The sequence below is a fragment of the Lonchura striata genome, chromosome 10 (genome assembly GCF_046129695.1).
Source record: "Lonchura striata isolate bLonStr1 chromosome 10, bLonStr1.mat, whole genome shotgun sequence".
Taxonomy (NCBI): domain Eukaryota; kingdom Metazoa; phylum Chordata; class Aves; order Passeriformes; family Estrildidae; genus Lonchura; species Lonchura striata.
This window is the reverse complement of record NC_134612.1, coordinates 2,180,566-2,290,935: the sequence shown is the minus strand read 5'-3', so window position 1 is coordinate 2,290,935 and position 110,370 is coordinate 2,180,566. Positions and strand designations below refer to the sequence as shown.

At 45.7% G+C, this 110,370-nt stretch overlaps 3 protein-coding genes across 4 annotated transcripts; 2 read left to right on the top strand and 1 right to left on the bottom strand.

Moving 5' to 3' along the window:
* Positions 1-7,367: 7,367 nt before the first annotated feature.
* CAB39 (calcium binding protein 39) lies at positions 7,368-48,650 on the bottom strand. 2 transcript variants are annotated; one of them, XM_021555764.2, is made up of 9 exons: positions 48,534-48,650; positions 27,565-27,721; positions 20,050-20,214; positions 16,143-16,261; positions 14,031-14,199; positions 13,252-13,311; positions 11,792-11,857; positions 10,807-10,950; positions 7,368-9,967 (listed from the first exon to the last, which is right to left on the bottom strand). In XM_021555764.2, exons 2-9 carry the CDS (start codon positions 27,676-27,678, stop codon positions 9,779-9,781), a joined length of 1,026 nt encoding a protein of 341 aa, XP_021411439.1. In that variant the 5' UTR covers positions 27,679-27,721; positions 48,534-48,650; the 3' UTR covers positions 7,368-9,778. The 2 variants fall into 2 exon arrangements, with proteins under 2 accessions (XP_021411439.1, XP_021411440.1); XM_021555765.2 differs by lacking the exon at positions 48,534-48,650 and adding an exon at positions 46,905-46,922.
* A 16,528-nt stretch (positions 48,651-65,178) lies between these two features.
* LOC110484864 (transcription cofactor HES-6) lies at positions 65,179-67,333 on the top strand. The gene is made up of 4 exons (XM_031505692.2): positions 65,179-65,313; positions 65,714-65,809; positions 65,954-66,032; positions 66,355-67,333. Exons 1-4 carry the CDS (start codon positions 65,254-65,256, stop codon positions 66,807-66,809), a joined length of 690 nt encoding a protein of 229 aa, XP_031361552.1. The 5' UTR covers positions 65,179-65,253; the 3' UTR covers positions 66,810-67,333.
* Positions 67,334-96,397: 29,064 nt separating this feature from the next.
* LOC110484855 (transcription cofactor HES-6) lies at positions 96,398-97,973 on the top strand. The gene is made up of 4 exons (XM_077785780.1): positions 96,398-96,463; positions 96,534-96,620; positions 96,696-96,777; positions 96,862-97,973. The coding sequence occupies exons 1-4, from the start codon at positions 96,398-96,400 to the stop codon at positions 97,254-97,256; spliced, it is 630 nt and encodes a 209-aa protein (XP_077641906.1). The 3' UTR covers positions 97,257-97,973.
* The last annotated feature ends 12,397 nt before the right edge of the window (positions 97,974-110,370 follow it).

Genomic DNA, 110,370 nt, shown 5'->3' with positions numbered 1-110,370 from the left:
CTGGCATCAAGGTTTAGAACTGGAGCTCATTGGAAATTTTCCACAGGGGAGATTTTCTGTTTCTGAGAAAATAGGAATTTTCCATGAGGAAAAAAAAAAAAAGGTTGTTTCTGCCAAAAAAAAAAAAAAACTTGAAAAAGTTTTTTTGCCAAGAGGATCAAAAGACAGTATTTCATTTTTAATTGACCTGGACTAACCAAACTGCTCAATGCCCCAGGTGATCCATGTGAATTTTGGGTATTTTCTGATGGAGACAGTCCAGAGCACAGCCTCAGAGAGGGGGCTGTGACTGCAATTTTCGGATGGCCCCGTGTGACTGCTCATTTCTGACAGCCACGAGTGTCACAGGTGCCTGCTGGGCAGGGCAGGGCTGGGAGTCACAGTCCACCAGTTACACAGCAGGGATATGCAGGCATCTCCAGCAGCGAGACACAGACCCAGACAGGCTCTCCAGTGAGGGAGGAGGCACTTCCCAGTAACCCCCAGGTGCTTTCTGAGCTAGCATTTCCACCTCCACATCCTTTCTCCTCTGCTGGAACCACTTCCTCCACTCTTCCATGCCTGTCCCAGCCAGCTCCCAGTCTCTTTCTTTGCCCCTCATATCCCAGGTGCTGCTCCTCAGTGACACACTGCTGCTGCTGCCCCTCAGCAGCTCCACGCTGCCACTGGCACTCACTGGAGCTGTCTCCTCCTTGCCTGGCTGCCCTCACCCCACACAGCAACACAAACTCTGCCCATCACACGTGTAGAGTCCAGGGCCACCTCCACGCTGCTTCCCACCAGGAACCTGAATGGGAAACAAATCCATTGATGCTCTCCAGTCCTTTGCCCCTTCAGCAGAAGCTTCTCCTGCAGCTGAAAATGCTCCCAAAGCTTGGTTTTCATTTGTGTTGCTTTTTGATTTAAAAACAAAACCACACAACCTCTCATACTTGTCTAAAAGGAGGCCCCTCCTCTGCCCTCCCAGTACCCATCAGGAATGCCCTGAGATCTGGAGTGTCTGGACTGTCAAGCCAGCAGTAATCTTCTTCTCCTGCTTCAATGGGCTCTGGCTCAGGCCACAACATGCAGATAAACACCAAGGAAAACAGATTACAAACCTGAAACTGGTGTCACCATGAACAACCAGTGTTGGCACGGATCTGGTTCTGTGACTTTGTTGCTGTAGGGACAAAAAGGAACAGAAATTGCCCACTTTGGAACCGTCTCTGAAGTGTGGAGAACCTCAGATCAGAGCTACCAGTACTCTGTCTGAGTAGAGACCTTCTCACTTACCTTCTGCCTCCGGAAGTTAAAGGCCACACAGCAAGAAAAGACATTCAAATTTGTATCTTCTGGCTGTCACTGGATTTTAGTCTCTTGATCTATGAATTTCTTTCTTCATTCCCCTTCAAATAAAGCAAAACCTCCCTGTATGTATGTAACCCTGCAGACCTCTCAGAAGCAGACCACACATGTCCAGAAGTTCACAGGAAGGACCTGAGAGAAGCAGAGCTTTTGGGCAGCACTTACTTCCCACAGCCTTCAGACAGCTCTGAACAGTGCCAGAAGGTAAGGCTGGAGAGGTGTGCACATGTTAGCACAAAAGCAGCTTCTCAGCTTCTATCAAGCAGCAGATAACAGTGACACAGCTGCCACCCCCCAGTGCTCTCCAGGAGAGGCTGCAGGCACTCCTGGGAACAGCTTTTGTGCCAGGCCATGAAGCCACTGTTTGGGGAACTTTTGGAGCTCCTTTGTCCCTCTGCTGTACCAACTCAAAAGCTGCTGGAGTTGCAATAATTGCCTTTTCTCTCCCTGAGAGTGCTGATCAATCAGGCAGACAGCACTGCAAGGAAGCAGGGTCTGGCTGATGCACGGGTGCTGCATGGAAACTGCAAGGGTCAATCTGAACAGGGCCACGAGGGGCAGAGGTGACCCTGACACTGTCACTCCTGCTGGCAGCACGGGACAACCAGCAGCTAAATGTCTTTTAGAACGAATGGGCTGAGAGAACAGCAACCAGAGAGGTGATGTCTGCTGCACACAGTGCCACAGGGTGACACTGGCAGTGTCTGGCCCTGCCAGCTGGCCTGACACCGGGGCAGAATGTCCCAGCCACCCACCTACAGCCCAGAAGGGACACAACAGGTTGCAAATCTCACTGACAGAGCCCATCCCTGCCACCAGGAACACACACCTGAGTGTTTGTACAAACAGGGCAGCACTTTGAAAGCAGAGGTTCCTAAAGCACTGGCTGCTTTATAAATCTGTTACCAGCTGCAGGTACTGAGTGCCCCACAAGTTGTGTGTGGTGTTGGATCACCTGGTTTCCCAACACTGCCTGGCCACCAAGCACACACAGATCTGTGGCCCCTCAAAGCAAGGGTCACTGGTCAAACTGTGCTACTGCTGCTCCCATCCCTCTCCACATCCCATGAGCCAGACAGTGCTGAGCCCTGTGTGTGCAGCACCTGGGATCTACTCTCACTCTAGTCTCCTTTTGCTGATAATATACAAATAGAATTTCCTATAGGAAATCATGTTACCTGCAGCAATGATACTGGATGATAAACACTTTACACCCAGAATAAAAATCATCAAATGACTGCACTTTTTACATGCAATTACAGAATAGTTCCCCAAAAATACAAAGAGGCCCTTGAAAAATGAGCTGAAAAGACAACTGGCAAAAATCAGAAGGGAAGTGCAAGAGTGAAAGACATGATTTGCCAAGAGGATTGGGATTTTCTAAGTGTAGAATCAGACTCAGTAAGAGAGAGATTAACTAACAGAAAACAGAAGTGCAGAAAATATCCTTTATGGACTTGGAGGTTGAGAAGAAAGGAGTGGGAGCATCAAAAGAGCTAAAGAAGATTTAAACCACCTTACATTCCCAGAGCAGAAACAGCTCATGAGGCTGAGCACACACCCGAGTCAAGACAAAGCTGCTGCTCTGCTGTGCCACAGCAGCTCTGCTGCAGAACTGCATCCTTCCTCAGCCTGTGCTTCACTGCCCTGCCTTGCTCCAGGCTCTTTTTCCTGCAGGTTTTAAGCTGATCTGTGGCATGAGGCAAGAGCCAGCAGCTCAGCCAGCAGCCTCCACAGCTGGTGGGAATGAGCCAAACCCACAGGCCACACAATCATGTGGCACCTGGGCTGTTACCTACCTGACAGGGGCTTTCAAAACCAGACTGGAGTTTACTGATCTTTGTGAGAAACCATCAGGCATTGCAGTGATCAATGCAATCATTAGCAACTCCCAGGTTTTGTACACCTTTATTAGTAAAATAAGACTTTCTTTTTGAAACTGGGATGTCTAAAATTGACAGTAATTCACTGTAGCCATGAATTTAGTCTACTTGAATTTTTCCATGTGAACCTTAGACCAGAGCATCCCACAAACATGACACCAAATGTGCACTAATTACCAACCAGTCATGTATTAATAATTACCAACCTGTTATGTACAGTCAAGGGAAATTTCATTTACACCAGTCAAGGCTGACAGAAAAAGCATTGCTCAGAAGAAACATTCAGCTAAAATAAATACCTCATAACTTAACGCTCTCTTAGAAGTTTCTGCACAAAATTTAAATTTTCCCAATGTCAGTTTTCAGGTTACTCTTGTTATCAAAGACATAAAGGGACAACCTTTTCAAATTAAAAAGCAGCAGTAAGGAAAGACTTGTGTAGTATTTTAATATTATAATTTTTTTCACCATGTCTCTCCCCTTCCACCTGGCAAGGTTTTACCCAAACTTGGTGAACACTGGCATTAGAAATGTGAGAGCTGGGTTCCTGCTTCCCAAATAACACCAAGAACACTTTCAGCATCTGCCCATCATAGCTTTTTTACACTTTGGTCCTTGTCAAGCACTTGCTTTTTATATTAGATAAACCGAAGCCAAAATTCCAAGCCTGCCTGTACAGTGTGTAGCATATTACATCTATCGCATTCTGATGCCAAAAAAAATCACCTTTTAAACTACATTATAGATATTTTCAAGCTATTCACAAGCTCCAGTGAACTCATCTTACACTTTTCCATAGGTCTGTAACTATTCCTGCTGTTATGTTTGCTTTATCTGTGCTTTTTGTCCTTCTAGAACATCCCTCTGATGTGACTTACAGCCAAGACTCAGCTCTCACCTGCAGCTCTGTGTTGTAAGGGCTCCTCAAACCTGCAGCATGTGCAGCACCAACTTCAGCCCCAAAGGATTTCCCCCCTGAAGAAACATGAAAACTCTGCTCTGCCCATACATTGGGTTTGTGGGACTGTTCTCCTAGTTCAAGACACAATTTCTAGGGAAAACTATGTTTTAGAAAAGGAATATCATTGTAAATCCTTAAATGCTGTTTTCATGTAATTTGGATATTAGCTGGCACAACCCAGCACTCTGTACTCCCAGAGATGGAAGATGAGGAAATTCAGCAGCTGCAATCTCAAGTTTTATAGCCAGGTGAAACTCTGTACCTTTTAGTCTCTCCAGACTGTATTTCTCAATTTGTCTAGATGCTCAGAAACCTGAATTACAGTCTGATTTCTCAAACTGACACTTTTTCTTTTCATTCCATACAATCTGGAGATGCTGGTAAAGACCTGAGGCCAGAAGCCTGGCTGGCTCACATCTCAGTTTTTGAAACACTGTTCAACACTGCATGCCTTATTTAGATGCCCTGAATTATAGTTACAAAGGCTTATTTATTAATGTTGCAATAGACAACATTCTTAAATGTAAAACAGATCTAAGAAACCTATAAGGCTTTTATTCTCATTTTATACTCAAATAAATGCAAACTTAATCCTTCCTTCAAGTCTCTGAGTAACACTAAGCCTACTAAATTCAGTTCAACATCTTTGAATTGTAGAACCTTGCTAAGCAACACTCACATTTTTATTGCCCTGAGTTTCTCCTTGGTGGGATGTGAGGCACATTCCCAAAGGCTGCCACGAGAGGAAGAACTCTTAATGGGATCCCCCATGACAGCTCAGTAAAAGGAATTTGCTAGGGAAGAAATGGAAAAACACCTACTGATGATTTCATTTTAGTCAAGGAGAACAGACAACTGCAGTCATTTATCTTGCTTTTTTCTAAACAAATCCACTAAAACATATCTGAATTGTATATTTATATTACTGCATGCTGTTTATGTTCCTTCATTCCAAACATGCCCTGTTGACAAATTCTGCAGTGTTGCCAGCATTAGGAACTCCTAAGGCCAGTGTCACCCAGGTGCTGTCACCTCCAGCCGTGGGACACCCACAGCCACACCACAGCTGGAGAAGTCTCCTGCAATGGAAAACCTTTAGCCTTAAAGGTCCCTCTATGGAAAGTGACTGGCCAGGGCATTTCTGAACAAGGAAACAAAATATCCTTACTTGTGCAAATCAGAATCTCCAACAAGAGCCCTCTAAAAAAGAGCTTGCCTTTATTTTTTGTTGTGAATACAATACACTCACCAAAAACCTAAGCTGGCTCTATAACTTGGGGTTCTGTGGTGGCGTTTTTTAAACAGAGGTGCATCAACAGATATTTCAAAACAGGAAGCAGAACACAGGAACACAGAATGGTCTGGGTTGGAAGAGACTTCAAAGATAATCTCATTCCATCCCTCATTCCAGTCCCTGTCCATGTGGAGGCTCCTTCCATTAGTCCAGGTTGCTCAGGGCTCCATCCAGGGATGGGACATCCACAACCTCTCTGGGCAACCTCTACCACTGCCTCACCACCCTTCCAGTAAAAAATTTCTTCCTACTAACTAATCCAAACCTGACCTCTTTCCGTTTAAAGCTATTCCCATTTGTCCTGTCACTCCATGTTCTTCCAAGTGGTGTCCCTCTCCATCATTCTCCTCTCATGAAATAGCCAATTTCATTCAAATAATGCAATATATTGATGCACACCAACTGCTCCCTCCTTTCAGCTTTTTTCCACACTGATTATTTGGATGTTTTGACCTGCCTCTTGTCACATGGGATTTAAACTGGATCTGCCCTGATACACTTGTAAATATAGATGATACATGCCAGAAACAACTCTTCACAAGTCAAGTGTGCTCAGATTAAGCTAGACACTGATTTAAAAGAGGCAACATGTAAAAGAACAGGGTAATGTCTTCCTCATTATGATACTAACCATCACCTTGAATGTGCTGGAAAGCTAAAAGAAACAGCACTTTAAGACTGCCTAACAAAGGGGCCAAAACCTTTGGAGAAAGGAATACAGATGTATCATAAAAAATAACCACAAAGGTGACAGAAAATAAAGGCACTGCACCCAGAGAGACAGCACCAGTGAACAGCCGTGGGAAGAAAAGCAGCACAGACAGGGAAATAATTCAACACAGCTAAAACAAAGGGGGGGGGAAAGGGGAAGAAGCAAAAGGAAAGCTGATGAAGCCACCTGCAGGGAATGACCTGGCAAGCCATGAACAGAGGGTGACTTACTGACAGCAGCTTTGTCCCAGGGTGATCCCAGGGCTCCAAGGACAGCTCCTGCTCGGGGTCCTGGAGGTGCCAGCTCAGAGGGCAGCTCCTGCTCATCACCTCTGTGGGGAAAGCAAATTTGAACACGTCAGAGCAACACCTCCTTGCACTGCATGTGCTTCCTCCCACCAGGGCCATTTCAAACACCTCATCAAGTGCCCGACTTGTTCCCTCAATTAAAATTTGCCATTTGCCCGACTACCCATACTAATTACTCCTTCCCCCTGCAGCCTGGGATCTTCCTGTCTGTGAGGAAGAGCAATGCCAACATTTTCTACAGAGGCTCAAGCAGGTGTAGTCTTTAGTGGGGGCTACCAAAGACCAAATATTTCTGTCTGCAAAGTAAGTATGTTTCTGAAGGGCAACTTTTTGTTCAGTAATGTTGCTGAACAAAATCATCTGCAGAACCTGTACCAAAAGCTCCTGAATGTTGTTTAAAACACAAAAGTGATGTTTGCCACACTGCACTAGCTGGGGCAAACACATTACCTGTGACAGCAGCTTCAGAGCAGCGAGGAGACCCCAGTGACCAATTACAGACTCAGCTCCTGAAAATCAGAGAAAAGTGAAGGGCCAAAATTTATAAACCAACCTATCAGGTCCTGCCACAACGCAGGAAATAGCATCTCCTCTTTGCCCTTGTCAAAAAGAAACAGAATCAGCAATAATAATAATAATAATACAAGGCAAGCGAGGCTACCAACAATGAATTAAAATTGATAGCATCTTTAATACAGCACTTTGTCTTAATTCTTTAAAAATGTTTAAGTGAGCCAGAGTTTTTCATGACTTAAAATGATTTCGTATTTAAAAGCAAGAAAGCTGAGCCACTCTAAGGCAATAAGGGAGACCTGATATATCCACAAGAAATTGATCCTCTTCAGTAATACAGTAAAGAACGCACATTTTTCTTCAAAATTTTATTTTAATTTAAATTATGGGGCCAGCCAGATTTTTTGGGTACGAAACATTTTCCCTCAGGAGAAATGAAATGCTACCACGGAAATAGAATTACAATTGTATACATCTCTTATTATTTTAAAAAAACCAAAAAACCAAAACAAAAATAAAACAACAACAAAAAAAAAACCAAACCCAAAACCAAAATGTTTGCATTTAAATATGTTTTAGTAATACCCTTAAGCCTTCAAGCAGATAAGAAACCACTTCCAGAACAAGTTTTTAATATGGACAGCACATCAAAGGAGCTTTAATTTAAATACAACTTCTTTTCAAAAGCCAACATTCAAATGTTTCCACATATTAAAAAAGTCACCATAGCCATTGATTCCAAGGCTTAATATAGAGAAACCTCTATCCCAGTCCAAATGTTTCCACTTCTTTACACAGAGAAATCTTTAGCACATCTACATCTTTCTAAAGAGGAAGCCTTACATGTTATGGTGAGTAACTTGGCAAATAATATTTCCTCCACTCAGCTATGATAAACCAAAATATAACAGACAGTTAGTACTGAGCTACAACACCACCTCATGCCAGCTCTGCCTGGCATCTCTGGGAAATTGCCTTTTCCTGTAAGCAAAATGATTCTGTTTGCAAGGGGCACATGAAGAACCTTTAAAAGACCAATTTTAATGTTAAGAGCAGTTTTAAACAACTGAGTGAAAACATTAAATTTTCCAGAGTTCTGGGAGTTCCCTTGTGAAGGCTTTCAAATCAGCTCAAAAGTAACTGATTGTGAAGTATTTCAAATGGGAAGAGGACAGGAAGCAAGAAACATTTCTGTAGCATTTGCAATCATTCAGTCGTGCAGAACTGGAACTTTCAGACCCCAATCCACAAGTTTTTGTTTTGTTGTGATCTCAGCGTTACTATATGATGGATAGATACAATTTTAATAACATCATTTAGCTATATTTAGTAGACTCCTTTTGTATGGTCACAGTAACAAAAACATGGTGCAAAATCAGTTGGGTTTTCTGTTTATATAAATACTGATAGTTTGCAGCATTAAAGAACAAAATCAAGAAAAAATTAGATCATTTTGTTATCCTAGGACACCTATGAAATTGCTTCTTGAGGTTGGAGGGAATGAAATCATTTACACAACTATTGTACTGAGTTATTTACTGTAAGAAATGACGCACTGCAGGCTCCCCAGAAGTCAGAGGAATCAATATTAATTTAGCATAATCCTTGCCATTTGCAGAGCTGGTGAGCACAATGCTAGTGTAATTAAATAAGGCCAATATTATCTGGTAAGAATGTAGTAGAAAGGGTTCCAGTTCTGTTTCAGCCTACCCTAATTGATGGCACCCCATTAGATACATGAATACAAAGAATTTGTTTGGGTTTGGGTTTTTGTTTCCTTTTAAATGCTGCAGTACTTAAGATTGTTAAATCAGCATTTCTATGTGACCTGAAGTATTCAATTACATATGAGCATTCATTTTGCAAAACTCAATATTAGGTAATAGTTACAGACTAATACAATAACATTCCTCTGCTGTACAAATTAAATCATATTTTAAAGAAATGAGCAGCCTAGGAATTATATACAAAAGAAACCAGCAAGCACTGTTGAAATGAAATGCAAAATGTCACTGCTAGGTCTACTGTCTGAAATACCTTTAAAGTAAAATTAACAAAAACCCTTAGAACATATTTCCAAGTTTACAAGTCAAGTCTCAGAAAAATCAAATCATGTCAAAAAAAAATTCTATAAAGCAGTGAAAGGCATATATACATTTTCCTTATGAACCTTGAGATTTCACTTTTTAAAAGTTGCTAAGTTTCAATATCAGTTTATTCGCAAGACAACTGTTTATCCCAATAAGCTCACATCTTAGATACATTTCCCCTTTGATTACAAATAAAGCACTGCACATTTTTTTTTAAATCAAGGCATATAATCTTATACTATGGTGCCAGGTATGCACAGGTCACATTGTGCTCATTATCTCAAACAAGGTAAGTGCAAACATACAGATTTATTCAGATTTGCAAGCATGCAACCTGTTACTTAACTACATGAATACCTTCTCTCCTAGACCAAACTAGTATCTATATGTTTGCTTTCACGAACCTAGAATCTTTCTTTTCAGGACTCCTAAAACAAGCAGTGTCTTTGAATTCTGAAATGACACAAATATCAAGAAAGTCCACATTGTGCAAGAAAGCAGCAGCTATGTTTCTCAACTTGGACTAAAAATGAAAAGAGAAAAACAAAAACCGTTCACTGAACAGCAGATTAGCAGTAATGTTCCTCATGAATCGATAAGAGTGCCTGATGCTGAATATCTAACAGCAAATGCTGAATTTGGGTTTAATATTTTAAAGGTTTATTGGAGTTTAAGCTTCTTGCTGCGCTGGTCTCTTCAAATCCCTGATCTGTTTAACTAAATAGGTCTTCTCATCATTAAATTGTTCATCCTCGGTCCTGTCATTCTGAAACTTGCTGAGGAACTCAATAAGTTTGGTCTGGTTCTTTAGAAGGATGTCTAATATAGGCTGTGTCTTGTTAGGATTGGCTACAAACACCTGCAAGAAAATAAATGACATTGAGCACAACAGCGAGAAACAAAAGGTTAAGTTAAAGGAATTACATAACAAATTATCATTGTGATGATAAATGAGGATGATGATAAATTGATGATGATAAGTTAAAACTAGGTTTTAATTATTCCAGTACCCCACCAAAAAAATAATGGGGTAAATGCAAGTTTTTTAATAAAATTACTTTTTTTTTTAAATCAGGGCATAAGCTGAATATCAGTACCAAAGTAAATTAGTCTGTGGGAGGGGACCAGACAAAACAGCCTCTGCAGAAACCACTGAAGACACTTTATGGTTAAATTCTATGGCAAATGCATGGTTTCATATCGATGCAGCATCTGATGGGAATCTCACACTTCACTGCAACGTTTTAGACCTCAAGTTATAACTCTCAGCTGCCTGTCTCCTGCAAAGTCAGAAGCCATCTGTCATAATGTTCAAATTACAATTCAGGTGACCTGACTGAAACACTACTGCCTTTCAGAAATCGTGCAGTGTGATAAAACCACTTTTGAACTCCATTATTTTGTATGAAACCATGCATTCCTCCTTATCTTAATGCATTCGATTCCAAAAGTTTTTGAGAGACGTTACTCTGACAATCACATGGAAGTCCCTAAATGGTTTCTAAATGGTTTTCAAAAGATAATCAAGATATCTATTTGTAAAGATGGATCCCAATCAAGAAAACATCAGTGCTCCCTTTATTTAATCACTCAGCAGAGATTAAGGTAAGCTCCATTTAGGCTCAGCTAAGCAGTTTACTCAATTAAACAACTTCTGGCCAGATTCCTTCTGTTTCATTGTAGGGTGTTGTAACATACCTTGAACACATGGAAGGCCTCAAACTGAATGTTACGACTCTTGTCTCGTAGAAGGTTCATCATTAGTTTGAGATTTTCAGGTTTACTGATGTACTTTGTCATAATTGTGAAGTTGTGTCTGTCCAGTAACAATTCACCAAGAAGCTGAAGGCAGAAAAGAATGAAAAGTGAAAGAATTACTAACATAAGAATCAACTTGTATATAAATGCTTTCAGACCCCTGAAGTGGTGTAGTGCTCTGTAAATGCAGCACCAGTGGTCAGGAAATAAAGTAGCAACAGAACTAAGTGCCCTAAAATTTCAATGTGCAGGTGCATTTTCCCCTTATTTTAACAACACTGTTTCTCCTTTTCCTCAGAAAGTGAAAAATCAAACTTGTTCCCCCTTGTTATGAACTGGAAAGAGAAGTCTTCAATTTTTTCCCCATGACTTCATTATTTTTTTCACTTATATAGAAGCTGTTCAGCATAGAAAGAATGCCTTTTAAAAAGACCCAAAAATCCATTAAACAGGTTAATACATCAAATAAAATATTGACTGTTTTTTTGCTACCCAAAGGGTTTAAAAGGATTTTGCTCACAAGAATAACCTTTGCTGCAAACTCTGTATTACATTTATGTTCACTATTTCTTACCTACTTGAATATATGATCAGTATTGCTTTAGGCACATCATGTGAATCTTTGTTAAATTATTTATATGTAACCAGACTTGTTGAAAGAAAAAAAATTCAACAAAAATAAAGAAATTTGAGAGCCATTTCTTCTTAGGCAGAAAAATTACATTGGTCTGTGCTGGACACTAAAATATGTAAGAACTGGACTAAAAGAATTAGCTGATCCAAGACTTAAAATAAATAGTATTCAAAATAAATAGTATTCAAAATAAATAGTATTCTGTTACAGAAGCCATTTCAAATAAAATTAAATCACCTTGAAAATAAAGGGAATCTCTTTGCATTTAAGAAGAAAATAAAATTTCCTTACCTTAAGTGACTGTCTCTTTGTCACATAATTTTCTGAATGAAGTAACTTTTCATATTCACTGAAGAACTGAACACAGAATAAAGGGAAGGGTTAGGATGTTTTCAAGTGTCATAGGCATCTTCTTACAAATAACTGCAGCAAAGTGGAGAAGATGCAAATCCCTAACAGAACCAACCAGAGTCTGAAATCTCAGTAGGCTCCTGTAAGTCACTACGTTGTCACTTCTTATGCTTTTAAAATGTATACAAAGTTAAACATTGAATACCCTTTAAAAAAAAATGTATTTGCCCTTTCAAGAGACTTTAATGTTCAGATTACAGGGCAGTGGAAGGAGTTTCCTCATTATTACTTACAGAAATAGGCTGTCCCACCCCTGCAGTGTCCCCGCAGGCTGGATGGAGCTGTGAGCAATCTGCTGCGGGTGCCCATGGCAGGGGTAGGGACCAGGGGGGAGGTGACAGCTCCCAGCTCCCAGCTCCCAGGGACATCCTGGAAAGCAGGGCATGAGCTCCCTCTGGAGGAGAAGCCAGGCCTGGTCCCACAGGACCACATTCAGTATGGACTGATGCCTTGCACACACCAGAGAAAACTGATTTTTCAGTTTGTGCAGGGTTTTTTACAAATGCCCAAGTGACCAACTGGAGTTGCCATTCAGTGTGCCAAACGTGAGGACATCAGAGCCAGGCAGGACTAAAGTAAACATTTACCTTGCACACTTAAGTTTTTTTAATATTGTCAAGTTTTACTATTCATGAGTAGTCTAAGTTTCATAGCTGTAACACTGTTAAATACAATTTCATTGTGACTTTTTTTAGAAATGCATTGATTAAAATCTCTTAAAGTTCCAGATATGATTTCACAGCAAGAAGAACTTTGCTTCCAAGTAGATGAAGAGGTCAGCTGATTATCAACTCTGCAGATCTAATTTCTCAGAGCCCCTTAACTGGTTCCCAAACAGTGCCTAAAGCATTATTCAGTAGCGATTTCAGGGCTAAAGCAAGTAGTCAAAAAGGGAATAATAATTTTTGTCTCCTGTTTAAAGCTGAGTCACTCAGAGGAGATATTTGTGATTTAGTGAACATGCCTGGAGACAAACCTTTAATCAATGTGATTCCAAGTTTGTTGGTTTGGTTTGTTTTTTGTTTTGTTTTTTTTAATTGCTTGTGAAGTCTGGGAGTTTTAATCAGAGTAAGATTTAAACACTTAAGTATCTTTGTGGAACTGGTTCTGAATAATCTGTTGAAAGGCAAAAGGATTGAACTCCTGTAGCTGAAATGTCAGGATAAATTAAACTTTCTAACATTATTTGTTTTGGCTTTACAGGGGGAAACTGAACCCTAAGTTCAGTTGATTGAATATTGTGTGGAAATCCCCAAAACCAGAGCTAAACAAGGAATTAAACCATTTTCTTCAAATAAGATACACCAGAGAGCTCTAAATATGAAAAGTTGTCTGCTCACCCTATCGTAATGCTGTTCCAAAAATTCTGCACTTAACAACTTGTGTCTTGTAAGCAAATCCTGTAAGAAAGCACAAACCCAGTACTGTCACTATAAATACTTAACAGTGCAAAGACATTCTCACACACGTAAGACATTTATCCAGAATTCTGCCATTTCATTAAACACACTATTTTAGGACAGGAACGTAATTACCTGGACACTGCTCAGGATCTTGGCATCACTTAGGAAAGATCTATGATGAGTTACTTTAATTCACAGAGAAACAGTCTGTGAAATTATTAATGAAGAGTGCTAGTTATAGATCAAGGCTATACTCTGCACACAACTACACACAACTGAGGTTAAGACCTGCCATTTAATATTGATTACTATTATGCTTGTTGTCCCCATAACTGATTGTTTTAGGGACACAAAAAGTGGGTGACAGAAGATGTCCCCAGACAAAGCAACAGCATCAGAGATCCTCAGGAGGAGCACAGGAGGAGTTGAAGACACAGATTTAAGGCCCCTGGCTTGGGAGTACATCTGCATTCAGGTAACGCATGATACAGCTTACTCTCCAGAACAAGATTTTGGGGGGCACATGTACTGTATGTATTTACAGGTGTGGCTGCATTCTGAGAAATAAGGAAGAACAGTGTCCAGCTTACCCATCTGCATCACACCTATTTTCTTCCCCTTTCCCAAGGCTTGTTTTGCCAGGAACATCACAGGCAGCAGTGGGCTCACGAGGCACAGAAGCACAGAAGCCCCCATGCCAAGGTGTGAGGAGTTACCTTGAAGGTGGCGAACGCATCGGACGCGATGTCAAACGTTGACATTTCCACGTATCTGAAGAAGTCGTAGAACTGCTCTGACCACAAGATGATTTTAGCTAGTGGTTCATGCCGGATGCATTCTCTAAGCATTATCCCACAATTTAGAGCAATTTCTGGAGATTCGTACCTATTCACAAAACCCAACAAAGATTCTTTATGAATTTATAAACTTTCACAAGATAGCACTGCAGCACCACCTTGCTAATTACAGTGTTCAGTATTACCAAGTAAACAAACCCATTAAAATTAGAGGTACATACTCCTGCTTTAAACTCCATTTTTAAATATTGCTACTAGACACTGCTTAAATAGCTGAGAGTTACAATTTTAGCCAATTCAAAGGATTTTCACAAACTGGAAAACAAGACTAAATAAAAATACTTTCTTTGCTCTCAACATCAGTTTTCTTGTTCCATACTGGTGGGATTGCAGACATCTAGAAAAGCAGTAAATGATTTGCCTTGAAAGCTGCTCGCTTAAACATGACAGCAATTTACATAAAACCTTCTATGTGAGCATGAGGGCTTAACAATAGTGGACATAAATTCAGATCTCCTCCTCTATTAAACCACTGTCAGCATCACCAGCTGCTCTGCACATCATGGGGGTTCCAGCTTCCAGAGCAGTCACAGCCTCTCACATGCCTCCCTACCTCACACCTCCAGAGTCCTCCCTCCTAAACTAGTGGAAGCTAATTGAAATCCCCCAAAATTTCAGGAGAAAAGTATGATTGTGCATACTGAGCATTAGCTATATTACTCTACAAAAAAAATCTGAAACCATTTTCATTAAATCCTACAATACTCTCCCATTCAACCTGTCATGGAGATTTTAAGTCTACTGAACGTTTTGTAATTCATGCCACAGTTTAAATTCACATAAATTTGTCTCAGTTGGATACCAGATGTAACATGTAAATTGCTAAATGCCCACTTCAGACATCCTGACTTATCAATATGAGTTTCAATAACCCCTGTGAGGATAAAGCTCTCTGAAGTGTGACAACACAGACTAAAAGTGAGCACCAAAGTGTTGCAGCCCCTATTCAACCACTTAGCAATGAGAACATGCTGAAAAAGCAGTTTTCTGTCTCTGCACCTCAAGTATCTTTGCCTTTTTTTGTAACTTATTTTGAACACGCACTGGATCAATAATTTCTTTTGCATTGTGCCACAATAGAAAATACTAGTGTATTTTCTTTTGTCCCTCTAACATTTAAATGACATTATAGGCAGGTAATGCTAACAACAGGCATATCCCACTGAGATGAGTGGCCCTTTCATACACCCTTGAGTTATCACAGTAAGTAGAATAAGTACTCCTCAACCTACAGCACGCTTACCCAGAAGCTAAGCTAGATTTATAAATAGCTGTATTTTTAAAAATTGTTTATTAATGTTTGATGAGCTTGTCTGTCCCAAAATAACACAGTGGAATTGCAATTTTCAGAACTTTCTTAATGAATGTTAATAGAAATGCAAGCAATTATTTTCTGCTTTCATGTTTGAGAGCTGCAGCTCTGCATGTATTCAGTATGGCAGAACCCTCCAATATCCAGCACACCAGATATTACAGGAAGAGAGGAAGAAAAAGCTGTCTGACAATATGCCATGAATCATTCTTTTTTGATCAGGTTTGTGTTGGTGTGTTTGTGTCAATAAAGCAATGTAAATCATTATGAAGTCTAAGACAGGCCAGCAAATTGGAAATTACTGTGGTTACAAGGAAAAAGAACAGCCTTCAACTGTTGATGAGTAAGTTCACAAGACAATAGTTTAAAAAGGCTCAAATAACATAGTGAAAGGAAAACATCTTACTAGCCCAGTAAGAGTATTTCAGAGTACTAACAGTTCTCAATTTTCAGTTAATGCAAACATAGATGGTTGAGGTTCTATTTCTTAAGTTTTCCTTAACTTTGGGGAATTACAGATCCCAAAACCAAGGAAAAATAAAATAAAATTAAGCATATTGCAAAGGAAGAACAAACTTGTCAGTACTCACTGCTGCTCTGTGCATTTAAGAAGCCCTTACTTCACGTAAAAGCATATTTATGCTTCACAATGCACATACCCTTTTAATAGCATGAATAGGATATTCTGTTGAGTGCAGATGTATTCGACTGTGGGAGTTCTTGTACCAATTTGTCTTCTGAGAATGTTGTTGAAAATTTGCGCAACATCTTTCTTGCCCTGTCAAAAACATCAGCAGTTAAACACAAAATAGGGAAGTCCATAGGCAAGTTAACAATTAAACATTCTCATCACCTCGTGCAGCCGTACTGGGGGTGTTCTGCAGTTCAGGCAGCCTCCATACTCTGATCTTGAACAGATTCTCTTTCTTTATGCCCATTTCAAATATGCCAAAGCACTCAAAACATGACACCACGTTGCAGGCAGATCACGGAGAATTTACATTACAAAAGTAAAGCCAGTTGATGTTCCATCAGGTATTTCTATGTAGCATCAAGCTCCTTGGCTTATTTGATATTTGATTTTGCTAACAGCATAATGGTTTTTAACTGTGCTCTTGCCTGGAAGTGTATTTCTTCAAAATTCCATTATCCTCTCCCCTTGTCTAGGGACACAATGCCACCATTAAGAATGTGCAGAGCATTTCCAACTGCAGTGTTAACATCCAACTTAGAACTGCAATTTATGAAAGTGGAATAAATAAATGAATAATAATACACACAGAAATCATCCACTGACCTAAAATGCAAGTCTCACATTTTTCAATATACAACAGAAGTATAAATAACACCAGGATGCTGGAATTCAGCACAAATTACACACAAAAAAAAATTTCACGAAAATAGCACCAGACCGTGTAAAAGGAACTGGAAATGTTCTTGTTGAATAAAGAACATTTTTTTTACTTCTGTTGGACCACAGCTGAAGATGGCAAACTGGTAGACATCTAACAAAAAGGTGATTATAAACATAAACACCTTTCACTGTCATTCACATGCACCATTTAAAAGCTGGATTTCTGCAATTAACTGTCCATTCTGGACTGCACAAAGATACCTTCAGGATTTTGTGCTATCAAATCTATTCCACAAAAAGACCAGGCCAGCTTGCACTAAGCTTGGACCTGCAAATAAAGGCCTGTAAAGCAACTCCACCTACAGGTTCCCTTAATGATCTACATCAAACCTAGATAGATAAAATGTTTCTTGACAAGCTCTAGCTGTGCTGTAAATCTCCTGACTAACACCAGGAAGCTTTTGAGCAAAATACAGGGCTTATTTAACTAGCAAGAATTTTAAAAACATAATCAATTATTTAAAGTTCTTTCTGTTTTCTAATCAGTGTAAAAAGGACTCCATGAGGAAAAATGAAATGTTTATGAAAACGTAGGAGGATTGGAGTTTTACAAATGGCATGTTTGTGAATTACCACAGATAGTTTTGCTGGAGTGTTGTTTTCAGGATATAAGAGATTGTTTGTAAACGCTTGTTTTCTCAATTACAATTCCATTGAAAGCCAGCCCAAAGCAACACCAGAACTCTTTGTTCTGACATGAGTAAGGCAGTGTTTGCAGGAATTGCTTTACTCAAACTCCACATAATATAATCACCAAGTCCCATTCAGCAGCGCAGCGCTGGCCGCGGCGTTCGCCTCGCAGTCCCCAGCAAGGACAGCATTTCCTTCTGAGCCCATCCCTGAGCTGCCCCTGGCACACAGCAGCCCCACAGCCAAGTTTTGGCACCTTTTGTGCCTTGCCAAGTGACCTCATAGCCCAACAGGCCTTGACCCTGTGCCAACAGGCACGACGGCCAGAGGTGAGAGGGACACTGTGCTTGTATTGTCTTCTCAACAGAAGGATTCAGCTCCCCTGGGCAAAAGGCACTTTTGGTTTGGGTGGGTTTTTCTTTATTCTTCATTTTAAAAATCCCAAAATAACAGAACAAGAAACCCAGTTTCACCAGGGATACCATCTCCATCACTGCAAACCAGCAAGGATAACTGGTAACTGTTAAGACTGGTAAGGAGATGGCTGTGTTGACTGCTTTACTGAAGAGAAAGCTTCTGGGGAAGGGCAACACTTTAAACAGGCCTGGGCTCACGACAAGAGCTGGACAACTACAGTTTTCTTCATTTAAACATCAAATTTATTACTTTTCTAGTTTTCACTTCTTACTTTTCTATGGGTTGTTTTCACCATAGCAATTCAGATTCAAGTACATTTGAGACAGTTAAAGTGTCACAATGAACAGTCCCTGTCTATTAATAAGCTGTCTATTCTTGCTGTACATAAAAACTTCTTCAGAAGTGAGACTGAAAGGGAAATAAGTTTAGTTTGTCACTGAATAACCTGCAGCTGTGGTGGGAAAGCAGGAAAAAAAAATTCCAGACCCACTCTTCAAGTTTAAAAACCACCAGAAAAATCAAATATGTATTTTCATCAGTAACGAGAAAATTGCTTCAAACGCTGTAAACCCACACAGATATTTGGGATATCAAGGGCAATATCTGACTGGCTTTGTAACAGCTGGGAAGCTGGAGCACATCTGGAGCACAGGTGTGTTGACATTAATTCTAGGTAACAACAATAGCTGGACAGTCTGCCAGCTGCCAGCCATAAAAAGCAGACGTGGCCCAGCCTAGAAAGCAGTGAATGACTCGTTCTCCCTCCAAGGGAGGGATCACATCCTCCTGAAACAAAGCAGCAGAAGAGCCACAGGCAGGAAACAACTCACAATCTTTCCATGTCCCCTTAATAAAAAGCACAGTTCTCCTTAATGAGAGCAAGCCTGTGCAAATCGTTATCATTCTTCATTACCAGGGGATAATGAAGGTTTCCTCTGCTAATAACTGTAAACACCAGGCTGATACCAATCTAGAGGTCAGCAGAATCCAGATAACATTTCATGATTTCCTTTCTTTGGCAATTAAAGGCCATCCCAGTTCAGCATTCCCTCTCAGCTTTCCCAGGTTTCCGTGCTTATTTAACAGCCTGAATGTTTTATGTATGGTATAAACACTTGTGTGGGTAGAGAAAAAATACCACTGTATTACAATTAAACACAAATCAGAGGGAGTTATGGGTGGGGTGGAGGGGAGAGAAAAAAGAGCAGGGAAGAAAGCCATTGTTTTTGGAATGCCAAACAACAATAGGACTTTAAACTGTTGTGTTAGTATTGTGAGCAACTTGTTTATGAACAATCCCATTTTTAAGCGATCTTAAGTGGGGTGATCTTTATGGTTGAGGCTGTGGAGTGAGATACATGGATTTGGCTCCCTTCCTAGACAACCACACTCTTCTTGTGAGACCTCAGGGAAAAGAGAAAAATGCAATTGTACTGCAACATCTCATACCTAAATAAGATTTTTCTCCATGGTGCTAAGTTATTCCACGTGACATGGTGACAAAATGCCACAGAGGCTTGTGGAGAGCCTTTAAATATAAGTAAGTATTGCTATTTTGAATTGATCAATAAAAACTTGGGTTTGATTTTTAATAAACAGAAAAAAAGACGAGGAAAAGCAAAAAGGTTGCATCACTTGTTTTTAAAAGAGAAAAATACTGAACTATTTATAAAGCAGCTTTAAATTATATATGTAAACTTCTTCATAAATGCTACAGTAATTCTGTTACTCTTCCTAGTAATTTGATGTAGCAAGATGAACACAGAGATACATCTTGTAGTATTAAGGTTTGTGCTCACTGCAGGATTTCTATTATGATATTAGCCCTTCTGTGTACACAACAATTCAGAATTATTCCGTCATTTTAACAGAACTGTACCACCAGATAGGAGGTTTATCTGCAGATTATCTGCTTAAAATTTGTGTTGTTGATATGCCTACATTCACAGATTTCATATTTCATAGTTGTTTGGAAGAGTCTCTCTAATGGATGTGTCATAAGCACAAAATAAAAACTGAAGACTGAATCTTGACCAGTTAAGGTGGTTGGAATTCAGATGTGTTTAACATACAGAATATAAGAAATGTCAAACCTCCTTTCTTACCTCAAAATCAATGAGCTGCAAGTCAGCTACTAGGGTACTAAGAAGACCACTGTTGTATAGCTCCTGAGCAAGCTGTGCCACAGCTTCTGTTTGGGGCTCCTTTTCATTTGTGCCATACAAGATTTCTTTCATGGCAACAAGGTTTTTTGAGACCTCCTCTGTCGCCTAAAGAAAATGGGAAAACAATACAGTTAGAGAACAATGCAATTTGTCTTTCTAACTGCACATTCCTTTATTCTTAACATCTGCAAACTTCCACTGGGGGGAGGAATAATCAGGAAATGGCAATCTGGTAAAAAAACAATAGATAGCCTTTCTGCAAATTAGACTGTTATGAGACAGGCATTTAAAAAAACCCCAAACAATAAAAAGCAGAGGCAAGACATACACAATTTAGTTATCAAAAGGTAAAAATCTCTTCCTTTTAACTGCCTTTTAACTTCTCATTCAAAAATCCCCTAAAGAACAGCAATAGGATGAAAAGAACCTGACAGAATTTCTATTCTGTAAAACAGTTGTGTGGGATCAGATTGGAAAACATGACATGGAGCCTCATGCCTGTGCCTAGGGAACTGCTCAGAGATACCAAACTTATCCCTCCTGTAGATTCTGCACACATCAGGTTTTGCCAAATACCAGGCTCCCATTCCAGTTACTGTGGGTGAAGTCTTTCCAACAAACAAAACTTCAAGGAGAACCAACTTTAACTTTCAGGTTATCTCAGCATGCAAGAACAACCTGGCCAACAGACCCAGAAAGAGATACACTCAAAACAAAACAATTAAAGATCTAAAATCCTTCCCTGCTTGAAGCCCACTTTACAGAAGCCAAACAGGTCTGACTTGTCACTTGTGAGGAATTCCAAAGTTGCCATGATGAGCTGGAGCAGCCCTCGACAGTGGAAACACAGTTATCTCACAAGTAAAACTAAAAAAAATATAAATCAATAAGAATACTTCTAAACACCCGTTCTGAATCTTAACACATTGTATTGGACCAAAAAAGAACTACTCCTTCAATATATATGTTTACTGAGCTTGGAGGCAAAATGCTGAAAATTATCATCATAAATAGCTGGTTTAATTATAATGGTTCTTCACATACCTAAAAAGTCTGAATAGTTTGTAAGTGCGCTGCTTTTTAGTAATTAGATGAACCTGCCAACAAAGTATGCATACACTTTAATGTAAAGTATTTATGACTGATAGCTCACGGAAAATTAATAAAGTGAAAAAATTACCACTTTCTGGATATTGCCAGAATTATAAAGGATGTTTAAAAAGATTTCTCTTTTGTGCTTTTTATCCAGAGAGGCTTAGGATCAGCATGACCCATGCACCACTCAAGCTAAAGCCATTCCAGCATTGCTAGGTATGCAAGCAAGGATTCCATGACCTTTAAGAAGGCTCTGTATCATTTTTAGCTCCTCCACAACTTTCCACTCCCTGCTGCCTCCCTCTTCCTGTTACTCCAGCTCCTAGTCCCAGTTGTCTCCTCCTCAATTGAAATCCCAAAGGATTTTCTGTGCACTGTTGGTAAAACAGCAAGAAGCAGGTGCTCAGTAAGACCACTTCAATTCACGCCACCTCCTTAAAACGTGAAATGGGAACACCAGCTCACCATGCTGGACCAGAATTACACCACACGATTGTTCTCTGAAATTCAGAGGAAACAGCTCTTTTGTAGAAGAACAGGAACATCTGTCAGACATGGAGATATGAAGAGATATCTTTGATGGATGGCTACCAAGGGAAGAGGAAGCAAAGTCTGTCCCTGCACACTAATGTAGAAAGCAAGATGAAAGAGGAAGAAAGGCAGCTCAAGTAACTGCCTATTTCAGCTAAAACAATGGCAGTATTGAAGGCATGCCTGTAATTAAGAAGGCAGGTGGAGAATTTATCCTACCAAAAGCCCAGGGAACAGGACAAGTCTCCCAACCCCAACATTAATAACCACATTTGAGGGCTCTCCTTCACCACCAGTCCAAGACAGACACCAGCAATGGAAATGCTTGGAAATCAGGCAGAAAATAATGCAGTTTTTCCAAACTTTCCAAACAAGTTTTCCAAACAAAAAGCCTTCTAGCCTAACATGAACATACAGTTTGGGAACCTCAGTAAGAGACAGGATGACTTCAGTGCTCTTCACAACTGCCAGGACCACCTGCATATGCTTCCCTGGAACTTGGCATGGCACAAAGCAGTAGTTAAGAGACAAAACCATTGAATCACTGAGGTTGGGAAAGTCCTTTAAGCTCAAGGCTGCCACTAAACCACATCCCCTAAGAAGCAGCACAGCTGAGGCTGGAAGGTACCTCAGGAGGCCATCAGGATGCTGGAGGCAGGGCCACCTCAGTCCTGCCAAGCTGACCAGGCTGATGGCCAGCCACGCTCCCAACAGCTCCATGGATGGACACTCCACCACCTCTCCAGGCAATTTGCAGCAGGGTCTGACCACCACACACCAAAGCCCCTGCCTTGTTCACTCCAGCGAACATTTCTCGGTATCTTCTGAAAACTGCAGTATGAGCTTTCTGGAAGTATTGTATCAGTAACCAGTGTCTATCAATGCACTACACCTCCATAAAATACAACATCCCTACACTTCTCTTCTATTCTAAAATTCAATATCAAAAGGATTAGAAATAAACCCTGACAAATTTATAGAACCTCCTTAGTCTTGTATATTCCATGAACTCTCAGCCATATTACAAATACAGGATGTGCAGACCTATTTTTGCCATTTCAGATGCAGAATGGAATTTAGATAGTTAGACTGAAAAATATAATGCTATATTAAATGTCAGTGTGAAGAACCAAGTAAAAAACCACTAAAACCAAAAAGAATCAAGAAAGATAAGGTTGGCTAGCATTACTTGCAAGATTTTCTAAGATACTGAGATTTAAATTGCCTAATGCACTGCTCTCTTTTAAGAGGGGAAAAAAACCTCTGTGGAGAGAAAGATCAAAATACACAATGAGGTTCATCAAAAACCCCATGATCAAAAGTGGAACTAACAATCAGACACCATACATACAAATATATAAAATACATCCCAGTACAATATATGACCAGAGTATATTTTACATATCCAGAATATCTATACTCTCTATACATTTTATATAGAGTGTAAGTATATATTTTATATAAGTATATATAAAACAGTATAGATTTTATATGTTAAAATTTATATTTATAATGTATTAACATTTGTATTTATATGCTCTCAACATTGAGAAGTAGCAACCTGAATTTTACAGGAAAATTTTATGGCAAGTCATATTTGAAATTTAATGGTGCCAGAAAATCAATACCATCTGAGGACAAGCCACACTATAAAAGTTAAATGTAAAGCAAGGAAAAAAGATGAACTTCTTACTTCTCTATGTTTATGAAGCACAGGAAGATACTATTTAAAAATAAAAGCAGACACCATGAAGTCACACATATGACTGTTACACCAGAATAACTGCACGTCTTCAAAGCTATGATTTATTCCAGTCTCTGGAAAGATCAGTGAAATACCCTAAAATTTAGTATTTCCTTAAATGGTAAGCAGTGCAAACCCCAAATACTCTATCTAGAGTTGTACAGCTGGATTATTTGGGGTTTATGAACAGTAGAAAAAGATAAAGAACACATGGCCAGTCCTGAAATATTTCCAGTGAGCTTGGCAGACTCCAGGCCTATGGAACCCCAGTGGCTCTGTGGGCTCTCTATACATGGATAATGCAGTTACAGAAACTGCACTATTAATGAAAACATCCATCAGCATGATAAGCCAGATATAGCTTTGAACCTGTACTGGGTGAATAACTTTAGTAATCTAGAGCAGTATCTATCACAACTAAAAACCATCATTTTAATAACTATTAAATTGGCTGGATTTCAAAATGCGTACAAAAAACATACAATTCCATAAATGTATTGGTAACTTCATCAGTGCAGTAGCACATTTAAAGGCCAGAAATGATTGTATGATTTTCCAGGAGACATTTAGCATGCAGACAGCACAGAAGAGCTAAGTTCAATTAGAAGAGAGGCACGAGGGCTCACCTGCCACTTCCTAAAGAAGGCTCATCTTTACCCCTTGAGTAACAGCCCCACACTGGAGGCCAGGCACATCACTTAACCTTTAGCCTTCTTTCAACCACAGATTAACTGTACACACATGCGTAACAAATCTAGGATTTTACTGCTTTATGAATGACAGCATTAACTCCTTGAATGAAATGTGACCTATGGCAACATGGCACAGCATCACCCTGGCACAGCTGAGCCAAGCAGCTCATGGTGCAGCCATCTCACAGCTGGGACATCAAGGAGAGAGGCCAGCCACGCCTGCCTGGGATAACAGGGCTCCAACAACCACCCAGCAGCCCAAAGGGAGCTGCTGGGCCCGGGTCAAGCCAAGGGCAGAGGTAGTGAATAACAACTTGATTGCATGAATAAATATTTACCCGCACGACAGTAAATGTGTGCCACACACCAAGTGAACTGTACTATGAGAAAATGCTGGGATCAGCCCAAGAGGAGGAAGAGATGTGAATAAAGACTAACTAATGGAATAGATCAAGGGTAGGTTCTGCTTCCAGGAAAGGAGCTTTCCTTTTCCTTCCCTTTAGCCCCCCTTTCTGAGAGAGCACAAGCAATGGAGAACAAACAGCATAAATGATGAACACATTTCAGTTATGAAGCACCTGACATCTCATTTCCCTTCCCAAATACTGACAGACAGCAAGCCTCGACCTCTGTGCTAAGCACAGCACTGCAGCCAGCAAACCAGAGCTTGTGGCACAGAAGGAGGTGGGAGAAGTGAGCCCCAGCCCAGCTCCCAGACGAGCAGCACACGCTTAAAGGACATTTCAAATGACCTGTAGAACTACCTGGTTAATTTTTCTCCAGTCTTCACTAAGCTCAAAAGCTAGATTAACATGTAACTAGGATACACTTGAATTTCAGATTTTCTATTATAAAACAAATTTTCCAGTATTACAGGGCAAAATGTTTCATAATTGAACAGACATTACTATTGTTTTATATCTTTTACTTTGAAGAATATCTTCCATTTTGATTATAAAGAATGTACAGGAACACACATTGTCCAAGGTTTAAACATCTTTATCACCTCCTTTGATTTTTAGTTTCCGTTCACAAAACATCAATAGTTTTAAATTTCAGCCTAAGCACTGAAAGAAATAAAGAATTCTGCTCAAACATAATTACCGTTATAACTTCCAGGGAAAATGATTGGTCTAATTTTCTTATAAATCTGTATTTCCAGTTGTGCAACAAAATTGTCAAAGAGGATTCTCCACATAGTAGCAAACTCAGTATTATAAGAAATGAAAGTGTGGAAGAAAAGTAGGTAGTCCCTTATCCCACATGGATACTTTTATAACCAGTACTGAGTATTTAACAAGCTGACCCAGCACTGAAACACCATTGATAATGACAGGCTGCAAAAGCACACCCTGGATCAAACAGCAGCAATGATAAAATTAACGAGACACATTGTTATAGAGAAGTCATAAAACAAGAACTACTTTTGCATCCTTCTCCCCTGCTAGTACCAGGCAGCAATTTTTGCCTTCATGGAGAGTGAATTTTTCTATTTAGCCACAGAACCCACCCTACCACCAGCACAGAATTCTTCTCCAAAGGAGGCCAAAAAGTTACACAGCAAAAAGGATCATTATAATAAAAGGGATAATGAAAGAGAAAAGGATGCCTAAATACTGAGATATAGGCATGAAGAAATGTTTGTTCTTTTCTAATACAGGCTACTGCTCAGACCCCTGTCTTATAGCTCCAAATTCACTCCGGTCATTTCTACAGACTGGACAGGAAGCGGGCACAAATTCAGGATGTCTGCTCACAGAGCTGTGCCCTCAAAGATCTGATGACTGGTCCATAAGATATGGAAGAACTTTTCCAGCAAACGACCTGAACTAAACAGTCATAACCAGTCACCTTCCTTAAGTCTTGCCTTGCCAAGGAAACAACTATTTTCTGATGAATCTCTCATGAGATGTGGACACTGGTGGTGTGAGTGTTGGGATTTATTCACTTTGTGAATAGCAAGGATGATGGGGAACAGCAGTACCATACCCAGGCTCATTCTCCTGCATTCACACTTAACCTAGTGAATGTGGGCTGCCTTTGTTCTCCTGCAAGCACAATGTGCTACCTGCTCTATGACACAGGCTTAGCACATTATTTCTTGTCAGAGCAACAGCCTCACAGAAATGAGGTCTTTCAAAAAGATGGAGGTGTGGGACTAAAGGCCAGCAAGAAGAAATGGTAATACCAACCTTCAGCTACAGCATCAGGAACAAAGGCATGTGCTACAGGACACAGCTTCACACTATGGGATGAGCTGGTCTGTTCCCCATTAAGGGTCTCAGGAAAAAAAGGACACAAAAGAGCACAGGTTTTAAGACCAGGCCACATCTCCAGGAACTAGTGAGGCCAAGAAAAAGGACACAGTGCCTCAACAGAGACTCTTCAGAATGCACCTACCCCTCCTTTCCTGGCAGAAGTTAGAGACAGAAGAAAAGCAGCAGCAAATAAAAATCCTTCCAGCCTTCACACAAACCCACAGAACAGAATGTAACATTTTTCTCTCCAATAGAAGAGGAAAAGCATCAGAGGAAACTATTCTGGCAAAGGGTAGAAGATGCTAATTATTAAAGAATATCAGAACTAAAATGGCAATTTAATTAAGATCTTTAGAAGTAGTCGTGTCAAATCTAGGTGAAACTGACTACAGAAGGGTTGGCCACACTCTGCTTAAAAACAGGTGAACATGAAAAGATTGTGGGACTCTGTGGATACCAAGAATGGCACTAATAGTTCAATAATGCTGGGAAACGCTCCAAGGAGGGTGCTCCTCTGAACCTTTGCCACACAATTCACTCAGTGGGATGCAGCTGCACACAGGCAGCTTTGAGGTCAGTTCCTGTCAAGCTGTAAAATCCAGAGTGCCAGCGAGAAGTAAATGACTGGGACAGGTACACAACCTGAAGTACAAGACACCCCGTAAAGGAAACTGCACTAGCACAGGAACTTCTCACATCTCACTGCGGGCTGAAGAAGATGCAGGAAAGCCAATATATATTCTCCATCCATGAAATCACAAAGTTCTTCAGCTTCAGTAAGAGACACTCTGCTCTGTAAAGATTTGCACGGACAAGCAGAGACAGAACTACTTGTGCAGTAGTGAAGGCACTGTGGTGGTCACAAGCACCAGAACACTCTACAGCTGTGAGCTGCTTATTAATAAAAAATGCAATGTCCTACAGTGCCAAATCATTTTAAGTATAATTATCAGATGCCAGTGGCATAAGCCAACCAACCAAGAGGACACACACCTGTTCAAAGGTACATAAATTAACCTTTATCAGAGTATAAGCCACCAAAATAATTCCTAATTGTTTCAGTTTCAATAGCTATAAATGCCCCCTTTCCCCCACTTTTAAATACAGTTTAGCAACTGGAATATCACAACTGTACCTTTTCTGCCTTTTTGTCAGAGATGTCTTGTTTTTCTAAAACTGCCATGCTCTCCTTCAGGTTTTTCACTATGTCTGCAGGAGACTTGTGGGACTTGCCAAAGGGGAATGGCATGATTGCAAACCACAAGGTCTTCCTTCTGTGGCTCCTGCTTTACCTAGAAAAGGAGGAGAAAGAAAGTACATTAAAAATAGAACTTGAGCTCTGTGTAACAACACAAAGATCAAGAAAGAATAGCAAAGGTATTCATACATGGAATAAAAAATCCTTGACAGGTAAACTAGAGCTTGTCATGACAAACTTAAATTCTTGTAATTCTATTTATTTTAAAATACAAGATACACAATAAAAGAACTCACATTAAGATCATCATCTTACGCTTCAGGAGAAAATTAAAGAGTACATTAATTATATCTAAAGCCACATACTGCACACATGCCCCATATGGGCAAGACTTACAAGGATCAATTATCCCAAATAATGCTGTCAAGCCAAATGCCTTCTCACACAACATGTTTGACATACAGCTCCCCGTGTCACAGGGCCCTGCAATGACTGCACATGCTTTTACCCAGATTCACTCCATAATGAATTTGCAAATGCAAAGCAGACCCCAAAGTCTGCACCTTAGTGCAGGACCCACAAACACGAAGCAGGCAAGGCTACAGACAGCAGCCTGTTCCTGTCAACACACCTGGCATGTCCTGACATGCTCAGATCTGTAACAATACAAAAACACAGTCTCATCCTCACACATTTTATGGAAAATAAAATTTGACACCTAGGAGGGATACATACAGCACTTGAAAACATTAAAACCACCACCTGATGTGTATCTCTCTGATAAAATATGTCTTACAAGAGAAAGTTTCTTCCCCAAAAATATCTGGTACTTGAATCTAAATACATTCATTCTTCTGTATATTTACACAAATTTACTTTTACACATACATATATATATACTCTCTTCTGAGTACAAAATAGAAAAGTACTACTGGAATAAATGAGCGTACTGAAGCCTTTGTTACTAAACACATACACACACATGTAAACAATAATAAAACCATCTTACAAGTGAATTACCTGAAGTATACTTCTACAATTCTAATCTAGACAGAAGAGAACAGGAAATCCTCCATTAAAAAATGCTGACAGCACTACTTCTGCTAGCCACAAAAGACAGCTGAAGCTGGCAGAGCAGAACCTACACTGTCATTCCAAAGAAGGGGCTTTACCCTGAAAGCAAATTTCTATGTCCCTGCAGTGTCTGTGTCATGAATAACAAGTCAACTCTAACCAGTACAGATTAAAGTTTCTTATCTGACACAATGCACTTTGACCCTTGATTAAAATACCAGCTTGTCCACCAGGAACTCCAAAACCTTACTCCTGATCTTACTCAACAGTTTTGACCAGGGATGAAAAATCCCAATGTAATGGTATTTTTGAGTAATTCTTATTTTTCAAACAAATAAGTTTGGCTGGCCAAATAAGTTTGTTGCCCAAGAGCAACAATTTAAAAGGTAAGAACAGAAGAACTCAGATCTTTAGCCAAATAAATTTCCATAAATAGAGATTTCAGGTAAGCAGTTACAGAGATCATACGTTCACAGTTCCATGCCTGCAACTGATTTAAAGCATAAGGTAGGTAGTTTTTAATTAGATTGCTTCCAGATAGAAGTATCAGCAGGAAGGTTGAAACGAGACCTTCCACCAGCCATTTCCATTCTTTAACAGATCACAAGGACTTTCTGTTGCATTTATTTTGTAGTAGTCATTATAGTAATTCCTCATTCACAATCTGCATAAAGAAAGGACTGTAACACTGAAATTACAAAAGCAGGAGATAAAAAGAGATCAAGAAGTGCCCACAGGTCATTCTTTTGACAAGAGAATTTTATGCCTCAAACTTCATCACATGTAGTGCAACAGAAACCTAAAGCTAAGAAAAGCACTGCTACTGACTGTTATTTAATCAAAATACAATGGTATTTAAAACAATATTTAAGGAAAACAATATTTTCACACTTTTCCTAGAAAGTGTGAAAATAAACACAATTTCCCCACAACACAGATGACACAGCTCAAACATCACAGCAACATTTTAAATGTTCTCTTTATCTCTCCCTTTGATTACTACTTCTGCCAAATTAAGATGAGCCCTGAAAATAAATCTGGATTCTTTCATGTTTGCATATCATCACTGAGAGTAGCAGTATTTAACAACTACTCTGCCTATTCATTCTGGAAGATGGCTATAGCATGTAACAGAGAAGGACTGGCTCGAGAAATTGCCAGTCTCAACTCCTTGGATTATGCATTAAAACAGAAGCAAATCCACTAGGAATCAAAACAGCCAATAGAACAAGAACTCATGGAACCACAAAATCTACTATGACAGCAATATACAAATAAAATAAAACAAACCAAAGAAAACAGCTCTGCACACTCAATTTCTGGATCAGAACTATGCTACTCCCAAAGTCTAAAACACTATATGGATAATACAAAACCTATGGAAATATAGGATATTGATAAACAATTGTCCTTATGTGTGCCAAAGGTATAGGTTTGTAAAACTTTATTTGCCTCTAGAGAGTGCCCATTATTTTCTTTAAATTAACAACAGTCTATAGCTTTGATTTATTCCTGAAATCTTCCAGGTTCTATGTAAATCAGATACACTTACATGCATACTCAAGTCATACACAAGCTTCACTCTATATACTGGCATATCTAATAGAAAATAATAAATTAATAACAGCTCACTAGCATACACTCATACTAAACATTTTCCTCCAATCCAGGTAAGTTCCTGTATGAACCTCTCAGAAGCAATTTAGAAAAATCAGGAACAACTGTCAGCACCAAAAAATCTACATCCTTGATTACTGAAGATGACATTTTGCTTCAAGGTATTGCTTTTATGATATAAAATGGAGTAAATACACTGTCTATAGCATTTCACTTTTATTACTGGAAGGAATGCAATGGCACTGCTGGGAACATCATCTGGGGCCTCAAGACTGAACATCCCATAAACCCCGAAGCAAAATGCTGTTACTGAAAAACCTGTGCCACATCCTGCCAAAAAAAAAAAAAAAAAAAAGCAGGAGCAGTGCTTTGTCTCAAAGCTGTACTTCATGCAGGAGAACATAGACAGGCTGTTCCTTTTTCAGCCTAGCAGAACTACCCCCAGCAGCACTCTGGGCACAATAGACAATGACAACATCTGTGTGGGATCGGAAAGGGCTGCCACCACCCACATCTGCAACACAAGAAAAAAGGGAACAACATCAAATGACATTTTCTGTAAATAAAAATAAGCCTTACATCATGTCAAATGATAACTGATTCACAATATTAGCACCTGGCTGCCTTGCAAATTCAGGATAAAACACTGATTGTGGCTAAACAAAGGATCATAGGATAGTTAAACTGCTCCAAGTACATGGCCAGCTCTGTGCTCTGCTGGGCTGCTTTGCTTTATCTTCCCTTCCCAGAAATCTCACGTTCATTCACTTCTTAAAAGAGACCATGCACAATATTACACAAACTTCAGGCCTTCTCAGGCATGCATTTGATTTCAGCAGTACTCAAGTAGGCCAAAGGCAACAAAATTTAAGGTCCTCAAAGCATCAGGGTCACAGCCACAAATAGAAATCTGAAATGATGTTATCAACACCAATGGACCATCAAACAACAACATGGCACACGGCCAAACACCCAGAGATTGAAGTTCCACTGACACACTCGGGCACTCTGGGACATTTGGGCTATTTTAATAACCAGAGCTAGTAGCCCCACTGTTACAGGTAGTATGTAACTTCAAGCTCTGTCCATGCACCAGGCATCCATGCAGTTTCCTTTATCTATAAGGCTTTGTAATATATTTTTTTTTTTGTTCACTGGATTGACCACACAATCAATAATATCCAATTTAAATCCATTCCATATATAAGATTTTAAAGTGTCTGCTGAGTAAAAAAACCTCAGCATTTTTCTGTGAGGACAGCCCTCCTGCAGAAAAAAAAGGCACAGGAACAAATACAGAAGCATGATAAACAGATTCCTTTCCTTTAATTAATCTAAATTCTCTAAAGTATAGATACAGTAGCCTGGAACATGGTCTGTCATGTAGCTGAGTTTTTTTTATTTGAAGGATCAGAAAATATGCTACCTCTATAACACAAGTGTGTGTCACCATTTAAACCCTGATTACTTACTGAAGTGGATTTTTGTTTTAGGAAGTAAGTTTTTGTTACTGTGAGATGCCTGCACTACTATTTTCAGAACAATATAGGTAGAAGAAATGGTACAATTACACTCCTGACTGCACTGACATGTGTAGAGTTACTCCACAAATGAATTGGTGGCACCAAGGTCTCACCAGCACAGACTTCCAAAGGGAAGAAGGGAAAGGGATGAAATTGAATGGAAAGCCATACCAGCACCAAAAGCAAGGACACAAAGGCAAACACAAGCATTTTTACTTTAGACATACCATGAATTTACCACAACATAAAGTTTAAGCTTTTTTTTCTCTGCACAGAAGTATAATCCATAAATAAAGCATTAAGTATCCACACATACTCCAGCTCCAGAGAGCAAACCACCACCTATCCCCATGCAAAATGCTACTTAACTAATGTACAAAAATCCTACATTTCCAATTTTGTGAAACAAACAGGTGCAGTAAACTCAATCCTTACTCTATTATGGCCCTCACCATTTAATTGCACCACACTAAGTCTTCAGCTGCATCCTTCTGCCTTGTTTATACACACCAAGAATTTAAGGTGACTCTCTTTGCAAGCTCCTAATGAGGAAAAGAAGAGGAAAAACCCTGCTGAGGGGAGGTCCCATTGCCCCTCTGCTCCCAGCACCACAGCCCTTCCCTGTTTTATGCCAAGGCCAGCCGAGCCAGCCGTGAGCTGAGCCACTCACCAAGCCACCAGAAAACTAACATGTAAAAGGAAAATAAACAATGAGTGGTGTAGGGAATGTAGAAAAACCATCCCTTTGAGCAGGAAGTAGTTGTCAATCAGCTCCCTCAGCTGCCGATCTCTCCAGAAGAACACTTCAAGAGCACTTCGTAGTGAGGCTGGAGCCAAACCAACAGCAGGGCTGAGGGGCAAGGTCACTTTCCATCAGTTATTTTGAGAAGCCTGATAGTAGTCCCAGTGCCCAGCGTGCTGACTGAACCAACCAAAGTGGCAGAAGACAAAGTCAACAAAAATGAGAGACAATAAATAAAAATTCTGAAAGGTTCTTAAGACAAACCAGTACAAGGCACCCAGTGCTGTGAGCCACACCCAGCCCAAGGAATGGAGGAGGAGATGGCTGAGGCAGTCAGGAGGGAAGGGCACAGCAGCTTCTCCTCCTCCTCCTCCAGGTAGAGGGAAGCTGCTGCCACCTTCTATCCTGAAATCATATCATGTGTCAATTATCTTCCACAGTGCCAAAAACACATAGGAGAATGGCTTAAGCAAATACACTTAAATAAATTAATGAGTCTCTAAAGGCAAAATACCTAGTTTCACAATAAACAGCTGGGGCTGCACTGCATGTGGATTTTTAGTTGACAATTTATCAGCCTATTACTGACACAACATGCTGCATCTTGCTAAAAAGGGGCATGTTGTTATTAAAAAAATATAATGCAGCAAGCTCATGTTTGTCTTGACAGACCTGATTTCCCTCAGAACCCACTGCTCCATGCGTCTTGATTAAAAGGGATCATTAAGCCCGTATAGAAAATAATAACATAAATCAGTTTTCTTGAGGTGTAATGGCTACAAGGGGCTGTTAGCACAGCTAGAATTCACCACTGTGAAGTCTGGTTGGAATGATAAAACCAGGAACAGATCAAGAAATTATGCATTTTTAAAAGCACTGTCTCACTCTCAGAGATGCCCAGCATCCCAAAGGAAGACTGACAGCCATGCCTTTGATCCGAGAACCATTTTTTATACAAGCTACCATGCTCCTTAGGAAAAAAAAAAATTGAGTACTTCAAAGCCGGAAGCGACACCTTATTAGCTATTCAAGCCTCTTGTACAAGATTATGAAATGTCACCAGCTATCAGAGTATTTCGGCAGCTGAAGTTCCTGCCTGTACTTTCTGAGTGTGCTTTGTCCCAGACATGTTGCAGCAGCACGGGAGGACAGCAGCCAGGTGCCACTGGGAAGCATCTGGAATATTGCTGCCAGCTCATCACTGCAAATTCCTGCCTGCAGCACAAATTCCTCAAAGGCCTTACCACTTCTGACTGCACAAGTGCAGTGACTGAGGGCAGCATCCATCATTTCCTTCAGCGAGTTAGATCTGAGTACTCACATTCCTCATTAAAAGATTCTTGCACATTTTTCATGTGCTGTGTTCTACTACATCTTTCAGTATCCTCATTCTGGATATATATATATTCTCCCACTAGATTAGGTTTTCCAGAGCTTCAGTATTGTACCAAAACAGTTCTTTACTTTTCTTTTGAATATGTTAAACAGATTAAAACACAACAGCCTCTCATACAAAATATGTGTCTAAGTAGATCACTTCATTAACACAAGCTCACCTGCAAAATTTTCCTATTACACAGGAAATGAGACTGATAAAGAACAGGAGCCACACCACAATGTATTTCAAGGCTCCAACTTGAATTGTTCAGTGTAGCCACGGCTTTCCATGGCAGAGCATGGCTCTGCTTGTAAATGGTAATTACTGGCAAAATTTAACAGTATAGGCCAGGTCTAAGGCATTTTTGCTATCCTCTAAATACTTCCACACACCTTTTCACTATTTCTTTCAACATAACTTTAAAATGTGGATTAAAGAACTACACCAATGACCTATTTGGATCTGTTGTGATAATTTTGTGAGGAATATAATTCATACATACAAGTTTTCTTGAAGGATATGAATGTTCATTTCATACTTGGCATGTCCCACCCAGCAAGGAACACTAGCATCTTTCTTAAAATTCACTATTAACCTATTCCATCAAGTCTGCAGCACACAAAAGCTTTAATGTCATTCAAAAGCAGTTTCACAACTCTGCATCACAGAAGTACTTGTAGTGTGACCCACTTAAAGATTAAAATGGAAAAAAAAATCCCCTCTTTAAAAATGGCAACTTAATTCAGGGAAAAATGAAAATCATGAAGAAAAAAACTCCCCCCTGTAACAGAGAGAACACAGAAGTGAACAAAAATAATTAATTCAATGGATTCAGAAAAAAAAGGGTAACATTGGAAAATAAATTTCTAGATAAACATGAAATTAATAATGGGACATAGCTTCTTACTTTCTGAATATTTCCAAGCAATTAAAACCCTGGCAGTTCATAGCCCTGCTTGTTTCTTTAGCACCAAATGCCATCTGATTCCTTTCATTAAGCAGGCTTCCCTCTTGCCATTCAATTAATTTTCTGATCCTTCTTCGTCTTCAAGAGCCTCCTTCTCCAGCAGACACCTGCACCACACTGGAAAAAGAAAAGGGCAGCCACTGCCATTGGGCTCCACCAGCTCATTGCAGCCCCCTAAAACCACATTATACTCTGTGACTTGGACATTGTTATAGAAATTGCAGTTTAACACACAGCTACAGAAACATTAAGTAGAAACTGATTTTAAATAGTACCGCTGCTTTTAAGGGGTTTCAGAGATCCAACATAAGCAGAAAAGCTTGTTAATACTAAAGCTTAGAATGTGAGATCCCAGCCTGTCTCCATGCTGAAGGAAATCTTATGACTCAGCTTCTTTCCCTGGTGTGCTGTTTAGAGTTACCCCACCCATCCATTTCCCCACAAACCTTACTGCTGTATTGCAATATGGTATACAGACAGGCATGTAAATGCCTCACCCATTCCTTGGAAAGTATATTTAAAAATTAATAAAAACAATAATAATCCTACCATCACAAAAAGCAACTACCGTCTGTAGCACACTGTGCACAACCAACCAAAGAACTTACCTGAAGCTTCAAGGAAAGTTGTCAGACAATATGCCCACGTCTGCCCAGGCAGAAGCTGAAACCATTTTCTCTGAACACCTGACTGGTATCCAGTCAATCCTCTGCTGGCTCAGTTGCTTGTACTGCATCATCACAAATCCCAGAATATTTGTTCCATGACAAAAAATGCTGCAATTCTGTACGTGCCATTCTACTCACCCTTGGAAGCAAAAATGCAAAGCAAGAATCTCCTTTGTAACTATTTCTAGTCCTTTGCATGTATTATTCCCATTCCTTTCCAGAGGTTCACTTTGTACCAGCTTTTCTGATATGCATCTAAGGGTCAATTTTGGGAGTGAAGTAGTGGCAAAAGTGGAGGCAGAATGACACTGAAGTTTCATTTCTGATTTATTTCAAATTGTGAAATATGGCCTAGAGCTGACATGTTCTAATAACTCAAATCAGCTGAGTGCGAGCAACCCACCAGGTGAAGGACAGGAAAACAGCACAACACACAACATCAGCACTGAGCCCAAACCAGAAACTTGGTGCAATGGGCATGGGGAAAACATCACTTTAACATGAGTTGGCCACATAAGGAAGGAGAGTGAGACTCCCAAGTACCAGCACAAGGGAAGCACACGTGCCCTTTCAGTGCATTTTGTTTTGAACACAAGTTGAGAACAATTAAACTGCAAGAACTGGTCTGGGGCTGCTCCAGCCACAATCTTCTAAGAAACAATTTTCTTTAGAGGATATTCTCTCCAACAAAAACCTACACTTAGTAAAGCCATTCTCTAGCAGCACAAATTCCCAGAATCACCAGGATGGAAGAGACCCTCAATCATCAAGTCCAACCCAGCCCCAACACCTCAACCAAATCCTGGCAACCAGTGCCACATCCAGGCTGGTTTTAAACACACCCAGGGATGGTGACTCCACCACCTCCCTGGGCAGCCATCCCAGTACTTTATCACTCTTTCTGTGAAAAACTTATTCCTAATATCCAACCTGTATTTCCCCTGACACAGCTTAAGGCTGTGTCCTCTCGTTCTGTCAGTCGCTGTTTGGAGAAAAGAGACCAACTCCACCTAAGACCACCTCTCAGGAAATAACAAAGCTAGGAAAGGGAAAAAAATCATAATTAATAAAGTATTTACCCAAATACAATTTCAATAAGAAGTGTATCACTTTTAAAACTAACTTTAAAGAAATTCAACAATATTTTCCCATGCTTTCTTTACTTTCTTTGGAGGCCATATTCTGAGGCCTGCTAGTAACCTCTAATGCTCCACTTAGGTTTATTAAAGTTTAACACAACATAACTCTTCATCTAATTTACCTTAAGCTCAACACATTTTTAACAAACATAACCTACAAAACAAGATCACTTAAAGAACAACAGTATTAAAGCACTAACATTATGAGCAGTAAAACCAGTAAAACAGTGACCTTGACATAGCTCAGGAACATCCTAAAACATTGATTTAGGAACTGGGAAGACACACCAAGGAATACCCCTCTTCCCATAGTGATTACTACTGGCCCCTGCCATAGGCAGCATGGAATGAACTCCATCCACCTCTGCTACGCCACGCTCTGCATGAGAAGGCTCCCCTTCCAAAATAATCCATTTGGGAGCTCACAGTAAGACTCTTTATGTCAGACTACTGTGGAGTTCACCTCAGCTCCATAAGCTTTACAAACCAGCTGGGATGACAGGCAGTCAAGCATGGCTTAACTACTTGGGCTCACTTTTGTGCATCAGCTGGGCAGAAGCAGGGCTGAAACTAAAACCCAACAAGCACAGCAAGCTGCACTGCAAAGGGCTGGTCACAGTCCATAGGGGTGGCTGAGACCTCAGCTGACTCCTCCATTCTGCCACTGTCACTTCAACTCGAGGTCTCACTAGTGTGACACAAAGATTAAAATGTAAATCACTGGGAGATCAATTCTCCTGAATCCGAGCTGATTCTCACCACACTGAACCAAGAGAATTTGGTGCATGATCCATATCTCCTCTACAGAAGGGAGTTCCTGGCAAATAACCTATGGGAGTTACGTACTGACTCACAGAGAAAGCAGGAGAGGGCAATCAATAAATGGCTGAGAATCATGACACCACCACCACTTGCAATCTTTTCCCTCTAGTTCATTACATCCTTATTCAGTAAAGGAAAAGACTTGTTCAGGGTTTTTTCCCTTGAATTATCTCTGACCTAGTAGTAGGAGCTGAAGCACAGGCAATATCTGTGCTGACCCACACGTCATTATCCATCTGACAAATCTGCTTTCTGTCTCGCTCGTTTTTTTGCCATGGTCCCTGGCATTTAAAAGACAGTTTTGATGACAGTACAAAGGGTTTACTGACACAGCTCTGCTAGCAAATCCTACCAGTGCAGATACAGCTTAGATTAGTAAAAACCACAACCTCTGACCATGGTAACTGCAACTGTGCCAGGGCTTTACTGGTTAAGTACTTTTATAAAGAGTGCTCCTTCCTTCACACTGCCAGCCAGGATCAGTACACCATCAATCAAGTATCCAATTTTCCCAAGTTACCTGTGTGAAGGTGCCTTTTACTACAGAACTCTCACACACCTCATCCTCAGACAGAACTCCCTGCTTCTTCTTGGGTATGCAGTACCAAGGACAGTGTGGCAAAGGAGAACACATCACAAAGAACAGCAAAATCAGAGGATCATCATGAGAAATTTTCCCCTAATTACTCAAGAGCAAGACTTCATGGGCATCACTTGAAAGACAAAAGAAAAAAAAAAATCAATGCATTACAGGCCACAACACATCTGTGATATTCAGATGCACATTATCTCATTGCTACCAAGACATCAAAGTGAGAAATGAACTCATGAGTGGCAGCTGGCTAAAATCCAGCCTGATATCCAGGGTTCAGGAAAGAGACACACTTTGATAATGTGTGGTGTTCCACAAGGAACACCACAAGGAGTGGTGTTCCCCAGGGCTCACAAGTGGACTGGCACTGCTCAGAAGTGTGGGATTGAGCACATTCTCAGCAAGGGCTGCTGATCACACCAGGCTGTGTGGTGCAGCCAGCACACTGCAGGGAAGGGATGCCATCCACAGGGTGTGCACAGGGTGAGATGTGGGCTCATGCAGACCTTCTGAAGCTCAAGGAGCACAGCAACTGCAAGAGCCTGCCTGAGCGACAGGGCAATCCTGAGCACAACCACAGCCTGGGCAGAGAATAGACTGAGAGCATCCTTGCCCAGAAGGACTCGAGGGTGGTGACTGGTGAGAAGCTCAACATGAGATGGCAATGGGCTCTGTAGCCCAGAAAGCCACCCACATCCTGGGCTGCCCAGAGAAGCTGTGGATGCCCCATCCCTGAAGTGTCCAAGGCCAGGATGGATGGGGCTCAGAGCAACCTGGTCTGGTGAGAGCTGTCCCTGCCCATGGCAGGAGGGTTGGAGCTGGACAGTCCTCAAGGTTCTTTACCAATCCAAACCATTCAATGATTCTATGATAAAATTATCTCCCTTTAAAACTAAACAACAAACCACTACTGAATAAGTGACCAGTTTTTGTGCCAAGATAATACACAAGCAAGCAAAAAAACTAGATCTTAAAGGATAATTCCCTTTGTTCTCCCGAGAAAAGAACCAGGCATTGCAATACAGAAATTTCACATAAATAATTTCAACATCACAATATACCTTAAGTGGCTGTAGGAAAGTGTACTTGCACAGTTTCCCTAAATCACCTCTCTTTTTTCTGCCAGTTTAAAATGTTTGGTCTAAGTCTTCAAAGTCACTAATGGAATTCAGTTCCTGATCCGTAAACTGCACCACATCTCATCTGCCAAGATAGGTGTGCTCCTTTGGGGCAACATGGAGAATAGAAAGATGTATTTAATGGCAGAGGTGATGCATCCCAGGGTTAAGAGAGGTATCCAAGTCACAAACCTTCAGGAGAGATGAGGTGAGAGTCACAACATTTAACACCATGCCATTGTATTTTATAGTTTTTGAGGCAGAGGGAGAAGAGTTTCAGCTAACCCATTAACTCCACTTCACATTATGAATGCTCTGCAGCACAGGGATCAAAAAGGGGGAATTATCTAGATTGCTCCCAAAATGTGCTCAAGCTCTTGCCATGGCAACCTTATTAAGAGTCCTCCCGATGACTCACAAGACACCAGTCCAAAGATCTATGTTACAGCAGGATACTTGTGCACATGCACTCTGAAAAGCCAGCCATTCCTGAAAAACCCAGGGCAAAATCCTTTTCCCTCCTGACACCACCTGAGAGTTTCAGTTACTCAAAGTCATTGTATATTAAATATAACAGAAGATAAACAATGTGTCAGAAGTCTGTGCTGATACATAGTACTTTTCATTTGTCTTCCTCTTTTTGGGGACACTTGAGTTCTCTTTCCAGGTAGACCACATCACGCTAAGCAAACCTCTGCTTCCATGAGAGTAACAAATACAAGAAAAGGACAACCTTGGAACAGACAGGTTAAAAGTTTTCATAAAAAGTTTAACATCTAAATTTATTCCAGCCAAAACTCACAAGATAGTACCTTACAATTCCTGCTTGCTGTTGACCAAAAGTTTCTAAAAAAGCATGTTTGCATTTAAATCAGAAGGAGGCTGGAGGGAATCACACAGCAGAAAGACACCCTTCCAAAAGAAAGTCTTCCCAACTGACTGGACTACAAAGCAACTCGCAATAGCTGCTGTAGATAGGACTGTCCAAGGCAGAAGAGCCCTGAGCTCACAAATGTGACAAACCAGCACTGCTGACCTGTCCATAAAGGAGTCAGCACCTGCCCTGACACACACAGACAGGGCCACCGATGAAAAACCAGCTGAGAGCTACCTGGCCTCAGACAGCATGTGAAAAACAAGGTTTGGAACAAGATGTGACTAATATTGGGTCAACTAATATGGGGGGGAAGCACCTCTGCGGGACAGTTCCCTAAATTAATCTGCTAAGAAGAGCTGGACTGGAAAAGGGAACTATCAAATTGTTTCACAATACTAAAAGAAGAACTCCTACTTTTCCTCTAATGCAATTACTGTGCAATGCTACCAAGACAAACTTGAACACTACAAAAGAAGTTTCCATCTCTACAAGTTTATCCAAGGAATGATCACACATCATACCTGAATTAACTGGAAAAAAAGCATTCTGCAGGACAGCAGTTCTTCTAAAGGATTGACATCAAGCTACAGCTAACACTGTGCATCTTTACTTACTTCAGCTATGTCAGTATCCTTAGGGCTATGTGGAAAAACAAAACAAAAACCCCACAACCCTTGAAATTATTAATTAGTGCACCAGCTTGACATAATTTGATTTAATTAGGGATTATAAAAAATACTTAAATAGGAGTACAACAGTACAATATCATCACTTTCTATGTCACCAAGAGGCTTCAATCGAACAAGGTCTTAAATCAAAGGATGTCAGGGAATCAAAACTCCTTCCCTGGCCCTGCTGTCCTCACTACTTGTGATGCAGCCCATAAACTGTAATGCAACCTTTACATTCCCCAGAAATTACAAAAATAAAATGCATGCAGTGACAATTTTGGAATCTGACCAACAATCCATTAGAAAGATAAGTAAAGGGATTTCACAGAATTCAGATGTACTAAAATCTATTAAAATAATTCTTTGCTACTAAGTCAAACAAGATTTAAATAAACAATGTGAGAGACACTGATTTTCAAACTATCCCTTTTAGTTCCTAAAATACAGATTTTAAATTTCCCTTCACAGTCATTTTGAAATTAGTTTAGCTTGGTTATCTAATTTAGGGACTTGCTCAATGTCTGGATTTTCTGAGTTTTGGTATAAATCTCAGAGGCATCAATCCACAACACTGGAAGTCAGAGTACCATAATGAATACAAGACAATGTGTAGAAACTTCTGCTGTGGTTACCACCATTTCTGAATGCTTGCTAATAATTCTGAAAGTTAAAAACCGCCTATTTCAAGATAAAAGCTTCTGTATATCTGGCCAACAATCATTCTCCTTGTCCACTAAAGAGCTCAAGAACAGCTACTTCTGAAACATAGATTTGACATTTCTTCCTAAATTTGATAGTGTTAAATCTTCAACCTGCATCAACACGAGGAGTGACTGCTAGTGCTAAAGAGAGAGCAGAGCTACTCAGACTCCAACAACTCTGAGACCCTGCCCAGTACAATTCCTAAGGGAGGCAAAGAGCCTTGCATGGTCAGCCTCAAAGCGAAAATCTAAACAATCTTTGTTGGATGTTAACTATAAATCCAGCCCCAAATGGCTGTTAACATTTTTTTTTTTTTACATATCAACACACACATGTAAGTTCTCAAGCAAGAAGGAAAACTCACTACACAGTTTACTTCTCTTTTTGAGAGGGGAAAAAGAAAACTATATACAGGCAGGGAGTAATAACTACAATCACAAATTCAGAAGCTGGGGACTTGAAGTCTGCTTGTTTTTTCCAGGTTAAAAGAATGAAGAAAATTAGCATGCAATTCTCTCAGAGAATTTACAACTTAAATACTTTCATAAGTTTGTCAGCATGCACAAATGTCCTGAAGTTTTTGTGACTTTTGGGGAAACTATTTCATAACCCTGTAATGAAGAGGCTCTTTTGGATCTAATGATGTTAAACCCGTCACCATAAGCCAAGTTAAGGGTAACACCAGTCAGACAGCACAGCTGTGCCAGGACTCTGCCCAAAATGCTCTGTGAATGGATGCAGCTCCTCAGAGAGAAACTGTTTACTCCAGCTCCACCCTATTACAGAGTCAGTAGAGTTAGGATATTGCTCAATGTCAATTACAGACGTAAAACGGAACCATGTTAGTCAATTCTGATGAGTCAATCTACTGCTTTTCTTAGAGATTACAAATCTAAATAATCACCTCCAGAGCAGCGCTTGTTTAGCCAACATACACTGTTTTCAAGAAGCTGTCTTTGCTGTCAATCATTACCTCTGTAATGCATGGAAAAAGACTATTTGCCCTGCTGACTGGAGCTTGTGTTTGCTTTCAATCATATTTTAAGACAAGCTGAGCTTCTCAGGTTCATATCTGAACCCTCAAATCCAATAGCCAACACTTGATTTAAGGTTTTCCAATTCTCTTGATTATTTTAGTTTTCCTCAGTTGTACTTTAAGAGAAGCCTTCACTCATTCCACTGATAAACTATACTAGACTACAAAATGAAAATTTCCATAGGAACTTTTCCTTTTTTAAAGCTGGAAAGCAGGCAACAAGGCACAGGGCAGCAAAACCAGGTCTCTTGGACAAGACTTGGGCAGCAGAATTTGATCCCAAATCTTCCTCTCTCCTTAGGCAACACATAACCCAGGTGCCTATAACATGGTCACTGCCCCAGTGCTCATCTTCTTCAGGAATGCCAAAATGAGATTCCAAGGCTAACAACCAATATCACAGCGTCAGTTCAGGTGCCTGATGGACCAACACCGCTGTGATTGCTCTCCAACAGCACAGCTGGTCCCCAACCACCCTTTCAGAAAATCACAAACCTCCAGGCAGGTGCCTTGGAGTACCTAAAATACAAACAGATATCTATGTTCAGGCAACTGTATTTCACATCACAATTGGTGTCACTGGAAAAAAGTTTAGGAAGTGTGTGTTTCTCAAGTGCTCCACCAGACAACATGCACAAGAAACATCACACACTCAAAGAGAGGAGGAAATTCTCTGTGCTTAAGCATCACTCCCTGGAAAAAGCAGAGAGAAGCACCATGCTACTGAAGAACACTCTGAAATGTACAGTCGTATCTGTCAACCAAAGAAAAACCCCCAAGGACCTGGATCCTCCTGTCTTCTTTTGCAGTAAAGACAAAAACCAAATACACTGCAACTAAACAAGTACAAAGGATGTTATGTGCACCAAGCTGAAAAAACCTGGAAACAATCACATAAGGTTTTTGTACCAAATCAATATAAGCAAAGCAAGGTTTGGGATATGTGCTAATTTTTGAGATTAACTTTGCTTTTTTAACACTTGTCTAATATAGTACCAAGCATATACAAAGTCTTTATCAAGAATCGTGTCTCAAGTGACCTCCTCCAAGGTTATCTCTTTAAATTCTCCTGAGAAGTTTCTCCATCACTACCAAACTCCAGTCAGAAGAAACTTAGGACTTGAATAGCAGGTGTGACAGGTTAGAAGAGCCAGGCATTCATAAACCGTGTGGGAGAGACTTCTCAGGCATCCCTGCGTTACACTCAGTGCATGTCTGCATCACTAAGGTCTCTTTTACAATAAAACCCCCCACATTTTCTTTGCTAAAATTTTGCATCTCTGTGAACAGACTTTACTTGTGCTTATTCTTTGTCTGTACATGATATTCAATCAAGCCATAATGTTATGTGGTCATTAATTTAGTGGTTGATTTTAGAAAATATTGCAATACATCAAACAAAATAAAATTATAACTTCTGACATCTGTTAAAAGGAGTATCATCCGCCAGAGCAGTATCTTCACATGTAACAGTCAAAAGTAAAATATAATGACCAATAACTTTTGCCTCATTTCTACAAGTGTAGCAAAACCTCCTGAAACTGTTTAGCCAGGGGAAGAGCTCAGAGCTCCACTGCAGCAGGATGCTCTGAATGGGTGTGATCAGCACACACATCTACCACTCCATACAGGCTGTTACTCCTAACTCGGTGTGTAGAGGCTTTTTCTCAAAGTAAGCTCCTCAGCAGATGAGCTGAGAAGCTGCTGTGGCTCTGAATGAGTAATTTGAAAAATGTATCTATCCATGAGGAGCTTCCCAGGTGCACCTGGCCAGAAGGTAAACAGAAAATGACAGAGAAAGTTGCACAGTCGAAGCAACACTGGCTGCAAAAGCCAGCTGGGGTGTCAGGGGGACCTTCTACAACTCTGTGCAGCTGCCTTTCCTCCCAAATCTATGCACTGCCACGCTGCACTCAAAAGTCAGTAAATAAAACAATGAAAACTATTCAGAAAGGTGTTTCTTGAGATGTCAAGCTGTTTGCCTGGGCAGCTTTAGCAGCCAGAAAAAGATCACGCATTCCACATTTCTGGAAGCGCTTCTCCATTTTTTCATTCTGTTTTAACACAGATAAACTTCAAAGGAGATAAGGCATTTCACACATGAGTGACTGAACATAAGTACTGTTCTCACAGTCACATACATTCAACTCCCTGAAAAGCTGACAAATTAATTCTCTTTAATTTATAGCCAAGTTCTATCTTAGCTATTTTTAAGTTTCATGCTTCAAATCTTACAGGGTTTGCAGTTAAAACAATTTGTTACATTCTCTTAGTAAGAAAAAACAATTCGTTATCAATAAAGACTGACTAAAAAAATACACAACAGGGCAAGTATCAAAAGCAGCACAGAGTAATTTTTCACTCATGCAGCCATTTCCTACACTTGGCTGAATGTTTTAAAATAGCCACTGTTTTAAACATCTATGTAGTAACTCACAAATATCTTCATCCAAAGATGTTTGTGAACTTAGAAAACATCTTACACTAATACTACAGTTCTCTACTAATTATAACTTGCCAGTTTTTGAACTGTCTTGCTATATTTAACTTTTTGGTGAAGAATTCTGAGTGTTTGAAGGGGAGGGAAGGATTGCAGAGGAAATGGATCTTTAGAAAGGAACTTGGAATTTAACTACAAGTAGTAGAATTTCAATAAACAGAAAGATTAGCTACAACATTCAGTAATATCCCCCAGAATTTTATGCCTTTGTGCATATTGTTAATATTTGCTTCCTTTTAGCAAATTTGAAGTCAACAGTCAGGAACTTTTTGTAGTGTCTTTTGATTATATCAAGCATAGCTAGAATGCTCAGACCAAGGGAGTTAGAAAGCAAATTGCAGTTGTTTATTTAAACCTAAACCATTTACTTCCTAAATTAACACTGTCTGAAAAAAAGAGGCCACGGAGGCTGTTGAGGAATGACCACAGTTATTCCTGTAAACACACAGAATTTTGGCTGCTTCGAGTTTGGATCAATCCTGAATTCAAGCCTTTATAAGGAGTATTTAAATAGGGGCAAATTAATGTGTTATTTTATCACAAGGTGCAATAAGGAAAGCACATTAACTCTGCTCAGGCTAAAGAAAGCCCAAACTCACATGACACCAGCGTAAGCCTTAGGTACTCCTGATCGTGCATTTAACAGCCCAGCTCAAGTCCTTTAAAATAATTCAAGACAGCCTCATCTTCTAATTTAACCTTTGTGTTTGCACTTGGGGGGTGGGGAGGATTTCAGCATAAAGTTTCACCTTCTCACTGCAGACATTCAACTTCCCTTTGGCTCACACCTCTGCACCTCGTGGTGCCTGAAGCACGGTATCGAGAGAAAACATGGGCAGAGAGAGAATAACACCTACAAAATTTCAGCTTTACAATGCAGAAAGGATAATATTTGAAAAATATTCAACTCACATTTTTGCTTTGCACATTATTTACATAAATAGCTGCAGGCTGTTATGGAACTATTAATTTTGAAGGAGCAGATGAGTCAAATCTTATTTTTGATAGGTAACTGCAAGATGCCTCCAATTAGACTAAGATAATCATACTTTAATAGCTGCTCTTGTAATTAAACCATATTACACAGTGTCACAAATACAGAAAAGCAGGGCCAGAAGGGAATTCAAAAGGCCACCAGGCTTCTTCCTGCCCCCTGCTTCCAAGCAGCACCAGCTATTTCTGAAACTCCACAAAAAAGCATTATTTTAGCAAGTGTCTAAAGCCTCTAAAGCACATACAGAGATTATCAGCTTTCAGAAGTATTTTACACAAAAAAATAGGCTGCAAACAATTCATGTAAACAAATCTGCAAAACTGAACAAAGAAATTATTCAGAAGAGAAGACACTGGCTAGTAGTTCTCATATTCACCAAAATGCCATAAAAAACCTTGGGAAGTGCAACACATACAGGGCAACAGTCAAGTCTCATTCAACCACCAGCCATTAATTAATAAGAGCTACACGACAGAATGCAGAAAAAGAGACACCATTCCCTCCTGAATAAGCCAATCAAGGAATTCCAAGAGGTGCAGTTTTAATATTATCACACCCCACTGGGAATATACATTTGTCTGGGCTTGATAATACCCAAAGTGTATAATTATCTCTCAAAGACATACTGTCACAAAGTATTACTCAACTGCTGCTTTTATTTGTAAACATACATATTTTTACAAATATAAATTCTGTTTTACACAACTGTGCACTCAACACACACAGAACACATCAAAATTTCAGAACTTTGTGTCAACATAAAGAAGAGCATGTCATTAAACTTAAGAGAAAAAAAATCAATGCTATCAGCATTCAGAAAAACTCAGCAGCATGCTAGTCCATATGTACAAACTCACATTCTAAGACTATCCTGCTTGTCCCAACACCACCAGGCGTGACTTCCTCCTGTCCCAAGGTGCTTCTGTCTGACCAAGGAAAGCTCCAACAACAGGTATGTTACACTAGTAATGAGATCCCCATCAAATACAAATAAATTTAAGTCAAGTGCATCCTAGCTGGCTGACCCAGTCGTTTCTCACACCACACAAAAACCATGAAGCTAACTGTGAAATACAATATTCTTCCAACAGCCAGTCCACGGCAGGCAGAAACCAATCAAGGCACCATCACGCCACTTACAGATCACGACAGGTGCCATCTTCTACAGGACAACTAAAAACAACAAAAAATCAACTTACTCCTGAGCCCATAAGAGCTTATTCTACTTCACAAATACTTTGTGGCCCTTTTCTTCTTCTGCAGTTAAAGGCATGTGCCACACCAAGAAGTATTAGGTAATAGATATCAATTAAAGCTACACAGCGTTTTAAATAGTAAAAAGCTATTATTTAAAAGCTTCGATACCAAGGTGCAAGCTCAGGATGTTACATTTCCTCTGACTACATGAGCTCTAGGTGTTAAAAAGGAAGACACACTTCCTGATAAACCACACTGCTAAGGATCTTGAATTAAGAGTTTCTGACATGTAAGTTTAAAAAAAACCCCACGTGCAGACAAAACTTTACCACATTTTGATGTTAATCAAATTTAATTTCTGATCTACACTGAAACTGTTCTTCCACGCATTGTTATTTGCCTCACTGAAACTGAAGAGCCTAGGTCATGTAATTTAATCTTTGACTCATCATGCAAATTAAATCACACCATTCCCACAAGACAGCATATAGGTTTTAAATAAATCCTGGGCACCTACATGATCCCTCACCAGAAATTAAAATATAATTTTTTTTTTAAATAGCAAAACCGGATACATCCTAGTTCCAGTACCGGCGGCATTCCGCCGATCTGCAGGGGAAAAAACAATGATAAAACTTTTCTTACGGAGCAGCGAGATCAGGCAGCGCTGGCTGGCTGTGGAGCAGCCTGCCGAGCGACCAGGCTCCGAGCAGCGCTCCCGCACGGCCGCCGCTGCGGAGGCCCGTCGGGGCTGCCTCAGAACAACAATTGTAGGAAGAGGCCTCGGGCCGGAGCCGAGAGGCCGCGCAGGGCAGCGCCGGCCGCACCTCCGGCCGCTCCGTGCGGCAGGGCCGAACAAAGAGCGGCGGTCGCGGCAGCGCCCCCGGCCCGGGCCGGCGCGGCCCCTCCGCGGGAGCGGCCCGGCGCTGCGGCTCGCTCGGGCCGAGCCGGGCGCGGCTTCGCGCTGATGGTTCCCCGGCTCGGCGCCCGAGCAGCTCGGGGACCGGGGCGCTGCCGCACGGGAAGCGCAGCCCCGGCCGTGCCCTTCCCCTCGGGCTGCCCGGCCGTGCCGCACGGCGCCCCCGGAGCGGCGGCCGCTATCGCCGGCCCTGCCCTCCGCCCGGGCCGGCGGGACGCGGCCGGGCTCTCCCGGCGCCGAGCGGACAAACGGGCCCGGAGCGCGGCGGGCACCGGCCGGGCCGCGCTACCCGCGGCCCGCGGGGCACGGCCCGGCCCGCGCCGGACAATGCCCGCGGCTCTCGCCCCCGCGGCCCCGGCCGCCCCAGTACCTGTGCGTCCGGCGGGCCCCGCCCGCCCGCTGGCGGCTCTCGGCTCCGGCGCTGCGGCTGCGGCAGAGGCGGCGCGGCCCCGGCTCGCCCGGCCCGTCCCCCCCGCCCCGCGCTCACGGCGTCGCACCGGCCCGGCCCTGCCGCCCGCGCTTCCGGCCGCGCCGCGGCGCCGCAGCGCCCCCTGCCGCCGCGGCGGACCGCGGGCCGCCGGGCCCGCCTCGGGTCTGGCCGCGCCCGCCTCGGGTCTGGCCGCTCCCTCGCGTCGTTGTTCACGGCGCTTTTCGTCCCGTGAGCGTCGCAGGATCACCGGGGCTGGAAGAGACCTCCCACATCATCCGCCCCAGCCATCCGCCCGCTGCCACTGCGCCCCTCAGCCACTCAACCACAGCGCCCAGCCCCAGGCGGAGACGCCTGTTGAGCGCCTCCAGGGTGGGGACTCCACCAGCTCCCTGGCAACCTGTTCTGATGCCTGACCTCCTGAGCACGGAAAAATGTATTTCTAATATTTTATCTGATTCTCCCACCCCAGCTTAAAGCCATTTCCTCTGGTCCTCTCACTGCAGACGTGGCAGAAGAGACTGGCCTCATCTCACTACAGCCTCCTGCCAGGGAGTTGTACAGAGCAAGGAGGTCCCTCCTGAGCTCCTGGAGACTGAACAACCCCAGCTCCCTCAGCCACTCCTCGTAAGACAAGTGTTCTAGACCTCTCTAAACCTCTAAACCTTGGTGCCCTTCGCTGGACATGCTCCAGTACCTCAATGTCCTTTTTAAAGTGAGGGTCCAAAACCTGCACACAGAACTCGAGGTGAAATTTATTCCTTTATTCTTTATTTGTAGTTAACTGCCTTTGTAATTACTATTTAAATTTTATTTATCGGTATTTATTCATTTGTTATTTGTACTTACCATTCTTTTCATCATTTTTACCCCACTCTGCCCTGCCCTTTTGCAGACCCTTCACACCTTCTGTAGTGTCACAAAACTTCTTTTCCATGCCACGACCCTCAGGGCTTCAGTGTGGGGTTGGAACTCAGCATCGTGCTTTGGACATGGTCTGATTGTCCTGATGCATCAGGTGCTAGTGATTTACAGCCTGGATGTTTTCTGCAGTCCCCAACATGGCATGGAAGCACTCCAGACTGGTTTTCTGTCCTGTATGTAATACTCACCTATTACTGGAACTGTGACAAATGCAAATCAGCCTGGATGGAGACAAGCCCACACCTCTCCCAGCATAGATCAAGTTGATATTGTCCATTAGTGCAAAACAATACATTTAAAGCAGAAAATATATTTTTAATGGAACAAGTAATGAATTTCTTACAAGCCACGAGGTGAAACCTTGCCCCAGGAGACCTGATGCATCACTGGCATGCAGCCATGTGGCACCTGCTTTCCCAAAATGTCCATATGCTTCTAGTGAGCCGAAAACTTATATCTTCAGCTTCTTCTTGATTCCGTGTCTCACATCCCTCTGCTGCACTTCCCTGTCTCAGTGCTGGGGAGGGTTTGGGTTGGGTTTCTCAGTGTTGAGAGCGTGTTGCTGCTCTGAGCTCCACACGTCACAGATCCCTGGCTGGTGAACCTCAGATGTCAGTGGGCAGAGCTGCCTCTTGACCTCTTGGAGGGTCTTCATCAGCTGTGTGGACATGGAAAAATGCATCTGAGCACACTTGCAGCCACACCAGCATTCAACAGCAGGGGAGCACAGAGGGGCAGGCACTGGGTGGTGGCACTGGGCGGCTGCAGCAGCACTGGTTCCACAGGATACTTCCCTGGACAAGCACCACGGGCTCCGCGTCCAGCCTGGCACCATGCTGGAGCCACGGGAGGCTGCCCCAGCCAATCCTGCCATGGTCAGCACGCCAGGGGACAGGACATGGGCATATAAACAAGTGTGTGTGCATGCATAGCATTTATTTATATCTACCTCCTAATATTTATTATATTTATTTATTAATATTTATTATATTCATTACATTTATTCCTAATATTTATTATATTTACCTCTTATATAATTTATATCTACCTCAAATATTTACTTGGTGTTGTAGGAAGATGTAAGAGATGTAGCAGTACTGGATCTGAAGCAGGAAGGGTCATGGTGCCTGTACAAGATGATGGGACCTGGACTCACATGTGGTCAGCAAAATTTTAGCAGCTCATATATCCCACTTGTGAGCTGAGAATACTTGATTTCAAAGCCAGCAGGAAAAGGGTGTGTATATCTGAGTTCAAATGGTTAACCCATACTTAGGCTAGAAGCATTCAGGTTTAAATGTAATAATCAGGGTACTGAGGAGAGACGAGGAGTTAAAGGGGAGCACTGTTAAAGGGATTCAATGTCAGCTCCTGGAGAATAGACACTACGGCTCTACAAATGACCACTGGAAAAGAGATCACACCAGAAATGGGTTCAGTACAATTGCCATCCCTGCACACGGCAGTGAAATCCCTGAGCAGAGGGAGCATGATTTTCCTAAGCTCTTAGAAGCAGGGATTAAATACAGCATGTGAGAGAGCTCCTTGCACACTAATGATTCGCTAATTCACAGCCATTACTGAGAGATCCATTGTGAATTAATTAATTCTTGCAAGTTAGGAAGTGAGTAAACATTAAAAAAATCCAAGTTACTTCACTGGGGGGAAGAAAAGGTATTTAGAAAGGCAAGTATGCAGGTGCTTTGATTAGGAAGGATAGAGCTGAATGGGATCCTGGGGTTTTCTGCTGCTGGTGGGGGGCCCAGGGAACCCTAAAGCTCAGCTCTAACTCCTCCCATCACCATCCCACACCAAAAAACAGCAAAACTGGAGAAAAACAATATGTCAGCCCATGAAATTACCCCTCCTTCAAGCAGCTCCATTTTGCTGCCCTCTTTTCTCCTTTCAGCCCTTACCTCACACACAGGGCAGCTGTTCCCTCCTGGAGGGCCATGGCAGCTCTGCCCTCGGCTCTCCACAAGGCCCTGTAGCCATTTCCTGCTCTGTCTTCTCTTTTCCATGGCACACACGAGCCCTTTCCCCTCGTGGCTTCCCTTCCTGTCCCCACTGTCCTGCTGGCAGCAAACCCCAAGTGCCTCTTTTGTCCCACACAGCGTGTCCCAAACTGTGTCCCACAAAGCATGTCCTGCACAGTGTGTCACATGCACTGTGTCCCACGCAGCGTGTCCCAAACTGTGTCCTACACAGCATGTCCCATGCAGCATGTCCCACACATGTCCCACACAGCGTGTCCCACACATGCCCCACACAGTGTGCCCACACAGGTGTCCCACACAGCAGGTCCCACGCAGTGTGCCTCCGGCCCTTGCAGCCAGCCGCACTCTTTGGGGTGTCACTGCCCCAAGTTTTACTGGTGGTGTCACAGCTGGAGCTGTGCCACACAGCTGTCACAGGTGTCCAGCACAAGCCCCGATTGTACAGAGCTCCAGCTGTGCCGGGAGCAGGCAGGGAGCCTGGAAAACTCCTGTGCTGTGGCTGTGTCACCCACGCCATGGGATGGATGGACTCCAGGCCTCCATGGCCTTCTGACACAGATCATCTCAAAAAATACTCTGGCTCCTCTTGCCTGCTGTCTGGAGGAACACACGAGGAGGGAACAGAACCAACACCCAGGAGGTGTTTTAACTGGGCATGGACTGGTGTGATTTCCAGAGCAGAGCCCATGTTCCTGGCTCCTGACAAAGTGCTTCAGGGAGGAAATATTACAAGTAGGGACAACTGCAGTTATGCTAATTTCTTCTGCTTAAAGTTCAGCAGAAGAAGAATCCTGAGTCTTTCCATGGACTTTGAACCAAGCTGTAGTGGCTTAATTTAATCACGAGTGCCTCTGACAGTTCCTGAAACTGCATTTCACCCATTACTGCCTGGAGACATTCACTGCAGACTCCTAAAGCTTTTCTCAAAGAAACATCTGTGGGTGAGTATTTTTTTACATTTCAGTTCATTCAATTAATACACAATGAGCAGACTTACACACCCAAAATCCTATTTATGGTAGAAAACACAATTAAATATAATTGTCTTTCATATCACTTAAGAGTTTTTTTCCTCATGGAGATTCAATGATTTATCTTTAATTTAAAGTTCCAATTCAGAATTAGGACACATTTTAAAAACATTATAGCAAACTACAAGAACTAATGGTTAGCATGTAAACATTGTCAGAAAAGAGAAAACAATTACCTGAAAAATCAAAGAAAAAAAATCTGGTGCAAATCCCTTTCCTGGAAAGCAAGTAATTTTAATAAACATTTTATTACTGTAGAACAATTGAAAGTTATCTGTTATGCACAACTTCCAGGGAGGATCTACTACTGAAGCCAAAACAAGGTTTTCATCAGCACTGTAAACAGGAAAGGAAGTAAAAGATGTCACCCTAAGAAACAGCAAAATGTACTGTAAGATGTACTTCCTGACCTAAAAACAAAAAACAAAACACCATACACAAAAAAGCAGTCAAATACAGCCATTAATTCAATTGAACTGGAAGCAAATACAGTAAGAATCCCAAATCATGCAGAAGGACACAAGGCTGTGAACACTGCTGAAAACGACTGTTGGGTGATTATTTTTAGATGCTTTCCCTGTTCTTTTACATTTTAAAGAAATTACAAGGTGACTAACTTTTCATATTTAAGTAGTGCCTGTTAAACTTTGAAGCTCACAGCCTCTGGATAACACTGCTGTGCACTTGCTTCTCCTTTTACCCCTTCAAAGGGCTTTGCAGAAACTGATTAATTAGCTCTTACAACAGAACCCTGTCAGGGGCAGGGGTTTAGTACTGCCCTTCAGCTGGATTCAGGCTCAGCTAGCACAGGAGCCCTTCCCACATCACTTGACAGCACCAACAAATACATACATGACCTTTTCTGAGACTCTACAGCTTTTCTGCACTTCTCCTCTGTTGGAATTTGTGGTATTGATGATTTTGAGATTGTAGAAAGTTTTTGGTTTTTTTGCTCTGTTGTTAAAGAAGAAGTCATAATTTGTCTGTGTTGATTTTGAAGGTTGTTTATTTTTGCTTATCTATAACACGTTTGGTCGCCCTGCTGTAGGTTTGTCTTTCAGGGCAGCGTGTGGGGCTCTGCCCCTCAGTGGGATGTTGCAAACATTATATATTAGAAATTATATATGCTATATTTATAATAATGTGTTAATATTTATTATTTATGTTGAATAGTGTGTTTTTAGCTTAAACTAATAGAAAAAATGATAACACTACAATGAAACATGGAGGGCATGAAGAAGGAGAAAAAGGACAAGACACAATTTCTTCTATTTTGTCTTTTTTGGACTCTTAATTTAGAATCTTAAAATTTAACATTTGTACCTGTGCAATACTTAATTATTACTCATATCAAACACTCAGAGCTTGTAATTCATCCTGTGAGATTGGAAACTCTTTTCCATGGCCAGAGATCACAGCCAGTGTCTGTGGGGGCTCTGTTCAGGGGGGTTCCTGACCCCTGCCAGGGTCTTAGGCCTTCTAGGGTAGCTAGAGGGAAGCCCTGGATTCCCACACTCCTCCTGCTCCTGATGGGATCCCTGGCTCCCAATGAGGAGAGAACTCCAGAGCTCTGCTGTCCCAACCTTCAAAGGCAGGCACTGCTTTGGGAAGGGGCTGCAAAACTGTATCTTCTGAAAATTGCCTGTGTGCAGGTGTGAGAGGGCATTGCTGTCTGCACATGTGTGTACAGACACACCTGGAACGGGGAGAGGGGGTGAAACATCATCTTTGAAATGCAACAAGAGGTGATGAAATATATCTTTGAAACACAACAAGACACCCAGCTGATCACAGGCATTCTTCTGGAAAACTCCTTGGGGAACTCGTGAGTCTCGTGGCCTCTTTTGCTTTTTGACAGAGCAAACCCAGGACACAGCTCCTAATGTTAAAAATCAACAAGGAAGAAAAGAAAGGGTTGTGGCAATGGGGGTTTTGTTATTATTTTACATGGCCTCATTATGGAGGAGACAAAACAAGTGCAAATTCTGCTTTTCTTCTTCCCAGACCAGCCCACGGAGCAGCACCCACCTTCTCACAGCTCCTGGTTGCTCTGCATCTTGGCAGGGCCATGGTTTTCCTACCCCAAGGTGACTGTGCCCCAAGAACTAGCAGCACTTCCTACACCTTTGGGTTCCTCCACAGCAATGAGAAATGCTCATCCCTGTAATAAAGGAGTGTCTCCTAGATATACCTGAAGAGGGGGGGAAAAAATAAAGAAATTGAAGAGGGGAGTTGCTTTAAAGTAGACAGCATGCATAAACAAAAAATTGTATAAAACCTTTTTCTTTAATTGGTAAAAAAATTGATTATAAAAATAGGGATTAAAAGAAAATCTTAGAGAACATCATGAGGCTTCATAGAGAATCCAGGATGGACTTGGCTCACACAGACCAGAGACCCTGCAGCTCATGCCTTCCCCCCCTAAACCCTCCTGTGTTTCCCTGTCACAGCAGCAACCAGGCTGTGCCAAGACAGAACCACAAAGTGCCAAACACCCAGGTGAGTGTTTCCCCACCACCTTGGGGGCTGCAGTCCCAGCCCTGCAGCGACAGAAGCGGGCAGCAGGTCGGGAATGCTGCTGGTAAGGGCAGTGCCCCCCTGGGCAGCCCCAGAGCCAGGGCCCAGCCCAGCACGCAGGTCACTCCTCGTGCAGAGCACGGCCCTGGCTGGCCCACTTGCCCCAGTCCTGCTGACAAGTGCCCTGTGCCAGGGGCTCAGGATGTGGTGGCAGCACACGCAGACACACGGACTATAAAAAGCAGGCGCTGGCGTGTGGCCAGGCTGGCACAAAAGCCACATTTACTCACAGAAGAGATGTTTTTCTCACAAAGATGAATCTTAACCCACATCGCTCTGCAGCCTCAAGAACCGAGAAGCTAAGAAGTAACAGGCAGTGTGGGAAGTGCAGAGGCTGCACTGTGGCGTGTGCAGGGCTGGGGTGCAGGGTGCTGAGCCCAGGGGTCCCGCGTGGGGGGAGTCAGGCATCCAAGCTGCTGTCAAAGTGAAGCTTACTGAATAAACCAAGCACTTGCACCATTACAGATCAGGCTTGTTATCAAGTGACATCTGGTAATATCTCACACACACAGAGTGTGAGAACACCCAGTACTGCTCTCCTGAATGAAATAACTCACCCAGAGTATGAGAACACCCAGCACTGCTCTCCTGAATGAAATAACTCAAGGCATGCTGCATAAAGAAAGTTCAAGTATTCTCCTTGAATGGTCCCTCAAAGACCCCTATGCTGTCCTCATGAAGCTTGGCTCTTCTCCCTTGTACCACCTTATGGGAGCTCTGCAGCCAGGTCTCTGGTCTGTGTGAGCCAAGTCCATCCTGGATTCTCTATGAAGCTTCATGATGTTCTCTAAGATTTTCTTTTAATCCCTATTTTTATAATCAAATTTTACCAATTAAAGAAAAAGGTTTTATACTATTTTGTTTTTGTTTATGCATGCTGTCTACTTTAAAGCAACTCCCCTCTTCAATTTCTTTACTTTTCCCCCCTCTTCAGGTATATCTAGGAGACACTCCTTTATTACAGGGATGAGCATTTCTCATTGCTGTGGAGGAACCCAAAGGTGTAGGAAGTGCTGCTAGTTCTTGGGGCACAGTCACCTTGGGGTAGGAAAACCATGGCCCTGCCAAGATGCAGAGCAACCAGGAGCTGTGAGAAGGTGGGTGCTGCTCCGTGGGCTGGTCTGGGAAGAAGAAAAGCAGAGTTTGCACTTGTTTTGTCTCCTCCACAACAAGGCCATGTAGAACTCAGCACAGGCAAGGGGCTAACCCTTACAGCCTGCCACCACCCACACAGCTTATCAGATTTTCTGCTTCCTATAAGGCGCTTTTAGCCCAGGAGCTGTGTTTCAAGCACTCTGGCTGAGAAGCAGCAGATAAGATTTCCTGTGGGGCCTGGAGCACTGCTAACCTGCCAGGCAGGGCACAGCTTGAGCAATGGCAAGAGCATCAGCTGATCCTTAACATGAAGGCTGGATGGGGGTGTGTGAAAGAAAAGCTGAGAATTACTCAGCTAGTACCGGCCTTGTAATTATTTCCTATCCCAGGAGTTCATTCCCAAGGATGGTAGAGCCAGCTGGTACCCAGGAGGCTGAGCTGAGACCAGAGAGGTTTGGTGAACTCAGTAAAGGAGATGGATTTAGAGATGTCAACAGAATTTCCAAATGTTCAGTGCTACTTTTGGAGCTGGGCTTTCTCTGTGATAAAAATACTTCATGTGGCACTGTCCAATGCCATGTATGACCTTTCTCTCTCCAGCAGTAGCACGAGAAGCAGGTGAGCTCCCAACTGCATTCCTCCCCTGCCCACAGCATGGTGACCTCACAGGCTCTGGTAGGCCACCACAGACCTCAGACTCATCTGCCAGATGCCCTGTGCCTCTTCCCTGCTCGCCACAGTGCTCACCTAGCCACAAACCCCATCACCTCCCAGCCCTCTGCCAAAAACAGTGACCTGGCACGCACAGTGTCACTCCATCCCCAGGATCCCAACACAGAGGGTGTCTGGAGCAGCCTTCCCCAGCACAGCCATGGCTTCCCTCACTGCAAACTCTGATGGTGATCTTGGACCCACGTCCCATTGGGACTGATGTCTGCTCATTGGGACTGTGCTCTCAACACAGCAAATACTCTTCCCCGCATCCCAAGAACTGATAAATCATCCTTTGCTTTCCTGAGCAACTCATTTCCAGCATCATCCTGTCCTGGACAGGCTGCAGGACACATGTTGCTGCTGCTAACGCTGCTGCACGGGGCTGAGACGGGCCAAGGCAGGTGGCCCATTCCAACACGTGAACTGAGGCCAGGCTGGAGAGGCAGCCCGGGTGTCCCCGGGCCATGCAGCAGTGAGTAATCCCCGAGAGACCGCGGGGAGCCTGCCCAGGCACCGTCCAGTCACCGCGCTGGCACGTCCTGTGCTCCTCACCTTCCTCCCCGACAGAACAGCTCGGCAGCACAGGCTGCCTGGGGGCCGTGGCTACTGAGAAACATGCAGATTTAAACATTTTGAAGGAGAGCTTTACTCCTTTTTAAACCTCAACCTTGAGCCAGAACCAACCTTCTGAAAAAGCTGGACAAAACCCTCTTTATTCAGAGTGAGTAAAGCCCCTGTAAAGCAGCCTCTCCTTGGAGAGTGTTTGTTCATGGCAGGGGAGGCCTGGAGCCCGAGTCGAGGGAGGGAGCACAGGGTGCAGAGGGTGCCCTGTGGTTGCACAGCCTGTGCTGGCAGCAGCCACTGTCCCCACCTTACCCTGCCTACTGCCAGCCCTGCGCTTTGCTCCTCGCTTCCCAAAGCCCACATCGCGTGGTGAAAGCAGAGCTGCTGTCAGAAAACCAGCCCCAGCAAACCCACAGACACCAGGGAGTGATGGACTGGCAGGAGCCTGGAGCAGGACCCTTTTCCCTGCCTCTGACAGCACTGCTGGCACCAGGTACCCGCAGCCCCACACCCAGCCAGCAGACACACCCCAGAGCAGGTGCAAGCAGTCTGGGGTCAAATCCAGCCTGGATGATCTCCAGCCTGGAAAAAAACAGGGGGATCAAACAGTCCTTCTGTGCCCCACACTGCAGACTGAGCAGTGCTCAGGAACCTGCCCAGCTCTCCTCCCACTCTTCCACAGCAAACCCATCCCTGCAAAGGGCTGAGCTGCCTTAAGGAGGCCATTCATTAACCAGCCAGGGCCGAGGTTGGACTTGGGGTTGCCTCAGTACTGCACAAGGCTCCTTGTTAGCCCTGTCAGGTTCTGAGTCGGTGCCCACAGAATCACCCCAAGCTGCAAGAGGCAGGAGGGACCAGCCTGGGCGGGTGCACGGGACATGCAGCATCCTTCTGCAGCATGGAGCTCCTCATCCAGCTGAGATGCCTCCTGCTTCCCAGCTGCCATGCAGAAAGGGCTCTGCTGGCAGGAGGAACACAGCTGACACCCCAGCAGGGGTACAGGCTCCTTGCCCCCGTGCTTGGCCTCCAAAGAAATGACACAGCTCAACTCAGCTGGCTTTCCCCTCCAGCCCTGAGCGAGGAAGAGGAAGAGCTGTCCTGGCACATGGCAGCCCCGCTGGCAGGAGCAGCTCTGCCCTGTCCAGAACCCAGAGAAAATGGACTGGGATGGAGATAAAGAAGGCCAAAAATTGCAGGAATTAGAGGAACAACCACAGAGCTCCTCGGCTTTAACATCAAACTGGAATTAATTACTTTCTTATGTTAATTCTCTTGGCTCAGCTTCTTTTACTCTGGGCTTCTCATTTGTTTCCTACAAATTGTTCAAGCAGAAATATTACCAGCTTTCATGGAAAAATCTTATTTTATATTATCAGCCAAAAAGAAGGGGAATGAAAAGTTCTCTCAAATTTTTTTTGCTCTCATTAAAATAAATTTTTTTTCGTACCAAAGTCAGTTTTACAAGGCTATTTCAACTAGACATAATCAATAGGATTGGAGGCGTCTTCTTCTTCCTTCTTCTTCTTTCTTCTTCATTCTCCTTCTTCTTCTTCTTTCTTCTTCTTCTACTTATTTTTCTTCTTCTCTCTTCTTCTACTTCTTTTTCGTCTTCTTCTTCTTCTTTTTCTTCTTCTACTTATTTTTCGTCTTCTTTTTCTTCTTTTTCTTCTTTTTTTTCTTCTTTTTCTTCTTCTACTTATTTTTCGTCTTCTTTTTCTTCTTTTTCTTCTTTTTTTTCTTCTTTTTCTTCTTCTACTTATTTTTCGTCTTCTTTTTCTTCTTTTTCTTCTTTTTTTTCTTCTTTTTCTTCTTCTACTTCTTTTTCGTCTTCTTTTTCTTCTTTTTCTTCTTCTACTTATTTTTCGTCTTCTTTTTCTTCTTTTTCTTCTTTTTTTTTCTTCTTTTTCTTCTTCTACTTATTTTTCGTCTTCTTTTTCTTCTTTTTCTTCTTTTTTTTCTTCTTTTTCTTCTTCTACTTCTTTTTCGTCTTCTTTTTCTTCTTTTTCTTCTTCTACTTATTTTTCGTCTTCTTTTTCTTCTTTTTCTTCTTTTTTTTTCTTCTTTTTCTTCTTCTACTTATTTTTCGTCTTCTTTTTCTTCTTTTTCTTCTTTTTTTTCTTCTTTTTCTTCTTCTACTTCTTTTTCGTCTTCTTTTTCTTCTTTTTCTTCTTCTACTTATTTTTCGTCTTCTTTTTCTTCTTCTTTTTCTTCTTCTTCTTTTCTTCTTTTTTTTCTTCTTTTTCTTCTTCTACTTCTTTTTCGTCTTCTTTTTCTTCTTTTTCTTCTTTTTTTTCTTCTTTTTCTTCTTCTACTTCTTTTTCGTCTTCTTTTTCTTCTTTTTCTTCTTTTTTTTCTTCTTTTTCTTCTTCTACTTATTTTTCGTCTTCTTTTTCTTCTTTTTCGTCTTTTTTTTCTTCTTTTTCTTCTTCTACTTCTTTTTCGTCTTCTTTTTCTTCTTTTTCGTCTTTTTTTTCTTCTTTTTCTTCTTCTACTTCTTTTTCGTCTTCTTTTTCTTCTTTTTCTTCTTTTTTTTCTTCTTTTTCTTCTTCTACTTATTTTTCGTCTTCTTTTTCTTCTTTTTCTTCTTCTACTTATTTTTCGTCTTCTTTTTCTTCTTTTTCTTCTTTTTTTTCTTCTTTTTTTTTCTTCTTTTTCTTCTACTTATTTTTCGTCTTCTTTTTCTTCTTTTTCTTCTTTTTTTTCTTCTTTTTCTTCTTCTACTTATTTTTCGTCTTCTTTTTCTTCTTTTTCTTCTTTTTCGTCTTTTTTTTCTTCTTCTACTTATTTTTCTTCTTCTCTCTTCTTCTACTTCTTTTTCGTCTTCTTTTTCTTCTTCTTTTTCTTCTTCTTCTTTTCTTCTTTTTTTTCTTCTTTTTCTTCTTCTACTTCTTTTTCGTCTTCTTTTTCTTCTTTTTCTTCTTTTTTTTCTTCTTTTTCTTCTTCTACTTCTTTTTCGTCTTCTTTTTCTTCTTTTTCTTCTTTTTTTTCTTCTTTTTTTTTCTTCTTTTTCTTCTTCTACTTATTTTTCGTCTTCTTTTTCTTCTTCTACTTATTTTTCGTCTTTTTTTTCTTCTTTTTCTTCTTCTTCTTCTTCTTCTTCTACTTATTTTTCGTCTTTTTTTCTTCTTTTTCTTCTTTTTTTTCTTCTTTTTTTTTCTTCTTTTTCTTCTTTTTTTTCTTCTTTTTCTTCTTCTACTTATTTTTCGTCTTCTTTTTCTTCTTTTTTTTCTTCTTTTTCGTCTTCTTTTTCTTCTTTTTCTTCTTCTTCTTTTTCTTCTTCTACTTATTTTTCGTCTTTTTTTTCTTCTTTTTCTTCTTCTACTTATTTTTCGTCTTCTTTTTCTTCTTCTACTTATTTTTCGTCTTCTTTTTCTTCTTCTACTTATTTTTCGTCTTTTTTTTCTTCTTTTTCTTCTTCTTCTTCTTCTTCTTCTACTTATTTTTCGTCTTTTTTTCTTCTTTTTCTTCTTTTTTTTCTTCTTTTTTTTTCTTCTTTTTCTTCTTTTTTTTCTTCTTTTTCTTCTTCTACTTATTTTTCGTCTTCTTTTTCTTCTTTTTTTTCTTCTTTTTCGTCTTCTTTTTCTTCTTTTTCTTCTTCTTCTTTTTCTTCTTCTACTTATTTTTCGTCTTTTTTTTCTTCTTTTTCTTCTTCTTCTTTTTCTTCTTCTTCTTTTTCTTATTTTTTTTTCTTCTTTTTCTTCTTCTACTTATTTTTCGTCTTCTTTTTCTTCTTTTTCTTCTTCTACTTATTTTTCGTCTTCTTTTTCTTCTTTTTCTTCTTCTTCTTTTTCTTCTTTTTTTTTTCTTCTTTTTCTTCTTCTTTTTCTTCTTTTTTTTTCTTCTTCTTCTTTTTCTTCTTTTTTTTTTCTTCTTTTTCTTCTTCTTTTTCTTTTTTTTTCTTCTTTTTCTTCTTCTACTTATTTTTCGTCTTCTTTTTCTTCTTTTTCTTCTTCTTCTTCTTTTTCTTCTTTTTTTTTCTTCTTTTTCTTCTTTCTTCTTCTTCTACTTATTTTTCTTCTTCTTTCTTCTTCTACTTATTTTTCTTCTTCTTTCTTCTTGTTCTACTTCTTTTTCTTCTTCTTCTTCTTCTTCTTTTTATTTCTTCTTCTTCTACTTCTTTTTCTTCTTCTCCTTCTTCTTATTGTTATTATTATTATTATTCTATCTTGGTAGAAGCTCTTTTTTAAAAGCCTCCTCAAAGATATCCCTGCTGTCCCACAGTCCCTCCTCTGGCCTTGTCGCGAGTGTGTGACAGGCCTGGCCAGCCCAGGTGCCGGCAGGTGCCTGTCCCCATGCCCTGCGCTGCGGGGACTCGGCTGCGGGGCGCCTCGGCAAGGACCGACCCTGGCCGCAGCTCCGCGCTGGATGCCCCAGAGGGAGCACAGGGCACAGCGAAGGGACACTCCGCTTGCAGCCCGGGCAAATCCCTCGTCCCGTGGCCACCGGCCGCCCCCACGCCGTCCCTTGCTGACCATTTCTGTGCTGCTGATGGGATTGTTCACGGCTCTCGGTCTGGCTGAATGGGCGCCTTTGTTCGGCGGCGCTTTCCCACGTCCCCCGCCCGCCCGGCGCTCGCGTGTCCCGAGCCGCAGAGGAGCCCGGCCCCAGCAAAGTCCTGCTCGGAGCAGGACATCTGCGCCCGAGGGAACCTGCCAACATCTGCCACACTTTCCCCCTTTTCAGCAGCCTTTCTTTCCCTCTTAAATGCTGCGGGAACAGATGTTATAAGTTGTTTTCTTTCTCCGGGGTGTGAAGTGTAGACAAATAGCAAAAACAAAACAAAACAAAACAAAACAAAAAAAAAAAAAAAAAAAAAAAAAAAAAAAAAGAGAAAACTCGAAGCAGCACTCACCCCTCTCTCCTTTTTTTTTTTTTTTTTTTTTTTTGGAAAGCCCAGGAAAAAAAGGAGGCTTTGTTTACAAAGGAGAATCCCCTTTTCAGTGAAACCTGGCAAAAGGAAAGCGGGAATTCGCAGAAAGCTCCTGTAATGCTCATTTGCATGGGGATGTTGGTCCCCGCAATCCACGGCACAGATGTCAGCCATGCCCAAAGCCAGGGCAGCTCTCCCGCCCGCATCCCCGCCTCCGAAATAAAGGCTTTTGCCGTGACTGAGAGGTGTAAAATAACTGTTTAGAGCCAAAGCTGCTCTTCTTTTTCACTGCGGCGCTGTCTTACAAATGAACCTTGAAATGAGCTCGCCCGCGGCAGATGCCCGTGGGCGAGCCAAGGGGCTCGGCTGGGCACGGGCTGGGGCCGGGCCCCGCGGCCACCCCGCTGCCCGTGGCCTCCCCTCCCCTCGGTGTCCCCCTTGCCACGCCGCGCTCGGCGGCCCCTGGAACAGCCCCGGAGCCCGGGGCAGCCCGCAGGACAAAGAGGCAGGAGGGAGGGCGAGGAGCAGCCAGAGCGGAGGCCAAGGAAGGGAGAGAGGGTGAGGAGGGAGGTGTTGCCATCCCAGACACGGAGAGATCTTTCCTGGTGGCACCGGGGGCTCCAACACGGGGGCACCCGCTGCACCCTGCAGCAGTGCCAGCAGGCACGGGACACGCTTTTCAGAGCTTTTAGGTAATTCTGGATTTGCTGACACCCCTGCCGTGCTCAGGTGGGCCAGGAGCTGAGGTGATCTCAGCTCCTCCCTGCTGCCCTGAGTGCCTTGGGAAGGTGCTGCTCTCTGCACAAGGTGGAGGGAGATGGGCAGGCACTGCCAGCTTCGGCACAAAACACAGAGTGTGCTCTGTGCCCCCTGGCCCAGCCCTGCCTCCTCCAGGCCGAGCTGCTGGAACAACGTGCCCTCAGCTACACCTTTTATAAATATCAGCAACAATCCGTTTCCTTGGACTGGAAAAAGCTTGGAAAATCAAAGGAGTCTTCACAGGTGAGGCTGATGTGAGGGCCTCCTGCACAGGGTGGTGGGATCTCCTTTTGCTGTCTCCGAAGACAACACACCAGCAATAAGAACTCCACCCCCTTACCTGGCACAAAGGATAAGGTACGAACCTTCCCCTCCCAACCCTCCTCCCCCAGCACAACCACCACCCCAGCTCATCCCAGGCCGTTGCCAAAGTAGGGCACTTATAAAACCAAGGAACTGCATCCAGCTCTGCATGTGACTGACAAACAGCCTTGGCCTGCCAGCTCCCATGGCTGGGGACATGTTTTGGTGATGAGCCCAGGCAGCAGGGCGTGCAGACGTGCTGCAGGTATGTTTGCATTGACACACAAGCAAACACACTCACACCCACACCGTGCTTGGGCAAGGAACAACGTGATGTCCTCGCTGCTATCACTGGGGAATGTCCCCACCCAGAGCTGGAGGGCTCTGCAGCCACGGCACCATCTGTCTTACAGATATGTTTCTTTAAAACACTTGTGGTGCGAATCTGTTCCTGCAGGTGTACTAAAGACCTATAAAAGTAAACCTATGTGTAGCCTGCATTGTAGAATGCTGCTGTTATTTTTCATTTATTTGAATACAAATATTTGAATATTTGTATACATTTATTTGAATACAAATATTTCTTTTTCCTGGGAGCTGGGAAATCCTCCCAGTGCATTGGGAGGGCTTGCAGTGCTTCTGAACTGCTGCAGCTGCTTCCTCTCCACTTCAATAAGGTGATACATTCGACACCATTCCAAAGGACTTCACCTGTGGGACTCAACAGGACACTACCAGATCCTGCTCATTAGCAAAGCAGCTTCAGAAAGCAAATGCAAGGTAATGAAAAACGCCTTCTTACTCTCCCCCAAGCCAGGCAGAAGTGAGGAAGTATAAAAGTGCATTCTTACACCACACAAGCCTCCTCAAAAGGCCCCTCATCCCCTGCCCCAGCATTCCAGAGCAGCAAGCAGACAAACCCCTTTCCTCACAAAGCTACCCAAGCCTCACAGCATGGGGGAAAACAACCCAAAGAAGTAAAGCTTCCACAGGACTAACTCAGGTCTAGGATTGTTAGCACCTTCAATACCCTGTAAATTTAATATTAAATACCGCAAAGCAGCCAAAAACTAGAAGAGTTACATATTACCTACAATCCACCCAGGTGCAACAGATAATTCAGGTTCCCAGGAGGTAAATAAAGTTCCCGTGTTTTACCTAGAGTATTTCTGTATGGAAACAACCTTCCTTTGGGTATCTGCTGTCAACAGTTTTTAATCGATCGTCATTTCCTTGTAATAATAATCCCTGGGAGCAGGAACTCCTAGCTGAAGTGCTCTATTATTAAATTAAGAGGCCGTTACAATGATGTGAAACGACTGGGGTCAGGTTAGCAGGTAAAAATAGGCATCGCTTCAAGGAGATAGAGGAGAAAAAGATGAGTAGAAGGCATTTTCCCAGGTGTAATTCAGCCGCTTCCCGGCTATTGTGTCCCTCCCTGGGAATCTGCGCGAACGGAACGAGGACCGTGCAAGCTGCTCCGAGCGCGCCCATTTTCCTTCCCTCCTGGGCGAACAAAGGATCCCCCAAAGGCAGCGGCGGAGGCTGGACATCTGTCGCCGTTTGGGGGGGCCGGCGTGGCCATTGAAAAGAAGCAGTGACCTGTCAGCTTTGATTGATGGCCGCAAACCTCCGGGCTCGACCCCTCGTGTGGGAAAAGAAGTCCCGCCAAGGAAAGTTGCCTTTCAGATGCTAATTCGGGGTTATAAATACAGCCGAGGAGCAGCGGAGCAGCAAAGAGCCCATCTGGAAGGGCAGCGAGCCGCTGCCGAGCGCCTCATTCCCTCCCGTCCCGTCCTGCCGGAGCCGGGCCGGCCGCCTGGACCAGGATGACTGCCACGGCCACCTCCGGCACGCACAAGGTCGCCAGCAGCAAGGAGGAGAGGAAGGTGAGTGTCCCCTGAGCTGGGCGTGTGAAGCCGGGCCACTGCTTCCAGGACACAGGAAGGGGACAGAGCTTTTTCTCCCGTTAGAAAGATATTTTCTCTGAATTTAACTCACGCGGGTGTTTTCCTGCCTCCTTTCTCTGCCTTCTCTCTCATTTGATCGGGTGAAATGAGTTTTTGTGCTTGAAGTGATTGGAAGTGGGAGAAAGGAGAGGTGATGCACCTCAGGGACGGGCCGTGGCTGGAGCTGGCACACGCTCCATTCACATCTTGTCCCTGCTGAGCACTGTGTCACCCTGTGCTGGCTGCACACAGGAGAGGGGTCTTTGGCATTGCTGAACTGCAGCAGGGAGAGGAAATGAAAATACCAACTGCAGTTTTCCCTGCTCCTTTTCTTTGCCAGTTAAGGAAACCCCTCATTGAGCGGAAGCGAAGGGAAAGGATTAATAACTGCCTAGACCAGCTGAAGGAGACTGTTGTGGGTGCATTTCACCTGGATGTAAGTGCTCACTTTATGCTGCTTTTGGTCCTTCTGCTGGTGGGAAATTGGGGAGGGGGAGAGAGGGAAATGCCTCATCTTTAGAGCAACTGGGCATGGTGCAAACCCTTCTTTGCCTCTGACTGCTGCGTTCTTCCCTATCAGCAGTCTAAACTGGAAAAAGCAGACATCCTGGAAATGACAGTGAAGCACCTCCAGAACATCCAGAGCAGCAAGATGATGGGTGAGTGCCCGCTCCCTTGCCCTGTGCCCGCTCCCTTACCCGGGGCCAGCGGGTTGGATCCTCGGCAGCCCGGCACAAGCGCCTTTCGGAGCTGCCGCCGGGCTTTGGCTTTCTCCGCTAGATGGGGAGATGGAGCCGGGCACCGCTTCGTCCACGGAAGGCGTTTTTCCCTCCCAGAGCCGATTCCTGCCTTTGGGCGCAGTTCTCACACCCGCTCGCCTTCCTCCCGCAAACAAAGCCTCTCCCAAGCGCCGCGGCCCCGGCGGTGCCACGCGTGGCTCTGCCCCGCTGACCGGCCTCCCCTGTCTCCTGTCCCGCACAGCCGACTCCAAGGTGGGTCTGGAAGCCCAGCAGAGGTACAGCACCGGCTACATCCAGTGCATGCACGAGGTGCACAACCTGCTGCTCACCTGCGAGTGGATGGACAAGAGCCTCGGGGCGCGCCTCCTGAACCACCTGCTCAAGTCCCTGCCCAGGTCGGGGCAGGAGCCCTGCAGAGCCGCGCTCAGGTCTCCGGGCAGCTCGGCTGTCTCTCCGCAGCCTCTCCTGGCGCACAGAAGCCCCCTGAGCCCCAAGGGCAGCGCTCGAGGCACGAACCCGCCGCAGGAGCGCCCCTACCCCGCGGAGAACAAGCACGCTTCCAAAAATTCCTTCCAGCTGCCCGCGCTGTCGCTTTTCAACCAGGTTGATGCCGCACCTCCCAGACAGGTTCTGCAGCCAAATTTTTCCCATAACAACCCCAGAATGGGGTCATTAGATATGTGGAGACCGTGGTAAAGTGTGTTTTCGATTTTTGTCCTAACCTTAGACATTCTTACGTATGTATCTTATAGATATGTTTCTTTAAAACACTTGTGGAGCAAATCTGTTCCTGTAGGTGTACTAAAGACCTGGGTACTTCAAGCCGAAGTAAACCTACGTGTAGCCTGCATTGTAGAAGGCTGCTATTATTTTTTATTTATTTAATACATCTAAATTATTGTCTAGAATACTCTCGTGCTCTTTAGTGTATAATAATTACATAGTTTTCTTGTCCTACATTCTAAAATAATTAACTTTCTATTAATAAAAATACAAGACAACAAGCAACGACCCTCTCTGGCATCAAATTTACCTTAATATCTCACATAAGCCATTGAGATCCCTTTATTGGATAAAAGGGTAAGCGACTGGTCTTTTATGCTTTTTATTTTTATTATTATCCCTGCGCAGTGTGGGAGATTCCAGTGTTGAGTCCTGTAAAAGTGCTGCAATGTTTAGGAGGGAAAAAAAAAAGAGAGAGAGAAAGGGAGAGACTTGGTCTGGACTTTTTAGGCTGTTTAGAAATGCTCTCTGGGTTGCTCGCTCTGGCTGTGCTGTTCCCAGCCTGACATTGCTCTTAAGCTTGTGAGTACATATGTGTGTATATATATATATATGTTACATAGAGTTATATTTAGGGAAACTTTTTTGTTTCCATAACTAAAAGTTCTAAATAAACTTTTTAAAGATAATGACTGACATTTCTCCCAGCCTTGTCCCATGTGCTCTGAATAAAGGGTGTTTGAGCATCTGCTTTTATTTGCTTCTTTCACAAACAGCTTTTCCCCCATGCAGTTGAAACAGCTGGTCTGGGGGTTGCCCCTGATACTTTGTAGGAAAGCAGCGTTCACCGCACACACAGACAGCATTGCCCGGATCACAGGAACACTTCAGAAGTTATGAAGGAAATAGGGAGCTGGGTTTATCTGCCTGGATCTGATTTCGCTTTTACTTTCAGATTTACATTTTTAAATGCTTTAGCTTTTACTTATACCTGAATCACAGAGCTCATCTAGAGGGCAGAAGGTAAAATTCCCTGCGAATTGGACCGAGGAGATTAGGACAGATCTGCCCGCTTGCTGGCAGCATTTGGTGCCCGTTTTTCATCTCCAAGGCAGTTAGAAGTGCTCCCAGCAGAAAGAAAAGAGCGGGGAGCTCTTAAACAAACACGGCGCATACTAATGAACGGCCCTGCAGTTCGAGGGGCTCATTATGCAGCGAGATCTATTGGATGAGGCGCTGAAGGAGTGAAAGCCAGCACCTCCAGGTTTAGCATCTTTTTCTGTGACGCCTTCCCTTTTATCCAGCCCTCTCATTAGGAGCAGTGGCAGGAGAAACAACGGGGCTACACCTGGCTGCAAAGAGGCAAGGCGGGTCGGGGGGCAGCTAAAGACACAGAATTGCACAAACCTCAACCTGAGTTCCCACCCTCTGCCTGAAAATGAAGACTGCCCCATTTCCTGATGGGGCCCTTTGGAGTGACCACCAATGTGAAAAATACACATCATCATCATCATCATCATCCTCATCCCACCGCAAAGGTGCAGAGGAGAGTGGGAGGTGGGGCCACCCCAAGCAAACCGCAGCAGCAAAGCTCACAGAACACTCATGGGTAGAGAAGCCAATCAGGCAAAGAAAACTGCAGAATCCTGGCAGAGAAAAGGCATTAAATCCCCCCAGTTTGCTGTCACAAGCTGAGTTGAGATAAAAACCCCACCCCATGAGAGCCCCCAGAGCTGCACCCACCGGGAGCCTCCACTGCACAGCAGGGTGACCAGCAAGAGAGCAGCTCCTCCCCCAGGCCGGACCTGAAGTGCTCTTGCACTTTTAGAAGGTGCCAGCAATGCATCTCATGGACTTGTGGCCACCTTGTTGCTATGCTGGGAGGGACTGATGAAAATATTTTACTGCAGTTTGACAGCATCATCTTAAAAACATACATTCCCTCTAAAAGCTGCAAATCCCCAGTGACTGTAATTATTAGGTATGGTTATTCTGCTGAAAGGAGATCAGCAGGAAATATCTATTTCCCACTATCTCTGCTTGCTTATTTTGTGTCTTTGAAAATACTTTGTGGTTAGTGAGTTTTATTATTTCCTGTTTCTAATCAGTAAGGGCTTTTTTTTCTGTTGTGGGTGTGGAGGGAAGGGTCACATTACAGCTGGTGAGAGAGTTTAAAAATAGGACAGTGAGACTGCAATACTTGGCCAACAATCTCCAGCAACACTTTGAGTACAAGACACTCATTTTTCATTGCCTTCATTTCAAACCAAGGGTGACTTTTTATATCATCTCCTTGTCCTCTATCCAACCAGAAATGTGGGAATCCATTGCGAGTCACTAGTGTTCAGTAAAAAAAAAAAACACGTGTCTTCAGAAAGACACATGAATTTCAGCTTCTAATTACCTTTGACAAAGGAACTCCATATTTACTTCAAATCCATCTGGTTTCAACAAAGCCAGGACTGTACAAGAGCAATAACACTTTGCTCTTCAACATAAGCACCTCTCCACTGGCAACCCAAAAATGCATTGCCAGCTGCTCCCATCTTCTCCCCAGGAGGAGGAAGGGAGCAGCTCCTCCTGCCAGCTGCAGAGTGGAGAGCACTGAAGGGCTGGGAACACAAACCCTGTGAGGAACCCCTGAGGGAGCTGGGGGTGCTCAGCCTGGAGAAAAGGAGATCAGGGGTGACCCATCACTGCACAGCTCCTGAAAGGTGGCTGTGGCCAGGTGGGGCTGGGCTCTTTCCCCAGGCAGCACTGACAGAACCAGGACACAGCCTTGAGCTGTGCCAAGGGAAATATAGATTGGATGTTAGGAGAAAGATTTTACTGAAAGAGTGATAAAGCTCTGGAATGGCTGCCCAGGGAGGTGGTGGGGTCACCACCCCTGGGTGTGTTTAACAAAGCCTGGATGTGGCACTGGGTGCCAGGGTTGAGTTGAGGTGTTGCGGCTGGGTTGGACTCGATGATCATGAGGGTCTCTCCCAGCCTGGTCATTCTGTGGTTCTGTGAATTCTGTCCTTGGCAGCTGCTGGTGGAAGCTGCCCTCACTCACACAGGCTCAGACACAGCAGCAGAGCCCAGACAGGTGCTGCTCTCACACCTGAGCAGGCACCAGTGGCTGTGACCCTGCACTGCCAGAGGACAGCCCAGGGATGGATCCCCCAGCACCTTCCAGGCTGCACCCCCATTCCCAGCTGGGACTGCATGCCCGAGGCACAGACAGGTCTGGAGGCACAGACAGCTCAATGCAGGCTGAAAACAGCCAGCACCAGCACCCACACCAGATTGCTGGGCTCAGGCATGGCCAGACAGACCTGTTTGCTGGGTGCTGCACATGCAGGGCTGGGACAGCAGCAGAGCTGGGCTTTGTCCCCTGCCAAACTGATGTTCCAGGCATGTATTTGTGAATGGAGAATTAAAACACAGAGATCAGTTGCTGAGCACACAGGGATGTGGGTATGCCTGGACCCAAGCCTCAAGACCCTCACATGCCTTCAGTACAACCTTGCCTTTTATAGCAACATAAGCCCAGGTGGACAGAACATCCACAGGCACAACAGTCCCCTTTATGGAAACTTCACTCCCAGACCTGCTCTCATGCAAACCAAGAGGGAAACTCTCACTTATTTCTCAGACAACAGGACCAAACCCTTTCCCACTAGGAAAGTACAGAGCTTCATCAGTATGGAAGAGAAATTGGGGCCCTGCCAGGCTGTCTTCCCTGTGACACACATAACCCCTGGGGTCTCTGAGCATCCCTGCCTTCCCCCTCACTCCTCCTCCCAGCCTGAGGGTCCCACAGCCACCCTCAGTGACAAGGCCAAAATGCTTTAGAGATTTAGGAGTGGTGCTGAGTCCCTGCACATCACTACCTGAGTGGCTGAGCACAGAGCAGAAAAAGGGAATGTGAGCTGCATCTTCACTTGACTTTTGTTGAGTGCTCACTTTGGCAAAAAGGAGACTCTGTGCTGCCAGCGTAACCTCTCCAGAGGGTCTGGAGGGGCTCCTGATCCTCTGCACTCCCAACAAAGCCTGGCTGTGCAAAACCCCATGCAAAAGCAATTGCAATGTTTTCACAGTGCTCTGAACAGTGCTGCCATGGCTGTGAGTGCTTGCAGATCACAGAAGTGATCCTCTTGGGAGGAAAGGAAACCAAACCCACCAGCAGCAGAACAGCAAAGACTTCACTTTCCCTTTATAAATGCCATCCTCCCACAGCTTCCAGCCTGTGCATTCCTGCCTCACAGGGACATGCTCACATTTCATCTCTTGAGAAGCAATGCTGTGTTGAGAACCTAATCCAAAGTTTGCCACATTTTTCAGAGCTTCCACATACTCATGAATAATGCAGCAGAAGCTGAAGCCAGCCCTGGGTCTGTTCTGCACTGCAGAGATATTTAATCTCTAAGTCAAAATCCTGGTGAGAGCATGGCTGGAGGCACCACCATGGACCTACCTGGGAACACTTTGCGCCAAGACTCTCCTATGGCTCCTGCATTAGGCAGCATAAATTGCATAAATCTTACCACATCTTTGGAATTGAAAAGTGCATTAGAACATTTCTATCAAGCTCTCCACAGCTAACACCACCAAGCAAATGGACTTCTTCAATCAATCCTACATCTGCTGCCACAAAGAGATTGGGTCCTCTGGCAACAGCTCAAAGGGCTCTTCTTCAGGGCTGAAGGACTATCCATTCTGCTCTGCAAAATGCCACTGAGGAGAAACAGGAATGCTGCCTCCTCTCCAGGCTCCCTTCCCAGGGAGGCAAGGGAAAAGGGCAGCACAGAAGCTTTGGTGGCTATTGGGAAGCTGCTCAGCTGGGAATGACTTGCTTGGCCACTGCCAAGTTGGCCCTTCCTTTACTGGGAGTTCTTCCAAACCCCCTCCTCTCTGCCCAGCCTCCTCTTCCTCCTTCATCGCAGCAGCAGGAGTCTGCTGAAGGACTGTTTTCACTCCAAGTGGCATCACCTGAAAGTGGCTAACTGGCAGCCCCAGAAGCACCTGCCCATGTCTGCACCATCTCCCACTGCTCAAGCTGTTTGTTTCTCTTTCACACGTTGAGAAAAGCAAATGTTAGGCAGGATGACGTGAGGCAGGGCAGCCACAGCTGAGCTCCTTGGGACAGAGCAGCCCCAAAAACAAGGGCAGAGCACCCCTGTGTAGGAGCTGGGACTTTCCTGGGTCCCTCTGGACTGTGGGAAGAAACCACTCAGGAGCAACCACATAACCTCAAGCTTCTCTGTCCCCAATCCTGCCCTCCTTAGCCTACGTGGGTATTAAAGTACAAAGCAAGCACTTTAAAATATGTACTCTTCCCACTGCAGAGGCTGTGAGAACAAGCAATCTACATGGGATAGCAACCACATCACCTCATGTACTCCTCAGAAGTGCTGAGATGTTATTTTGATGGGTGTGATAGAAGAACAGCCTGGTCACTGAACAGAAGGAAAGCAACACCTGCACAGACAGGCTCTCCAAACCAGACACGTTGCTGTCAAAACACTCTGGGCAGAAGGAGACCAGTGGCTCCTGGCATCTGCCATGGTTTGGCACTGCCCTCATGAACACACCTGTCAGAAAACCTCTGCAGGAGCCCAGGCTTTGTCCTGCCTTGACCATCAGGACCCCCGAGCAGAGAGCACTTTCCAGCACAGAGCCAAGGTACCAGAGGAGAGCCCTGAGTCACCAGCACAGCTGACCCCACCACAGCCTTGGGCTGGGTGTCAGCAGCCCCAGAGTTCTCCAGAGCAGGCACAGTTTCAGCAGCACAGAGTGAGGCAGCTGCTCTTGTTCTAGTCCCAGCTCTCACCTCCACCTGCTCTGCACCTGAATTTTTCCAGCATCCTGCTGTATTCATCTCAGAGATCTCCAGATGAAATGCAGAAGCAAGATGCCAGGGATTGCACAGATTAAAGAGATGAAGCAGGACTTAAAAAGCACCTCTCCAACTGACAGCCATATGAATCACTTCTCCACTGTCTTCCCAACTCCAGCACTTGCCTCTTCCCTGTCCCTCTGTGCAAACATTCCTTTGCTACCACTGGAGCCTTTCCCCAGGGCAGGCAGTGCCTGGCCCAACCTTCCCACTGCTCCCAGCCTTCCCCAGCAGGCATGGGACACCCAGCTGCTCTCCTGCCATGCTGCCCTGTGCTGGCAATGGTACTGTCAGCCCAGCTCTCCCACCCGACCCAAAGTGCCCAGCCCCAGCCCTGTCTGAACTCGCCCCACACGAGGGGCTGTGCCCCCAGACCAGGCACTGCTCATCCTCCAACACAACACAAAGGTACCATGGAAGCACCGAGCTGTGCTGGGGAAGCTTAGTGTGTGCCTGGGAGATGCTTTGCTTCTGAGGAGTGACCCTCCGTTGCTTTCATGAGAGGTTTTCTCCCATCTCCCCTTATCAGCTGGCTGGGAGGGGATGTCCCTGTCAGAGTAGCTCTGCCCTTCCTGCTGGAGGTGGTGCCTGGCCACTGCAGGCACCCGTGATTCACACAGGAAGAGTGTGGGTGAGATGTTACCCCAGCTTGACAAGGAGGAGCAGGAGACTTTGGCACTGAGCCTGGAAAGAGCCGCTCTGTGTTCCAGCTGTTCCTCAACAGCTGCAGGGACACTGGCCCTGCTCTGAGCCCTCACCTGGGGCTTCTGCTGCCCTGCCCAGGCCAGTGGCAGCTGAGGGACAGAGCCTGAAGGTGGTGAGCTCGGGAGTGCTGCTGGGGGAGCTCCCTGGCCCAGTGCATCTCCTGGTCGGGTTGCTCAGCCCAGTGCAGCACAGCCAGGGAGCGAGCTGGCTGCTGCTCTGCCCCTACAGCAAAGCACCTCCAGCTGCCAGCCCAGTGCCTCCCAGACTCTGATTTTCTCCAGCAAAGGTGCTTTTACAGCTGCAGAAGGCAGCAGGGGCCTTCCCAAGGTGTCCCAGGATGGCTGCAATTATTTTCCAGATCACAGGGACCCCAGGGAATAGCCAGCATCTGTTCTGACAGAGGTCTCAGCAAGAAGAAGGGGAGGAAGAAAACCATCCTGGCCATTCTGTCAAACACCTACTGTGTAAAACAGCAGACAGTGCTCTCCTGATGGCCCTTGCTGACCCCACCACAAAAGGGAGGTACTCCACCCTCACCCTGGCAGAGCAAAGCCTGCAAACACTTCAGCACAGGCCACGCTGCAGCTGCAGGTGTGGGACACAAGCGAGATGACCTGTGGTCCCTGGAGAACTCAACTTCAACACCCACTTGAGGCCACTACTCAGCGAGGGCTCAAGGTCACATAAGCTCAAGGGCAGTGCCTACGAGAGCAAAGAATGGTGTGTGGTAGAGGAGTTGGCTGAAGCAGTTGGTCCTGAGGCTCCTGCACCTCCCATGTGTGCTGCTCCAGGATGGCACTCCCAGCCAGGCTGAATCTCCTGGAGCAAGCACCTAGACAAGCATGTCCTTCCCAGCTGCCCAGAGGACCAGCTGCTGCTTCCATCCACCACATCCTCTTCCACAGCTGGAGAACATCTGGTGCAAGCTCAGGCAGAACTTCTGATCTGGTTTCTACCAGAATGAACCCAGTTTGTCTGAAAAAAACTGCACTGCCAGCCCACGGAGTGTGCAGAGAGAGAGGACAATTAGGAAATTTGCCTCAAAACCACATGGCTGCTCCAAAATGAAATACCAGTAGAGTGAGAGCCTGTGATCTCTGAACTCCCACTGCTTCTGGAGGGAAAGATGGCTGCCCCAGATGGAGCCTTAAGTGTTTCCACAAGCTTTTGGTTTGACGGCTTCAATCCTAGCCGCTGGGGGGGATTTTGCACACCTTTCATGCAGCTGTCTGTGTCAGCACCAGCGGCTGGCTGCGCATCAGAGGGGCCTGGCCCGGCGTGCAGACAGCTCCCCTGCCCTGCAGCCGGGCGGGCGGGCTGCCGCTGCGCTCCTGGGCACCGCAGCACGTCTGGCCAGGAGGCACCTGCTGCCCAGGGCACACCCCTGCACAGCCCCTGGCAGACAGCCTGAGATGGTTCTGGGCAGTGCCCGCCTGCCATCAGCTGCCGAGTCCAGGGAGCATCCGCAGGGAGCACAGACAGCTCCAGGCAGCCACCAGCAAAGCACCCCTGGCACAGGAGCCAGCCTGGGCCAGCGGCTTCCCCTCGGACAGACCCACTGCTGCCAGCTGGACAGGACATTCTCCATTCACATGGAAGTGCTGGTTTTAATGCTGACATCAGTCACAGGGACCAGCCGGGACAGCAGGAGCAGCTTCACTGCAGCACCAAGGGCTCTGCCATTCCCAAACAACGCTCCTTCCACAGCTGGGACAGAAACCACAGCACATTGGGCAATAACCACCTCCTAAAAGGCAGGTGTCCTTATCCCAGAGGTGTTTCATAGCTTCAACACTGCTCTTTTCAACCTTGTCACCTCTTCACAGGGAGGGGAAAGGCTGAGGAGGAGTGGAGTCTGGCTGCCTCTGAGCCATGAAATATCCATGGCTGAATGGAGCTCCAGACACCTGCAGTGCTGCACGGTGCTGGGCTGGGCTGGTGACTGTGCTTACCACTGCTACACGGCTGCCAGCTGGTAAAATTCCTTCAGATATATGTGAATACCCCTCTCAATAAATACCTGAAGGGAATACACATTTGCAGGGACACTGCAGTAATTCATCAAGGGCTTCTTTGGCCCACCATATATATATATATCCACACATGTGCATGTGTATATACATAAATATATATACATATATATGGGTGTGCATGCATTTAAACATACACATAAAGAAATATCTAAGACTTCTTGGGAAACAGAAAGATAAGGAGGCAGCAAAACATGAGGAGCCTAAAGCCAGTACACAAAATAATTGCTTCTCTGAGCACCTCCCCACATTTTTGTACAATAAAGTCAACACCACTGAGGGCAGAAGAACCAGCCCAAAGCAGCAGTGAAACTGCAACAGCAGAGCAGAGACAAACAACCACAGACAGGGGAGTAAAGTGCATAAGGCAAGCAGCAAATTGGCTTGTACACACTGCCAACAGAGTCCTACTGGGGCACTTGTGGTGAGTTCTGATTCCCAGGTACTGCGAAGGAGTCCCAGCTCAGCTCCTGCTGTGCCCCTCGGACACAGGGCACAGACAGGAAGCTTCATCTCGGGCTTCTAAGAGTTACTGCACTCACAAGCAGGATGAAATTGTTTCCAAGATCATACAGTTTGTTTGCTGTGGAGAAGGAAGAATATTCCTTTTTTGAAGGGATATTTCAGAGATGTGAGAGCAAGAGAATCACCATTTTCAGGAAAAAGGAGGATGGAAATGCTAATTATTTCCATGCTCCCCTCTCTCTCCAGCTCCCTCAAAACCATCAGCTCCTCTTTAGCATCCCCCTCTCCCAAGCTCCAAAGGTAATTTCAGAAGGTTATTCCTGGAGACAGCATGGTGTGTGTACACTGGATGAAAGCTGCTCTGCATTCCTCCTGGGGAGATAAGGAGGTGAGGGGAGGAATTCTTTCCCCTGCGTGTCTGTGCATGACCCAGACCCAAAGAGAGCAGTGTGCCACTGGCAGCTCCCCAGCAGATGACTCTGAAGTGTCTGAATGCAGGTCAGGGGGACAGAAATGGTCAGGCAAAAGGTTTCCCTCCAAGAGCCCGTTCAGACTGCCAGGGCACAGCCCCAGCTGAGGCTCCCTGCCTGCCTGGGCCTGGATTTTACACACAGCTCAGGCTTTGGATGCTGGAATATCTCACTTTGGGGAGCCCTGAGGAAAAACCTCCAACCTCAAGGTGTGATGGGGTGAGGGAATGTGGGCACAGGCCCACAAACAGATGCACACACTTCCCTGGCACGCTCTGCTGCCAGTGATGGGAAGCCCACCCCACATTCCTGCTCCTAGGTAGGAGCAGGGATCAGCCATGCCTTGCCCACAGCACACTGGATGCTGGCTCAGGGAGCAACACCCTCACTCAGCATATTCCTGAGCCAGCAGTGACTGAGCAGGAGATGTAGAGTATTGGCTGCCAGTCAACTGATACACATCCAGCTCCTGCCACCTGCCCTTAACCAGTCCTGCTGGTGCAGCCACACTGGCAAAACTCCCCAGCACAGCAAAACCCACCGGTGGCATCAACACACCAGACAAGCAAAATCAGCTTTGTTTACCCACTGCTTTTATACTGGTATAACTGGAAGGGATTTTGCAGTGAAGCAGAATAATGAAAATCAAACAAAGAAAGAAATCTTTGTCATGGATGTCCTGTGCTGTGCAGCTGTTGGCAGTGTGAGGTGTCTCATTTGAGGTGCTCTGCAAAGCAGGCACAAAGGGCTGTTCAATTACTGGTGAAAAACTCCCAACTCTGGGGTGAAGTATGTGTGGATTTCACTCTTCTTTGGCTGCGGTAAGCAATCAAAAATATTGCAGACAGCTGGCAATGGAGGTGGAAAAGAAGAAGAGAGCTCTTAGCATGAGGCTTCACCCACTGCTACTGTGAGACTGGTGTAAGTGGCCTCTGGCCTGGAGACCCTCTGAGCTGTGCAGGAGTGTTTGGTGTCTGTCAGCCAGGTCAGAGGCTGGAATTTCCCCTGCTTGCTCCATTGCTCAAAATACCTGTTACAAAACCAGAGCATAAGAATCACTTTAGATGAGAGTAGGAGCTCACCCAACACAGCATCCCATCTCTGATGGCCCAGGGAAAGAGTTAACAGGGCAAGCACAGGGCTGTCACTCCATAGCACAGCCTTATTTTGCTTTCTTTTTATGGTTTCCATTTGCAAATTGCCTAATTATAATGCCTCTACGTCGAAATCAGAATTAAGCGGGGCCAAAAAAAAATGAAGCTTGAGGAGAGCTGAATTTCAGAGAGCTGATGCTGAGGTTCTATTTTAAGTCCAGTCAGATTTAGGGCTGCCAATCAAAGGGTCACATTTGCCTTCAAAGGCTGCAGTGCTGAGGGATTTCCTGATGTTAAGCACCCTGGCTTAGCTGAGAGCGATCCCGCCGACCGATCAAATACCCGGCAGCTCGGTGCTCTTCTCTGTGGGATACAGCAAAATATTTGCCCTAATCCCATTTCCCAAGGGATGGGGCAGCCTCACGGTGCAGGAGATGCTCTCCAGAAGGTCTCATCCCCTGGTGCTCTTGGCTGGTCCCCCAGCCGTGCCCTCCACCCAGCAGCCCAGGGCTGAGGACACCGCAGGGCTGGGGACTGTGTGCTGGTTCCGTGCTCTCCAGGGGAGGTTTTTGGGGGGCCAGAAGGGGAAGGAGATGGGTGAGTCCCCCCACGGGTGCTCCTGGGAAGGGGGGAGCTCAGCCTGAGGCGGCTGCAGCACCCACAGAGCAGCTGGGGCAGGGATCTCCCCACGCTTCCCTCTCCTCCCATCGCCTTGCCAGAGATTTTACAATTACTTTTATGAGTTTCCCCAAGGGAATAAAAAGATTAAGGCATGAGTAACAAAACCAGAGGCATGTGGAGTCTGGCCATGGCACAGGGACCAGCCCAGGCTCTCACCTGCACTGGGGGGCTGCTTTGATGCCTGCAGCACACGGGAACTCCCGTTTGGATTGCTGGAGATCATTTTCTCCAGGAATTTCACCACACCTTGTGCTCCCACCGTGCTATCCTCCACTGCAAACCTGACCCCAGACATGAGCACATCTCACCTTGTCTGCCCAGGGACTGGCAGCTTTTCTCAGCTCACAGAGCAGCGAGCAGCAGGGGCTATTCATCAGGAGAAAAGGTGTTTTCAGAGTTGAATTTTGGCACCCCACCCCTTCCCCAGCAGAGGGGAATTTTGGATTCTAATCTGGTTCCAAAATCTGCACAACCAACCCCTTTACCAGAGCCACAATTGGTCCACTGTCTACCAGTGGGTGAAACCCACCTTTCTGGGTGGTATCAAATCCAGTCAGAGGAACAGAGCTGCAGAGAAGGAGGTGAAATGTCTCTGGAGGAGACACAGCACAGGCAGGCCAGGGGAGGAGAAACTCCATGTTGGTCTCTTGGAAATACTTCATTTCACATGTAACTTTGGAATGGATGACCACCAAACCTGCTTTGAGGGGCAATAATCCATGTACATCATACCTGTGAGAAACCCAGGTACAGGAATGAACTGCCATCGACAAAGATTGCCCTGCACAGGTAGTGCTCCACCTGAGAACAACCTGCCCTTGAGTGACTCCACATGCCAGCCTCAGAAAACAGAGATACCTGCTGAGGTTCTGAGCACAGGCAGCCCTTTCCAAACTGGGACTGGAGAGGGGAACTGCTGGAACTCAAAATGTCCCTCAGACATTTTTGGAGGTTCCAGGCCCAGATCAGAAGCATTTGAGACCCTGGCAGGCAGCTGGAAACAGCTGTGATTTTGTGTTTGAACCATGGAATGATTTACCAGCCTTGCAGGAAGAACAAGAAGTCACAAAAGTTTAGATGTTAGAGTAGAAGTAGCCACAAAGTAGAGGGAAGAATTTTTTAGTGCTGTACGGGGGGGTTTAGCACCTGTACAGGGGGTTTTGGTTTTGTACATGGGGGTCAGAGGTTTTAAGATGGAGGGATTTGGGCCTGCCCTGTCCTTCCTCTTTCTCCTTCCTCACCTCCATGTTCTTGGTGATGTTGGCACTCCCAGATTGGTTTAGAGTAGAAAAGCACCATTTAATATAGGTAATGGGCACTGGGGAAAAACGGTAACCATGTCACACGTAATGTACCATATAAAAGATAGAAAATCACCATTGAATATAGGTAATAGGCATTGGGGAAAAACTATAAACATTTATCATGTAATGTACCATATCAAAGACAGCAGCAGCCCTGGGAGGGGAGAGAAGAAGCAGTCGGGGTCAGAGAGGATGTCAGGGTGTGTGTGTGCCTCTGCCTGAGCTGTGAGCAAACCACAGCAGCCCCAAAAGAAAATCTTTTAGATAACTTGCAATAAACTGCCTTGAGACCAGACAACAGAGACTGCTGAGCCTTTCTTTGGAAGCTCGGGTGGGAGGAGAGACTTTTCCAGCACACGGAGCCCTCGGACCAGGTTGGGCTCCGCCGGAACCAGCCTGCAGCCCCGTGGGCAGGGTGTGCAGCACCTCCCGGCCGGTGTCTGCCAGCAGGGACAGCATTCCAGCCTGCTGTGACAATCTGTATTTATGGGAACTCCGGGGACTGTCCCAGCTGCAGGAACAGGGCAGCTCCTGCAATGACCCTCCAGGCAGGAGCGAGAGGATGGCAGCCAGCCCCCGCCCTGGCTTTGTACAACACCACAGTGCAAGAGCTGCTGCGTGCCCCCGCACCCCAGAGCTCCTGGAAGGTACATGGTGCAGGGTAACCCCAAACTCCAGACTTGGTGTCATTGCTGGGCTCTGGAAAGGACAGGCACAGGGATTTGAAACTGGTTCCTAGGATGCCCACAGGTACTTTCTTCTCTGAAAACTGCATCTCTTCCTTCTTTCCTTCAAGCGAGTGTGTTATTGCAAAAGCCTAGTGAGACTCTGAAATCACACTTGAATGGGCTCTAGGAAACAAACCCACAACTTAGAAACAGATACTGATTGCAAGAGCAGTGGAGGCCTCTAACAGGCTGAGCAAAGCCAAATTCCAGCCCAGGTGAGCTGTTCTGGGGCAGTGTGGGCGCACACAGCCCTGGCTGTTGCTTGTACAGAGCAGGAGCTGCTGTGGGTGGTGGAGGGGTGCATGCAGGTGTTGTTCCAGTGTCTGATCTGGAGAAATGAGATGCACAGTAATTCAAGAGCACAGCAATGAACAGTTTCTCCCCCATCCTCCTCTGCACCCTACATCAGGTGTGAGAGGCAATCTTGCCAAGGACCAGACCCTTTCCTGGTTTCAGATGATCAAGGGACTAGCAGCACAGCTATATTTAAAGAAAATGAGCAATAGAGAGAAATGGCCCAGGTTTGCTCTGAGCAGATGGATTCTGCCAAGTACGGCACACAGCACTTAATCCACACAAAGCCCTGCTAAATTTAGTGACTCAGGCCAGGTAAAACTGCCAAAATACATCCCCCTGGGAGGCATGACCAACACTGCCTGGATATCCATGGGACAACAGCTAATTGGAAACCACAACTCCTGCACAAAAATACCAAGATGATCTGCTGATTTCAGTGTGCACCTTCAGTGAAATTTCAGAAGACATACTTCACTAAGAAAAACTGGGATGAACTGAAAGAAAAAAACTCAACAAAGGGATTCCATGAAGGGTGAAACCATCAGGCATCTATAATGTTGTGGGGTTCCTTCCCTGCTCTTGGAACCCCGATGTTGGTAGCAGAGCCTTGAGCTGAGCACAGCAAAGCACCAAATGGTTCCACTCAGCTCATCTGTTGGCTTTTATTGTGCTGCTGCCTTGTGTGGTGCATTCCAGGTGGGGAATGTAACAGCAGGCAGGCCAGGAGTGCCTCGCTGGTGGTAAAGTTCAGGTGCAATGTGTAGCCCACAATGAGGAACTCTGTGGAGTTCAATCCTAGGGTCACTGCTGAGTTACAGGGTTTGGGTGGTGCAGACACAAAGTGGGACAACTGGCAGCATTTGTCACCTTTGGGGAGAAGATGGATTTTTAGCCCAGATTTGGGGATGGCAAAAATTTATTAAAAACCAGCCAAGTTTATTCCTGTTACCAGCTGGCTTGGCTGTTGGAATCCTTGAATGGGGTTTTGGTTGCAAGGAGGGGAATTGTGCAGCTTTGCCTTCCAGGTGGAGCTCAGCCACCCAGACTCTGCATACTCATCCCCTCTCCACCTCACCCCAGAGGCTGGAAGGAAGGAAGAGCAAAGGAGGGGGATGTACACGAAGGAACACCATGGAAGGAACAGTACAGGAGCAGTGTACTTTGGTGGGTAGGGCACCAGAAGGGCTGGGCCATTCCTACACCTGCCAGCTGTCAGCCGTGTGACTTTAGGGGACGCCGTGTCATTTCTCCACCTAACTCTTCCAGTCTGCACAAGCATTTACCTGACAGTGCTTGCAAACTAAAGAACAAAAGTCCTATACATAACAGGCCTACTCAGGCCCAAGTAACCTGTGTGTGCTGTATTCAGAAAATGCACTCTTTTCTTTGGCCACAGCTGTTAAAGCCCAAAAGTGTGACTGGGCCATCAATCCTGGCAATGCTACACCCCTGAAGTGTACAGTGCAGCAGAGAACAGCACCCAAATAGGATGGAGAGCCTAAAAGAGCCTAAAAAACCCCCATACTACCGCAGCAAGCAGGTGATCAGCCAAGTGATCACCTTACTTACTACTACTACTGCTATTCCTACTTACTCCTACTTTCTACTTAACCCTAACCCTAACCCACTGAACCTAACCCACTGAACCCTAACCCTAAAGTGAAGTGTACAGTGCAGCAGAGAACAGCACCCAGACAGGGTGGAGAGCCTAAAACTCCCTCATACTACTCCAACAAGCAGGTGATCAGCGAGCAGCCACGCAGCCTGGCTGCACGATTTGGGGCTCTGCTATGTCTGTGTCAGGCAGTGACCTTAGGGGAACACATCCCTGGAGGTTTTTCAACAGCAGAGGCAGGCCCTGGCACCACAAATCAGCCACCAGCTCAGATTTGGCACTGTGGTGAGATGGCAGCTGAGACACAGGTGTTCACATCTGAAGCCATGAACATGGGGACTATGTTCAGACTCTGCCCTTCCTCAGACAGACTGTGCATTGCCTGGCTCTCTCAGGGCACTGATCCAGCCAGCCACAGCACCTGCACTGCCACACCCCTGAAAGAGCTGCAGGTTGTCCCTGTGTGCTGCAGTGAGGGCTGGGTGAAGCACAGGGAGTGCAGGGGTGCCTGAAGGCAGCCAGGAGGGAGTGCACGCTCAAGCAGCTCGGCCAAAACAGATCAAGGGGCACTGAAAGGGGAGGGTCCCCACGGAGAGCTGCCATCCACAGAAAGCTGCTGAAAGGAATGGAATATGTGAGCGAGCAGCTTTCCCCAAAATATGATCTGAATCCACCTGGAGCAGCCCCAGGCAGGTGCACCATCTGCTCAGAGCACTCCACAAGGACATCGTGGCCAGCGGTGTCAGAACCAGCAGACACATCAAGGGCTGTTAATGCAGAACGTGTCCCTGAGGCAGCTGGCAGGGAGAGATTGTGGAAGACCTTCAAAAGGGTTGTGTAAGGACCTCCTGCTTGAGCCAGGCTGGAATTTATCAGTGGCATCATATAGGCAGAGGTGTGACTGCCAGGAGAATGCAGTGGCTCTCCAGAGGGGAAGGAATGACAGGATGGACAGACAGAAGCTGACAGGTCACCCTGTCAGTGAAAGAGAAGGCTGCTGTGAGACAGAAGATGGGCCATCCTATCTCACTGCTCTGACAAAGCAATCAAGCTGTGCAGAAGCCCTGGCAGAGGATATGGTTTCACAAGTATCACTGGTTCGCTTGCAAGCAGAAGGCCACTCAGTCAGATGATCAGGGTAGCAATGAATTCACATCACATTTCTGAAAGTTCACCTACTTGGTGTGATGTCCAGGAGTTCCCACACGATGCAGGACATGGCCAGTACAGGCACATGGCTCATGAGTAGTTCAGAGGCATTGTCCTGCCTCTGGAAGGTGCAGGTTGCCTCTGCTTTTCTCTGCTTTTCTTTTCCTCTTGTCATCTCCTGCAACAACAGATGCTGTTTCTGAGAGCTTGTGGGCTGACAGTGCAGGTCCTCCTGGGCCTGTCACACAAAAGAGGCCATTGTGCTGCCGTGCCACAGCAAGGACAGCACACAGGACCAGCCAGCAGCAGCCTGGCACTGCCCACTCCTCCGAGCCTCCTGTGCTGCTGCCATCGCTCCCTCGGGGAACACCACCTCAGGGGGCTCAGCACTGCCCACCACTGCTCCTCAGGTGTCTGAGGTCCAGCAGGCAGAGGAGCAGCACATCCCTCCTGCTCACAGTCCCAGCACACAGCACACAGGGATGGAATACACACCAGGGGCTTTTCTCTTTGCACCTCAGCTCCTCTGCATGCTCCACACACCAGGGTGCTTGTGTGAGGTAAAGGGGGAATCAGAGTTATTACAGAGTATTACAAACCCAGCTCCTGAAGGATTTGGAAAGCAGACAGGCATCAATGGGGAAGGTGAGAATTATATCTCTTTTCCTTATAGGATGGTTATATTAGTAACAACACGGACAATACCTGAAACAGGCAGCTCATGACATGTTTGCTCTATCTTAGGAGTAAGATGAGTCAGTTCAAGAAAAACAAACAAGCAAACAAACAAGCAAGGGCTGGAGGCCAACCAAGGGCTAATTAGCACTGAACAGCACTTGCCAGCAGAGCTCCCTGCTGAGCTACAGCTCCTGCTGGCAAGGGGAGCCGCCGGTCTGTCCAGACAAATCACATCCCACAGCAGCTCCCGAGCAGCAGAGGGCCAGGAGGGCTCTCCTGGGGTGCCCCTCTTGCTGCCCCAGGACACCCTCCACAGCACACCCTCCACCCTTCCTTCTTCACCCCCCTAAGACGAGGGCATGTTGTGAAAACACTTGGGCTGGAGAAATGCAGTTCACTGGAGGACAAACCTCTTGTGGATTTAAAAAAAGAAATGTGGAAATTTTACAGTGAAATGTGAAAAAAGTTGGAGTGTCATGAGCTGTCTGCAGCAGAGCCAGGGGACAGCGAGGTGGCTCAGTGCCACCGAGGGCAGCCCTGCAGAAAGGCTCAGCTGCACAACATCTTCATGCTTGGCTTGTTCAGCTGATCTCATTCATGTACAGAAACAAGGCAGGCCCTGGGAACGCAGTGCATTTACTCTGCTTGAGGTGTGCTTTACAAACCTGACCCAAACAGCATCAACATTAAATAACTTGGCAGAGAGCCTATAGAAGAGACTGTATTTAAAGACTTACCAAGACACAAAGATGGTTCATGCAATTAGGCTGAGAGTAAAATGCTGAACTTAATTATGACTGCAGCAATGATGACATGTTTGTGATGATTAAATTCAAGATATGCAGATAACATGACATGGACAAACTGCTGGGTTCCCTGGACTCCCTTTTTTACTCTTCCCCTCCTCTCCCCTGAGGAAAAAATCCTGCCACAAGCCTCAGTCAATCCTATCCCAGCAATATTAAACTTCTCCAGATAAGTTTAACAAAGGAACAAGGAAGGAAAAAAACTATGAGGAAATGAAGTTCATGTAAATTCTGTCAACATGGGCATCTGGGCTGAAGTGAGAGGTCCTGCAAGGGGGGTTTTCATTTGCTGTGATGCAGAGCCACAAAGAATGGGCACAAAGGATCCAACCAGACAGCACAAAGTCACAGGGAACAAGCCTTCAGCACTCCCAAGGAAGCTCTCTAGGTGACAAGTGCAGGAAGAGACTTTCTCCTGGAAGCTCACAGTACATCACAAAATATATTAAATATAGTTTCATATCATGCCTTCTCTCTTTCACTGGCCACTTGTGTCACACAAATGCTAAGGACACTGTTGTTACTGCCCCAGGCTCTTCTGCACACACTGCACCAGGCCAGCTGCTGCTCAGAAAACCTTGCCTTGTTTCTATTCCAAAATCCTGAGTGGGTTCAAACAAAATTCCAGCCACCTTAGCCTGATAGAATATCTCTCTCCCCTCACACCCCCCTCCTGGTCAGGGGGCAGAAGTGTTTCCTTTCCACATCTATTCCCCTTCCTGGACCAATAATCTTCATATGGAGATCATACTGCGCTGGGAAAGTGGAGCAGACAGCCTCCATCTGGATCTGGGTTACTGTGTCAAATGAAAATCACCAGGTGCTTTGATCCAAAAATTCTTGAAGACTCTGACGGTGTGCTGGCAGTCTTACCAGAGTGAACAGAGTGCCCGAAAAGCCTTTTGGAAGGGACCTGTGGAGGTCTCTAGTCCAAACCTGGAAGCACAGCTGCTGCCAACAGTAGGTCAGGCTGTCTGTAGCTTTATCTGACTGAGCTCAAAAGGCACACAGGAAGGAGATTCCTGACCTCTCTGGGTAACCTCCCAGTGCTGCACCAGCCCTGTGGCAGAGAGGGTTTCCCAATACCTGATCTGAGCCTTGCAAGCTGCACTGTGTGACCCCTTGGTTTGTGAGCTGTCACTGATGGAAGGAAGAGCCTGACTCCAGCAGCTCTGGAGCTGCACTTCCAGCAGCTCTGGGATGTTGGCGGATTCCTCTCGGCCTCCTCCTGACCACACTGAACAAGCCCCTTTCCCCAGCTCCTGACCATGCTGATAGTTCCCTACTGGATGCCTCCTCCTCCCCTCTTTTCTCACCCTGGGGTCCCAGGACTGGATGTTCCTGCAGCTGTCACTGCACAGATCCAGGTCCTGCCCACCCGGCAGCACTCAGCTGGAAGCAGCTCACTTCTGGAGCTGGGAAGCAGCCTGGTGCAGGCAGGCAGGCTGACATGGATAAATTCCACCCAGCAGGGCCACGGAAGAGGTGTTGCAGTGAGCTAGTGAGCAGTCCAGGGTGAAAAGAGACCTTTCAATAACTTACAAGAGTGAGCAGTAGTGAGCTGCTCAGTGTAACACGTGGGTCCAGGGTGCCAGCCCTGCTCAGGCTGCTGCTACAAATATTGAATGAAGTTTGTCCTGCCCGCCCCAGAGACTCACCCACACCACCATGGGGCTCACTTTGCCTTGGGGGGCCTCAAGTAGTGCCTCTGTCTGGAGAAGGAGCAGGAAACTCTGATTTGGAATCTTTCAAGATCGCTTCCTCCTTCAGACGAATTCAGTGCCAATAACATTATTGACACAACAGAGAGGCAGAGCACACTGGAGTAAATCATTCAGGTGCCCTCCCCACACAGGCCTGAGCTCAAACATCATAAAACCTCTTCCTGGGACCCGACACAACAGAATAAAAGCAGCCTTGTAGCCAGGACACAGAACCAGAGTTCCCCACTCTTAACCCCTAACCCACAGTCCAGGCTCCCCTTCCCTTCTTGCTTTCACAATCCCAAGAGGTGGGTGTGTCTGGCCTAAAAGGAAAAATTGAAAGCAAGTCTCCTGCTTGGTGACAGACAGGGCTTGCCAAGAGATGCCAGCAGCAAGGGCAGCCCCTGTCCTGGTGCAGGCAGTGCTGCCACGAGCCCTGAGCCTGCCCACCCTCACTAGGTGGGCCTAGATCCAGGATGGATGAGCACCTGTCTGAAGCCTTAAATCAGCTCCAAGGGTTAGGAGGGTTTCATACACACCCAACAAGGTCTTCTGGCAATTTCCAGATGGCTTCTTGCTAAGAGGATTTCCTAGGCCTCCCTTTCAAGAGTCTTAGCTATCTCCCACTGTGTTTAGATGGTTGGTGTTCAGGTTCCTTCACCGAGATCAACACTTGCTCTTTGTAAATCTTCTCCTCTATAAAAAGCATTAAGAAATAAATTAATACATAAAAACCATAGAGTTATTGTAATATAGGAACTTTACCTAGAAGAGAAAATCCTAGAAAACAGGAAGGGTTCTAGGAGAGATGACTGGGTCAGCATAGCTGTGGGGAGATGCTGAAGGAAACTACATGCTCCAGCACTTGCAGGACCTGCTAAACACAACTCACATGAGAGCCAAGAGAAACTCATGACAGCTTCTTCTACCTGCACTTTGGACTACATTTATCACCAGAGATTTTCCTCAAAAAGCACCACACACTTTTGGCAGTATAGAAAACACTAATGAATATGTGAGTGTCAGATGATCAAGGAAAGGCAGCAAAAGTGCAGGACTAGAACCTCCATGCATCTGTCTGACCTAGCTCCAGATGGTGCAGAGCTGTTTGGGAGAGATGGGAGGAAGAAACGTGAGATTCCAAAGACATTCAGGATGCTGCAGGATGCCACCAGGCAGAAACACCTTCAGAAGCCATCCAGCACTAGCACGTGTCATCTCCTGCCCTCCTGGCTGAGTGCTCCTCACAGAGGGACGGGAGGGCAGCAGTGGGGCAGGCACATCCCACCCAAACAGAAGGGCTCTCCTCTGGGGGAGTGCCACACAGGAGCAAGGGTGCTGTCCCTTGCTCCATGAGGAGCAGCAGCAGCACCTGTGGGGACACTGGCAGAGGACGCTGTGCCTGCTGCAGTGTCCCAGCAGGAGCACACAGGGCCCTGCACAGCCCAGCCCAGCCCAGCGCTGCTGTTCTGCTGCCCCAGGGACTGCCATGCCCAGGGACTGCCGTGCCCAGGGACTGCCGTGCCCAGGGACTGCCGTGCCCAGGGACTGCCATGCCCAGGGACTGCTGTGCCCTCACTCCAGGCCAGGCCAGGCTGCTCTCAGAGACTGCAGGAGGCAGTTCAGCCATGCTTGCCCACCAGGCTGAACCTCAGGCATTGGCAGGTGGGCACTTGCAGTGCTGCCCTCGCTTCCCACAACAAGAATGCCCAGAGGAGCTGTGTGCATCCACATCTGGGGCCAGGCCTGAGGGCTGCCTCCACCCAGCTCAAGCCTGCCTCAGAGCTTGTACTTGAAACCATCTGCTCCATCCTTGCTGACCCTCCAGATGAGCCCTGCAAGGAACCAGCTTGTTTCTGCAGGCTTGTCTCTAATGGCAGGTCAGAGACAGAGGTGAGCTCTGCTCAGACCAGGCTGCTGTGGGCTTGGTGCTGGCCAGCGGCTGGAGCCAGGCTCTTGTAGGCAGGGCTGGATCCAGACACCCAGCACAGAGTGTGGCACTAGCAGGGGGGCTTCTTCCCTGATCCTGAAGTCTGCCCAGAAAGCCTTGAAGAGCAAAGCTCAGGGAGGTGCCAGAGGAGATGGCCAGCAGGGCAGGAGCAGCTGGAGGTGCCAGATTGGATGGCCAGCAGGGCAGGAAGAGCTGGAGATGCCAGATTGGATGGTCAGCAGGGCAGGAGCAGCTGGAGGTGCCAGAGGAGATGGCCAGCAGGGCAGGAAGAGCTGGAGATGCCAGATTGGATGGTCAGCAGGGCAAGAGCAGCTGGAGACGCCAGATTGGATGGTCAGCAGGGCAGGAGCAGTTGGAGATGCCAGAGTGGATGGCCAGCAGGGCAGGAGCAGCTGGAGGTGCCAGAGTGGATGGCCAGCAGGGCAGGAGCAGCTGGAGATGCCAGAGTGGATGGCCAGCAGGGCAGGAGCAGCTGGAGGTGCCAGATTGGATGGTCAGCAGGGCAGGAGCAGCTGGAGATGCCAGAGTGGATGGCCAGCAGGGCAGGAGCAGCTGGAGATGGCTCTAAGGGCAAACCCAGTGATTTCCCTTTAGGGCCAGACACAATACTCCTAACAAAGTTTGAACTGTGTTTATACCCCTATAGGCCAGGGGCATTTTATAGCCCACCTGGAACATGTGCCTCTTATGACACTTTGGAAGGCACTGGTCACAACCCCAGAGCTCTTGCTCCCCAGCTGAGGGCACAGCTGTCAAATGAGCTTGCTGGGGGATGCAGGAGGCTCAGCAGCTCTGGGAAGAGCCACCCCAGCTCTCACACAGCCCTGGCAGACCACACAGCACTCCTCTGAAAGGGCTGCAGGGAAGGAAGCAAAGGATAGCCCAGGCAGAGCTGCCCACATTCTCAGTTTGTATATGGCTTTTCAGGCCTGCCCTCTAATTACAGTTTTAGGCAGTGTATCATTGGGATTTTGATTTGCCCCAGCAATGTGCACCAGGCTTGAGTGGATCTAGTCCTACCACTCTGCTCAGAACCCCCTGTTTGTGCACGTGAGAAAACTTGGTGTTTGCTTCTCTATTAATTACGAGGACACAGAAGCTATGGCTGTGCTGAGAAATTTTTACTGGATTGTTTATAGAACATTGAGTCATCCCCAGAAGCCAATAAAATGGCTTCACCCCCTAAACTAGCCATTTCAGAGTCCAGTTAAACTGGATTCTGAATTCATGGAGTAAATGAACCGCTTCCCAACCTGCCCCATTAAACCAGGTGTGCTGCAGGAATAATGCTGCCCTTTCTCCAGACTTAAAAAAAAAAAAAAAAAAAAAAACCAAAAAAAACCCCAAAATAAATCACTTTTAAATCTCTATAAAAAATAACATTGTTTAATATTAGCTAGCAGCTTTTTGCTTTTAAGTCACCATGCAAAGCATAAACAGGAGTCTACATGGTGTTCCTGACTTTCCATGGTTCCACTCTTCTTTCCTGAGCTTTTTTGCATCTGTGATTTGTGATTAGCCAGGTGAGCTGGCTGCAATGCCCTGTGCCTGCTGACAATGGCAGAATCATGGGAGCAGCCCTCATTTCTTACAGATTTTGGAGGCACAGCATCTCAGAAGGTCCCTTCCATCACCACTCCATGAAAGCAGAAAGGTGAGTGGAAGCACTGAGCAGCTCCACGTGAGCAAAAGCCAGCACATGGAAAACAGCAGGAAGACATTTGGCCTTTTTCTGCAAACACCTGAGTCTCACTAAAAAAAGGCATGAAGAGAAATGAGGATCCAGGCAGGAAAATGACAATCCTGGAGAACTGTGTTCCCCTCTGCCAGCTCTAATTCTACATTGTTCCTTAAGCCTTGCAGAGTTTGTGTTTCCCTGTGCTCCAGCTCCAGAGCAGTTTCTTAGTGCAAGTATTCAAAAGCATTATGCTCCTGTTAAAGTGTCCTAAGTTGCTCCAGAAGGGACAAATACATCTGGAGAGGAGGGAATGGCAGCACTCACCTGCTGGTTCAGAGCTGCCTGCTAAGCTTCCTTCACACAACCACCTCCCAGTGCCTCCCAGACCACTTTAACCATGGTCCTCACCAAAACGGGAGCAAGGAGCTCTTGCAGAGACTCAGGGAACTCAACCATGAGCAAAAATTAAGTGAGCATAAATTTCACTATGCCAAACAGATGAGCTGTTCTGGGCAGCAAGGCTAAAATCCATTCTAAACTCAGAGTGGTTAAAAAATGCCCTTTTCCACAGTACACAGCAGAACAAGCCCTCAGGTTCCTTTTTCCACACCATTTAAAGAATCCTGGGTTACAGAGTGTTACCTCTTGAAGGAACACCAGCTTGGAGCTGGAGTATGGCACAGTCAGGACAAGATCCACAAATATCTGTTGCTGTGGCCATGCCCCAGGCTGTTGATGGACACCTCAAAAAACACACACGTCTCATCTGAGGCATCCCCTGCAGCTGGATCAAACACAGTATTTGTGCAAAATACAAAATGGGCTGCCAAGACTCTCACTTGGTCTCTGCTTCTAAAATATTTTGACTTAGGAAAGACCTGTGTTTCTCAAAATTGACCATAAAATATATTCTGTCATTGCTAAAAAGGATCTCACAGACTTCCCCTAGGGAGCAGTTTTCTCCAGCTACAGATATGCAATTTGTGAAGCGAATGCAAACCTCTGAGGGACAGTGAAAGGGGGCATTTTCCAGAGCATTCACAAAACACACAGGAGCGAAGTTCAGAGCCTGATTATGTACATGTTAATCTGATAAAAATAAAACCTGTGTCCTGTCAACAAACGTGGAGCCAGAGGTACAGGCTGGGAGTTACCCTGGGCACACACGGCATGTCAGAGGAAATACTCTCTGAAGGGCACACGCTTTCAAAGCTTTCAGCCCTCCTCAGGATTGTGTTTAAGGGCTTCAGCGCCTTCTCTGAAACAAATGTACTTTAATGAGGATGCCTGTAAGGCATTTAGGAACTAATATAAATATCTTGCAGAGGAGGACTGTGATACACACAGCCTTGTTACAAACATAGCATAAAACCCATGATGAAGACAGCCCCATGATAAAGATAACTTTCAATTACCAAAAATATTAGAGACATCAAATACAAGAGGCTTCCCTGGAAACACAATGTTACTGCTCCCTTCAGCACCACAGGCAGCCTCTGGAGTTTTTTATCCAACTGTACTTGCTTCAGACAATTATTCTCACCCCTCTGAAATACCTTCCACAAACATAATGTGCCCAGGCGATGCTCTCTGCAACAGGATCCTGCCACAGTCAGTGACAGACCACAGCTAAATGGCAGGAGCTGAAGCAGTTTGCAAAGCTTTATGAGTTCAGGCTTCTCTTTGCAGGAGGCTAGCAGGGTGACAAGGTAAGAAACATGGCACTGAGGGTTTTGCTGGGGCAGTGCCCCCGTGCACAGCACCCATCCATCCCTCACCACCGGGAGAGGCTCTGCTCTCCTCTCTGCTTGCTCAGCACAGCCCCTCACCATTGCTTCCATTAGGAAATCACCACCTCTGAAATGGCAAAAAGTCAAAGTACCTTTGACAGAAGGCTGGGCCCGTCTTCTCAGGCAAAAGGGACCCCCAGCTTCCACAGGAACAAATGCAGTCGAGGGGCTCCTCTGTGAATGGACATAAGACCCTTTTGAACGCTACTCATTAGTGTTTTGGCTGGCATGAACTGTTCCTCTGTGCCCCAGCTGATGAACACTAGCACTGCTGCCAAGTCTGCTGATAAATAAATAAGGATAGGAAAAGCCTTATGGTTTCTGAAAAGGGCAGCAGGAACTCAGTGCTCAAGGCAGCAAACACAATTTGCAGTAACAAACAGACTGGAGTCCAAGAGCAGCTCAGTGGTGACATTCAACCCTATTTTCCTCTTAAACATCAGCTATTAACAGCAGAGAAATCGATGGCACTGAGGGCAGCTAGGATCCAGCTGATGGGGAATGCTGCAGCCTTCTCCCAACAGCCTTCCTCATTCACTCCATTTATCACCTACAGCCTCAGCTCTTCCAGCTCCAGCCTCACTCCTCTGCTCCTCAGCTCTGCAAGCAGGACTAATCTTCATCAGTGACAAGGCAAGAGACTAATTACAGTACACATTTCATTTGTGACTGGACCCCAGGGAAAGGAGGAGGGGGAAGAAAGCTTTCGGCTTGCTCTGCCAGCTAAACAGTTTGTATTTGTTAGTGCAGAAATAAGTCCGATGGCAGCCAACTGATGCATAAGGAGCAGCTCACCCATTAACCTCACATCCACAGTTCACACCCACCACCATTTATATGCACCATTAATATTTATAAGGATGACGTGTCTTTTTGACAGGAACTTGTGCCTCCAGTGACAACAGATGTTATACCATTTATGAAAGAAACTACTCAAGCATTTCCAATGGACCTTGTGCATGCTCATCATGTCTTTATCCCGTGCCCTGATTGTATTATTCACACAGAGCCTGGGTCACCTCCTGACTCCAGTCCAAGGGCATGCATGGCAGACACACTTGCCTGTAGAGTACTCAAAAATGCTTTGAGCTTTATTATGTCTTTGTGAATGCTCTTCTGGGAGACAGAGACCTTCCAAATGCACCTGCCAACTGAAACAGAAGCGTGCGAGGCCATGACGTGTCAGAAATGAGGATCTGGCACTTAGCTGGGTCTCCAAAATGCATGGCACATAGCTGAGGCTCCAGGATGGCCTCCCACAATTGCCCTTGCCACTGTCACCACAGCTGCATTAGTGCTCATGCACCTCCTAGAAAGAATTAAAGCCTGTTTTATAGTGTGTTATACTACTCTACACACAGGCTTGCAGGAGAACACATGCAGCAAGGCCCAGATGCTATTATCTCTGCTAAAATGATGCTGTTCCTTGGCCAAACTGCCATTTATAGCTTGTGTAGGAGCCTGTCTCTGGCAGGACAGAGCTCCCTGCTCTAGCAAAGGTTAAACTCCCACCCTTCATGCAGGAGGAAGCAGTGCCTGTACACATCCCCTCAGCAGGGAGCAGGATGGGCTTAACCTGGTTAAAATACAGATGAATTGATGGGTTTAGTGAAATCTTCAGGAGCCACCACACATGGACAAACACCGAGGTATTGGACAAGGCATCTAAGCAATGTTCTCTTTCACTAGATTGCAGTTGACATTTCTATTAAAATGCATGAGATTACCATGATTCGCTTCACCTGATGTGATGGAACTTGTTTAAAGTAGCACAAAAATGTCACATTGTCCCTGTGGGCTAGAGGAGATAGCCTGCAGTGACTTCCTCCTCCAGAATAGCAGCTCTAGTGATGCCCTGATATTTATGGCACATGCATTTTTAATGCCCTGCACAAACAGCTCCAGCATTTGTCAACTCATTTGACCTGCAGCTTTTCAAAGAAAATACAAAAAGACACGCTGCAGAACAAGAGCCAGCAATATGTACAACGCCTTGCCATCAGCACCTGCCCAGTCAGAGCAGAAACAGGATGGTACAGCCATGGCCAACTCTTTCTGGCCATTTTTAGCCAAGATTTGCTGCTGAAGTCTCCTCGTGCATCCAGAAGTGCTCACCTTGTGCCTCCAGCTCCTCACTGCTCAAAAACTCAGATGGAGGCTTGTGAGAGATCATTGCTGTTCAGCAGCCACCAGAGTTTCATCTGACACATCTGAACCTCGACTGGGGTGAATTCGGGAGCTCCTTCCCTTCTCACTTCTCTACGTTAACAAAGCAGTGCCTCAAACCCAAGTTAGCTGTGAAACACAGCTGGTACAAACACCTGCAGTGAAGAGGCCTGGCAGGTTTGGGGACTGCACAGGATTTACACCAGTGTTAATCTCACTGTTTGAGCAGGGAATAAATGAATATTTGTTTGGTTTGCTTTTACCCCCACCAGTAACCAGGCCCACCCACTTCCCCCCACTCCCATTCTAGGAAAAGCTGAGCTTTCTCTGAAAAGAAAAAGAGCTCACAAACGCTTGGAATTCATATTTTACCAACAATTACATACATTGTGTGTTACAGCACATTTACCGGATGTTTGTGTGCATTTGTGTATTTTTATACACCTCTGATGCCTTAGGTGCCTAGTTTTGGTTCAGAACAAGGACAGTTCTTCAAAATTGTGACACCCATTACTTTGCTGCAGTTTGCATGCACGCAGTCATGGTTCTCCCCTGCCACTTAGGTAGGCTAAGTATGCATCAGCCAGGCACAGAATGGTCACAGGTGTCTCTGCTTCAGTACAAGAATGTTCTGTATTTGGCCTGGTCCAAACAGTATTTCTGCTTAGCCAGCACTAGTTATATCATCAAAAAGAATGAGCTGCTTGCCACATTGTGTCACGCAGAGAATTCAGTGCATCAGAGGCAGAAGGACAGATTTAGGCATCCAGCCCCCAGTACATCCCACTCTGCTCCTGCCTGGTGCAGGGAAACTTGTCACCACCTGAACAGACTCTGACAAAACCCAAGCACTGATGCTTTCACATAAAAGGACAAAACACACCAGAAAACACCTTTCTGAAAACAACACCTCCTGTCCACCGTGATACAAAACAAAGAGTGGCCCAAGCTTAGGTCTCCAGCCAGGATATCCCACGGCCTGGCTTTATCCTTCTGCACTCCGTGATGGCTTTGGGCAGGCAGTGCCGAGCCTCTCCGTCCTCTCCTGTCACACAGGGATTAGCACGGCGTAGGCACGGAGCTTTTCAGGGCGCTTTGAAGATGAAAAGCAGCGCTGAGCAGCGGCGGACTGCCGGCAGCAAGGGCCAGCCCGGCCTTTCCCGGAGCAGGTGCCGGTACCCGCCGGGCCCGCCCGGCACCCACCCCGCCGTGGCTCCAGCTCATCAGACCTCTCCGCAAGGAAAGCTTCAGCACCAGCAAAGGCAAAGGGGAGACAAACCGGGAGGAAGCCGGAGCAGGAGGGGAGCGAGCGGGCGGCTCCGCGCCGCCAGCGCCGCTGCAAGCGGGGAACGCGTCTCCCGTTTCCTCGGGCGGCAAAAACATGACACGCATTAGCGAGGAGAATAAAAGCAGGGAAACAAAGGAGCGGGAGCGAACACCTGTCGCTCTCCTCGGGGACGAGCCCTAATGCTTTTATTTGCCTCGGTCTGCCGGGGAACTGCAGCTGCCAACTGTCATCAGCGTCAAGTTACCGCACAAAGCTGCGCGGCTCTTTCAGCCGGGGCGGCACCGAGCTCTCCGCTGCCCGTGGCCACCGGGCAGGGAGCAGCCCCGGGGCTGGGGATGCGCTGCACCGCCGAGCAGCCGCGGAGCCCCGCACAGCCACGGCCGCAAGGAGCGCGTCCTGCCGGGCTGGCACCGCGCCCCGGCCCGAGAGCCGCCCCATCCGCTGGCACGGGCAGGACAAGACCGGTTCCGTGGCCAGCTGTGCCTGCTTAGTCCCACGGCTTCCCGGTCACGGCTCAGACCGACTCTGGCACGCCCAGGTCGGTGCTGATGCCCCGCCGGTAGCTAGCCGGCCCCGCTGTGCTCTCCGTTCCACGAGCACCCCGGCGCGCACACACGGGCGTTCCGCGGCCCTGGGCCCGGAACGGGCGCTGGGCTTTGGGCTTCACTGGGGCACGCTGCCGGCAGGGGCGCGGCCCGGCTCAGTACGGCACGGCAGGGCACGACCCGGTTCGGCCCGGCCCGGCTCGGCATCGCTCAGTACGGCACGGCCCGGCATGGCCCGGCACGGCCCGGCACGGCACGGCCCGGTACAGCACGGAAAGGCGCGGCACAGCACGGCCCGGTACAGCACGGAAAGGCGCCGCACGGCACGGCCCGCGCCCGCTGCGGGCCCGGGCCCAGCGCCGGGCCGCTCCGGCCGCCCCGCCCCGCCGCAGACAAAGCGCGCGGCCGCCATTGGCCCGTTCGGCCAACGCTCGGCGCGGCCCGCGCGGCGCGGCCAATGGGCTCATTGACATGCAAATCGCGGGGTATAAAAGCGGCGGCGCGGGGCGGGAGCGGCGCGCAGCGAGCGGAGCGGCCATGGCGCCGGGCACGGAGCGCCCGCCGCACGGCGAGGGCTGCGCGGGGCCCCGCGGCGACCGGAGGGTGAGCGGCGGGCGGGGCCGGGCCCGGAGGGGCGGCGGGGGGCGGGCTGACGGCGCTGTTGTCCCCGCAGACGAGGAAGCCGCTGGTGGAGAAGAAGCGCCGGGCGCGCATCAACGAGAGCCTGCGGGAGCTGCGGCTGCTGCTGGCCGACAGCGAGGTGAGGCGGCGGCGCGGCGGGGCGGGGGCCGGCGGGGCCCGGGGCCGCGCTGACGGCCGCGGCGCCCCGGGTCAGTTTCAGGCGAAGCTGGAGAACGCGGAGGTGCTGGAGCGGACGGTGCGGCGGGTGCGGGCCGCGCTGGAGCGCCGCGCCCGCGGTGAGTGCCGGCCCGGGGCGCGGCGGGGGGCGGCCGGCCCGGCCCGCGCCTCGCCCGCGCCCCTCGCTGCGCCCCGCGCCGCAGCGGCCGGGCGGCGGCTCCTGGAGGCCAGCGAGCGCTTCGCCGCCGGCTACATCCAGTGCATGCACGAGGTGCACACCTTCGTCTCCAGCTGCCCCGGCATCGACGCCACCACGGCGGCCGAGCTGCTCAACCACCTGCTGGAGTCCATGCCCCTCAGCGAGGGCGGCTGCCCGGACTCGCTCACGGACCTTGCCGGGGAGCCGGCGCTCGGGCCCTGGCCCGCCGGCCGGGCGCCGGTGCCGCCGGCCGCAGCCCGCCCGGGCCCGGCGCTGCCCGGCCCCGGCGCGGAGACCCGCTCGGGCCCGGGCCAGACCGACACGGACGGACTGCTCGCGTCCCTGACGCGGGGCCTGCCCTCGCCCGGCTCGCCCAAATCCATGTGGAGACCCTGGTAACAGCGGAGCGCAGTCAGCGCGACCTGCCTGCGGTTCGGTGTGGGTGTCCGTGTGTCCGTGCGTGTGCCTGCCCGTGTGAGTGTCTGTGTGTCTGTCTGTGAGTGTGTGCGCGGCTGGCAGCGCTGTCACTGCGGACTCGGCACTGATGCTGTCGCACCCTGACAGCCTAATCGGGAACGCGTTAACATTTCATCCCCCGTGTGTGGCATTTTGTAACTTTTGGGGTTTTTTTTACGAGAGGATTGGGGGGGGGGGGAGGAGGGAAGTGGTTTGTAGTAGCAGAGCTCTCTGGTGGAGACACAGCAGTTATAACTCTGTTTCTTCTTGGCCCTTAGAAGCGGCCCAAACACCACTACCTTTTGAGCAAAAACCCTTGTGCATTTTAAATCGTGATAGTTAATGCCGAGAGAAGCTGGAGCTAAGTCTGCATGCACGGTTTTAAGCGTTCTAGTGATAGCATAGACCCCTGAAGGGTGTCTGTACCTGATAGCAGCCTAAAGTCTCACCTTTAGCAAAGGGAGAGAAAACTAGAAACTTGGTGGAAATAGACGTTTTAAAAGATGTTGGTGACAGGGTGCCTTTTAGAAACGAGTGTCTTTATGCACATTTTGCTTTTAGCACATTTGAATTTATTGTGACTTTATGTATATTAGGGTGTCAAATGTTTTTTTTATTTTTAATCTTTAATAAAAAAAACCCTGAATTCACAACGTGGCATATATTGTGTAATGTGGTACTCTTCTAACTGTTTAAAAACATTAAAAATACAGCTCCTCTTGTTGGCTCTTAACACCAGTATATCATGGAAACAATGCTGGTAATTAAGCACTCAATTATTGTACTAAGCATTGTTAACTATTGGAATTCAAATATTTCTTTTGTCTAATTCTAGTTGACACTTAAGTTTATTGAATGAGCAAGGTCAGACTGGCTGAGGTTGGTCCTAGGCCACAGAGTTTGAGGCTGGTTGGTCGGGATGCCAGGCTCAAGCCTGTTCTACTTGATCTGCCCTCTGAAGGCGTTGCTCACACATGCACAGCCCTAACTTCAGAAGTGCTAGGCAAATCCTGTCCTGGGGCAGAACTTCACAGGAGGGTGGTTTGCTTTTTGGGGTTTTTTTTTGTTGGTGGAGAGTGAAATAAGACTATTGAATAGAGTGTGCAGTAGATTTGAAAAGTGTTCTGTAATGTTTCTGGGGGCTTGGAGGGGGTCCCTCAGCATTCTTATCCTGATTCCTGCTTTGGGGAGGTGGAAGGTTATTTCTGCTGTGATACAATACCTTTCAGAGAGCTGTCATTGTAAAGAGGGGAAAAATGGGATTGTAAAGTGTCTTAATACATGGAAGTTCTCAAACATAGAGCAAGCAATAAAGGAAGCAGTGACCAAGGGACTACACATGTACCTATGTTAATAACCCCATGGAAAAACAAAAATAGAAATTGAAGTACTGGCAAGGACTTTGTAATTTTCTTTACCTGATGTGGGTGTTCTTGTTCAAAGGTGTCCATCAGAATGTTTGGTCCTTCTCTGTTGTGCTAAATTCCCTTTGAGCTGGAGGAGAGTGGCAAGAACTAGCTGAGCCAGGGGAGGTGAGAGCCTCTGCAGTGACCTTTCTGCTTTAGGGAGGGAGGTTGGGGTTTGAAGTGTAAATGAAACCTGGGACACTTGCACTGAACTAACACCCTACACACCTGCTTGGACTGAGGCTGCACCTCTCCAGCCCAAGTCCAGGTTTATTTGTATCAATTTCCCTCAGGTCTCACATTTTGTTTGCTATGTCACTCTTCTCTCTTAGCTCAGAGATGCCTGTCACTCCAGGACAGTTCACACGCAGCCCCTCAGCGTGGTGTGTCCCTGCTCAGCCAGAGCCCCTCGTGTCCAGTGGCTGGAAAAGGCCCCTGAGAAGGAGCTGAGGCCCCAGCCCAGCTCCTGAATGTGACAGCAGCAGCCAGAGCCCAGCCTGAGCTCAGTGGCTTCAGCAGTGACATGCAGGGCTGGTCCTGGCCCCTGGCAGCCTCCACTGCTGCAGGAGCAGCAGAGACAGCTGGGCTTGGCTTCATCTCCCTGGGATGGAAGAGCCTCGTGTGAGGGTTCTCTGTAATGCTCCTGTGAAAGCAAGTGCACATCCTGACACTTTGGTGGCAGAAACACAGCCCAGAGTCACCATGCAAGTGCCACCTTTGGTTCAGCAGGGGTTGGGGGCAGCTCAAAGCAAAATCATCCCTGCTCAGCAGCACTGCAGATGTGGTGCTCAGCTTCCCTGTACTGGCCTTGGAGATGGGAGCCAAAGCAGGGACCCGCTGCCTTCCCCATTCCTGCGTATGCTGCTGCCCTTCCCAGAGCCAGGGGAGCCTTCCCAGCACAGCCCCTTCCCTCTGCTGTGGGAAGAACAGGCAGCAGGGCTGGGAGGCACCTGGCCAGCTGCTCTCCCAAAGCTGGAGTGCTTGGGAGGAGCAGGGGGCTTCCAGCCCTTTCCCTGAGCACTTACTGGTGCTCTACTGGTGGAAAAGCCAGGTCAGCAGTACTATGAGGAGCTTTTCAGTAGTGTCAAAAGCATTTTAGAAATGTGGTAGCAATATGGCCTTTTTTTTTTTTTTTTAATCCACAAATTAGGTTCACAGAAAGTTTACATGCTCTGATTAGGTGTTGCTGGATGTGTCTATTTGCATTTCTGTACCTTAGTGCAAATGTGTCAAATCTGACACTTGCCTGACAAAGGCAGGAAGAGGTGAGGATTTTGGGGGTGGGACTGGAGAAGGGGCAGTGTGGGGAAGGAGAGTTTCCAACAGCTCTGATGAAAAACCAGGGAAGCCTTTTCAAGTCCTTCTTTATAGAAACTGCCTTTACTCTTTTCCATTCCAAAGTAATACAAACAGAGCATCTGATCTGACAGTGCACTGCCTTGTAAAAGGAGAGAGAGGCAGCACACTAACTGGACCCCTCTTGTTTGATATTCAGGTGGAGAATAATGGAAAGAAGGGCTCATTTTCCCCTCTCTTTGTATGTCAGTCACTCACACCTGTTACAGGGAAAAATGCTCCTTGTTAGACCAGGTCATCTGGGAGGACTTGGAGTTCAAACCTCTTTCCAACCTCTTGGCATCATGTCCCAGGTCTTTTATCAGAGCCCCTGGCCAGGAGGCAAGATCAAACTTTTAAATCACACCAATCAACTTGCATCTTTTTTCATCTCCCACTAACAAGTATCCTGCAGCTCTCTGTGGTCTCCCTCTCCAAAGAAATGTTTCAGTCTCTATTCCAATTTAAGGGGTAGAAGAATAAAACCAGCCCAGGCCTCAGCAGCAGGTCTAGGGAGTGCATGGACATCATGCAGGAAATCTCTGCTAAGCAGGCAGTTGGTTCCTGTCTGTAACACAGCTTACATTTTTTACCATCCAAGATGCTGCTGTTAGCAGAATGGTATTGAAATGTCACCAAAAAAAGGAGGATTTATTCCTATGAGAAGTGCTGGAATGAGTGTTGGTTAATCCTGGCACCCAGAGCCTTGCCACATTATGGTAAACTCTCCAAGATAACAGCTTCACATCCCCAAGGGGCCATCCACTCTTGACAGCTCCAGCTGCTGGAGCCCAGTTTCAGGATTTCCCAGTTGTTGGCCCCATGTCCAAGCACAGCTCTGCACACACTCACAGCAGCAGCTCTCCAGTCCCACCCTGCAGACACACAGGTTTTACAGAGCCCACATCCACCTGCTGCAGCACACCCAAACTTCTGTCCAAGCCACTTGCTCTTTCTCTGGAGATGAAAACAGCTGGGCCAAGCAGCACATCTCCTGTCAGGTGTGCCCAGGCCATGGTCTGAGCCATCCTTGCTTGAGCCTGATGCACACAAGGCAGTATGGATGGGACTGGAGGTGTCTTGGTTTGAACAGCCAGGTGTCTGCTAAGGAAGGCAGGAGCCTCCCCTGCATGGAAAATGTAAATCCCATCCCTCTGAATTATTATAATTTCAAAATTAAGGGGCTCTCAGGCAAAGATATGGGTGGGGGGGGGGATAGGAATAACAGTTCTTTATTAAGAAAAACAAATTAAAAGAAAATATAAAAATAAACAGTGCAGTAATACAAAACCCCAGTGCCAGAGTCAGAGCAGCCCTGGCCCCTGTGTGTCAGGGAGGTGGCTCAGCCCCATCCCAGGGGGGCTCAGCCCTCCTGCAGTGCCAGCTGTGCTTCTGCTGGAGCAGGATCCTGAACAAGGGGGGAGTTTTCCTCTGGAGCTCCAGGGCTGGGGGAGATGGGCCTGGGCTCCTCTGGAATGCAGGGGGAAGAAAGCTGCTCCTCTGGGAATGCAGGGGGAAGAAAGCTGCTCCTCTGGGAATGCAGGGGGAAGGAAGCTGCTCCTCTGGGAATGCAGGGGGCAGAGGCTGCTGTGCTGTTCCCAGGTCAGATTGGATCCAGGTAGGAATGTTTGGCTCCTCCCCTGGGCACAGCATCTCCCCATGGATGATGGAATTTTCTCAGCCATGCAGGGACACTCAGTGGCCATGAACAGCAGAGATCTCCTGGAAGGAGGATTGGCTGTGGGAGAGATAAAGAAAAAACTACCCAAAGAACAGTGGAGAATGCCCCAGCTCTGGCAGATGGCAATGGAATACAGACTTTCAATCCAGGACAGGAGGGAACATAATCTTGCTCCACAGAGGAGCACAGTGGTTCCAAGGTCATTCAGGCAGTATATGGAAAAAGCAGGGGTTCACACACTAATCCAGCTGTCTTAACCAGAGGCCTACCCTTCCTCTGCCTCCTAAGAGATTTTTTTTTTCTTTCTGCATGAAATGCCTGGTTCCAAGTTGCATCCTCTAGCAAGTTCCCAAGTCCACAGTTCTCTAAATAGATAATGTCTCTAAATTGCCCACTTTGGGCCTCTCAGGCTTCTGCAGGAGCTAAGCTAAAGGAAAAGCAAAGGGGAAAAACAGTCTCTCTCCTTCCAGGAGATTTTAGCTCCCTGCCCAACATGAATATTTCATTATAGTTTTCAGCAAGTGAAATTCATTGCACTGCATTTGAAGGAGGTTAAAAAAAAATTCAAGCTGGTTCGTAAAACATTCAGACATGAAAATACACCTCAGAGCATGAGGTCTTAAGTTAATTTAGTTAAACAAGATGATGAGTGAGGGTGACTTGATTAGTTATACTACCTATGTTGCATTACACAGACGTTCTGTATAGCTCAGTTACCAGCTAAAGAAGTCATGGATTCAAGAAGTCTTTTAATCCAATATAGTAGAGCCTTAAGTGCCAAGACCTAGATAGTAGGTCCAGATTGTCTGAAATGCCAAGGAAAAGGATTGAAATTAGACACCAGAAGAAGTAATGAACTTCCTTTCTTTTAATGTCAAGTGAGACAGAATGTATTTCCAGAAGCAAATACAAGTTGCTTTGGTTACAAACAAAAACTACTTAGTAAGGCAACAACATACAAGTTGTTAACTGATCCCTTCTGGCCTTGGATTTCTTAAGTGTAAAATTAACTCATTTTGTGGTTTTGTAGTTTTTGCATTGGTCTCTGGCTAAAATATTAGTAGAAAGCAAGGAGAGCAGTTTTCTTTGTATCTGAGAAAGCTCAAACATGCATTCACAGGCCACTTCAGGAACTGCAGAGTCAGTCACCCTCAGCTGAACTCTGCAAAGCTCCTGCACCATTTAAGTACAAAGCAGAGCAGCCTAATTTAAAACCATCACCAGAGAGGCACAGCTTAAAGCACCCTTAAAACAATGTGCCTGTGTCCAGTGAGAGGGAAGGGACATTTCTGCATCCCCCAGAGCCTGTGTGCCACCCACGAGCTCCTGAGTGGGTTTCAGCTTCTCGTGGCCCCTGTGGAAGCCTGGCTGTGTTTTGGGCTTTTTACCATCCATGACTGGCACACACACAAATAAAACTTCAGACTTCCACTCTGCCTACCCCAAAATAAGCTCAACAGCTCCAGACTGTGCTGAGCAAAGTCACTATGAAACCCCTTCCACTGTCACCATGCAGCAGGTTTTGTAATCAATTCAGGTTTTGTAATCAATTCAAGTTTTGTAAGCAATGTTCCACATATTAGGGGGGGGGGGGGGGAGCCCAGAGGAGACACATGAGCCCCACCAAACTCTTCCACCAGTTGGGAGAGGTTGTCCATAGAACCCACACGTCTCACCAAGACCTGAATCACACAGGCTGAGCAAATTTGCCTCCTTTGGGCCTGCCAATGTGTCACTTGGTGTTTACAACCAGCCTTGGAGGCCTCATTACTCATGGCTGACCCCAGCACTGGTAATATCTGCCTACACACTTCCACTTTCCAAAAAACATGCTCAGATTCCTTTCCTGCACAACAGATCCCCAGCAAATGTCTGCCCAGGGCCAGGAGCCTGAGAACACCTTTCACATACAATCCCAGTCCTGATTCTCTCTTCATTCACAGGAGCAGATTAATTGGTCAGAAAATGAGAGTAGTTGAATCCCCCTGTCCAGGCAGAGGGAGCACACAGCTTCTTACCAAAATCTGGGGTTCTGGAGCAAATCTCTACTCCAGAACAGGAGCTGCTGCTCTCTAAGCAGCTGCAAGCCTCCCCCTCATTAATCCCTCAGCTGAATCAGTGTTTCTTACTAAGCCAACACATGCACTCAGTGAAGCCCAGGACTCCTCAGGAGCCTCAGGGTACCTCTGCAGAGTGCCCAGGGTGTCCTTTGTTTCCCAGCAAGCTTTCTATAAAGTGACAGAATTTGGAAAGCTCCTGAATGTTCTTGGTCTCAAAGAGAAGGTTTTAAGACTCAAAGGGCACAAGCAGTCCCACATCACACCTGGTGGTGATGCCTTGGAGGGGCTGCCTAGAGCAGAGGCTGGACAAGACCAAGAGAATAAAGTGGGTATTTATTGAAAGCATTTTGGGCAGTCACAGCCTCCCAGAGGCTACACCCAAGGTGGACAACGGGCACCAATTTTTCAGACAATTGTGAGTTTGGTCCATTCACATATCAGGGGTTAATGCTCCAATTACAGCTTCAGCTAATTAAGTAATTTACTTCAAGTTTGCCCCCCAATTCATTGTTTTTCACATCTCTTGGTGCTTGAGGCAATGAGGTGTCTTTGAGTTCCAGGCTCAGAGAGGAATTGTTTTATTTGAATAAAACAGGAGAACAGCATCTGACAGGTTAAGGAGTTTGGAGTTATGCACTAATGCAGTACAGGATGTGAAAATGTAAAAGCTAAAATCCTAAGGCATCAGTGGGCCTGGCACCCCAGCTGCACTGCGAGCACCCAGTGCCCAGGCTGGCCCATGGGCAGAGGGACACTCTGCACTTGCAGCAGGGAGCAGGAGCAGTGGCTGACATCCCTGCAGGCAGTGAGCATCACTCCTCACACAGAGCTCCAGCACAAAGCCAAACACAGCACAAACCCCCGAGTGCCTAATGCTGCTCTCTGCTGACTCAGCACTCAGCTCCAGCCCTGCTCCTTCCCAAAGCACCACTCCTCTACTGCTGAAATTACAGTCTACTCCCCAAACCCCTTTAAAAAGAAAAGCAAACAAAAAACACCAACCAAATGGTTGCCTGTCAGCTTTTTGCTAGAAGAATTGGCTGCATTGCCAGGGAGGACATGCAGCAATATGCACCCTGCATGCTTTAACACCTTGGGATTTATTTGTGTTTTTTAAAAGATGCAACAAAAACATTATGCTGATGTTTTAGTTGTTATAATGACAGCCAAGAGCAGTTTGCTCTTGTTTAGTTCTATCAAGAGCTATTGCCTTGGTTTGGAAAGTGAGGTGTCTGCTAAGGAAGGCAGGAGCATCCCTGAAATGGAAAATTTAAACCCCCTCCCTCTGAATTATTATGATTTTGAAATTAAGGGGCTCTCAGGGTTTCTTGGGGGGAAAGGTGACAAAAGCAGAATTTGCCAACAACTTCCATGTGTCTTTTGTGGGTTTATACAGTCACACACCAATTTACAGCTGTTACAATCAATCATTTCATAGCTCAGAGAGGCAAAGGCCAAAGGAAGAAGGGAAGGGGACTAAAGAACTCTTAGGCTATGAGGGAGAAAAGAACTGAAAGGCCAGAGCATTTGCTGACCTCTCAGAACTGTCAAATCTTCTCTAAAATCAGGGCTCTTGCTGCCAGCCACTGCTGTTGAATCAAGCCAATGTTTTCTTGCACTTCAATTTGTATCATAGATCAAATTCAAGTAAGTACTTTCAAAACAAGAAGAATCTTCTCAGTTTCCCAGGATGGAGTCTGCTGCCAGACACTCCTCACTCCATTCTGTATTCAGGCAGTGTGAATTTAGCTCCAGAATTGCATTAGGGGACAACTGGTCATGTGTCTCTCAAGGCTGGAGTTTTACTGCCTCACTGGCCAATTCAGCTGAAAAATCTCCTCAAATTTTACACTCTCAAGTCTCCTATGATTCAGATATTATGAGACTCAGGTACTAGGTGAATCACTGTGGTCTTACAGGAAGAGCAAGTGTTGATGGGTGAATGACAGATGGATAAACTCTCCCTGTTCCCTTTGGTCACCCAGACAGATTTGTTGAGTCCCACCCAACACTGAGCACTTCAGAGAAGGGCTCTCCTTGGCCAGCCCAGCAATGGCCACTCTAACTCAATCACATACATCATGCAGTTAAAATTAATAGATGCAAATGACACGAGCCAGGTGGAAAATGAAATATGCAAACAAACATAACCCATGTCATGCAAAACAGTAGATCAGGAAAGAAAAAAGGTTACATCTATTCAAGCATTCTCTGCTTTGTTTGTGGGTCTTTTTTTCTTCCCCTTCCCCTCCCAAACAGAATGCCTGCATCCCTACTGCCTGCCCTGGAAAAAGAGATTCCTGCAGGGCTGGCAGCACCACGGGAATTGTCAGGTATCACCTCCCTCCTTGAACACACTGGAGGCCATGCCAGGTCCTTTGAGACCTTGTGGACACACACAGGAGGATTCTTTGCTCTGGCAGTGCCTCTGTCATTTCCCAGTGCAGCACCCGCAGGCACTGAGCACAGGGCACACAGCTGGGCATCAAACCTGTGCCACAGCCGTGGCTGCCCAGGCAGGGAGGGGTTAGCTGTGGATCCCACTTTGTCCCACCACTGCTGGGAAAACACACCAGTTCATGAGACAGTCTCCACTGAGTGTGCTGTCTTCACCTTCCCTTCATTTCTTGTTGGTGAGAAGCCAAACCAAAACTGCTGCTCACACAGCATCCCCCTAGAAATGTAGCAGAATCCTACAGGGTAACGGGGAGATTTGTCCTTTTTAATGCTGAAACACCCAAGCCTTCAACCTTGCTGCATCTCCTGCCAGAATCTGGCAATGGGCAGGGAAATGGGGACTGGAGAAGAAGGAGAGCCCACCTGGTGCTCAGGGTTTGTTTCTGTAGTGCCTGTAACCATGAGCAGCACCAAATCGAACACACACCTTCCAAAGAGGAAGGGCTCCACTTCCCCTGTCCTTCCCCTGGAACAAAAGAGTATCATTTTATACATGTTTAGTACTTACTGGTTTTGTTTTCAGGAACAAAGGAACTGTTTGGACAATGATGTTTTAGACATTTTTCTGAATAAAGCTGCAAAGAGATTCAGGCAGCCCATTTACTTATCTGGGGTTTGGTTTTAAAAGAACTCAAACTCTCAAGTGCCTGGACACAGTTTTGATGTGCCTCCTGGTGCCTCAGAGCTCAGCTCGGTATTGGTGTGACAGTGCAGCTCAGCACACAGCCCAGATGAACACAGCCCTTCGTGGGGCTGGGCTCTGCAGCTCTAGCTTCTTTTGCCAAAAGCTCTCAACATCACTTTTCTCTGTCCTCCTCAAATGTTTTTTTCTATTTTTTGTCTACATACAAGGCAATTCCAACCTTCCCTGTTTTAACAGCTTTCTCATTTGTTATGGTCACAGATTATTGACACACACAGATTTAGCCCCATGTCTTTCTTTTCTGCTTGTATTTTAACAACTCCTCACTTCCTTTCAATTAAACTATTCCTAAAGGTCCAAACACCCTCAAAAGTGATTCATCTTTGTTTCTTTCTCAAATTCTCTCTGACAAGGAACTCCTATATGTCATCCAAAGAAAGAAAAATTGTGTTTTGCTGTTGATAAAACTGTTTTCTAAAAAGGCAGTGTTAAGCAGTTTCAAAGAGGCAGTGCCCTTTGGAGCTGTGTTATTATCCTCTTCCTCCAATTCTTTCATGAAAGTCACAAACCAGAGTGCAACAACCCAAATGTTTCCAAGAGCAGCAAGCTGTCACCTTCTATATATAGCCCAGGTGTCACAGCTCAACCCCAGCCTTATCTAACAGCCTGAGCAGTACAGAAACAATGCTTGGAAGGCTGGGGATACATTTAATTACAGCCATTTACTCACGGGAAGTTTTGACTAGCAGCTTCAAGTCACCACTGCATGTTGATAAAATCTGCAGAATTTGGGGCAGGCTCTTGCATCCACACTCTGGGGAGCGCCCTGCAGAACAGATGGTACAGATTTCTCTCCTCTCAACTGAAAGACAAATTTTACATCTGAAAGTTTTACAAGTGCTCTTTGGAAATGCTCAGATAAGCGAGCTGGACTGTATGAATGATCAAGGTGACAAATGCCACCTCCATTTCCAGACTCTTCTCAGGCCAGTGCTGCACTTTCCCCCTGATTTACTGGCAGCTCCTTCAGCCCTGCAGGATTTATGTGCCCAAGGTACCCAACTCCCTGCAAGGCAGCAGTTTGTCCCTTCAGAAGGCACCGTGGGCTCTGTTCCACAGCTGCTGAGCCTTTGAGCCCTTTGAGCCTGTCCAATCCACCCAAGAAGACTCTACCTGCAGAGCCACCCTGTCATGGCAACGAGTGAAGGGCACCACCATAAACTTCACCGGGCCCTGAACACTAAATGAGGTGGTAAAGGCAGCCAGATATCACCTCATCAAACTAATTCTGTCAGTAAATGAAACTTGTAAAACCATTTACAGCATGCAGTCTGCCTTCATTTCTATCATTGTGCCATGAAATCCACGAGGGACTATAAATGGTTTTCTCAGATTGAGATACAGACACCTTTATCCCACCTGTTAGCCAAGAGACTATCAGAAAAAAAAAAAAAAAAAAAAAAAAAAAAAAAAAAAAAAGCCAAACAAGCAAACAGATTTTACATAAAAATCCAAGCCAGAGATCCCTGAAAATTCTATTATTAAAATTTAAGACTTAAGCATCACCTCTTAATGCTAGAGCACATACAGGGCAGGTATTTTAAAGGGACTGGTACGACTAATAAAACAACGTTGTTCATAACTGTGCTCTTAATCAGGTCTTTAAAGCTGAACTCATTTAAATTCACTGCTCTTGTAATGCAAAGTAATTATTACTAAAATAATATGAAATTCACTGCTTGTCTACATCCAAAGCTTTAGAAGCCTTTATTGAAAAGAGTTCAGTAAGAATCTTTTTGTACGCTAAAAGACAATGGAAGAATTTCCTAGCTCTTTACACGACGTGGGAATCCTTCAGTGTTGCCACGTGGCTTTGGTAGTTAACAAAGTTCAGCACAATTCTGTAACCAAAATATTTATACTTGGATTTGTCTCTAGAAGGGAGGGAGGCAAACCATCTTTAAGGTAAGTGGGATGTGGGGTTTAGGAAGAGGCAGGCACCCCCAGAAATCAGCTCTGAACAAAGGCTCTGCCACCTCCCCTCCCCTCGCAGCCCTGCTCTCAGCAGCTGGGACACTCTGCCCTATTCACGGGCAGGCTCCGCTCTCCAGAACACAAAAAAGGAGGAGGCTTGTAAAGACAACTGCGTATAGAGCCTGGAAACAACTCCCGATGGCCACATTCCTGCCATTGTCACCGCTGCCAGCGTGGCACACCATATGCTGTGTGACTGCAGCACAGGAGGTGCTGGGTCTGCAGAGCCCCAGGGCTGGGCTGAGCCCCCACCCCCCTAAAGATCCTCTGCAGCCAGAGCCATCCCTGGGCTGTCACCGAGCCCCCACCCCCCTAAAGATCCTCTGCAGCCAGAGCCATCCCTGGGCTGTCACCGAGCCCCCACCCCCCTAAAGATCCTCTGCAGCCAGAGCCATCCCCGGGCTGTCACCGAGCCCCCACCACCCTAAAGATCCTCTGCAGCCAGAGCCATCCCGCTCATTCCTGGGTTTGCCATGCCCTGAGGCAGACATGTAGCTGTTTCCAATGCCATTATTTCCTGGAGGTTTTTTTTTAATTAAAAAAAAAAAAAAATTAAAAGTACATTGAAACCTCATTTAGCCTAAACAGTTAGAAAAACTACACTAGAAGATAGCTATTACACTGAACTATGAAAAATACAAAATGGTTCACTTTACATACCATTTGATACTGAAATACACTGGTTGGTATAGTAAATGATGTGTTCTCTCACTGCAAGAGGAAAATAACGTGATTTTATGTCCTAGAATCCTGTATTGCTGCAGAAACCAACCATGTATTTTAGGACTCTAGAAGAAACAGCATCTCTGCATTGCAGGTACTGCTCAGCACAAAGTTGTTACTCTGCAATCTAATTAACCATTTTCATCAGAAACCCCTGGGTTTTAGCAAATTTAGAAACACAACTGAACCAAAATATGTGAGGACAGATCTGCCAGTATTCAAAACTGAGACTGAAGGCTAAAGGAGGTGAGAGAAGTTTATTAACACAAGAACAAAGAAACTCCTGGGCCCAATGTATGTGTCAGCCTCAGTCTTTACCTGCTCCCAACAAAACTGCAAACACTCAAATGCTGGAGAGAGGGGTCAGGAGGAACAAAAGTGACAGCGAGCAGAAAGGACAGATGGCTCAGATGAAATCATTGGAGGAAATCCTGTGTAGCACCCACAGCACTCACCTGGGAGCTGAACGAGCTGAGCCCATCCCACCAGGCTCCTCAAAACGGAGCTGCTCCAGCCCCAGTGCCCCTGCAAACCCGAGCAGGCTCCTACAGATAAGCAAATTAAAGATTGCAGCCAGTTAGAGAAGTACATTTGCTGAATTTATCCAGCAACCTGTGCAAAAAGGTCACAGATTTGCAAGGGAGTCAGCTGGTGACAACAGAAGAGCAAGCAGTAGACCTTACCTTTGACAAGCAATAGCCAGGGTTTTTAAAAAGGA

Excerpts from the sequence above, each read along its gene's own strand:
- CAB39 (XM_021555764.2), bottom strand. The coding sequence starts at position 27,678 with ATGCCATTCCCCTTTGGCAAGTCCCACAAGTCTCCTGCAGACATAGTG. Across the intron at positions 13,312-14,030 it reads ATGCGTTCGCCACCTTCAAG|GATTTGCTTACAAGACACAA; the intron begins GTAACTCCTCAC and ends GCTTTCTTACAG. Across the intron at positions 9,968-10,806 it reads AGGCCTTCCATGTGTTCAAG|GTGTTTGTAGCCAATCCTAA; the intron begins GTATGTTACAAC and ends ATTTTCTTGCAG.
- LOC110484864 (XM_031505692.2), top strand. The coding sequence starts at position 65,254 with ATGACTGCCACGGCCACCTCCGGCACGCACAAGGTCGCCAGCAGCAAG. Across the intron at positions 65,314-65,713 it reads GCAGCAAGGAGGAGAGGAAG|TTAAGGAAACCCCTCATTGA; the intron begins GTGAGTGTCCCC and ends TTTCTTTGCCAG. Across the intron at positions 65,810-65,953 it reads TGGGTGCATTTCACCTGGAT|CAGTCTAAACTGGAAAAAGC; the intron begins GTAAGTGCTCAC and ends CTTCCCTATCAG.
- LOC110484855 (XM_077785780.1), top strand. The coding sequence starts at position 96,398 with ATGGCGCCGGGCACGGAGCGCCCGCCGCACGGCGAGGGCTGCGCGGGG. Across the intron at positions 96,464-96,533 it reads GGCCCCGCGGCGACCGGAGG|ACGAGGAAGCCGCTGGTGGA; the intron begins GTGAGCGGCGGG and ends TTGTCCCCGCAG. Across the intron at positions 96,778-96,861 it reads GCTGGAGCGCCGCGCCCGCG|CGGCCGGGCGGCGGCTCCTG; the intron begins GTGAGTGCCGGC and ends CCCGCGCCGCAG.